This window comes from Hoplias malabaricus, chromosome 5 (genome assembly GCF_029633855.1).
Source record: "Hoplias malabaricus isolate fHopMal1 chromosome 5, fHopMal1.hap1, whole genome shotgun sequence".
Classification (NCBI taxonomy): domain Eukaryota; kingdom Metazoa; phylum Chordata; class Actinopteri; order Characiformes; family Erythrinidae; genus Hoplias; species Hoplias malabaricus.
This window is the reverse complement of record NC_089804.1, coordinates 48,195,915-48,340,093: the sequence shown is the minus strand read 5'-3', so window position 1 is coordinate 48,340,093 and position 144,179 is coordinate 48,195,915. Positions and strand designations below refer to the sequence as shown.

The 144,179-nt window shown below is 38.9% G+C and overlaps 5 protein-coding genes across 21 annotated transcripts; 1 reads left to right on the top strand and 4 right to left on the bottom strand.

Annotated features, from left to right (window-relative positions):
* Positions 1-13,956: 13,956 nt before the first annotated feature.
* slc2a1a (solute carrier family 2 member 1a) lies at positions 13,957-26,682 on the bottom strand. Its single transcript, XM_066671041.1, has 10 exons — positions 26,475-26,682; positions 22,765-22,860; positions 20,422-20,582; positions 20,077-20,317; positions 18,415-18,577; positions 18,090-18,277; positions 17,267-17,371; positions 16,890-16,991; positions 16,532-16,735; positions 13,957-16,440 (listed from the first exon to the last, which is right to left on the bottom strand). The coding sequence occupies exons 1-10, from the start codon at positions 26,490-26,492 to the stop codon at positions 16,240-16,242; spliced, it is 1,479 nt and encodes a 492-aa protein (XP_066527138.1). The 5' UTR covers positions 26,493-26,682; the 3' UTR covers positions 13,957-16,239.
* Positions 26,683-47,343: 20,661 nt separating this feature from the next.
* On the top strand, positions 47,344-91,334 carry phc2a (polyhomeotic homolog 2a (Drosophila)). 5 transcript variants are annotated; one of them, XM_066672686.1, is made up of 15 exons: positions 47,344-47,479; positions 61,831-62,080; positions 64,958-65,095; positions 66,357-66,434; positions 67,439-67,603; positions 68,769-68,855; positions 69,951-70,251; positions 79,418-79,797; positions 81,848-82,007; positions 87,965-88,173; positions 88,516-88,645; positions 88,801-88,912; positions 89,025-89,148; positions 89,234-89,519; positions 90,341-91,334. In XM_066672686.1, the coding sequence occupies exons 2-15, from the start codon at positions 61,895-61,897 to the stop codon at positions 90,493-90,495; spliced, it is 2,511 nt and encodes an 836-aa protein (XP_066528783.1). In that variant the 5' UTR covers positions 47,344-47,479; positions 61,831-61,894; the 3' UTR covers positions 90,496-91,334. The 5 variants fall into 5 exon arrangements, with proteins under 5 accessions (XP_066528783.1, XP_066528782.1, XP_066528785.1 ...); XM_066672685.1 differs by having other exon boundaries at positions 68,703-68,855; XM_066672688.1 differs by lacking the exons at positions 47,344-47,479; positions 61,831-62,080; positions 64,958-65,095; ... (4 more) ...; positions 79,418-79,797; positions 81,848-82,007 and adding an exon at positions 85,916-86,175.
* Positions 91,335-91,675: 341 nt separating this feature from the next.
* On the bottom strand, positions 91,676-130,560 carry eif4g3b (eukaryotic translation initiation factor 4 gamma, 3b). Of its 13 annotated transcripts, none has more exons than XM_066672671.1 (35): positions 129,957-130,560; positions 124,724-124,823; positions 121,923-122,099; positions 118,768-118,857; positions 118,378-118,410; positions 117,072-117,092; positions 115,424-115,603; positions 114,116-114,230; positions 113,847-113,953; positions 113,389-113,514; positions 112,085-112,226; positions 109,686-110,561; positions 108,831-108,904; positions 107,275-107,488; positions 107,066-107,190; positions 106,684-106,803; positions 106,368-106,523; positions 105,755-105,952; positions 103,490-103,636; positions 102,972-103,208; positions 101,465-101,569; positions 100,617-100,752; positions 99,910-99,998; positions 99,571-99,667; positions 99,368-99,488; positions 98,759-98,970; positions 98,309-98,424; positions 98,006-98,178; positions 96,866-96,991; positions 96,660-96,741; positions 96,380-96,478; positions 93,627-93,773; positions 93,450-93,531; positions 93,205-93,351; positions 91,676-93,078 (listed from the first exon to the last, which is right to left on the bottom strand). In XM_066672671.1, exons 1-35 carry the CDS (start codon positions 130,103-130,105, stop codon positions 92,897-92,899), a joined length of 5,301 nt encoding a protein of 1,766 aa, XP_066528768.1. In that variant the 5' UTR covers positions 130,106-130,560; the 3' UTR covers positions 91,676-92,896. The 13 variants fall into 13 exon arrangements, with proteins under 13 accessions (XP_066528768.1, XP_066528773.1, XP_066528774.1 ...); XM_066672676.1 differs by having other exon boundaries at positions 112,085-112,175; XM_066672677.1 differs by having other exon boundaries at positions 112,085-112,172.
* Positions 130,561-132,736: 2,176 nt separating this feature from the next.
* On the bottom strand, positions 132,737-134,433 carry LOC136696078 (guanylin-like). The gene is made up of 3 exons (XM_066670185.1): positions 134,295-134,433; positions 133,230-133,422; positions 132,737-133,038 (listed from the first exon to the last, which is right to left on the bottom strand). The coding sequence occupies exons 1-3, from the start codon at positions 134,367-134,369 to the stop codon at positions 132,974-132,976; spliced, it is 333 nt and encodes a 110-aa protein (XP_066526282.1). The 5' UTR covers positions 134,370-134,433; the 3' UTR covers positions 132,737-132,973.
* Positions 134,434-136,731: 2,298 nt separating this feature from the next.
* Positions 136,732-143,787, bottom strand: lactbl1a (lactamase, beta-like 1a). The gene is made up of 8 exons (XM_066673377.1): positions 143,661-143,787; positions 143,497-143,572; positions 142,918-143,051; positions 141,443-141,552; positions 141,167-141,324; positions 140,367-140,620; positions 138,934-139,039; positions 136,732-138,074 (listed from the first exon to the last, which is right to left on the bottom strand). The coding sequence occupies exons 3-8, from the start codon at positions 143,021-143,023 to the stop codon at positions 137,096-137,098; spliced, it is 1,713 nt and encodes a 570-aa protein (XP_066529474.1). The 5' UTR covers positions 143,024-143,051; positions 143,497-143,572; positions 143,661-143,787; the 3' UTR covers positions 136,732-137,095.
* Between the last annotated feature and the right edge of the window lie 392 nt (positions 143,788-144,179).

The window sequence follows — 144,179 nt, the reverse complement described above, 5'->3', positions numbered from 1 at the left end:
TAAGGGCACTTGCATTATGTGCAGTCACATCCTCTGCCTACAGCAGTTAAATACAGGAAAGCACTTAAACAGAAGGCTGGTACAGCTGCACTGAGCCAAATAGTGCTGTGTGAGATCCTTCCTTCCCACTGCTTTCACTGCACAGACACTACTGATCTGCTGTCAGAACTGTGCTGAGTTACACGCTGCAGTTCTATGTTTACAGTGTACAGCACTGCTGTTGAAATACTGTTACAAAACTTTGATATTCATTCTGGATTTTTGCCTGAATAAAGTAATTACTGTGACGCTTGGTTATATATTCTCAGCAGTTTAACTCTTACCTCCATTAGGCAACGGCTGTACCTCATAGATAGATAGATAGATAGATAGATAGATAGATAGATAGATAGATAGATAGATAGATAGATAGATCAAGAAAACGTATGCAAAAGAAATGGTCTTGAAACGGCTGCATTCAAAACAAGTCCAGGGAAAGCAACAGCAGCTAAAAGTAGTCATGAAGGAGATGACATAAAAGTCCTTATAGTAATATATTTTTAAAATTGATAACACAGGCATGAAGCATCGCATCCAGAGCTAGTTACAGCTCATAACAATATGAGTACATCTTTCATGAAACTCATATATACAGGATGCAATGTTTAAGTGTCTTATGAGCTAAATTACATGAGAATGGTGTTTTATAACAGTGTTGAAGGTTTTAGCAGACTAACGCTATGCAGTTGCAGTGCATCAGTAGCAAGTCATTCTGGAGCTACTGGCTCATCATCATCAAATTTTTATTAGAGATTTATTACAGAAATTTTTATTTATTATTATATCATCAGGATTTTATTACAGATTCAAGGCATTGTCCCTGTTGTGCCAAATGCAAATATGTATATCCATATGTATCCAACGTTATGTCAAACATCTCTTGCTAATATCTAATGTTTGATGATGCAGGGAACATTTCTGAGCTCTAGGAGATTCTATTCAGTATTTTTAAGGTAGGAATTTCTGTTTGATGCTTTGTTTCTGTTGTCACGAGTGCATGAGTGAATAAATGAGCTCATTTGTACACTTGTACATTGTACCAGCTTTGCACATGCTGGGATGCAGAAAAGGTCTATTTAAATGCAAGTGAGTGTGCTGTTCTGGGCTCCTTTTAGAAAATAATTTCCAGTGTACCAAATAGCTGGACTTGCAATGGTTCACATTGTTCAATGTGTTTTAATTACTCAGTCATTACAGCCCAGTGGAGGTTTTCCATTTTTAGTCAATTAGCTGCTGATTTTCTCCAGCAAATACAAAACAAAATGAGGGGAATGATATTCTATGTACTATCTTACAACGTAAATGACAGTGAAACATGTTTAGATTGGTGTCAGAGTGCATGTAGAGCAGAACAGAATTAGCTATATATCAGTCTTCACCCAATATGTCTGAAAATCCCCATTTTACCCCTCAAAATGAACGAACGTATGAGGTGGAAAGTCTGAAACGTTATACTGAGAAATGACCAAACACATTTCACATTAAAAATCCTCTTAGGGTATTGTTTCCGTTCTGGGCTTGGATTCTCGAGGTGTTTATTTCATCCTTGTTTTGTCTCTAAAATGCCATCGTGTTTTAATTAATCTGCATATAAATGCGTTTCTAATTGCTCTTTCCACTTTGAAATCTTCAACACACTTTATTTAAATCCTTCCCACCCACCTCCTCTGACATTTAGAAAGCTAAAGGTGCTTTCAGCAGCTGTAATTCCTACACATTTGAGTAAAAGACCCAGATGGAGTCCCACAAAGCCTTTAGTTATCTTGACATTTTGTTGGAGGAGCAAGTGTATCTGCAAAAAACAAGCCAAAAAGGCAATTCGGCTTAGCATTAAAGCAGCTGATTCTTTTCCCCATGAATTTCAAACCTTGTTTAGTAAGGTTACATTTTTGGAGAGGAAGGCATTACCATAGGCAGTGTTTGAAATCTCTGCCAACTCCTTGGTTATGAAAAAGAAAGTTTCTCCCACCACTTTCTATGCAATTCTTATTGTAGAACACTTTTAAAAGCCCATGTCTTTTATAGATAAAGGGCTGTTCTGGTGACTGCAGAGCCTCTTTAAGAAAATCATTGAACATTTACACTATCAGATCTATAACAAGTTGTGACTCTCATAAGATCTTATGAATTGCTTTAGCTTGTATATATATATATATAAAAGCATAGCATCCTGCAGTGGAGTTTATTGTTCTTCCGTTTTAAATAAGCACTGTAATTTACAGCTGTTGCAGTTTTCTTCTACAGATTCCAGTTTTTTTCTGCTGCTTTTTTTCAAAGGCTGAGTCCTTTGAAACACTGTCCCCTTGTCCTTATTCTGACAGCAGCCCCTGCTCTTGGCTGAAATTTCCTGAGGCTGATCAATTCTGTCTGTATATATTTGCAAAACATTGTATTTCATCTTGCCTTACAGTCATTCTCTATTCAGTTCCTGGATGTATTCTATTTCGTCAACAGACCAATAGTCAGTGATGTCAAAAGCCATCAGGCCATCAAACACGAGCATGGCAGAGTTCATCACAGATAATGTCCCGCTGTTACTCTGAAGCCGAGCCAGCAGCCACAGCAGGTCGCCTTCGCTTTTGGATCATGTGCTGCATCAGGCCTCCTCCTTCCGTCAGCATGAGCTCTTCTCAAGCCATTCTTCAAATGTGCCCAACATTTTAATGTACACTTAACCCTTAAACACAGCATTTCTTCATCTCTCTAAAAAGCTGAACTAACAACAAAGAAAAACAAGCCCTGGTTCCGCGGCTTTGATTGACAGAGTGCTGCTGCAGGCCTCAGAGGACTCAGGAAAGCAGTTCAGCACAATTTGCAGAGGAGCCAATGAGAGTGATAGGGCGATCTAGCAGTCCATTAAGCTTATTCAGTTCATCACAGAGACTGAGAGTGCACTAAGCATCAATTACATACTGAAAGCTTATAAGCGCAGGCTAGATTTAGCTGCAGGACAAAGGGCTCAGAGTGCAAGACCCAAACAGAATGCTTATTAATTCAAATCATACTGGAATATCTGTGGTTAAAGTATATTTAGTCAGCATTGCCAATACTTACTGCAATTACAAGTTACCAAGTGCATAGCTAAGAAAATGGGAACCTGTGTGGAGCCCTCCCAAGAGATTCTCTTTCATTTGAACCTGGTAACCTTAAAGCACTAGTCAGCCAAAAAACACATTAGACCACCTATAATTATTCCCCCCAGTGGAAAATTGGCCAGGTAGCCTTAAACCACTGCATGGAACGCATTATTAATTATTCATAGCACATAAGCATCCAATAAAACAAGCAGACACTGATGAAATTGGGGAATCTAATTGTGCATAAATAATGCAGGATGTTTTGCATATAATGATTACGGTAAAACAAAGTATGTCAGTTGTAAGCCTCTCCGGCTCCAGGCATCTATGGTTAAGATCTGTGTCCTGGCTGAGGACGCGACTCAACTTCTGTAGCCAGACAGAGCAGCTGCTAATTGCCTCTAATGTTCGTCAGCTGTGTTCTCTCACCAGCCTTTAATGTGCAGTGGTATGTTCTTTCTTCTCTTGTTGCAAAGCCACGCGTAACATGATCTTACACAGACACATATTGCTACATCATCTTTTTTTTTTAAGCTGATAAATTATGCATACATTCCTACAGCTCTGAGAACTGCAAAGAACTGTAAAATAAATTGCATAGAAGAGATGGGTGGCTTAAATGTTTGGATATATGTAATCAACAGTGCTGCACAATGTATCACTTATTAACCATTAAATTAGTCTGCACAATACAGCAATATGAAAATGTAATTTTAGGTTAGCCTGTACTCTTAGATATTCCAGAATTTTAAATAACAAGCTGTGTTCACTTCCAAGTCTTACCTTAATTAAATACTGTACTCCCTGTAATCATCTCTAAAATACTGCCGTTATTGGTATTACAGGATTTGGTTCATTCCAGATTTTCCTATTAGAGTGATGATAAACTTGGAATATTGAATGTGTTATATATTGTGCTTTTTCATAATTTCCTTGTTTTTTTATATATTTTCAATATATATTTATGGCGGCACGGTGGTGTCAAAGTAACACAGCTCCAGGATCCTGGGGTTGTGGGTTCAAGCCCTGCTCTGAGTGACTGTCTGTGGGGAGCTATGTGTGTTCTCCTTGTGTCCACGTGGGTTTCCTCCGGGTGCTCCGGTTTCCTCCCATGGACCAAAAACACATGTTCGTAGGCAGATTTGCAACTCAAATGTGTCCATAGGTGTGAGTGTATGAGTGAATGTGTGAGTGTGTGTCACCCTGTGAAGGAATGGTGTCCCCTACAAGGCGTGTTCCTGCCTTGCACCCAGTGATTCCAGGTAGGCTCCTGACTCACTGCTACCCTGAAATGGATAAGTGGTCGCAGACAATGAATGCATAAATCAATCAATATATACAATTTTTTTTCTGAAAATAAAGTGATAAGAAGTGTTTGGCCCTGTCACTGTAGAGGGGCGAAGGAGGGTCTGGAACAGTAGTATCAGTTGGAACAGTAATATCAGTTATGCTGTATTTTAGTCCTAGCAATGAATGGCTTTAGCATTTTGGTTAATTTTTAGGGAATATCAAAACCACAGTGTTATGTAATTTAATTGCAGCATGGCCAACGTAGATGCCTCAGTGTAAATATTAAATATATTTTGATTCAGGATAATGCATCTAAAGATAGTAATTTAGATGTGTAATATTTACTAGTATATTTACATGTTTGTTTCTTCAGAGGAAATACTGATACAAACTCCATGAAAGCAATCTCTGCCATATTTCGGTGACATTCACAGCTATTATAGAAGTCATCAGCAGAATCTGACTCCTGCTCTTCCTCCAGACTCAGACATAATGGCTGCTTTTGTAAGATGATGAAAGCCATTGATCCTGCAATGCCGTTAACTCAAAGTTAATCCCTCCACAGCAGCTCAGTCCGACGCAGAGTCCAGAATACACATCAAAGACTGCCCCCCCTCTCCACCACCGGGAGAGTTTCACACCAACAAGCATCCCACCGCACACGCACACGCACACAACCCCCCTCACTTATTTCAATCCAATCCCCCAGCTCTGCTCAGCAAGAGGAGAGTGAATCATACTTCTCAGGCCTTTGTGGAGCTCTGGGGTGCATACATTATTTCTGACTCCACACAACTCTTTTATGAATCCCATCTCTTATTTTCTTTTTTTCTAAAGGGCTGCAAAGTACAAGGAAGTGCTCAGTTATAAACACAAGGCAATTTGTCTAAGGAAGTGGCAGAGACAGGAGGGGCTTGATACAAATTGTACTTATAATTGTTGCCAACTAGCGAGCAGAAAGTCACCTTGTTTTGTCAGGCCATCCTGTTATTATCAGCGAATAATAACAGGGGCAGGAGCAAAGTGGCAGGCCGGCTGTTACAGAGTCCTCTCCCAGAACATTAGCCAGGCACAGCAGAGAGTACAGCAGCCCTGGAGCATGAATAGAGAATCTAAAGGCACTATCGGACTACCTCCTCCTGCTTTTATGTCTTCCAGTCAGATCCTCTTTCTGCTCCATGACTTCAAATCACATTCATCTCCAAGAGGGAGCAGCCAAAGACGAGGCGTTCCAAGAGAGGCCAGCCTGGTTCAATGTATATTTTATGAAAACAGCATTTGCACCATGAATTGTTCATGGAGGAAAACATGGACGGAAGTTTTCATTTTTGCAATGGTCACATTTGCTCAACATAAACATGATGGTGCCCTCATAAGTCCAGCGGCATTATTGCACTTCAGGATGAAGAATCAGTCTTGAGTCCACACTATACACATCTTTATAATGAAAGAGTTTGAAAAGAAAGACTTTACAAAGGCAGCATTGAGTGCAGTCTTGAGCTGTGAAGGTGTACATCAATATTCTCAACATTTTATCAGCTGTGACTTGTAATTTATACTCAGATTTAAGTGCATACATTTATATCTTAAGTATGTTTTACCAAGCTGGTTGTATTGCATACTGGTATATGGCAAAGTTATTAGAAGGCCACTTCAAGAACTACGACTTGCATCTCAGGTGGTTCAATTAATGTGGAAAGTCATCGCGTATTCATGCACCGAATGACGTGAACATCTGTGCGAGACAATGACTGTTCAAACAAAGCTGTGTGAATTCCCATGAATTCCTTCAGCTGGAATTCAGAGCAGGGAGGACAGTCTGTTCCTTCTCTGTGCCATGAATATTAAAACAGCATAAAATATTTAAACACATATGCACACACACACAAGTTTGCCTCCGTAGGCTCTGACTTGAGTCTCCAAATATAGAAAAGCTCAAAACCCATCAATGTCACACCTTGACACTTTCTGCTTTGTTTTCCTCTTCCATGTGCTCTGTTCGTTGTTTTCCTTCTCCTCACATGGCTTTGTTTATGTTCACTCGCTCCACCTCTTGTTCCGCCTCTCTGTAAATGTCCTCGTTATCTGTCAGGTGTGTCTGGTTAGTTCATGTATTTAAGCCCTCTTCCCTCACTTCCTGGGATCGGTCATTTTGAGTTTTGTTCATTTGTTCATTTGAGTTTTGTTCATTTGTTCATTTGAGTTTTGTTCATTTGTTCATTTGAGTTTGTTCATTTGTTCATTTGAGTTTGTTCATTTGTTCATTTGAGTTTGTTCATTTGTTCATTTGAGTTTGTTCATTTGTTTTCGTCGTCGTTGTCGTTTATTTCATGTTTCTCTTTTCTCATTTCTCGTGCCTCGTTCGGTCTCCTGCCTGTTTCACGCCCCAGTCTTGCCGTTTTGTTTCCTGCTCATCCCCGTGTTTATAAGTAATGTTATCTCGTGTTTTTCGTCAAGTTCGTTTTGTTGTTATCTCTATATTAAACCCTGTGTTGTAGCGAGTGTGTCCGCTCCTTTAAATCTACTCCTCACACCACCCTGACAGAATGACCGATCCAAAGATGGACACAGCTAACGCGGACTACCCCTTTAGGAGAGGTGTAATTCGCCGGACTCCTTTCCCCAGAGATCCCGTGGAGGAGGCGTTAAGGGCGGCTTCGGAGTGGAGTCAACGGCTGCAGCTCATCTCCGGTGCGGTTCATTTCCCACAAACAGAAGACTCGATTCATGAATCGAGTGATTCCTCCAGCGGGAATCGACGGAGCCGGAGGAGAGAACAGGCTCTAAACCCAGCTACAGATAATTACCCCCTCAGGTCCGGGGAGATTTTTGGGGGGGCGTTATATACAAGGGCTGTTAGCCTCAGATCACAGGACATGGGAAATGAGGCTAACAGGGGCGCATCTCCGGAGGACCTAAGTTTAAAGTCCCTCGAGAGTGCGCCCAAACCCGTTAAATCCAAAACGCGTGCTCGGCGAGCAGCACGAGCACCTGCATTGCTGGGCGTGTCAACTCCGGTTCCTGTAAGAGCGGCACTTCCGGTAGCGCCTCTCTCCGTGCCCGCGGCACCTTCGGCCGCACCTGTCTTCGTGCCCGCGGCACCTCCGGCCGCACCTGTCTCCCTGAGCGCGGTGCCTACAGCCGCGCCTGTCTCCATGAGAGCAATGCCTACGGCCGCGCCTGTCTCCATGAGCGCGGTGCCTCCGGCCGCGCCTCTCTCCATGGACGACGTCGCAGATTCTTTTGCCTCCGTGGACGTCGTCGATAGGACACCAGTTCCTAATCACCGCTCTGCGCCCACTCCTGACATTCAGGAGAAGCTTACAGGCCTCATGGCACGCCTGGAGCTCTCCTTGAAGGCGACGCGCGCCTCTCCTGTCTTCATGAGAGCGACGCCCGCCTCTTCTGTTTCCGTGGACGACGTCGCAGATTCCTCTGCCTTGGATGACGTCGTCGCAGTTCCGCCTGCCTCCGTGGATGACGTCGTCGCAGTTCCGCCTGCCTCCGTGGATGACGTCGTCGCAGTTCCGCCTGCCTCCGTGGATGACGTCGTCGCAGTTCCGCCTGCCTCCGTGGATGACGTCGTCGCAGTTCCGCCTGCCTCCTTGGACGTCGTCGCAGGGTCTCCAGTCTCCGTGAGTACGGCTCCCTCAGCTGCTCCTATCTTCGAGACTGTGGCCACGGCCGTTTCTGCCCCTGAGACTGTGGCCACGGCCGTTTCTGCCCCTGAGACTGTGGCCACGGCCGTTTCTGCCCCTGAGACTGTGGCCACGGCCGTTTCTACCCCTGAGACTTTGGCATCGGCCGTTTCTACTCCAGTGACTTTGGCTAAGGCCGTTTTTGCCCATGAGACTGTGGCTCCGGCCGTTTCTAAGCCAGTGACTGTGGCTCCGGCCGTTTCTAAGCCAGTGACTGTGGCTCCGGGCATTTCTAAGCCTGTGACTGTGGCTCCGGCCCCAAGGACTTCGAGGCCAATCCCCAGAACTGTACCCAGGCTGGCACCTTGGACAGTCCCACAGACACATGCCAGTCCTGGGTACCACCCAGTTGTTTTTGTTCCTGTTTCTGTTCCTGTTCTGGTTCCTGTCTCTGTCCTTGTCCCTGTGCCTTTGTCTGTTTTTGTTTCTATTCCGGTCCCTGTCACCGTGTTTGTTTCAGTTCCTGTTAATGTCATGGTCCCTGTTCCCTTGCCTCATGTCCAGTCCCCAGTTAAACCCTTTGTCCAGTCTCATGTCAAATTCCCTGTTAGTCCTCTTCAGTCCTCTGTCCAGTCACGTGTATCTGCTCCTGTTTTGTCTCAGTCCAAGGTCCAGTCACGTGTGTTTTCTCCTGCCTATTCTCCGTCTCTTCTCTCTAGTCCTGTCCGATGTCCGTTTAAAGTCTAGTTCCTTGTTCCCTTTTCCATTCTGAGTCTTTTCTAGTTTGTCTTGTTTCTTCTGGCCCCCTCCTGCGCCAGCTCCTGGAGAGTCTCGTTTTTCACGCTCCGGGAGTTGCGTGTCTTGGGGGGGGCGTCTGTCACACCTTGACACTTTCTGCTTTGTTTTCCTCTTCCATGTGCTCTGTTCGTTGTTTTCCTTCTCCTCACATGGCTTTGTTTATGTTCACTCGCTCCACCTCTTGTTCCGCCTCTCTGTAATTGTCCTCGTTATCTGTCAGGTGTGTCTAGTTAGTTCATGTATTTAAGCCCTCTTCCCTCACTTCCTGGGATCGGTCATTTTGAGTTTTGTTCATTTGAGTTTGTTCATTTGTTTTCGTTGTCGTTTATTTCATGTTTCTCTTTTCTCATTTCTCGTGCCTCGTTCGGTCTCCTGCCTGTTTCACGCCCCAGTCTTGCCGTTTTGTTTCCTGCTCATCCCCGTGTTTATAAGTAATGTTATCTCGTGTTTTTCGTCAAGTTCGTTTTGTTGTTATCTCTATATTAAACCCTGTGTTGTAGCGAGTGTGTCCGCTCCTTTAAATCTACTCCTCACACCACCCTGACAATCAAGAGCAAATCAGCACCGAAATAACCAAGAATTTGAATATTTGAATCTTTCATTTCCAAAGGTGACCAAGCACATTTCATATGCAAAGCTAGCTCCTGGTCACTGTCTTGCATCTTGAAAGATTACCCTGCTCAAACTGACCCGAAAACAATCAAGGGGAGCTCCGGTCTCTGGTTGGTAGGTGGATTGGCGACTCAAAAGTGTCCATAAGTGTGAGTGAATGGGTAAGTGTGTGTCGCCCTGCAAAGGACTGGCAACACCTACAGGGTGCGTTCCCACCTTGCACATCCGGGTAGGAATCCCACCAGGACCCTGAACTGGATAAGCTGTTACAGACTATGAATGAATCATCAATTAATCAATATATGTTTTTTTACTGAAAATAAAGTGATAAGACCCTGCCAAGGGGAGAAGGAGGGCATTTAGCTGAAATGGTGACTCAGGAATGTTTAAGGAGGAATCAAACTGTTGTCTGTTTCTTACCATACGGCTAGAAGATGAATAATGCAAGGAAAAAGTAGTCTCTGGTTGTAGAACTGTATACAAACAAAGTTGCCAGCTGCCATTTTCTAATGAACACAACAGAAACACCCTAAAATTACTAGTTGTCTAAAAATGTATTTAAAAATATGCCATAAAGGAGCTGCAAAAGTTTGAGAGTGATGAGACATTTTAGTATCTGCATCATCATCGCCTTCGCACCTCATGCGATTTAACTTCATTGCAGGACGAAGTGTTTTCTTTGAAGTCTCATCTTCCTCTGTGGATTTCTGGGTGCTCTTTAATTACAGATATATAGCGCTGATGAAGGCCTCTTCAGGCGTGAGGATCTCTGTGGTGTGAGTGCTGAATGGAGCGGTGGAGGGCAGTCCAATGGGTGGAGAGAGCCATCTCTCAGTGATCTAGGTCAAGTTGTCTCCAGATGAACCCACTCTCAGTACAAGTGAGTAAGAGAGAGCAAATTTAATTAGAGGCCTGGGAAGATAAGCCTCACCACACCTCTGTTTGCGCCTCATTATACACACAACACCACTCATTTCATGGCCAGCATTAGCCCAGGGCACATGCATAAACACAGGCTTTGTTTTTATTTGCCAGTGTTTCATTTAAAAGATATATGGGAATCTATGTTCATTTTTTATGCAATGTAAATATTATGTTGATATGTAAATGAAGTGTATTGGGAGTCCCAACTGTTCAATGTGAAGGCATGTGATAGTGGGTGTAAGCAAGAAAAAGCAATTATTTATCTTTTCACTGGGGATCTTTGCATGATCGCTTGTGTAAACTAATGGGTTTTACTTTTTACTTTTACATTTCCATGCTATATAAATAACCCCAGATTCAGTATTGGCTGTTTGCTCAGCAAAGTTTTCTACTGAAATTAGTTTTCCAATCCAATTCAATCAGGTAAATATTGCTGAATATCAATAAAAATCACCACACGCATGAATGGATTAGCCCCTAAGCGAACAGAAAGGCAAATATTCAGCACCATTTTACTGTAGAGCATCATTCATAAGGCTACAAGACACCCAAATAAGCCTTTTGTGACAGCTGACATAACCCTAAAAAAACATCTATGATGGCTCTGTCTGTCATAACGGATGCATTCATCTGTTACATATTCTATGTATTAGGAAAAAATATGCTTGTTGGTTATAAACCTTTATAAATGTTTATTTAGGGTTTGGTCAGTTGTCAAGGAAGGATTGATAGCCTATAACCTGTAGTGACACTGAAAATCCCAGGAATCTGTCTTTGTACACGGTGAATAAATGTGAATACATGTGTGGACAGCTAAAGTGAATTTCACCCATCAACCCTCTCTAATCACTTGCAATTTGTCACACTGTGTCAAAGGCTCTGGACACCAGATGACATGTTGTTAATGATAGTCATTACACTGCTGGCTCTTCCTCTCTGGATGATGTCAGTTGTGACCAACTGGCCTTCAAAATTGGAGCGGGACAGCGCTCTTCTCAGCAGCTGTCAAAATTAGGTAGACAACTGTGTGAAAAAGGTTGCAAATGTGTTTCTCCCTTGTGTTTCGTCCCAGCAAAAAAGGAAATGACAAAGGGAGCATGAAGAGTGTCTTTGAATTCTTCTTCTTTTTAGTCTGTCCACTTCAAATCCTGCTTTGATCTTTTGAGGCCTAGCGGGGATCAAGCGCACCCAAGCTTTTCATCTGGATGAACTCCTGCTACAGAGGGATCAGTTCTACAGAAAGTAATTTGCTGTCTGCCACTGTGCTACAGCCTTAACAGACAAGGAGTTCACAGAAGTCTAGTACTCACACATGCACTAGTTAGGAGTGTGTCATTACACTCAAGCCTGTGTCTACTCGCCCTCTCTGTGAATTCTGAAGGATTAAAGTTGAGGAACAGTGGAGAGGGAAATGTATCTGAAACTGCCATGATATTAAAGAGATTTCTGGAGTCTCTCACTGTACGACCTTGTTGGGCATCCCTTTCCAAAACCATGGGCATGAATATTTTTGAGCTAAAGCAGCCTCAATTCTTCTGGGAAGGCCATCCAAAAGGTTTTGGAATGTGTGCCCTGCTAGCAATCAACATTCCAACTAATGCCAAGAGTGTTCACCAGGGTTGAGGACAGGGTCCTGTCTAGGCAAATGGAATTCTACATACCAGGCTCATCAAAACAGATTTCAGTGGATCAGCTTTGTGCACAGGGCCAGAGTCATCAAGGTTATTCTCCAAACTGTGGTGATGTTCCAAAACTGGAAACATTGTCTAAAACGTCTTTGTAGGGTACAACATTAACTTTAGCCTTAACCAGAACTAAGGAGTCTGGGCCAAACACTGGAAAACATTCATTCATTTTCTCTAAACACGTAATCCTGTTCAGGGTTGCGGTATGTCCATAGGCAGCTGTGTTTTTAGAAGAAGAAGAAGGATCACCTTTATTAGTCCACTATATTTTTGCTGCATTTTACCCATCTATGGTATTTAACATGCAACCACCTCGGAGCCTGGGTAATCCAGAGGAAACAAATGCAGACACAGGGAGAGCACACCAGAGTACTCATAGATAGTCACCTGGGGGGGATTGATCCCTCAACCCAAGCAGAGATGGAAGTGCATCAACCCAGTAGCAGAACCAGTTTCCACTCTTTTGTGTGAGGAGAAGCAGTCTTCCAGCAGGCTACTGGTGTGCAGACTGCTGGACTCCATGAGGGTGGCCTGAGGGCTCAACATCTGCTAGTGGGACATGTGCCCACAGACCCAGCAGCGTGCAGCACGACTGGCATTCGCCAGAGAACACCAGAATTGGCAAATGGTCCAACATTGGTGCTCCGTTGTCTTTACAGATTAGAGCAGATTCACACTGAGAACATGTGACAGATTTGAAAGTGTCTGGGGATGCTGTGGTGAACGTTATGCTGCCTGCCACATCATCCAGCATGATCGATTTGGCGGCTGGTCAGTGATGGTCTGAGGAGGCATATCCTTGGAGGGTCACTCCATATGATCGTCAGCTGTATCCTGATGAGGTACCAGGATGAAGAAAGTCTTTGTCAGACCCTTTGCAGGTGCAATGGCCCCTGGGTTCCTCGAGCTGCAGGGCATTGAGTGTTTTGGCAGTTCCTGGATTGTGAAGGCACTGATGCCATTGACAGGCCATCATATTCCACAGACCTGAATCCAGGACCTTAGGACATTATGTCTTGGTGCAACCAGGCTGTCCAGAAGCTCACTGATCCAGGTCTGGGAGGAGACTCACTAGAACACTGTCTCATTGGGAGCATGTCCAGACACATTTGGGAGTGCATACAGGCATGTAGGGACCATACCTAGTTCTGAGTCACATTGTGAGCTGCTGTGATGAAATTCAGCCAAATTGGATCAACCTCTGGTTTCAGTTTTTTTATTTAGTGTGATATTGAATCCATCAGTTTACATAAGTAACATTTTCAAATTTAATCTTTCCATCATTGAGACCTGATGTGTAATTTAATCGTTCCCTTAATTAATATATTTTTAAGCAGTTTAGATACTCAAATAAATCAGTAGATTGATTTATGTAGAATCGCACATCTAAAAAAGTCATATATCATATAATAACATGTAGAATTCCAGTATATAACTGCATGTTACAACAGCATACACAAATCTATTTTTACTGTATCCTTTCATTTAATAGTCTCTGATTCGTTTTTAAAGTGAGAGCAATACTGCCTCCTTTTGGTGAAACATCGCCGTGCTTTTTAAGATTTTTATGATTTAGCTCGATGATTTAGATAATTTAGATGACTTCCAAAACAGATGCACCTTTGCTGATGTGATAGTTTTGGGATGTATTTATACTGGATGTTGTTTAATTTCTGTAAAATATGATGGAATTTAGCTATGAGAACATTCAGGTGAAATCAGGTACAGTACAAAGACATGGGAATTAGATTTTGATCACAAACAGCACTTAAGCTCATCCTACAGGTACTGAATGATGCTCCACCACTTCACAGCCCAATGCTGGAGATTAGTACCCCTTTAGCAGCCAAGGTCAAGGATCCTAAATAAAATGACACAACAAATCTGTCCCCTGTTGGTATGTTTTGTTTTATTGACTTTACTTTCAGGTGTCAAAGAATAAGTTACAAAAATGATGAGCTGTCTGCAGAGTGGCATTATCTTGGCACTTTGATTGATATCATAACTGGGGTTTTTCTTTAATATACTGTACTAATATGAATTTCATTGTTTTTGTTTGTTGCCCACTTTATAAATAGCAACACAATCTCTGACCATTGTGTTCTGAGAGTACTGGATGTTTGTGTATTCTAACAGTCTGACCCCATGGACGGGCAACATTCATGACGGTAATGCAGACTTCATATAAATGGCTCTGAAACAAATTGTGCTATCAATGTGAAACCAAATGTGTCAAATGTGTGTACTGTACATACATTAACACTAACGCACAACTTATGCACATACACACCAAACACATCAGACACTTGTTTACACTCAAAATAAAGTACACTGTCACTGTCTGAACAAACCCTTGTATCTTGCATTAAGAGGTGAGGGAAATAAAGTTAATAATAATATTAAAATTCCAATCATGAAAGTATAATGGATATTAGTGGTAAAGTACTTTTGGCACATTCCTTTTGGTACATTTATTAAATTTACAGTAACACTGGTGGCTGTTTTTCACATAAAGTTAATAAAAACATGGAGATACAAAGTTTTGTTCCAGCAGCAACAATATAAGCATTTCACACACGCTGATAATGTCTAATGATGTGCAATAAATAAACAAAGATAATTCATATTGTCACCACTTTCAAATAAACTACTGATATATTTTAGGTATTAAACTGTATGAAAAAGTAATGTAAAGGAAGAGACTCTACTGTTCTAAATACACAGATTGGGAATACAATAAACAACGAGACTGCAGAGTAATTATGTAAAAGGGATTTAAAAATATTATGATTTAATTATGAAAACAGGACAATGCTAAGCATCCTCAGTCTCCTACTCTTCCTAAACAAGAGCCAAAATTAATTATACCAGAGGTCTTACAACAGTCATAACCAGCTTTAAAAAGTGCAGACTAGCATTTATAACTTTTGCGTTGTGTTTTCAAGTATCGGTACAATACACTGTTTAGAATATGAATACATTACATCCCAGTTTCTAATCCAGACTCTGCATGAACCGAAATCAATAAACATCGAGGGATTCATAAAAACATTAAGAGAGGCGGTGGGGGTGCAAAACAAACTGAAGCTCAGCAGATATTAGATCATGTTAGAGAAAGAAATCTGTCCCTACAGTAAGAAGAAAAATTGTATGCAAAATACTATACAAGGGTCCTTCAGTAAGTTTTTGGTGTCTATATAATCTACTAATACTGCAGGTAATTTTATAATGGTTCTGGGAAGTGACCATTTCTGACAGGATATAAAGAAAACATCATCCATCAAAACCTCCATCAACTGGATCATTACTATTGTTACAATTGTACTAGAAAAACTAAACCATTTTGAGTAACTCTGGTTTCTGCATGAACTTTGAACATTGATTTGTGCATGACTGTGGATTCATCACATTCGTCCTCCACCATACACCTTGGTATCAGCCCAGAGTGAGTTTTACCTCCTTTAAAGAAAGATCTCTGGGAGTGTGATTTAATGATGAAGGCGATAAATCGTTCTTTGAGTAAATACAAAATGTTTTTTTCCCTGGGAAATGTCATATGTGTTTTACTTCATGTCTATACCAAGAACCCATTGAAAGCCCCTCATATAGTAGGCTTAGTATTTAGATACACATTGAATGTGTAAATGAAGTATGGTCTGTCTACATCCTATGTGATATGTTCAATTAGGAAAGTGCATAGTATGCATAGTAATGGTAGAATCCTGGCTAAGAAACATTAGGGCTAACACAGTAGGGGTGCATTATTTTTTTTCTTTTAAAGCAAGTGTCAATAAAAACAATTCCATTGCTTATTTGTGGACAGCCTGTTTGTTAGCCCTAACACATGCATGCACAAGGATATGGCATTCAAATGCAGCACATGTGTATTTGGATTATTCAATTAAAATCATTTGATTAGCAAAAAAGTTAGGAGTGGATTATCATTTGATTCTGTGCCTTGTTAGACAGGAGACCACTGGATGGGTTAATAAATCACTTCACAAAAATACATGTAGGAATAAAAACATCAGCTGGATGTTCAGTCACTCAGCTGATGACCTCCCCCTGCTGGAAGGAAATGCATCTACGGTTGGCCTACATTCTACAGCATCTCTGAGACTTTATGACATCCATATGGTCAGTCTATACTTGCAGAATGAGTGGAGAGTTAAGGGTTCAGAGCTGTGAGTCTGCCCCCAGTGCATTGAGCTCATCTGGGGCATACTTTTCTGCTCCAGAGCCAGCGTTCTTCCGGAAGCTTGCCGAAATATCATCAAACGTCCGGCCCTTGGTCTCAGGCACCTTAAAGTAGGTGAAGACGAAGAAGATGAGGAGCAACACGGTGAAGATGATGAAGACGTATGGGCCGGTCAGTTGCTGAGAGAATGAAACACAATAAAATAAAGATTGGTACACAGCAGAAATAAATCTCTTGAAATAAACCTACATGATACTGGAGTCTCCGTACCTCAACATACTGGAAGCACATTCCTACTATGAAGTTAGCCGTCCAGTTGGAGAATCCAGCTATAGCAAAAGCAGAAGGTCGTGGCCCTTGACTGAAGAGCTCAGCCACAATAAACCACGGAATGGGGCCTGGTCCAATCTCGAAGAAGGCCACAAATACAAAAATGGCCACGATGCTGACATATGAAAGGTTTGGAAATTTGTCCTGTAGAGGGTTGCACAAAAATGTACAGGAAACGATAACTCGTTCAGCAGTGTGCATTAAAACTATGTAATGCAATACTTTTTCTACTAATAATTATTTTTAGGCATTTGATATATGCAAGTTTTGATGATTTATTTCTCTAGTATGCACTCACGGTCAGTGCCATTGCGATTGTCATGACCACAGCAGACACAGCCATTCCCATCAGCCCAGTAAGGTGCAGAGATCTTCGTCCTGCTCGCTCAACCACAAATAGCTGCAGGAAAGGGCAACATCACATTAGGGAATCCAGGGACATGTAAAGGAGTTGTACAAGGACATTCTCAGAGTCATGCTAATAGCCTTGAAAAACACCCTAAGAATAAACTGTACATAATTTAATGTGATATTATAATTAATAATGCCCATAAGAATGTTATGCAATCATCAAAGATCAAAGACATTAGTAAACACCACAGTAAGATAGGAATGTACACCGAAATGTCTGTTATTCTGCTATTCCACCACCAGAATTAAAGAAACATTGCTTACCGATACTACAGTGAACACTGTGTTCACAACCCCAGCTCCAATGGTAGCGTATACAGGATAAGCTACTCCTGCTTTTGTGAATATGCTTGTGGAATAGTAAAACACCTGCAACGCAATAAAATGCAGAAGGTTAAAGGAGCTGAGAATTAGTATAGACACTGTCTGATTATATGAACTTTAATCATATGGAGATTTTTTTCATTCATCCAGTTCAGGGTCACGGTGGATCCAGAACCTATCTGGAATCATTGGGCACAAGGCAGGAATACACCCTGGAGGGGGCGCCAGTCCTTCACAGGGCAACACACACAGACACACACTCACATATACAGATACTTTTGAGTCACCAATCCACCTACCAACGTGTGTTTTTGGACTGTGGGAGGAAACCAGAGCACCCGGAGGGACACAGGGAGAACACACCAACTCCTCACAGACAGTCACCCGGAGGAAACCCATGCAGACACAGGGAGAACACACCACACTCCTCACAGACAGTCACCCAGAGGAAACCCACGCAGACACAGGGAGAACACACCACACTCCTCACAGACAGTCACCCGGAGCGGGAATCGAACCCACAACCTCCAGGTCACTGGAGCTGTGTGACTGCGACACTACCTGCTGCGCCACCGTGCCGCCCAATATGGAGATTTAAGAAGTCAAATTTAGTTTTTAAAAAGGTATATGATTTATACGTATCAATTCATACATGACATAATATGTTATTAATGTATTTAAAAATACTGACCTTAAACTATAATTTGACCTGTCTGTTAATATTTAGTTTGTAGAGATACTAAAGTCAAATGTGTGAACTTACAGCGTTGATGCCAGAGAACTGCTGTGAGAGCTGCAGCATGATGGCGATAATAAGGGGCTGGCGGTAGAGTGGAGAACGGAAGAGCTCAGGGATTGTCACCTGCTTCTCCCTCATCATTTGCCGGCTCTCTTCCTTCATCTCCTGGATGTCTGCTCCAACATCATCTGTGCCCCGGAGCTTCTTCAGAACTAGGAGGAGATATCAATAGTTATAAACAACACGCTGTCTCTGGGCTATAGGTTAAGTGACCCATACATCTACAGAAACTGAGATGCTGAGACTAGAGGTATGCTGGTAAGCTGTGGTAATATGTGTTAACTCTTACCACTCTTGGCTTTGTTCTCTTCATTCTGATTGATTAGCAAAAAGCGAGGGCTTTCTGGACAGAAAGGCAGTAGGGCACATTGAATCAAAGCTGGGATGAAGGTGAAACCAAGCAGAAAAGGCCACATTGTTGAATTTCCCATTATGGAATCAATGCCAAAGATCTGCAAGAAGAAGAATGAATGATAAAATATATCAGCAATACAAACCAAAAGAACAATTTCTAATTCTGTAAAGATGCTTTGTGATATTAGTTGTAAAAAATTTTAATGGAATGATTGCATTTCTAAACAAGTGCATCCTGGTGGTGTTTTCAAAATTCTGTTATTTTAATTTTTTTTATCTTAATTGTAATTTTACTTATTCATTCATTCATTATCTGTAAACGCTTATCCAGTTCAGGGTCGCGGTGGGTCCAGAGCCTACCTGGAATCATTGGGCGCAAGGTGGGAATACACCCTGGAGGGGGCGCCAGTCCTGCACAGGGCAACACTAACACACTCACACCTACGGACACTTTTCAGTCGCCAATCCACCTACCAACGTGTGTTTTTGGACTGTGGGAGGAAACCGGTGCACCCGGAGGAAACCCACACAGACACAGGGAGAACACACCACACTCCTCACAGACAGTCACCCAGAGCAGGAATCGAACCCACAACCTCCAGGTCCCTGGAGCTGTGTGACTGCGACACTACCTGCTGCACCTAATTTTACTTATTCATATATTTTAATCATTTATAGTGCCTTTCTAGATGCGCAAGAACGCTTCAACACTGTACAGAATGTTGTTCCATTTCAATTGCACACAGCTGACTCTCAACCAGAAACGACCGTCCACATGGAGGACTGCATTGGGCACTAGGGTATTCAACCAGGATAGAGTGCCAGTCCATATCTGAGCATACATACACACATACAAACATTCCCATACACACTCACACGTGTTTTGCAGCAGCCAATTCAAATACCCTCTATGTTTTTGGACTGTTAGAGGTACCCAGAGACACCAGAGGAAACCCATGCCGATACAGGGAAAACATGGGATCCCAGCACTGGGAAGTGAAAGTGCTATTCATCAAGCAATCTTGCTACCCAATTATAGGCCTTATGTTCCCTATTTTATTTTACACATCCAGAAAATGATTTGAATGAAAATTGTTTCAGATTTCAGACTGACACCTAAGATTATGTGTCAATTCTTCATTACCTACATAAACTAATAAAACAGGTTAGGGCTCTAAAGCAGATGGGATTGTTTTATTGAAGATTACAAAATTGAATGTTATATTGACAGTAATATATGTAAAATATTAATATTTCTGATATGTTTAATACATATAAAATAAAACTGATTTGACTGACCCCAAAGAACATCAATGTGTATAGAATGTACTGTAAATGTGTGCTGGACATTGAAAAAATACTGTCAGCTTAATTTTATGTTTATCCAGTTTTTCCATGAAATAAGGAAGAAAATGATGCTAATCCTATATTTTCAGACATTATCAACAAGATCAAGAGTTGCTGTCCATTATACTGTGTGAACATTCCATACAGAATGGACACAGAAATGGAGGCAACCTTTTCTTATTGGAATGTTTTCTATAAAGTTTTTTTGTTGTTGTTGTTGATAGTAGAATATATTAGTCCCCCTCATTACCTGTGCCATTAGAATGCCTATGACAATGCCCAGTTGATGCAGAGTGCCCAATGCCCCACGAAGAGAGGTTGGAGCAATTTCACCAACATACATAGGCACAAAGCCTGTGGACAGGCCTGAATAAAGGCCAACAACAAGCCGGCCAATAATCAGCATCTCCCAGGATGCGGCCAGCTTGGAGAAGCCCATTAAAGCAGCTGCTATAAAGGCCAGGACATTAGCGATGAGCATTGAGTTCATCCTGCAGTGAACAAAACAGTCCAGAGAAAACAGGGTTGAGTTGAATGTTACACAACAGAAAACCAACAGTCTTGCAATGTCTGTAGGAAATATCTGAAATATTACCTGCCGAGGCGATTGACAAAGACACCTACTGAAAAAGAGCCAAAGATGCCTCCCACAGAAAAGATAGAGACCGATACAGCCCAGAGCGTGGTGAGGGTGCTGTCAGGGATATATTCTTGATAGCGATCAAACCATGTTTTATTGTAGAAATCCTCAATGATCTATAACAGGAAATGTTAACAGAAGACCAATTATGTGTCTGCTAACGACAATATCACCTGCAAGCACTACTGAAATTCAAAAGTATTTACCTCAGAATTTTACAGTTTAATATTTAAGTTATATGTTGTGTTATACAGCAATCTGCAGTGCATTTAAATCACTCAGCTTAATAGCATAAACCATAAAATTGCAGGGCACAAACATTGGAAATATCAGTGTGCAAACTCAACCTTATTACTAGCCTAGCAACTGATGTACAGGCTAATAAACACAACCAAGCTAGAATTCAAATATCTCTTTTTACAATGACTGTTTAAAGAAATATAGAATTCTAAATCCTACCTCTAAATAAATGTATACAGAACAATCAAACAAAAAACGAGGCCAAATGAATTAGGAGCCAGACTAAAAGATAGCATCTAGACCATGCTGATTTGCAAACTTTAGCTTGTAGCTAATTGCACTTCCTGTCTGATGATTAATGTTGTTTAAATAATCCATTTAGTACATTGTGTTGAAGATCTGAACATAGATATTAAAATTATATGACTTTTTGTCCCATTAATGTAATTCAATTCCGCACATTTAAAAATATTTTTCAGAGCCATTCAATAAGGAATGCTGTGGATAATGTATGTACCTCTATAGCAAAATTATTGGCAGTTTCTGAACAAGAATTTGTATATCAATGTAGAATTTGCCGATGCATTTATAGGCCATAAGGCACTTGATCAGGTATTCAAGCAGCCCTGATCAACCTCATCAAAAAATCCAACCATGTTCTAAATGACTGTGTTTAGCCAGCAGAGGGTGACTACATTCTGGAAGAGCATAGTGCACAATATTACTGTAGAGCTGATGAACAGAGCTCATGTTGACGCTGATATCAAATTTATACTAGACCCTTTTATCTTTAATTTTATACAGACACTTTTATCTGCACACATTAATGATGCAAAGTGCTATAAAAATATCAGAGAACTAATAATAAAGGCACATTCCATTGCTGCTACAAATATTATCTAGAAAAGGTTTTGGTGTAGTGTAATATCTTTAGTCTGAATTAATATTTAATATTATTGTCCTGTTGTTTGCTGCTCTCCTGTGCTCACGTAGCAAAACCTGAAAGAGCATTATTTTGTTCTTCCCTCGGCATGAATGTGGCAATGGAGAATGACAATAAAATTGACTTTGAATATGAGAACACACACAGCCACCACATGGCCAGAAGCAATCTGACTCTCATTTCCTCGACAATCTCTTCACTAAAACTCCATTATCTATATTATCAATTATGATTTAATGCAGTTTTCGTATTATAGCTTTCCTGTCTGTGACCTTTTAATGATAGTTCACAGGTGACGGGAGGACGCTCCACAGTCTTGAGTTTCCATATCGACAGTTTTCAATCAATGCCCTTGAGGTAATAAACACTTGTCACTAGTGTAAACTGTACCTGTAGAGTGCTCAGACACTCTACAAAAAAAAACAAAAACAACCCTAGACTTAATCTGCATGTGCCTGGTGTAGATCTGCACATATCCTCAGTCGCTCCTTGACTTCTCTTTATCTCCCTAAACCACTGGAGCCAAAACTCCACTTAAACACTTTATACACAGATTTAGTGAGAGACACAATACCTTAAACACTCAGCACCTTAAAATGTAGAGGTCAGTTCTACCTATTGACTAACTTTTGACTTTGATTTAATAATAATTTGACTGATTACTTAATGGAAATTAAATGGAAAATTAGCAATTTGCTCATTCCTTCTGATCAAATCAATAATTTAACAGGAAGCTATAACTCAATATATACAATATCATACTCCTCATGTCTAGCATCGGAAATGGATTTCCATATATGGGGTGGAAAATAGCCTTTGAGCATAACTTGATAAGGTCCAAGTGCCTCTAGGGAGGCTAGTGTTTGTCTATTATTAGGCAGTTCTCTTCACAAATTAATCTTAAAACAAGAGAAGCAGGAAGGACACATACTACACGGATATTACCTGGTTATATACATTATAATTATTACAAAATTGCAAGTAGCATGGGTTCATCTGTTTTGTTCTTGTCTTTTGTTTGCTTGACAAATACGGTTGTGTTTTGACTCTGTGGACCACAGTGCTATAGGAAGAAAACTGTCTAGTGTTCTGTAATGACTGAAATGTGCTCTTACCGTCTGAGGCGCGTTAATGACTCCCGTGTTGTAGCCGAACTGTAAAGAGCCAATCACTGCTGTTCCAACAGCCAGCATCAGCTGCACCGTCACATACTACAGAAACACAAAAAGGAATTAAGTTCAACCATTTTAGGGCAAATAACATGAATTAAATGCTTGAATACATTATTTCAAATGACCGTTTCCTCCGTGGTACCTGTCTGTCAGTCTACTTTCACCTGTACACATAATCCAGTTGTGCCTGAACACACATGTACTTAATTAAGTGCAGCTTAATCCACTGGCTGAAATTTCAGTGGAAACATTGATGCATAATCCACAGATTAACAACAGTGTGAAAACAATAATGACACAAACATATATATAAAGGACAAGATTAAATAGAATATTTATATATTTTAATGTAAGTTGACAGGAAGAGAGTTTATTCCCATTTCCACTTGTTTACTCATGATTAATTTTTTACACAACAAAGTCAATATATACATATTGTGTAAAAGAAATGGAGATGCAACAAAAACATTTTTGTAAAAGAAAAAAAACATAAATATAGATCGTAGATTTCACATATTCTTTAGTAATGTATACACATTTTTTTCTAATTCAAGCTGTATTAATAAGAATTTATTACTCTGTAAAACTAGCGTTACAAATATCCACAAGTGTTTCTCTCCTTTCATGGTGAGATTTATTGAAAAAAGATACGCAAGTAATCCAAGCAAACTGAAGTTAAAATAAAGGCAGTGTGTGTGGTGGAGGGGTGTGTACATAATATGAATTCCTACGTGATGCTTATGGGAGCCCTCCTCTTTTAATGGGGAAGCACTGTTGTTCTCTCAGTGTAATCTAATTACTGGGATCTTAGAGTAGCTGACCTCACACACGCACAATTTATTCTTACCTCAATGTACACACACACAACGCTAAGCTCTTATATAACACATACAGAGAATCTAATGGACTGGTTTAGCACGGAGGACCTGAGAGACGTGCACAGGCATGGACCTGTTGTCCAGTGGCCTAAACATAGCCTGCGTAATCAAGATTAGCCATTTCTCACAAACATTCTCAGTGAAGAGCTTTATCATATATGTGAACAACGGATGTGTTCTTCAAATCCATTTTACAAAATTAGAAATAAATAAAAAATTACACAAGTAGCAGATGGGCTTGTTTAATCAATTGATCAATACACCCGATTGATTAAACCAGTCATACGGAGGGTGAGCAGTGTGTGGGATGGGACCGAAGTTAAAAATGGTGGCAGCATTTTTCAAGAGGTCTGAGGTGTAATGGACTGAGTCAATATTTGTGATATGGATTCATTGGCTTTTTCAGGCAACATCTAAGACTGAATTTGGAGTGTTAAAAAAAGCATCCTTGTTGATTTCTTTTACAAAGGGGAAAACAATCCAAGGCAAAATATGAGCTAAATGTTTGATTGGATAATTTAATTATTTATTTATCTATTTTTAATATTCAGTACATTTGTACCCTGTCTTTGAAAAATTAACCCTTTTTAAGGACCATTTTGACTACAAACACACCCCGCCCTCCAGCTCTGAGCAGGTTACATGAGGGGTCTTTTAATACTGTTGTAATCAGGTTTCATTCCATTCTAAGGCTGCTACATATTTGCAGACACTCCCTATTTGAGCCAGATAGGAGCTGCTGTGTCATGCTAACTACGGTCCATGGCAGTCTTGCTCAGGCCTGTCAACTCTTAATCAGTCATGATGAATGACAGAAATAGTAAATACATTATTATGCAACCAAATCCATGTAGAACTTACACCTTGTTACAATGGACAACATGAACTTAATGTTACTTTCACAAAGGAGTGGTTGTAGCTCTGTGGATTTACGACTGAACTGAATCAGTAATCAGTAAATAAATCAGTAACTCTTGTTTCTACACTTCTGGTTCTGATGGTGGGTATGCTGCAATCCCTACAGGACAGATCATACAGAGAGCTCAAATATCTGGGTTTTCTGGATAGCTGGATCCTCTCAGGACTGTCCCTGTGTGTCCTCCAAGGCCACTGTGCCTCTTTGTGTAGCCTTGAAATGATCTATAGCAGCAGTATTCTTTACCTCTCCCCTAAACATCTCAGAGCTGCACACATCTCCTGACCCTCTGAAAGGACACGGTGACCAAAAACATTGAAAATTCAAGGTTATGGGAAACTAGCATGTAACCAGCATTTCACCTTAAATGACATTTTACCTTAAATGATTTGCATAAAACCTCATCAGGAAAACTCAGTAGCTCAAACAACCTGTTGATTTGCATGTAGTTATTGTGCAGTGAACTTCATGATTCAGATGTGAATATTGGAGCATAAAGGACGATTAACAATAACTTCATGATTATAAAAAACTCTGAAAAAAACATTGCTCTTAAAAATGTACGTCTATTGACACTGATTTGAAAATGTGGTTCTAGGATCTAGTAAAGAGCCTCTGTATGACTCACTTCACTCTCGCACTTTTCACTTAGAAAGCGTAGCTCTTGTTCTATAATATTTAGGAGTCTAATAACACATTTATTACTGTCAGTGCTAAAGCTGAAGAGAAACAGAGACGTACGAAACAAAGTCCTGAGTTTCTTCTATTGTTGTTCTGTTATCTGATGCATTGTTTCTGTGTTCTCTTCACGGTGACTGACTCACTCCACTGGGGAGAAGTTGTGTAGATGCTTGTTCAAGAAGCTATACTGTTTCACAGTAGAACCAGACTGTGCAGTGACTTTAGTACAAAGGTGTGGTGTAAGATTTCTGTCACACCTGATCAACTCTGAATGCTTTGCTGAGATGAAAATGTAAACAAGAGACTTAAAATAAACTTTAAATGTCCAAAACTAGATGTTCATTTCTGAAAGAATCCGTAATATTGAAATGAGTATATTTAACTTATATGACTAATTTTTTATTTTATTTCTAATTTTTTAAAATGTATTTCTTATGAATATAATGCATGGTTATTTTATTTTTTATTATTTTTTTTATATATCCTCAAAAATGATGTGTCTACTAGGTTTTTTATTAAAGGAAATGGTTCTATATAATAACCTTCAACACTCAAAAATGTATTGCATTAAAGGGTTCTTTAGATTGATTGAGAATTTACTATGATTCTATATAGCAGCTTTTAGAAAAGGGTTCTATACAGCACCAAATACAGCTCTATTGTTAAGATAGCAAGCTTTTTACAATAGAAGAACCATTTAGGGTGCTGTTTTAATCCCTCACCGCGACCCTGAAATGGAAAAACGGAAAAGAAAATGTACGTATGTATGTATGTATAAAACCCTTTTCTAAAATGTGTTATATAGACACATCTACAGCATTTTCCTCATCAATCTGAAGAACTCCTTCATGACACAGAGAACACTTGCATCATGCAAAAAATTCAGGGTTCTATATAGAACCATTTTCTTTAATAAAGAACTCTAGTAGAACCATCATTTTAAAATAATTTTATATTACTATAGTTTATATATTAAATATTACTGTACTATTTCTGTCATTTTTTTCTCTTTATTATCATTTTTATTCACTTTTATACTTGTATTTTCTCTCAAATGAAACATTCATATAAAGCTAAATGAAAGGATTTGTTTACACCTGAACGGCTGAGCAATGCAGATATTTTGCTCGGTGGCGAACACCTGAAGAGTCCTGACTGCGCTGTAACACTCTTCTTACCTTTCTGTTGGAGTCCATGATGTGCAGGTTATCAGAGAGGTGAAGAGGTAAAGAAGACTCCTTCCTTCTGTTTGTAACGTAAATTCGTTCCCTTCGTTAAAATGACAACACTAAAAGGGCGCCAGATTTCAAACTTACAAGTATTAATCAGAAAAACACTCTATATCCACAGTTCCTCCTCGTCAATGGACAGAGGGTAGTTCTTCATGTCTGCGAGTGTGTTGACAGTGCACTGGTGACAGCCGTAATCGGATTAATATCATCTCCACCTTCTTTGCTCTGATTGGCTGAAGTGGAAACGTGCTACAAGTGAGCCAAGCCCACCTCGCTGATGGGGTTCGATTATTGCAGTCATATCGTAGGCGTCACACATGACAACTCTTCACTTTTACGTTGTTATATTGATGATTTGGAGATTATCCAAACGCGTCTTGAACATTTTCTTGTCTTGATTTCCGTTACAAGTGATTTTCCTTCATTTGGAATGTCACCATGTCATCTTGGAGATACGAGGGTTTTTTCCATCAGCAATTTATTGATGCTTCAGGGAGGAAAATAAGCAATTATAGTGTTGCCCTGCACTATTTTATTTGTATTTCAGTATCCGTTTTGGCTAAACAAGTATGTTAAACCACTTGTGGAATGCAGTGGCTCTGAGAAAGTAGGAGAAGTCCAGAATCAGACATTTTATTTGAAGTCCCACTCCACTCATTGATTACACCCCTAAGAAACATGTTTCTTGGAGAATGTTGAACTCAGCAAAAGGCTCCCCTCAAGAGCCCTTCGGAAGCTCCACCCACAAAATTCATGCACATGCATTGTCAAGTTAAGACAACTGGGCTTGCAGAAATATGAAGGAATCAAGACCGTCTGCTGGACAAGGGTAATTTAGCCTTAATATGAGGAAGCATTGTTTTTTTTGTTTTTTTTTCAAAAATATAGGTGCAAACCGTTGATACACTATCTGCTGCTAAGCAAAACTGATGTAAAAGCAATTGCATTCGCAAACAGTACAAAACATTACTGAACTTTTTCTGGGAAACAGCAAAGATAAGTAATGTACCAAGCTACACACCTATAACTTTCAATGGTTGGAGGTGTCTGAAACTTGACAGGATTGGTTCTTAGGTTTATGATGTATGAAGCTCTGTCTGAATCAACCTGTTTCAGACTCTTTGGAAAGCTGTAAAGTTTAAAAAAAAAATGCTTGTTTGGGAATAAAGTTCCTGGTCCTACAGCCTGGCTAGATAACTAAAGCCCCACCCACACAGATCTGGATTCATTCATTCATTCATTATTTTTAAGCGCTTATCCAGTTTAGGGTCGCGGTTGGTCCAGAGCCTACTGCGAATCAATAGGCGCAAGGCGAGAATACACCCTAGAGGGGGCGCCAGTCCTTCACAGGGCAACACACACTCACACATTCACTCACACCTACGGACACTTTTGAGTCGCCAATCCACCTACCAGCGTGTGTTTTTGGACTGTGGGAGGAAACCGGAGCCCCCGGAGGAAACCTACGCGGACACAGGGAGAACACACCAAACTCCTCACAGACAGTCACCCGGAGCGGGAATCGAACCCACAACCTCCAGGTCCCTGGAGCTGTGTGACTGTGACACTACCTGCTGATCTGGATATTTTTTTTAAATGCCAGTTTTAAAAAGTGTTTTTGAAAACACTATTGTGTGTGTTATAATGTGAATGAGGAAAATGCATCATTTCTGAAATGACCATGTCACGCAGCGTGCCTGTCTCTGACTGAATTTCAGAGCTCCTCAGTTCCTATATTATGAATTACATAAGTCATTAAACTGTAATGTACACATGCAGATAGCACTAGATTTCAGATTCCCACATGTGAATAAAATCTAATTGTTTTATTATATATATATATATATATATATATATATATATATATATATATATATATATATATATATATATATAATGCATTATTAAGCTCTAGATATGGAGTAATTTGAGATTAGTGTTTCTCTCATGCTTTGTATTGTTTTGACGTCTCTCTTTAACAGGTACTATGGCCCCCTACTGGAGTGGAATAATAATGCAACCAAAATCTCACTTTTTAAATTATCCATGGTAGATCAATGTGGCAGGACTAAAACAGGTATCCAACACAGAAATATGGACAGTTTTATTTTTCAATACCATTACACAATAAGTACATAGTACATTGTCTGTAGTAACAAAATACCATGCCTTACGACTAGTAACTGGGTTCTGCATTTACTGCAAAGTAAGTCTTACTCACAAATGAGAGAAAATGAAAAAAAGCTTTATTAAACTTGACAGATCCACACAGAGCTATGAAAGTTTAAATGGTCCTTGAGTGTTCACATTTCTACTGATTCTGTTTTACAGGCCTGGGCAAGCATTGCCCAAGCACAGTAGTTAATTGTCTAAAATGTATCATATCTGACACATGATGTCCAAATTTGTTATTATTATTATTATTATTACTACTGATTTATTAAAGTACACTCATTGATGTTTAGTGGCACACACACAGAAGCTAAATGAAAAAGAACTGCCAATAGAATGAGACTGGAGCAGCTGCACAAGAATCTAAACTCATCATGCCCATTACCAAGTGTCAGTTAGAGGGCAATAAAGCCTCTCAGCATAGGGCTGTGGAGCTGGGTTCTCTGGCACATTTGGATGAGTAGGAGTAGTAATGGTGATTCTAAATTAATCATCAAACATCAGTATCTGAACTCACATATTCAGCCCTCACTCACAAATTCTGACATCACTTTAAAGCATTTTTAAATGCGTGCAAGCTAGAACTGGTGCAAAGGGGGGCAAAAAAATAATGTATTTTCCAAATCTAAGAAATAATGTAAGACAAACAGATGTCCACAAATGTTTGGTCTGACTGTGTAGTTGAGCTCACAAAATTCTACAAATTTACTAAATGTACAAATATTCCCCAAGTTGATGTGTGAAATTCTATTTAGATGTGTTTTAAAAAAACTGAATATGCATAGGTTTATAGGTTTAGTAAAGAGGTGAGTGAATCAGTGAGAGGATATCATTATTCCAGTGCTTCATCCAAACCTTTGTTCATTGCAGCAGGGGAGAATCCGGCAAAACTGTAAGCAAAAATATATAAAAAAAACAGGATCTTTTGTCTGGACCTAGAAAAGACGTACATGTCCTCGCCAAACAAAAGAGAGAGGAAAACCATTCTGTTTACTTTGGTTCGATGTTCTTTGAAAGTCATCATAAACAATAACAGACTATTATAAATCAAAGACTGGGTGGGCTTGTCAACAGGTTTTTGTTGTTCAAAGATTCAAAGAACATGTACATTTTAAAACAATTACAATACTAATGTACTTTAATATCCATCGGATCTGTCTGACGCAGAGAAATGCTTCCTGACATTCCTGTTTGAATTGTCACATTCAAAGGAACCAGTTTTTTTCTATTATATAAATTATTAACACATTATTCAGAGATACTGAACATTTTTATCCAAATCATATGCCTTGCCCAGTCAAAGGGAAAACATGCAGCGCACTGTGATAATTCCTTGGCTTGCATGGTACAGTATTTCGTATTACCTCATCCCGAAGGAAGTGGATCAAACACATTGATATAGGGGATGTTATTCCACTGTTTCACAACCCAGTGGGGATTGGAATGGGGGTCTTCACACACTTCTAGTCAACAAAGTGACCTCTTGTGGCCTGAGGGCTGCTAAAGTCCCTTGTTCTGATCTTTCTCTGTAGAATATACAAGCTGTGTGTGCAACGTTCCTTTATTTTAGACATATATAAGGTCATCTTTGGTGATAGTTGTGTATTATACCATTTTTAGTAAGGGGACTTACTGTTTTAAATATGGCTTCCCTTTTACAATGGATTTTACACTGATATGCCAAACATCAAGACATAGCAGTATGTAAATTGATTATGAATTAGCAATACCTCATATTGGGCTTAAGAATGCCCACACTGTTATAAGTTGTGAGGTTTATAAGATTGGCTGAAGGAAAGAATGGCTTCCTGATGTGGCTTCACCACAAACAATCTCTACAATCGTCCTAAAATATTAGTACCACGGCTCATCGAACCATGCCTTTTAGTGTCAGTCTACTAGGGTCCAGTTGATAATGTCACAAGCTCAGCTGAGGCATTGTGTCTGACACTACGGTGCTGACAGAGGCACTCTAGTGGGTCTTCTGCTCCCATATCACTCCCATATCCCATGGAGCCTACTGCATTGAATGTGATTTCTGCCACTTGTGTGTTTGCATGGACCATATTTGCCAGACAGCCACTGCCCTGTCCATTGCATGTGATGACGCTATGGATCACAGGACACTGTGGATCAAGGAATGTTAAATGCTTCCACAACTTCGGAAACAGAATGTCCTATACACCTGACACCACTATCGTGCCTTGTTCGAACTCTGATAACTCATGTCGCTTTGCCATGAGCACACTGGCCATGGCAGCCTCACTCACAAGATAATACCTCACAACTTATCCAGGTGTGGCTGTCCCAATTACGCTGAAGTAATGCAGTCATGTATAAATGCAAATGTATAAAATGTACATAAACTGTTTAAAAACTATAAAGAAATAGGGTTATTAGAAATTCAACAACACAGGAAAACAAAAATGTTTTTATGAATATAGCAACAAATCAGAAGAACAGGAAACTGTTCTGTGATCTTTCCCCCCATAATGTATTCACATTTTCCCAGACTGGGAATAGAGAAGTAGATAAAGGCCCTAATCTACTCCAAGAACACTTACTGAAAGCATCTGCTATTTTTAAACTTATCAATATAGTAACACCATGGGCCCCAGGTCAACGTCACTGAGCAGACATGAAATGAAAAGGTCATGGTCAGTTTTAAACACAAAGCACAGGATACTACTTATTGTTACAATTGCTACTAATAATGTTAAAGACAACTGCTTGTTTCTATTCTAATTGTCCATTTAATCAGTGCTAATCAGTGTAATTTTGCAATTAAGGAGCTGATAAAATTGACAATGAGTTTAGAAACCAGGAAGTGATTTTATTTTATGGCTGGTCAGTGTATATCTGTAATAGTCTTAACTCGAAGCATACAATTAAAGAGGAAATATTCATTGCAAATGCACCACACCCTGGTTTACAGCAGGTTTACAGACAGCTGCCATGACTTTCACTAGCAAAGGATGAGTGTGGATAAGGACATGACATGTTAATCTGCCAGGTCATGTGACCTGAGTAGATTCCCCAGGAACGTGCTCACTTGCACAACCACACTGACTCGTTGCATGATTTCAGGGTCAATCACAGCTGAGCCTGGGTGTGCTGTCCTGAGAAGTGCAGGGTTTAATGAGCAATGCAGCTAGTGATGAACACTCATCAATAGCCTAAGCTGGCCTAAGAATTTTGGCCTAAGATCTAATGATGTCTGGGCACTAAACCTCATTTTCATTTGACATAAATAAATAGCATGAGAGCCAATCTGCTCCTTCCTGTTTGGCATAATTATTGCCACAGTGAGCTTAGTAGAACCTATATATTTAATGTAAATGAAACTGGTCAGTTAATTTGATTTCTAACACAAAGTGTAATTAAACTTATTTGATGTCTATGGTTCAAAAATCTCTGTAAAGATACAGTGGGCTTCTTATTCGCTTTAAGGAAACAAGCAGTAGAAAAATCAGAAGAACAGGAAACTACAGTTGACTACCTGTCCCCTAATATATTAATATTTTCCCAGACTGGCTAATGTTACTAGCGACGCAGGAAACCCATACGGACACTGGGAGAACACGTCAAACCCCTCACAGACCGTCATGGGACACAAACTCACAACCCCAGGACCCTGGAGCTGTGTGACAGCAAAACTACTTGTTGCGCCACCGTGCCGCCCAACAAGCAGCATATTTATAACTATTAATTTTGTCTAATAAGAGTTTCCACTAATGTAAGAGGAAAACTATTTAAGACATCTGGTTTCTGGGAAGGATGCTGAATACACAGTTTCTCAGGAAAACATAATGAAACCAAGTTACCCAGAGAGGATTTAAGCCTAGGGCTGCTCAGAGATTAGGCCTAAGACTAAACCTAAGGCTAGTTGAAAGGAAAATGTAGGGCAAGAGTAGATTACATCCTGTTACAATGTAACAGAATTGTAAAGTAACCGATAATGATTACTACTGGTCCAATTATTCTTAAGATAAGTCTCTTAAAAGCAACGTTCATGATTTTAATAATGGAATAAAAATAATAATCATATTTATTATTTTCTGGTGAGGGTTCCTCACCATTTTGTAACTTGAAACTGGTCTAATATGCTTCAGAAGCCCTAGGGTCAGTGTCACACCTTGTCACTTTCTGGTTTGTTTTCCTCTTCCATGTGGCTGTCTGTTTGTTGTCATTCCTAGCTCCGCCCTCGTTTCACTCTTACCTCCGCCTCTTTTGTCATCGTTTCCCTTGTTATCCGTGTCAGGTGTGTCTAGTTAGTTCATGTATTTAAGCCCTCTTCCCTCACTTCCTGGTATCGGTCATTTTGAGTTTGTTCATCTCTTTGTTTGTTTCATGGTTTCATTGTGTTTGTTTCATGCTCATGGTTCTTCGTAGTGTTTCTCGTTTCTGATTCCTCGTTCCCCGTTCGTTCTCTTACACCTTTTCGTGACCCCCTACTTCGTTTGTGTTTTGAAATGTTTGATCATCTAGCTTGCCCTGTTTCCTGTTCGTTAATGTTATCTCGTGTTTCTCGTTAAGTTCGTTTGTCGTGTTTTCGCTTAAATAAATCATCTGTGTTGTAGCGAGTGTATCCGCTTCCCGTGATCTTCTCCTCACACCACCCTGACAGTCAGTCTTACTGTGGTATACTAGGCTTTCTCTCTCTGCTCACGGAAGAAAAACTGAATTTTGGAACTTTTTAGATCAAGAATATACCTCCAAACGTTGAAAAGAATGAGCCAAGATGAGTATATTGCTCTATTCCTACTCCAAGGTAATACCGACATATTGTTGCTGTAGCTAGAACTGACTCTAAATTCAGGAGGGAGCTAACTGCTTGAAATTAAACACAGACAAAAAGTGCTACAAAACTAAACAACTCATGTTACAAATAGACTATGTTACAAATAAAGTGTCCTATAGACACTTTAATCTTCAGCCAATTACAAACAACAGTTATTTCCTTATTTCCCCTCAAACACACATGAAGTCAGTCTTGTGAAGATGACCTTATGTAGTGACCAGTTTGAATATGAACCTTTTATTATACTGAAGCAAATCAAATATGAGGATGATCCATGAAAGAACCCTTTTTCATGGGGAGCTCAAGTCATTACAGACTTGTTATGCCTTGGTCTGGTTTTGGGTCATCAGGTTCGCAAAGTTCAGACACAGTTATCAGGGCCTTGCTGTGGGGGAGTGGATGGAACCAGCAGAATATGACCGATCTGATGAAAGCACACCTTCATTGTCCCTCAACACTCCCATCATATTCATCCCCGTTATTCACCAGGACACTGAGGTTCAGGCTAATGCACGCAATCAAAAAACATCTTCTCATGGATTAATCCACTATTTCATGCCAGCAGACTCACACTGAGGCCCACTGGAGCCATGTGGAGAGTGGCCTCATGCTTTCTCTATCAGCAATACTGTACCCCCGCATTCATGCTGCCCAATTAACAAGACTCAGCCCGTTTCCAAATAAATATGGAAGAAGCACACAATGAGCCCATCACAAAGCATTATGCCAGAGCACAGAGGCAACAAAAGCACAGAAGGAGCCTGTCCAGTGGCCAGGGACATCGTCATGGACAACAGAACACTACCCCTCTGTCCAGGTACTGGGTCAACAAGCCTAGCCATTGCCCAGTGACGTAACCCTCATTTTGGATGGACAGGAATGTTGCAGACTCATATTTTAACATTTAATATTTCCATACAGAAGGTAGTATGTGCACATAATTGATGTCAAAATCTGTTAAACGATGCAGTGTGGTGATTTTCCACAAACTGAAATTAGTTTAGAGGCTTTCATAGAGCCTGCACCAGCAGCTGCTCTCAATTTCATTTCAGAGCTCTTTCAGGGTTCAGAGATTTGGAAATAATTTTTCTAGTACCACAAATACAACTACACTTGTATACGATTATTACTTAATTAATAGACTATATTCAGTCTTAACACAGTGGTGTGTAATGGACTGGCTGAATTATTAATTGTATTTGGTACATATTTTATAATTTACATTTATTCATTGTCTGCAACCGCCCATTCATTTCAGAGTCACGATGGGTCCAGAGCCCACCCGAAATCGATGGGCCACACCCATTGATCAACACACCATGGAGGGGGCTATTTTATAAGCATTTTATTATTATTATTATTATCATCATAATTATTACTATTGCTCTATTGATTTTTTTTTGTCTGCCATGGTAACACTACAAAGCAATAATATTAGTAGTGTATGGGTGTGTTCCACTTAATAGGGTAAAGCTGGGGTCAGAATCTTCACTGGAAATGTGAGAGAGAAGTTACAAAAGGATGAGAAGAGGATAGGATAATGTCAACCTTCAAAAAGCCAAAACTGACCACTAATACAATAAGCACAGAGTTTCAGTCTGAATCTACAGAAATTCACTACATAGGAGAAAGATTAAACAGAGTCAGTCTGGGAAAACTTTAATGGAAGTTAAAGGAACTATATTTTATAGTCATTTGTTGTTCTGTCGTTCTGACGTGGTATAAATGGCAGCTCATGTTTCCAGATGATGTTGAAAATTAAGAAAAAATCAAAAGGAAAGGTTTTATGTTGATGAGTGACAAACTGTTTTGCTTTGGATGCTAGTATGCTAACCTGAAACACCAGAAACCACCAAAATCACTTCTAGTTGTATTTCCTCATTTGTATGATCATCTCATCTCCAGGGTGACAAGCTTTATCAGCACTAAACCAGCATGAACCAACACAAGTATAAACTATCATGGGATTGAGAGCAATGTTGAGGGTCTACTAATGTGTTTAAGCTACAATTAGAAACAAACTAAAAAATGAACCTGTGGACACACGGCCATGAACTCATCCAGCATAGAGCTGACGTACAAGAAGAACGCATGACTTAGGTTCTATCTCATCCTGGAAGTGGTAGTCAAAGGCCTTTTAATGTCTGAAAGTGAGTAAAGAAAACAGAAAAAAATAAGAGTAAACTGTAGGTTGGTGGAAATGCGCAGTAAGGGAGGAGCACCTTCCTCCTCGCTTATTGTAAATGAACAGCATTTCGCTGATGAGTGAAAACCTATTTAGGAGAATAATGCTGTTATGATGAACCCTGCTGAGGATGGAGGATGCAACACAAAGCAGAGCAAACAGGACACGTCTAGCAGGCCTGGTTCCTGGTACTGGGGGTGTCAGAGCTCTGGCAGCATTGTTCTGCTGAACTGGCATGAGGACGCAACTCAGGTAAGAAGACTTCAAACTTCTTAACAAGGATATCTGGGTCACCTCACAAAAGACAACAAAGGATATTACAATAAAAGGGCAAGGAATTAAAATGATTTAACGTCAGGAAATGTTCGGTCGCCCTCTTGTGGATGAAAGACGACTCAGCCATATTAGTTATTACACATTATAATAAATTAAGGATAATTCAATAATGGCAAGTTATCGAATGAGATGTTTTTGGTATATGTTGGTATTTATTAACAAATTCAATTATGTTCTGTGCACCTTTTTTAACTAAACATTAATAAATAAATGCAATACAATTAAAATAAGTAAATAATTGTTATTATGCTATATTTATATTATTATGCTATGCTACACACACACACACACACACACACACACACACACACATATATATATATCCAGGTTAGAGTTCAAAGTTCAATACATTTAAGCCAAGACCTTTACAGGACAGCCAGCCAGAACTGTTTCAGTTTTACATATGCCAACGCAACCTTTACCTCTTGTAATATGGGCTATATAAAAGCATATCTTTGTCGAGAGGTAATTAAAGAGAGATGCAGCATAATAAATGAACTAAGACATTTCCAGATGACTAGCATACACTGCTAGTTATACCTGTTTCACCTGCAGCTGTTAGGCCCGTTAAAGCAAGTGGAAATGTCGTAATTTATCTATAGCCAAAGCCTCTGGGTTTTTATCACAATAGTAAATCATGGGCAAGCAGGAGCAAATTAGGCCCTTTCCCAGAGCCAGACAATTGACCTCTGCCCTGGCCATGTACTTCACTGAGCACATGTGTTGAACATGTTGTAATTGTTTGTTTCCAGAAGTGAAAGTCAGTGACTATAAATTCGGTTTATCTGTACCACAGTAAGTCATGGTTGTGTCATATAGACCAGAGTTTAGAATGCTAATGAAAGGAAACATTGTAGGATCAGGGCGATGGTGACTATTACGTGTCAATTCTCTTTTGTTACTGTGAAAGTAATAAAAGAGAGTAACTTTACAAGAGCAGGTAAAATAATTCTACATTTTAATATACGTCAATGAATGGACACTAGGCAGTTTCATTAAGGCTGTTTCTTGGGCTGTTAAGGCTGTTGTATTGGGGCCCAAAGAGACAATTTTCTTCAGCAATACCACTTTGCAAGGAAGCACAAAAACAAAATAAGATTTTGATTATAAAACTTTTAAAACTGATTTTTTGCGAATGTGTGTGTTGAAAAATTACACAATACAAATGAATCGATTTTTAAAAATGTTTTTTAAAACGTGCTTGCTTTATGTCGACTGTGACTAAACAGTGTTTCCAAATCTCTCTTTCTTTCTCTCTTTTGTTAATCCATTTCCTACAATTACGTTCTGATTGCTTTAATTCATCTGATTGAAGTCTCAAAGGGTTTGATAATAGACGTGACCAGAATAGGGAAACACACACACACACACACACACTAACAGAGACTATAGTAGAAACACACACTGAAGTCTGCAGCTGTAAAGCCCTTGTCTAAAGCATCAGCAGAATATTGTGCTTTGTCCATACATCACTGCCCTTTCTCACACAAACAGCAGCAGGAGCAATGATAACTATCACTACCAGACTGTTCCATTATCCACTCCACTCAGGACTTCCATGTCATGTTAAATATTTTCTGCCAGCAGTCAATGAAAAAACGAGTCTGTCATCCAGAGCAAATGACAGGAGAGGAAATAGAGTCTTCAGTGCATTTTCACAAGTGCCTGGGTTTAACCTCTGTCACTCTGTCTAATATTTAGAGTAAAACCTTTTGATTTTGGGCACACGGTTTTGAATAAATGGTCTAGAACGTATTCCAGCCTCCTCGTGGCATATGTTGCATAACTGCAGAACTAGGCCACTAATGAGAATATGCTGCTTGTAGCATCTGTGCTTGAAATCCTCTGTCACGCATGATTTTCTGCAACATATTCATTACTGGTCACCTGACAGCGAGACGGAGACACTGCTGACAGCAGGGAAACACATTTCCACAAGTATAACAGTGTTTTGTCAAAGGTGGACGCATATGATATTAGCCTAATTACATTCCACGTAGCAGCTGCTCAAACACAGCGATTTCACTACGGCATTTGTTGTAAATGACCCGTTGCTGCAGAGTGCTATGATGTTAACACCCACAGAATTGCCATTCTGTGTCTTTGACAGGAAAAAACACAGCATAAGGTTTTCTTTAGCATGCTAGCAACGGTCACTCCATATCTCAGGCTCACTACATTGAGCTGTCTGGATCATGTGAGAGCAAACTGGCTGGAGCGTAGTCAAAGGAAACCATGACCAAACAGAAGAGCATTCCTGGAATATAAAGCTTCTTGACATGGATGTGTGTGCATAGATAACTGCATATATTTACAGACAGGGAGCATATATCGGTCCACTGGCATAAAAAGGCTGGCACACCACTGACTGTAGACCACTGCTGGTCCACCATTGGACCACTCAGATCACTGTCCTGTACAGGATATAACTCATTTATAATCTCCTCAAACAAATTCACAGAGACTTTTATTCTGGAAAACAAACCAATACAAATATTACCAACAACTATGAGAGATATAATAATGAGTATAAGCCTGATATAAAATTATTATACTAAAAAATGATTAAAATGATTTAAAATGATTAAAAAGGATTAAAATGATTTACTAATCTTATTTATAAAGAATAACAAAAGAACCTAATGAAGGAAAAAAATATAAATTGGACTGTGAATGGAAAAGTGATAAAATGTGGCATTTTGTCTAAAATTCTGTTTAATCACCAGCGGTCCGCCCAGAAAACTCTGTGCAAAACACTAGTGGACCTCCAACTTTGTCCTCAGTGGGTCTACAGTGGTCCGCCGTCTCCTTGCTATCAGGGTACATTTGCATGATATCTGCAAACTGATATTTGATAATGTGTTAACTGCTGTCCATTGTACCTCATGTATTTCTCTGCATGTCTGCATACCTTTCTCTGATTCAGCACCGGTTAAATGTCTATGTAGTTCTAGGAATAAAACGAAGGTTTGTATGATGTAGTGTTTTTTTTTGTTTGTTTGGTTTTTTTTTCTTCTTTTTTTTCTTTTTTTTCTAATACTTCTCATTTACTACATTTAAAGAGTCAGCACTTGGAATGCTTATGGAATAAGAATCCTTTTTGGTGGCTTTATTTGGGGAGAGATAAAGTGCTTATATTGTCTCAACCAAACATCAAAAGGTAAACATGGCAGCAGAAGTGTGCCAGATCTTTTTTGACTCCGAAAAACAAACAGATGTAAATGGGATTAAAGAGTTGCCGTGTCATATAGTAATCAGATTATGTCTTGAATCCAGTCCAGATAACAGTGCCCCTGAGGGCTTCTTCATCACAGAGACTTGTGCGCTGTGTCTGACTCTGTTCCTCTCTATTATCATTGAAACACAGAATAAAGTATGTTTAATTTACATGCCAGACTCATTGTAAAACTGAAGGGAAATTCCACCGCTTTACCCTTGGTACCTCAGTGTAATCTAGGTCTAAACTTAATACATGTCTGGTAGAAGGACAGCTCTAAAAATAACAAACGAGTTGTCCTTCTTTTGGGCTATGGTTTGGAGATCTAAAGCTATACAAATGATCACAGATCATAGATTTTGATGAAATTTTAGCTGGAGTTTATTGGGTAGTTTGGTAAACATAAACCATCTTGGAGTAAAAGCAATAGAAACAAAATGGCTGGGACACAAACAAACTTTCATTACACACTCCTTAGAAATAATTAACATTGAAATTAATACTGAAATTCGGCATCCAGTATGGTATTGTTTTCTATGCACTCACAGAGAGCCTAACCCTCTGGTGAAACGAATAAACAGCATCTCTCTATAGAAAACAAACTCTTACCTGTTGGTCACTGGGCCCTTTGACTAAGCTGGTGGTCTCATTGGGGTGAGAGGAGGAGTTGTTTGTAACCTTGTCTGTGGCACCCATGCTGTGGGAGGGAAAGGAAAGAGACAAGGAAGGATAGATAGAGATAGAGGGGGAGATGTAGAGATGGATGCAGCGAATGGATAGAGCAGAAAGAGCAGCTGTCTGTTTTTCTAGCCCAGAGAATAACTCACAGAGGACACACCCCATCAACACACTCCCTTTCATAGAGTGCACACACATAAACACCAGCATCTGTTGATCCTGATAACACACTATATCAACACTCTAATACACAACATCATCACTTTCCCCCATACACATACACACACACATATTAATTAATTGTCTGTAACCACTTATCTAGTTCAGGGTCGATGTGGGTCTGGAGCCTAGCCAGAATGAAAATATTCACTCACACCTATGGCCACTTTGTTTAGCCAATCCGAATGTGGGAGGAAAAACCAGAGCACCTGGAGGAAACCCATGCTGACATGGGGAAAACACAACAAAACTCCTCACAGACACCTGAAGCAGGGTTCGAACCCACAACCCCAGGATCCTGGAGCTGTGTGACAGTGACACTACCTGTTGCATCACTGTGGTGCCCCACACAAACATATTCATATATATGAATTCTTAATCATACTTATGAGACCGCATATCATTATAACAAGATACTAAGTCATATTTAATATTCTATCAATTTCTTTCCATTTTTACAGGCAACAAGACATCATACCATAAGAATATTTATCTGAGATTATTTAACAACTTGTCAGCCTCAGACACACATAGCTTGGATTGTTGAGCTTATTTGAGGTAAGGAGAAAAGTTTATATATTTAAATTATTAATCTAGACCATCTGGATTAATACACTAAAAAACATACAACTCTTCTTATGTTTAAAAGCCATCTAGATGCATTATTTGATCATTTCTACTTGTTGAAATGTAGATTTTCACCTTTGGTAAATGTGGAGTACTTATATTGAGCAGAAGATGGCAGCAGTGAAGTACACTTTCTGTCCGGACCTGTTACAGAGAAACATCTGTCAGTCATGTTGATGGGCACCTAGCAAGTAATGATGAGGAGGTTTAAGATCTGTCCCAAATGATGCACAAAGCCTTACAGTCCACCACCAAGTTCACACTTTGTTAGTTGCAACAGTGTGCAATTTAGTACAAGTGAACAGGTGGGTGGGTTGCACTGGGGAGAGATTCATGGTTGTTCTTGAATTTCAAATTTTGTAATTTACTCATATACATTTCATAGTTATGTATAAGTTATAGTTGTTTATCTTAGAGTTATAAATCAAATGAATGACAAGTTAAAGAAATGTGGGTAAGAGGCTGCTGCTGAATTGATTGTGATCCTTGCTGGAGTCCATGCTAAGTGAGCATAAAATGACAAAGGACAAATGGGACATGCCAAATCATTGTGGATATTGTGGGTGGTCTTCAAGAATTCAAATGATCTATTTGAGACAGGGCTTTAGACCAGAAGTCCAAGGGCACAACTGGCCTCACACATTGTGCTGCATTAGATCTATCTAAACAGGACAAATGATGCTGTCTTTGCAATGGGACTTGCAGTTTACCTGTGCCTTTTAAGTACTGATGATATCTACAATATGATCAGAAAATTATGTTGTTTTTCATTCATTAATTCATTCATTCATTATCTGTAAGCGCTTATCCAGTTCAGGGACGTGGTGGGTCCAGAGCCTACCTGGAATCATTGGGCGCAAGGCGGGAATACACCCTGGAGGGGGCACCAGTCCGTCACAGGACGACACTCACACACTCACTCCTAGGGACACTTTTGAGTCGCCAATTCACCTACCAATGTGTGTTTTTGGACTGTGGGAGGAAACAAGAGCACCCAGAGGATACCCACACGAACACAACACACCAACTCCTCACAGACAGTCACCCGGAGCGGTATTCGAACCCAAAACCTTCAGGTCCCTGGAGCTGTGTGACTGCGACACTTCCTGCTGCACCACCGTGCCGTCCATTGTTGCTGCTTCCTAGATATAGATTTGTCAGTGTCGTTAAGTGTGTCAGAGTTGATCGTTTAGGTTAGTTGTGAATTTAATAAATACCTCTGGGAAATCCTTATGTAATTCTGCTGGACACAGCTGAAGCACCTTATCATTAATATTTCAGAGCTTGCCATACATAATACATGCTGTGTATCATAACTGTACATAATATTGATCTTGCCCTCTGAATGTGAGCACCAATGTTTTGGAAATGTGTTTGTGTAAAACCGCTTTCAGAAATGGCTTCTGATTATATACTGTGTTCCTTAGCAAGTGAAATCAAATTTCCTATTCAAAATAACTGAAGTATCTAATTATGAGACTGCTGTATTCCTAAGTTGTGTTAAATCATTATATGCAGTAAAATGGGGTATTCCATTGGCAGATAATTTGAAAAACAGATTTTGGAAATATGAAGAATATTACAATCTAAGGTCAACACAGGAATTTTTCAAACTATACCATAATGACTGTTCAAATACACACAAACAGCCCACTTCTGAGTAACATAGTAGAGTATTAACCCACGTTTCATAAGTCCAACCAGGGTCAATTATTTGTTATTTACTAGTAGATATTGACACATTGTTGAAGCACTAGATATTTTTAGAACTGGGGAGGAGCCATCAATATTTTTTAAATCAATAATAAAAATAGAGACACATTTGTTGTAACATTTATTACATGAGCAATATATTTGTCATGTTTTCTCACAAATTATGAATATCAAATGTATTTAAAGGGTGGTAATATTTCAGATCATGTCGAGTGATTTGTATTGTTGACTTGCACAAGACATGTGCCACAGTGAAAGACAAGTACAATAATTGTAAACAATAAATACCAGAGAGGGAAGACAGTACTGTGTGTGTGTGTGTGTGTGTGTGTGTGTGTGTGTGTGTTTTCAGTCCAGTCTCTGATTGCTGAGGAGTCTGATTGACTATTGCACAGTCTGGATGGCTGGGCACCAAAACTTTGGCACATTTTTCAGATAGTAGAGTGTATGTAAGGAGTATGTGTGAGATCATCTACAATGCTGGCTGCTTTGCAGATGCAGCATGTGATGTATATGTCTGTGATATTCTCAGCCATCCACACTATCTGTTGCAGGGATTTGCAAACCAGTGCAATTCCCAAACCAGGCAGTGATGCAGTGGGAATGAACATGTAAGAAAATTAACAGGCCCACAATATTCTGCTTTCCAATCAGGTGCTGAGGAATAATTTCAAAATCTATAAACAGCATTTGAACAGATATGTCTGTATTGTCCAGGTGAGTGAGAGCCCGATGAAAGTTGGAGGCTATGGTGTCGTTGTGTGGTTTGCATGATACGTGAACTGCAGGGGATCTAGTAACGGGGCAGCAAGGTCTGGATTTGCTCCGGATTTGCCTCTCAACCAGCCTATCAAAGCACTCCTTAATGATGGGCATGAGCGCAACCATTGAGGCAGGACACAGGATGATGGCACAAGGATTGTGGTTGCCATGAGGTGATGCTGGGCGATATGAGCACAAATCTATATCACAAATAATTGTACATTTTACCACGATTACAATTAATGAACAATTATTTTTGTTTTTGTACTTTTTACCCTCATAGTTCAGTGACGAGGCTTGTATTGTAAATATGCTCCAGTATTAAAGCTGGATATTTTTTCTAATGTTGCTGGGAGCTTCTTCCTCTCTTGTTTTCTGAGCAGTTTATATTTGGTGTGTGATTGCTTGGTCGCTGAAACAGTTTTTCTAAACTACTGTGTAGTCTTAATTATAAGTCAAAACACAGCATGCCCAAACCATAGACACTGTGTTTTTCTTTGGTACTAGCTGCTTGAATTGCTTGGCCAGCATTTGTGTTTAGGTGGGGAGGTAACAGAATAAAAATAATTGACATAATTGATATAGACAATATTATGTCAATTAGAAGTTCAGAATGTCGATTTCAATTAATTTTCGATTAATTGCCCAGCCCTACTTTGAGGCATGTTGGGATATAAGATTATATGTAAGGTTATGCAAAGTTAAAATTGAAAACAAAGGTGCTCCATATGCACCTTAATTATTGTGATTGTCAAATTGCCATACATTTTTCTCTCTGCTTTGTATGTGTGAGTGTGGCATGTGTGAGGTGGATGAGCACAGTCCTGGTCAAAGAATGTGAGTGATTTGCAGTTTAGAGCAGGGGGGTGGGTTGGGAAGAGGATGGATACTCATATATATTGGGGGCAATTACAGTGACACAGGGGCATTTACGGCTGAGAAGGAACAGAGCTGGGTGGGAGTGATCTCCTTTTCTGCTCATGACAACGGGCTCATAAACAGAGATGAATCCTCAGCCATAAGCCCCTCGCACTAATCCCCTCTGTCCCACCCACTCTGAATGAGCTGTCATTCAGAGAGCTGCTCATAAACGGGCCACTAAGGGTGGAGAGTGTAAATGCCCACCCTTTTCTCACTTCAGCTTTTCTCTTTCATCCCCTCTGCTCCTCCTCTCTATCCCCTCCTTCGCCTCCTCCTTTCACAGGGGGCCCCACTTTATCACAACTTTGAGGAAGACCCTCAGTCTGCTGTCTCCATTGCTCTGACAAATTCCTAAAAAACAAACAAGGTTCCATTAATATTTAAGTGGGGAATATTCTTCTCGATTTTGATGATGTCAGAAAAAAAACAACAATGATCTACATATGACAAAAAAGCAAGGAAAAAAATTAGCCCTGTCAATCATAAACACAAGGTTTATCAAATTTATGTAAAATATAAACTAAATTGGCAATATTATGCAAAAAGATAATATTATGCATAAATGAAGTTGATCTGTTTATGGACAAAGACAAATATCCTTAAAGAGTTTACTCCCAGCCAAAAACCAAGAGCAGTACAAAATTTATTTGTAGTCATTACTTTCCCTTAACCATTACGCTGCTCTAGCAATTAACAACCATTAAATGGAGAGTGCTACCGAGAGCATGTGTTTGCTTAAGCGTACAGCATTTGTCACTTCAGGTGTTTAGCCTGAGGTCCTTATTACTTAGTGTAGCTCAGCCCAGGCTCTGAGGCCTGAGAGAGATTGTAACAGGCAGGAGATTAGTATCAACAGGAGTGCTGACAACAGGAAGTTGTAAATTAGGCTGCAGGAAGTGGGGTGCTGTTAAAAGTACCCATGGAGACTGCTGTTTCTGATCAGGAGGCACAGCTACACCCTGAAAAAAAAGGTGGTAGAAAAGGGTATTTGGAGCAGTGCCATTTTGGTTCATCATTCTTTGGAATGGACAGTTCTTTCAATGAACATTTTCCACTGTCTTCGACTTGGGCATGACCAGGTTTAAAAATTATTTCATAAGTTAAGGAGATTAAATGGAGAAATTGACAATTCCATCTTTACTCAACATCAGAATAATGTAAGATTCTTTAGAAGTTGACAACTAAATAAATAAATTAACAACAACAACAACAATAATAATAATAATAATTATTATTATTATTAATATTATTATTATCTTGAAGTACCTTCCCCCAGCTATAATTGGTTTTGTAAAATTTTTGAAATTATTTACAATGCCAATCAGCTGTCTGATACATATACAGATAGCATAGATGACACAGAAAAGACACAGGTGAAATACAACTCCTTTAAGTACAATGTTAACATTTCTACTGGGTGTAGGATGTCATTCTGTAATTTTTCCCTCTTAGATTTTTCTAACTATAGATTTTTTTCAATTGGTTCTAAAATTTCTTTAAACTTGAAGAGCCTTAAAAACCATAAGGAGATTATTACCATTGGAGAAAACAGCACAGTCATCTCCTTCATTTCCCTGGCTGTTCTCTGACCTGTCTAATTAACTCAGAGCTGCCTGTGCACCTGTGTGTCCCACACCATTACGCCACCCATCATTTAAAGGCCTTCAGCTCAGCTCCAGCTTCGTTTCCGGACGCTTTTATTGCTCCATGCTACAGAGGCAAACAAATCAGCTATGTCTAAATCTGTCTGAGCGGGAAGGGGCTCCCAGACCAATCATGCCCCTCTAACTGCTCACAATTAAGCTGCGATTGCTTGTGCACTAGAGATGTAACTAACCACAAATGTCATGATACAATATATTTTTTGCATTAAAAATTGTATACGTTTGATACAGAAGAAGTATGTTACAATACATTGTGTGGTATAGTGGTGGGTATAATGCAGTGCTCTCCACCCAGGCAGGTTCATTTTCCAACCCAGACAAACACTGCGTACTCTACATATGCTTAGCCCTATAGCATAATTACAATTGTAACTCATTCTTCCACAAACCTTACCCAAACTAATGTTATTCAACAGCCAAATAATCAGAACCTCTAGAAATTATGAGCTCCTCAAAAAAAAAAATTGGCAGATTCCTTCATGCCCACATTACTATGTTACTGTGTTATCAATACATATTAAAATCATTGAACGCTTCAACCTCATAAAGGCAGGAAAGCCATGGTCAGCAAGGAAAGTTGCTGACCTCCTGTAATGAGGCACACAGCCTCTAGTGAGGCAGTAAGTCAAGCTCATGCTGTAACACATTCAGACACTTGTGTGTTAAGATGTCAGACTGAAGTCAGCTTTCAGTTGATTTTTCAGGGACATTTTGTTCTGCATTATTCCTTTAGTAACAAAGGGACATTTCAAGAATGTAATGGGCATAATTACAATCTAAAAGCTTATAGGGAAAAATATATTTGAGGAGATTTATTTAATTGAATTACAGTGACGTGTGAGATTCCATGATTCATTTTCTAAAAATTTGTAAAAACAACCGAATCACTGCAAGGTTGGTGATTTTTTAAGGTGTATTTAAAAAAATGGTCTGGAAAACCGAACTGTGGTGAATCTGAGGTGACATGAATAACTGAAAAATGTGATGACGACAAAGGATTTGAATAGTTTTCTAAACAAATTTGAATGGATTTTAATCTCTGTGTAGTCTGAAGTGTAATGCATGTATCATTCATATGGTGGATATTTTACATCAGTATTTTAAACCAAAACATGTTAAACATTATGCAATAACATCCTCAATAACAAAAGATGCTAGGTTTAACTTTGTTTCCTCCACCATTCCAGCACTGATCCTGAATGACAGCATTAGAGTGTGTTACATAACAAAACATTATTCTTCACCCTCTAACACTTTGTGACTAATAGAACAGGCAGCTTTAGATAAAATATAAATAAAAAATAAAATTCTACTGTTTTTAAGTGTCACTGGTGGTGTTATACAGACTACAATTCTGTCTAAAGGCATTCTACTCTAAAGGACAGGAAGGAGCAAATCAGCAAGGGCAGGAGCAGCAAGGGGAGTGTCTATATGACACAGAGGACTGTGATTGGATGAGATAAAGTCACGTGCTTCCTTTTGGAATGCTAATTCATGCTGATTTTTTCCCCTCCTACCTAGCTCCTCCCCTGTGCCTGGTGTAGTGTGTCCTGTCGGTATACAGCCAAGCTCAGAAATGGTGTAGGAATGGTGTAGGATATCAGGAAAGAGAGGAGAGACTGTAGCTGAGGAGAGAGACCGAGCTCCGGGCCGGAGGTATGGACGCTGTAATTTGTTACTTTGTGCGTTTAATGGCCAGTGTGCATGTTATTCAGCCAAGGACCCTCTCCTTCACTTCATCTCTCCAGGCATGGTATATGTGTGCGAGAGAGTATTGGTGCATACTGGTGTGCATTTTTATGTACAGTATGAATATAGTTATGAACGTGGAAGGGTGAAGAAAAATGTTTATCACTATCTGTATGTACCTTACATGTCCATTAATTTGGATTCCACCACATACTTTTCATGTTCTACATGAAAATGCTGCTCTGAAAAGATTGAACAGGGAATAAATGGGCTGTCTAGCATATCTGGCATATTTCACTGGGTTCAGAAGTGTAGAAGCATTGACCTCTGAAGGCAGTTCCTTATAGTCTAGTCAATACACTTGAGATATGAACAGTGAACAGAAGCCAGAAGCTTTGGCAGTATTGCCAAACTCTTATTACCTCATATTTAAACAGAGAGTACAGTATTAGTACTTTCTAGACCACTTTTGGGAGGTTTGTTTAAAATATATACATATTCCATTTTTTGCTATTGTTTTCAAAGTATATTATTTAACATATATATAGGATTTGAATAAGTTATAGGATATGAATAAATGAATGAATGAACGAGTGCTTGTTTACAGGCACTACATATACAGTGATGGGCTACACTCTCAGTAAATAAGATACGGTACAGTTACATTATTGTCACTAAAGGTACAAACATTTAACTGTACCTTTAAAGGTACAACAAGGGTTTTAAAGTCCAGTGGTGTTCCCTAAAGGTACATTACATACTTCTTTTCTAGAAGGAGAAGTGATTGTTTATGTTCAGTCATTACAGAACTGTGTAAAATTAAAGAACATAATATAAGTCCCGGAGATAGGGCTTATGGAATCAAAACAATATTAATATCTACAATTATTCCTGAAAGTGGTAGTTATGTTCTCTAATGATGTATCCTTGTGGTACCAGCACAGTGACAGTTTCTCACATTCACAATCAGAGTTGCACAGTCAGTTATTGCAGTTAGTACATGCACGAACAAGTTCAATACAAGCACTGCTAGAGAAAATGTATAAAGAGAAGATTTATGACTTAATTCATATAGCTAACATCTGATGATTAGTTACATGAGCACATATGTTACATTATTGTCACCTGAATGTAATAATTTACATTACATTCTTAAAAGAATATGTAATCCTGTTCCTTTAACTTAATTTTTTATTGTACCCAACTCACCCCCTTCACAAAAGCAGTTAGTTTAATTGCGCTTAAAATTTGTTTTCACATAAGAACTCCAGAACATGTTTAGAGAATTTCCCTGAGTTTCACACATGTAGCATACAACCAGAGATACTCCGTGTCGGACGTGTTCTTACTACAGGTAACCTACCGCTGGGTTCAGGCATGGGGAAGCATCTGTGGAGGCTGTGCAGGAGGCACAGCATGAATTCATTGGAAATTCTTCAGAATGTTACCTGCTCTATTCACACATGGGCTCACTCAGACTAGGGGGGTGGCAGGAAAAATGTCTGGTGCGAATGATTTGGACATTTGTGTCCACTCATAGAGCTTCTCCGGGTAATCTCCTGAAAATTCTGGGTTGCAGTGCATATCTGTCTTTTTTATGTTGCTTGCAATTGTTGAGTGTTCTAAACGTAAGGCTGATACCCACAATGTACAACTTACAAATTAAGTACAACTTAAAAACTTACAATTATGCAAATTTACCAATAGAGCATAATCTTATCATCATGTTGCTCACCTTCTGACCCTTCGTGCATGGCTATTTGCTGGTCTCAGACAACTGTGTTTCACCAGTGAAAATCGTATTTATTTTAGTACATTTGGCTGAGGCTTAGTCTGATTCTGGGAAAAACTGGAGCAAAATTATTGTGCAGCCACATCCAGATGAGTGTTGCACTGTGTGACAGGCAGTGATGAGGTGCTTATATGATGTGTTTAACCACACTGCCTCTCGAATAACACAGCCATCTGTACTCTCTCCACACACTTTGGTCTGACCCTGCTGCTCTGTAAACAAAAGCTTAGACCACCGCCATTCTTGCCTTGAACTGGTACACAGTGTTACTCTTCAGCTTGTGTCATTTTACGAATTTGATAGTGCCTTGATTTTTGTGTATTCCAGTGTGAATTCTGCTCGGCTGGGATATAGAAAAGATTTCATTTGTTTTATTCATGCTCTGTTTTTATTCAGTTAATAAAATGCAATGAAAACCAGTAACTAAATATAGATGTCATTCTACACTAGTAAATAGTAGATTTCTCAAATATTCTTACGTAAACGTTAAAATTATACAACCTCAAATACTCAAGAAAGCACAAATCCATCAAAATTTTAACTAGTTACTTCTTACCTCTGACCAAGAGACATGTGGCTACAATTTCTTATTTATAAAAAAGGGCTAGTCATAAGTTAAGTATGATATACTAAATGCTTTGTGTGCGCAGTGCTATGGAGGAAGTTATGGAGGTTTTAAGTTATTTAGAGTCATTCTTTCAAAACAAGGAAAATTAGTGTTTTGACTTCATACTTTTAAACGCTTGATACTATGCAGCTTGTGTGAGAGAGTTTCACTGGAAATGAGAAGTGAAACTTGACTCTGGTGAGATTACTATACTGTTTGGCTAGAGTGAGTAGCTCAGGCTTTACACTTGTCTCTTTAGTGAATAAGTAAGTTTAAAGCTCTCAGAAGCTCCTCAAAGATTTTGAGGTTTTGGAATAGCCTTCATTCAAAGCACCAGGAAATAAGATGCTCACTTTAAATACCAAATCTTTCTGATAGTCTGCCTTCGCTGCTCACATCTAAAATTAAGTAAATTTGGCTCTTAGTCTTTAAGTTAGCACATGCACAAACTCATTTTGTACAAGAACGAATGCTGAAAATCAAGTCAAGATCTGTTATAATCTGTGCAATTATTTTTTTACAGTTTTTATTACAGTGTAGTTTACAATAGCTTTTGGGAGTATATGGAATTTTTTGGCTAAGGACGTATGATGATGAACCCTGTGTGAATGTGGTCAGTAGATTCTATAAAGGCCTAAAGAATACAATTATAACATCTAGTGGTGCTGAAGTGCTGATAGCCCTGAGAAACAGAAACAGATGAGTGGGGTCCCCTTGGGCTTTGGCCTTTTCGTTGGTCTCTGTGCACACTAGGGGTGAGGACAGACGCTTGGCTAAACAAAATCCATGAGCTCCTGCACTTGTCCTGACATTCCCTTATCATGGGTGATGGTGCCCTCTCTGACACGACCCAGCTACCAACACAAAACTGGACAGGTGTGGACCAGTCATGGCACATGAGAGATTTGTTGAGTCTAACTCATTTTAAGGCTGTTCACAAGTTTTGTGTTATGGAGATTTATTCCGCACTCTAAATGGGTTAAGACAAAATAGTTGATAACGTAGGTTATAGCAAAACTGTAACTCTGTGAGATTTAAAAAATGCACTCTCGCAGACTGCAGTTGTGATATAAAAATGGAGAATCTTTCAGACCAGGCCAGGTTTAGTGTATAAGTTTCCTCTCATTTGTACTTTGCAGAATTCATCTTTTGTCTATAATGTGTATGTTTGCTAAAGCCTCCTTGTTGTTACCCTGCAGCCTCGCATTTGACCCTGAAGGAATGTTCCCAGAGCTGTTCTGTGTGTTTGAGTCATTCAGGCCCTCAGGTACTTGTTGCACCCAACAATTACTCTCTCAGTCAGTCTGCAGCTTGATCAGCTAAATCAGGTGTTGTCACATTAGAGTGATGGAGGTGCAGTACAGTAACCGACCAATTACAGCTGTAGAATTTCTTAAGAACCTGCTGAGAGGCATAAGTACCTGTGCAAGACATTATGAACTGAGTATAGACAGCCCTGAGCTCTTCTCTCTCTCTCTCTCGTTCTCTCTCTCTCGCTCTCACTCTCTCTCTCTCCCCCTCAAACAGTCGGCTGAGATAAATTGTACATCACATTAGAAGCAGAAGTTTTAGACATTAATGATTTGGTCTCTGATGACTGGACCATTTTCCAAACTGTGTTTTAGGTTCAAGTGCTGAGTTACGAGTTCTTGCTTCTTGGAAAAATCTCTGATAGATCATTTCTTTCATGAATGTATAAAGTCATTTCTGAGAATGAAATGGAGACAATGAGGAGAAAGAACAAGAAAAATAAACAGGCCAAACCAGAGCCTTGTGTGGGTTTACAGGCATCATGAGAGTACAAAGTCTGTAAAATATGAAAGTAAAAAATGTGTTATTGTACAATGCAATGTGTCTGTTTCATTTAACACATTCATTGTAGTGAATGAATACATGTAAAAGGTAGTGGGCAGCCATCCCCAGGGCACCTGGAGATTAGGTGTCTTGCTCAAGGGCACCTCAGCCCTTGAGGGAGGATAGCTCTGCTTCTTCCCACAGCTCATAATTCCCTGCTGGGCGTGGGAGTCAAACCATCAACCTTCCAGTCTGAAACATAAACTGCATAAACTACACCATGAAAAATGCAAGTTATTTTTTTTTTCTCTGAAACTTTGATAGAAAGGAAATAAATAAATGTTGGCCTCCGACATGTGCACAGTTCTGTGTATTTTACTATAAAGTATCTTGGGAAAATTGGTTCCACATAGCGCCAAAAAGTGTTCTGCTTTCATGCAGTAGACAAATCACATGGAACCTTTCCACAAAAACAAAGGATACAGTCCACTGCAAACATGAGGGCAACATGCGTCAAGCAAGCATGTTAACCATGGAGGAGTTATTCACTTCCTTTGTTGTGAAACCAACTGTTAAACTCCTTCATGCTTTAATGCTAATGTTCACGTCAGAGTAAATGCTAAATACCCAGTTTCACAAAAAGGTTTGATAAAACTGAATATTTGTTCAAAAGAACAAGAAGGAACATGAGGCCTCACACTGTACTGGACCTGCGTTTTAAGCTTTCTGTAAGTCTGATGTTTTTATTTACAAACCCCATTTCCAGAAATGTTGGGACGCTAACTGAGAATACTATAAAAACTGAAATCTGTAATTTGTTAAATCACTTGAACATTTATGTATCATAAAAAATGACAAGGGAAATACTTTCAGTGGAACAGGGATGATTACCACTGTTCTGTACATGTAAATGTCAATAAAAAATACTGTTAAATAATGATCAAAGTTACTGCGTTCTAGAGCTCTGTTATACATTTCTGACACATTTTTGCAATGAACCACAATTAAACCAGAATTGCTTAATTTAAAGTATTTTTCAGTGGATGGCTCTTTGTATTGGATTTATTCTCTGATTCTGATTGGCAGATTCTGTGTTTAGATTGGCTGCTTCATCATGCCACTTTCAAAAAGAATTCTAGGCAGATATTTTCCTTATAGCTTCAGTAGCAGTGGGTGAGGCGTGAATAGACGAATGTACAAAATTGAACAATTCATACAATAGAACATTTTTTTATAACTATTTTACATTCCAGACTGAAGTCTGTTCTGCTCCGATGCTGTGAAGAGCCTCCAAGCAGTGTCTCGATTGTTTGCTTTGACTGATGGCTGTGGTTATGTTTAAAATCTGTCATCTCCTCCCTCCTCTGCTTGTTCAGCAATTTCTAAACCTTCATGACTGAGTGTTGGGAGACAGGTGGCAGTTTGTTGCACGGTTCCAGTTTGCTCAGATGTTCAATGTGTACGCAACTGTGCTCGTCTGACAAACTGCAGAGTCCACCATTTGTCCAGGAACGTGTCCACCAAAAGTCTCCTCCTGGAGTAATAACATTCTTCCTTAACCTGTGCTTCAGCTATATACTTATTGTGTACACTAATTGTGTTTCCTAATTACTGCTTCCCTGTGGTGTAAATCACTTCAGAACCTTTTGATCTGATCTGATTCTCTAATGCATCATTCATTTTGTGAAATTGTGCCATAGTTTGTTTCAGTTCCAAATTATTTTTTAGAATATTCATATGGCCAGATCCAGACAGACTGTTCACACGTTGTGTATTTATTGGAACCTTAAGGAATAATAGCCTGGCATTTTTATGTATTTATTTTTCTGACAATAAGAAACACATACCGTACTGTGCAAGAGTCAAGAGATGTTTTTTTTCCCCTGAGATTTTGCTGGGAGATTAATTATTGGATACAAGATTTCCTACAGAATTCCTCATTGAGATGTCTGAGAGATCTGAGAGGGAATGAAGCTTACAAGCTTGCTTCTAAGAAAAAAAGACAAAACACAGTATTTACAATGTAAACAAATATATCTAAGATCACAAGAAACAGAAGATACAACCAAGCTCTAAGACTGAACTTTAAAGGTGTGGAAACATGTCCTTGTAGATTTTTGATATTGAGTTGGTATTAGTGTATCCAGGTATGTTTTATGATACTTTCTTTAAAAAATAATAATAAATAATAATAATACTGATTGTGTTGGTTAGCTTTTACCACCTGTGCCCTCTAATCTCTTTCTCTGCCATAACTCATGGCCTGGCTGGCTTTGAGACTCCTTCTGCGTGTGTTCCCCCCGTGTGTGTGTGTGTGTGTGTGTGTTCCGATCCCTGTCTTGCTGAGCTGCAGCTTTATAACCTCCTTAATGTTTCAGAGAGAGGGTGGCCCTCTTTACTTTCAGCCTCTGACATCTGTGGGCACACAAAAGCAGAATTACAGATACACATGGACACTTTTGGTGATCAGTCACTTAGGCCAGTTGTTCACAGAGCAGCAGTGTGTGAACCTATAGAGTCAAACACACAAGCATGCGTTTGAAATATTTCATTGGTAATAAGTGAGTATAAGGTGGTGGTTAAACCACAGAAACATGCTCTGAATTACATCCAGGATTATTTGTGTATTCAGCTACTTTAAGGAGCACTCTCTTTAAGTAGACACCGATGTTCATTTTTGCACACACAGATTGTACAGTTCATAGAAAAACATGAAATGAAAAAGGATTCCAGAGCAGCTACATTTGAGCCTAAATTCTCAATGCTCAGTGCCAAGAGTGGGCATTCTCTGGAGTGATGGAGCTCCATCCAATACCTTTGAGATGCGTTGAGGTTGTGTTTGTGACCCAGAACCTGGTCTCACAAAGGTTTTGTGGCTTCATGCCATCAAATCATTACAGACATGTTGCAATATCTAGTACAAAGCTTTACCAGAAGAACAGAAGGGGAATGTTTGATGAGCAGATGTATTTTGGTAATAGAGCCTGTTTTCTAAGTTCAGCTTATTTCATGCTTCAGCTGCACATACATTTCAGAAACAATTTCCCTGAAAACGCATGGCCTCTTTGTTGCTTCAGATAGCAGTCTGACAACATAAAACACTCGTATATTGCTGTTCTGTGTCTCATTTCATGTTTTTAAAATACCTAAGCTTAAAATGATCAGGCTCTCTGAGCACCTCATTTATATGTTAATGAGCCCACTATCAACAATTCCTGTAAAGGCACACTGAGGCAGTGTGAAATTAGCTGACGAATTTACCCACTCTGACTGTAGTAAAAGAGTTCTCCCTATTTGACCTTTGTTATATTTTAAAAATGCATGCACAGACAGATGGCTGCATGTTTATTTCCCTTTATTGGGCTTGATACCATCTGTTTTCATGATGTTTTATTGCTGCAGTGTCACCTTGATATTGGAGGCAGACGTCTTGTTTCTGTCTGATTTCCTTTTGTTTTGCTGAGATTTATGTTTTAGCATTTTAATTTTATCTTAGGTTTAGTAAATACATGTACACTTTCTCTTAATGTAATAAATAAACAACAGTAATAATAGTAAATAATAAAGATTAGTAACTCTAGTTCTAGATATTTTTTTTTTTTTCAGTGAAAGTGTTTTATTCCATAGGAGCACAACATTTTTTCAAGAAATAAGGTGAATAATATTTTCTTTTTTCATTGAAAACTGGATCTTTTGACATAAGTTTAAGATTTAAGATGCTTTAAATTGCTAAAAACTTGAAACTGGCTAGAAATGTGTTTCATATATTGAGTTGATATATGATTTCACTTAATAAGATAGCATTTTTAATGGTGTGGTCTTGATATATAATATCGGAAACCATGCCGTTTATAGTCGTATATAAACACTGTCCATATTATCTCATGATTTATTCCAGCCATTGAACAAAGGTGTGTCTGCACTACAATCACTGATCCTGTCTTTAGACAGATATAGGGTGACAGCAGGGCCGTATTTCAGCCCTCTGCTCAACCCTATAGTCCCCTGCAGACAAAGCAGGCAGGTTTATGGTGGATCTTAAGGAAATTAGGGCCACAAATCTTCTACTGTCTTAGCTACAAAGCAGGGAATGCACTAACACGGGATGATAGAGACCAAAAAAAAAAAAGCGTAGACACAGGAAAAATCTCTTACTTTCAGGGACTTTTACTGAAGCAGAGTGCAGACAGGAGAGCTCAGTGAATGATTTATTTGCATCAATTTGATGGGCATTGGGTGATTACTTAATTTTGCATGTGTGGAGGGTTGCTCTGTGTGAGTGTTATCATGCAATTCTCTCAAGTTAATATATCAGTCAGACTAATGCAGTAGCTTTTCAGTGGTAGAGTCTGAACAGTTTTACCACAGTAGTATATATCTTTACATATTATATAACGGTACACACAAACAGTACAGGGGCCATTTTAATGTGTATTTAAATTAATGTTAGTAGCTAATGCATCTAAAATAGATTTTTAAGGCAATATCTAAGGCACCTTGAACAGACTGCAGTGAACCCTTCAGGTCAGAGACATAATAAATCAATGAGCAGCACTCTAACAATAGAAAAGTGTAAAGCTACAGTTCCTCCCAATTATGTAGGTTTTTTGTATGAAAGTGAGAGCAGAGAGAAAGTAATGTATATGTATTGAAATGTATATGTAATGTAATGTATAAGGGTTATGACACTGAAGTATGTACAGACAAGGTCTGGTTGTGTTTGATGAATGTGAATTAACCAAAGTAGAAGTGTACGCTGCGGTGAGAGAGAAGGTGGTATGGTCAGTAATTAGTAGGTGATAGTAGGTGGCTGGTTGATGGTTCAATGCAGAGCTGGCCTGTTCAGACAAGCAGGGATTTGGTGTCTCATGCATCTGGTGTGTGTTCACCCTGGGGGAGAGTAGGCTGGGATGTTTGATGTGGTTGAAAATAATATCCAATCTCTACCTTAACACTCTTCTCCAGCTCTGAAACTCCCAACAGCCTCCATTAACCCATGGTGTGAGAAAAGTTGAAGTGGCAACTTTAGCAGAGGGTTAAATGAGCAATGAGAAATATACTTGCATCATGTGGCCTGGATATGAAACCTATTTAAACTTGGCCACCCCCTGTGGAGGACCCACTGTATGGAGAATAAATCGGTTCATTCAGGGACTGCAAAGCAGTTTTTACTCTTGTGAGTTGCACTTCATATAAAACAAATTAATTTACAAATAATAAATAATCACATTCATAAATATTGCATGCGCCTTTAAGGAAATGTTATATTTGAGGCAGGTGTATAGGAGTTGATCTGAAGATGGAAAAACATTCTATATTCAGTTGTAATAGAAGCCAGTGGAAGAACCCTACCTAATGCAGGCTCCAGGGCAAATTGAGTGGAATAATGCACAGTGTAACACTCCAGCCAGCCAAATAATGAAGAGAGGGGGGAGACGGACAGGGGTCTGCAAAAGTGAAAGAAAGATAAAGAGGAGCTCCCCGTTGCTCTTAAGATGAGAAACAAAGACACTGTCCTTGAGGTATTCATGTTTAATTGCTTTAGAAAATTAATTTTTACTAATTAAATCTGATGACAAGGGGATTTCATTAAAAAAATAAAACAACAACAAAAACAACTCTGTTACTCATTGTCATCACTGTGTTCATGGCCACTCTACGCCAGCAGTCACACAGAACTGCTCGGATGAACATATGCACTGACGTTAGCAGCATGTTTGAGGGGACTGGTTTCTTCTAGTCACTGCACTCTATGTGAGGTTGTCTTGATGGTGTACTGAAGTTGTTGATTGTAAGTATATGCATTACAGATTTGAGTATGTTTAGTGTGTATTCAGTCTGTCTAGCTATTATGATCAGGTTTGCTTTAATACTCAGTGTGATATTAAGGATTTTGGAGAATCCCATTCATTGCTGTCAGTGACAAATTCAACTCGTACCTGGAATTCCTCATTTGGATATGACACCAGAGTAAAGTAATTTAGAGCATTTTAGATGATCATTTGTTAGCATTTAAAAACACATTTGAAAATTTGACAAAGCAAACTGGTAAAGACCATTCACTCATTTATTCGTTTTTTGTGTCCACTTTATGTAGTCCAGGGTCACATTTGGTCCAGAACCTACACTGTATAGTTGGGCACAGTGTGGGAACACACCCCGAACGGGGCGCCAGTCCGTCACAGGGCACCAAACACTCACCCAGTCACTCGCACACTCACACCTATGGACACTCTCTCAGACTACCAGCATGTGTTTCTCAAATGTGGGAGGAAACCCAAGCTCCCGGAAGAAACCCATGAAGAGACTGGGAGAACACACCTCACAGATAATGAAAAAAAAAACTCCCCACAAACAGTGAACAAAGTCAACATTTTAGCAAACAGTGTCTGGTAGAAGCCCTGTGAAGGACTGGCGCCCCCTCCAGGGTGTATTCCCACCTTGCGCCCAATGATTCCAGGTAGGCTCTGGACCCACCGTGACCCTGAACTGGATAAGCGCTTACAGATAATTAATGAATGAATGTTAGAATAAAACCTTGTATTTTTGTTTTTGTTATTGTGAGCTTTTTAATACCAGCTGTCCTTTTCATTGGGTCAAAATGCCTTAATGAAAGGACTAGAATGAATATGCAGATGTATAATAAAGTTGGAAGATTTTGGTATATATGAGGTAATGACATCATTCTGGGCTCATGTGTGATGGACATGTTGTAGCTTGTGTGCTCTTTTACAAGAGCACATCTCCACTCCCATCTGACTGTGGATCATTGAGATGTTACTCTTGTTGGTTTGTTGGTGTAGCTGTTCCAGTGGAGGATGAAGGAAAGTGGTTCTGCTTGGTCAGTACCCCCCCCCCCCCCCCCACACACACTTTTTTTTCTTTTTGTGGGGAAAATTTCCCCTACCTAACCACCCCACCCCTTTTTCCCCACCAATGTCCAAGCCAGGCTTTGATGTGTGTAAAGTGTGATGGTTTAATGACCGCAATGGGTCTCAGTGACTTGTAGTGGGTGGTGTCCAGGGCTGAGGGGAATGAGGGAATGAGTTTTACTAGACATAAGCTATCCCCTGTGGCCAGTGAATGGATGTAAGGAAAGCCTGCCTCACTGCTGAGACAGCTTCACTCCCACATGTGTCTCTGACTGGATTCTGTTTGGTAAGCCCACTGCTGCTATCTTTGATGTCTTGAATATATTTCTAGGTACTAAAATAATTTTACATCTAAAATATTGGCCAAAATCTGCAGCATGATCATTTGTTTTTCTGATTTTTTTTAAAATATTAAATACATTTGGGGCAGTCTGTGACATTTGTGTCTTTGAAAAGCACTTTATAATTTAAATGTAATCATATTTCTCTCTAGAGACAGCACAATACCACTTTTTTTCTGAAAACCGATACAAAAACTTATACTGAAACCTTTAGATATCAAGTGATTGCCCTTACATTTTCTCCCCATCAAAGAGAGTTTGAGGTTAAAGCATAGTGATTTTGTCTTAAATTTAGCTGTCAACAAGAGTGTGTTTGTATGTTCCTTGTATTGCACTGTGTTGTATTTTGATGCTGACTTAGTTGGCCAATCAAAAGCAATGCTCTCTGGTATCTCTGGTACCACGCTGGTGGAACGAGCTTCCAGCACCATCAGAGCAACAGAAACCCTCTCCGCATTCAGAAATCCTTGAAAACCCAACTCTTCCGAGAGTATCTTTTGCACTAAAAGTCTTTCTTTAACGCACTTATTACTTCCTGGCATATTGCACTCAATGTAAAGTATTTTTGTATAATTTGTGCTGTAGTTTGAATGTTAGATCCTCTTTTGTAAGTCGCTTTGGATAAAAGCGTCTGCCAAATGCATAAATGTAAATGTAAATGCAATGCACTCTCAACAATCCATTCCACAAAGCTGAGAGTTATCTAATGCCTTTAAAGTGATTCTGGATGAGCATCATTCTACATCCTCAACCTCACTCGTTTGTAGTGCAGTGCAACCGTTTACAGTTCTGACTCTCAGATGAAACTGAGCCGTAGATCATGTTGACTCATATCCTGCTGCCTTGGAGATGTCCAGGCACATCAAAACACATTGCTAGGGCTGGGGCTCATGATATGTGTGTGTGTGTATGTGTGGTCACACCCTTGACTCTTCAGAGCCTCTTAACTCAGAGTAGAGGGCTGTAAATGCATCACAAAAAGACAAACTGGGGCTTCATCATCACAGACAAACACATCCAGCAAATTAACAGTGGACCTGTTGTCCTCATGTTTGCATATTTAATGTGTAAATATTTAAATTAGACTATACCAAACTGCATTACATTTACTTTGCACTCAGCCTGTCCGTGTAATTTTGTTAGTTTGGCCGATTCGAGTAGAGTCGTGTAGGTTCCATGCAGTGGAAAAGTGCCATTTTTTTTATTGTCTTCAGTACGGACTTTCAAAATGAAACCTTAGAGTTTCATCTCGCCTCCTGTGACAGTGATCAAACTATTGCGAATTCTCATTCTGTATTTCTTCTAGTATTGAAGGTATTTTTGGGGATATATGAGGAATCTACCTTTGCTGCAGTAAAAGCCTCTACTCTCCTGGGAAAGCTTTAGACTAGATATTGGAATATTTCTGTGAGGTCTGATGGCATACAGCCATGAGAGTATTAGTGAGGTCAGGTACAGTTATCGAGTCACTCTTACTAATCCCAAAGGTATTGAATGGACATCTGTCACTCCAGAAAGGATGTACCTTAAACTAAAAGATTTTTGACTGTAGAATGGATATACAAACTGCTAAGATTATATCTGGCTTTTGGTTTAATGTTTTTGGTCAGAATCAGCAAGAACCAGAAAGAATTAGGCCTGTTAAAATAATTACATTATCATCTTATCCTATATATCCTTATCTTATCCTTGTAATATTATGGATATTTCCACAAGAAAGTTTTGCCCGTTGTGTTCACTTGCGTATTTGTTTGCATACAAATGACTGTGGGTGGCACGGTGGCGCAGCAGGGAGTGTCACAGTCACACCTGGAGGATATGGGTCTGTGTGAAGTTGGTGTGTTCTCCCCGTGTCGGCGTGGGTTTCCTCCGGGTGCTCCAGTTTCCTTCCACGGTCCAAAAACATACAATCGTAGGTGGATTGGCGGCTAAAAAAGAAAATCGTCCCTAGGTGTGTGTGTGTGTGAGTGAATGTGTGAGTGTGTGTTGCCCTGTGAAGGACAGGCGCCCCCTCCAGGGTGTGTTCCTGACTTCTGTGTAGGCTCTGGACCCACTGAGACCCTGAACTGTATAAGATGATACAGACAGTGAATGAATGAACGTTACGTCACCATTTTTTTAGCAAGTCCAGCTGCTCTAATCTGGTCCCTCTGGTTCTCACTGGGGCTTTTAGATCAATTTATAGATTGTACTTTTTATGAATAAAATTTACTTAATTACTTACTCAAAATTTGCCGGAAGTTCATTGCTTTCTAAAGTGGTGTAATTGCATTATTACACTATTATCATTACATCAGTGAGTGGTCTATTAAATGACAATAATATAATTTATTACAATTTTTTCTAGGACAATGTACTGGCCACAAAATATGGCTCTTGTGACCTAGTAAAAATATGTCCTTTATCACTTTAAGCACACATTCAGTGTGAGCTTGCAGTGATTATGAACGGCTGGAACTAATTAATTTTGTTCAAGTTTAATTTTAGTGACAGCTGCAGGCAAACCATGGGACCAGGAGTTAGGTTTTCAGTATTTACACATTCACTGAGCTTAACATGGCTTATCATGGTATTGGTTAAACCTGACATTTTTACGGAAAAAATGTTCATGATATGTATATATATATATATTTTTTTTTCTATAAAGACATGTGTGTTAAATGTTACTATAACTGTATATGTATTAGTGTTTTTACAAACTGCCACAGTACACTGACATAGTTCTAACAAGTGGCAAACTTTAGCTTTATTCCTTATTAATAATTTTTAAAGCACTTGAATATTTTAGGCATGTGAGTTGAATGTATAAGCTCCCATACTGTACATACCCCAGATTTAGGGCGTTTTTGCTGCTGACTGTTTACAGTTGTGGTATCTACTTCTTGTGGTTTAACTGATTTTTCTTGTGGCAGGTGGGGGGAGCGCGGACCAGAGCAGTAGTAGTGTGGATTGTGTCCATCAGGACGGAGCGCTGCCATGGAGAGGGAGCTGGGGTCAGGGAACTCCAGCCCCAGCAATACTGTCCTCAGCAACCCCAACACAACCGACACCACCAGCACCAACCATGGCAGCACTAGCACCACTACCACCAACACCAACAGACAGCAAAGTGTCTCACATATATCTGTTTACGGAGGAATTGCTGATAGACAGACAGTACAGGTACAGTACTCTGTGATGGAAGTAATATTAATAATGAACGTTGTGCAAGCTTATAGAGCTCTCTTAATTTCTATATACTCTCTTAAACAGTCTCTGTTGTTTGTTTAATTGGGTGGTGGAATTATATAAAACTGAGCAGCACTGTTGTGTCTGATCCACTCGTATCAGCACAACACACACTAACCCACCACCACAAGGCCAGTGACACTGGCACCGACAATGAGCCAACACCCAAATATTTCCTGCCCCATTGTAGTCCTATGTGGGTCTTGACCATTGAAGAGCAGGGTGAAATGGGGATTTTAAAAAATTATGCAGTGAAAAAGGTGGAGTACAGTCTGTAATGGTAGAACTACAAAGTGCTCTGCTCCTGTATGGTCAGTGGAGCTGATAAAATGGACATTGAATGTAGATGCAAGGTAGGTGTTCCTAATCCAATGATTGTTTAGTGTAGTGCACTGTGTATTGTGATGTTTTTATACCCCTCTGGCACACACTTCCCATTGGACAAATTGAATTTATGCTCATGTACATCTCTTCCAGAGTGTCCCATTTTATATCATCATTTTATATAGACATTACACAAACCAAGGGGGCACAGTTGAACATCTGTGTCCAAAATTGATGCATATTTTTTTTATTACCTATGATTTCAGGATTACTGTAAGACAAAATACTCACTGATACCTGTGTGTACTGTATGACTTTTGTTATTAGGACTGAGTGAATAGCATGCTCCGCCACTGCCCTCTTCAGGCAAACAACATCCACTGCACTTTAATTTTGCTCATGAAACAAACAAATGTGCTCCGTGGTCTGTCCCAGGAGCTGACGTGAACAACAGATCTGCTACAGTCGCTTGATGGAAAGTCATAGACTAAGTCTGATATGATTTATGAACCATAATAAAACATCTGTATATATTTTGTTTCATAAATAAAAGGGGAAAGTCTTTTCATGACAGATTGAAGGACAGGAGTCCTTCTTAGTTTGTATGGGAATGTCAGGATTGTGTGAGGCATGAATGAGCAAACTGTCAGAGGCCACAGATCTATCAAATCTGGCCTACAGCCCATAAAACATTAAAGGCTAAGCACCAGCTATGAAAGTGTCAAACAAATAAATACAGTGGAATATGAGTTCCTAACTTGTGTTTATTGATAGTCAGAAAACATGTTATTTCTTACAAGGAATAAGGTTTAAAAGACCGTTGCCCCCCCCCAACGGTGTTCGGAAACTCTAATAGGCGTCTTGCCTGTGACGTAGATGGTGGACAACAACTCTAACAATGTAAAATGACGAAAAGATGTGTTGTTTTTGGCTGCAATCATTCAAGGTACAGTGGGACATCTGTGCACAAATGGCCCAAAAATCCCAAAATATCCAGAAAATGGACTAAATTTGTCAACTTTAAACGGGCACTTTGGAAAGGACCATCCGCTCACTCCGTTATCTGTAGCTCATTTCACTGGCGCTTTTCCAACAATATGGGCATGTAAGGACACCAACGAAAGGTGTTCAAGAGCCTCTGTAACATGGAGGTAAACAGGGTAAGGACACTCACTTCGCCTGTTTTAGTTGGTGTTAGTTAACGTTAGCTTGACTCGCTAAACTCGGTGGCTCAGATTATATTCGGCTACGTAGCTGCATTACGGAGGTTTATAGTGTCGGATGAATTCGAGTTCGACTTCGATCACATTTACAAGAATAACGGTACCTCTAAATTTGAGTTTAGCTTATTGCTAGGCTATTGTCATGAATAATGTTGGTTATTTAGCTAGATACTGTCATAACAGTCAGTCATAACGGTGTTTTACCGCGGCGTTGTTCAGCCGTTGTCCACCAGTGACGTCACGGTTGCGTTCAAGAATTTCCGTAGCGTGCTCGGGTTTTTCCGTCAATTTAATAAAATTGTCAGTTTTAAAGCAAATTAAGCTGCTATTTTCATTTTAATTCATACTTATATATGTCAGTAACTAAAATAATGTGAAATATTCATGGAGGTCCATTAAGTGGTGCTTAGTCTTTAAGGTTGGTTTGGTCAGGTTTTCACTTTGTTCCAGTTGTTAATTAATATTTTGTGACATTATTAAGTGCAGAATGTTGATCAGGTTGTTCAGTCAAACTGTGAACTAGATGACCATTTACTAAACTTCATAGCTGCTGGTGTCACAATGTGTCAGATTTATATTCTGTAACAAAATGTTTATTTGTTGTATATCATAAGTAATTTAAGATATAATATTATGCAGATTTTTTATCTCATATGAGATGAATAATCACAATTTACTGAATGAATGTGAAGATGAATTATTGGAGAAAGAGACAGCAAAATTTCCAGCCATTTGTGCACACAGGACCATGTGCTGAAAAGTGTGTAGGCTCCCGCGTGGTCAGGGCAGTGTTGTCCAGCTGTCTGTGCTCTGACTGATGATCTGCTGTGATAAATTGCACTGACCCCTTCTGTCCAGCTCTGCAGCTGAAGACTTATTGTCTTAAGTTCATTGTTTCAGCTCTGAGCTTTCTCTCGCTGAAGGCATTTCATTCTGTCTGACAATGTGCTCTGCCTGGACATATTGATTGATTATATTGAGGGAAAAATGGGAAGGACTTTCCTGTCAAAATGACAATAACCTATTATTAGAACGCCCCAGAGCTTTACACCACACACAGACATAAACATTATTGTGGTAATAAACAAATGAATGAATGATTAAACAAACAAGTAAGTAAATACGTGTGTCAAAACTTAATGTTTCTGGAGTTATCCTGTTTAAATGGTGACCCTTTTACCTTTAGATCCCTGGAACTAGTTTTTTCCCCTTTTAAGCTGTGTGCATTTGAGTCTCACTCATTTTCTCTCACCGTCTTTCTCAGGTGATTCAGCAAGCTCTGAATAGACAGCCGAGTGCAGCTCAATATCTGCAGCAGATGTATGCGGCTCAGCAGCAGCACCTCATGTTGCAGACAGCAGCTCTTCAGCAGCAGCAGCTCAACCTAGCAGCAGTGCAACAGGTCTAACGCACACACGCATTGCATGCACGCACACACACACACAAACACACACACACATAGACACAGAGTGTGCACTAGATCAGAATTTTTCCAGAAATATTTGGCCTATAATAACTGAAATGGAAGAGTATTAAGTTAATATAACCTTTTTATATGAAGTCCAGCTCTATTTGTAGAAGTTTTACCACTTTTAGTGGTAGGAATTGGAAACAGATAAGTTGACAGCCAAAACACGCATGTAAAATTGGATTCTGGCTTCACTGCTAATGTTAGCTACTTAAAGGGGTGTAACTTGTTAGAGCATTGCTGTGAGGATTTGACATTGTTCTTAAACTGGGTTCAGAGCATCCGGTTTTATGTTGTGCTTTTTTAAACTGAGATTATACAATGTTATACAAAATGTTCCTTAAAACCAAAACTTATTGAGATGTCTTACTGAGACATCTGTGGATATTTTGCACATAAAAAGCCCTGACTGTGGCTACTGCAAAACCGCTTCTGGACCTCCACTTATAAGCTGTCCATAATGAATCAAACCTAACATTTCCACAAACTTACACACATTAATATTAAACCAATGTGGTTTCCAGTGGTGGCAAAAATTACTGCTGAGTCAAAACCTCATCTTCAAAGCTGTAAGTTTTTATAGGAGAAGGGAAAAACTATCTTAACTTGGAATGTTAAAGGAAGGAGACTTTGTTCCAAGGAATACTGGACCACTTCAGTTGTTCTGTTCAGCATGAAACACAAGGATAAACAATAAAGGATAGCTGGTATTTTCAAACTGTATACAAATATATGTATAATAAAAGTAAAATAAATGGGGATACATGTTTATCCAGCAGCAGTGATATACAGGTTTATAGGTTTATCTACTCAGTAGATTTGTATAATTACATCAATAATTTTGGAGAAAAATAATGGACAGAGGCAGGCAATGTCAGTTTGAGAATGTAAAAATACTTCCCAGAATTATGTTTCCATAGCTCATAGACATCTGAGGCTGGTCTGAGAAAACTGAGGAGGCCAAGTAGTTAGAATGAAATCCTGGATAGAATTTTTACTTTTACTTTTTACCTTTGCCTGCTGTAAGTCTTAGATCAGAGGGACAGACTGTGGTGGAGAGAGATCTGTTTCCTCCCAGTCTCTTTCATGGTGTGCGTGTGTGTGTGCATGTGTGTATGTGTATAAAGAGCTTTCAGTGTTGATTAATGGGGGCTGGATACGACTTGTGATCCTCTCTCTGTGTTTCTGTCCCCAGGCCAGTATTGCAGCAGGCAGACAGAGCTGTAATCAGAATGGAGCAGTGTCTCAGCAGGGTGTCCCCTCCCAAACCACAGTAAGCTTCATAAATCCTGATGCTCTGTGACACCTCAGTGACAGTATATCTGTATATTTAATCATGTTTTCCATCTGTAAATTGTTATATTATAGGATTTTTATTGTCATTATAAAAGATCCTCACTGAAATACTGCCAGTTCCTCAATTTGAAAATAAGGTTCATATAAAAGTTAAAAAAAAAACAAAAAAAAGAAAAGAAAAACAGATGCCAAAATGTAGAGTATGAAGAAATGTTTTATTGATAAAAACAAAACCTAAAGGCAACATTCACAAATTAAATCAAAACACTTAATTTTACAGATTACCTGAGGTGAACCTGACTCTAAATACTGGAGACTACTAACTACATGGAAGTAAACACAGACCAAAAGTGCTACAAAACTAAACTTGGTTTTATGGTAGTTAAAACAGTGAAAAAAAAAACTTACAGACAAGTTAAACTTCAGCCAAACACACCCTCCCACATTAAAAGACACAGAGCTTGTAAACAAGAGCCAGAGAGAACAGCCATTCCCCAGAATCGTCACTGTTGCCTTTACGTGTCACTATAGTTTGTAGGAAATGTTGTCATTATGTAAAGTATTTTTAGCAATGTAATTTGGATTAAAGGAAAAACAAGCCACTGGCCAGAAAAAAATTTTTTATTTTATTTATTTATTTATTTATTTTTTTAAATGTCCTTACAATTCTACATACTCTGCCAGTCAAACACTGTGGCAAGAACATTCGTCCTCAGAGCTCAGAGACACATGAAGCCAACCACTGTTTCTTTTCAAAAGGATGCTAATGTAATGATAGTCACTGTAAAAAAAAATGTTTGGGACAATTTCCCCCTTGTACCTGTATCTGAAGGGTGTTTAGTCCTTGGTTATTTCTGACACTAACTTGTATTATAGTTTAATAGTGTAGGTTAATACCTGCTGTGTGGTCCTTTATCATAGAATTATGCAGCTTAATGGTGTATTATGTCTTTTTGTGTTCACTCTTTTTTTTCCTTTCAGATCAAGCTTGCCGGCTGTCCTGCAACAACTTCCCAGCTGATCAGCAGAGCTCAGGGAGTGACCTCTGCTCCAGTCAACATTACCCAGCAGACCGTTCTCTTGGGGAACTCCTCTACTCCGACCCTCACAGCCAGCCAAGCACAGATGTACCTGCGTGCACAGATGGTAGGGTGATACCCACCAGAATGCACCAAAATGCACATTAACAAGCACTGTAAACAAACACCATAAAGCTATCAGGATATTTATGACCTGCTGAAGCCCAGTGAACATTTCCAACACTCCAATGTTCATCTCTGTTTAACAAGTTTTAAAATAAATAGAAGCAGATTTTGCCTGTGGTTTTTCATGTTTAACCCACAGTTCTTAGCCAGACGGAATGTAACGATCTCTTCATCCGCAGATTAGACAGGAATAGTTGGGAAATATTAATAACAAAAGGTGTGTCCTCATTTATAATGGGAATCTGCCCATGCTTCTCACATTTACAGCTGGAGCCACAGCTTTCTTGTGGCTTTGGCTTTTAGCTTTGCCATGGCTTTAGTTATTTGAGAAAGCATTAGACCTGAGGTGGTGAATCTCAAACATTTTTCTTGGCAAATTCACTCAGTTCATAAAAGAATTTGGCAGAGCATCTAATAGAGAGAAGGATCTGTCCAACTAATGCCCGGATGTGAAATACAAACTCATCAGTTTCCATCTGAGTTTATGGTTGGACAAGGTTTAAAATAACTGGCTATGTTGGTTACATTTTAGGTCAGGGGTGTCAAAAGCACCACGCTGAGCCACGCTGCACACATTATTTAAAAAATGATTAGTAGGGCATTAATATGTCAGCAACTCCTCATAAGTAAATTTATCAGAAAAGTTCATTTTAAATGAATTGTCTGAATAAAATAACCTGATAAAACTAAAGTTAAGAAGTGTAGCATTAGATGCTGAAGACATTGTCTTTTTATACAATTTACTTAATGTAATACATAATGTTGTAATAAATATATGTAAATGTAAGCAAAGTACACTACAGAGTTTTTGATTCACTTGTCAGCAGTAGCTCCTAGATAGAGTTGCTAAGCAGTTATTGGTTGGGTGTTGTGTCAGTCATTGTTCTACAAGTGGCCAATCATAGTTCAAAGATTATTAGAATCTTCATATGGTGGGTCAAATGAGGTCTTATCTGTTTTACATCCCTGGTTTAGATAATATTACGCATGTGATACATTTCCTTACTGATCAAATTAGTCATTTTTGTTATGATTTTCAGGCACAGCATAATAATCTTGTGCAAGTAGCTAGGAGCCTAGGCCGTGCTGTTCCTTTGTCCCCTCAGTTCATACTCACTCCGACTGCCACAGTCACCACCGTCCAGCCGGAGTTGTCCTCACAGCCGGTCAGCCAGCAGGCCACCAACACACAGGTACTACCCTCCTATCAGTTACATCCCTTAAACCTATAGTAGAAATATCAGCATCATATGTTTAAAATTAATACATACTACATCCTTAAAAGTGATCTTTGAATGAACCATATTTGGTTCCACAAAGACCCTATGTGTTTAAAAGGTGTATGAGTGTGAAGAACCTTTTAAAGGTTTAAAAATCCATCACACAATCTTAAGGTTCTTTACTCACTTAAATGTTTAGCAAACATGGTTCTTTATGGAACTGGCATTGCTCAAAGAACCTTTTATAGTACATTTCTTTTTAAAAGTGTGGGCTATAAATATTAAAGCGTCATACTATTTTACAACAACATTGTGGTCCATTTATACAAATTAAGCTTTCAATCAGCCAAAGTTGGGTTGTTTTGTGATGTCAAAAACACTAATTTAGCTTTTTTCTCATAGAAGTTATGTTTATGTTTGACATAAATTACAGGGTTTCATTTTGGACTGATATGAGACAGCCAATCAGAACAGAGATCATTTACATATACGTAACCTAGGGACACAGTTAAAAAAACCTGTTTGATAAGAGATAATGGGATAAAGAAAGCTTGGAAAACACTCATTATAAAATAATGTTATTGAAATAAATAAATAATGGAAGTGTTTAAAGGAAGCCTATACAACGATAGCAGACACCTCTGCTACATACAGCTCATATACAGCTAATGCGTTTGCCCCACATGGAGCAATACTCCTAAACTGTGCTTGACTCGGGTTACGGCACGTAGTGACAGCACATCTGACATCTGACACCTATATGATAAATTTGTGGCAGGTTAGAGGTAGCTGATTTACTTTGAGTCAACTCTATCATTCAAGGCTATAAGAGAACTGCAGATGTGGCACATTTCTTCCAAATAATTATTGCTATCTGGGTTATGTCAAGCTCAGTTTCTTATTATAAGAATCTTGAATATGCATTATCATCATGAACATTTACAAATAATTATTGCAGATTCACCACAAAATTACATTTTAACAAACTTTATTTTTTTAATTGAGTAACTAGCTAATTAGCGTCCATGCTGTAAAATCATGGCGTTCTCTTGTGTCCTGATCTCACAGATGCAAAACCTGGTGCTGCGTGGCCAGCAGGGGGCAGTGGTTTCCTCCCCCTCTCACTCTCAGCTGCAGGGTCTAGGAGTGAAGCCAAGTGCTGGAGGGTCAGCTCAGCTCAAACTGTCCAGCCAACCGGAGCCACAGCTAAAGACTCCCTGCAGTGGCCCCCAAGGACCACAGTGTCCCACGACAAAGTCCAGACCGGCAGACTCTAACTCCAATGAGAGTGATAATAATTATGGCGCACGTGCAGTCAGTGTGAGCCACAACATGACAACAGTGACCAGCCATCCCCTTATCAACACTGGTAAGAGACCTGGTTTTGTTTAATATGGAAAAATATTAGTAAATAATTAGTTAGTTGTGATAAAGGCAACATGAGGTTATACTGTTTTTAATGTCGCAGCATAGCAGTACAGAGTAAGGGTGTAACGTTGTCATAGTTTTGCATTGTAATATTATAGCATCACAGTTTCACACTGCAATGTGCAAATGTACATAGGAATTTAGAAATTTGACAGTGCATTAGTGAGCTTTATTTTATTATGGGGGGGGGGCAGAGAAGGTGAAGAAGAGAGTGACTAAAAGAAAGAAAATGTAGACAGAAAGAGAAAGAAATTAAAAACCTTGGAGAGAATGAGGATGTGAAGAGGAAGAAAGAATAAGCAGGTGTGAGGAAAGAAAGTAAGTAAGAAAGAGTAAGAGCAAGAGAGAGGATGAATGAGTAAAAGAAAGGAAATAGAGAGAGAGAGAGAGAGAGAAAGAAAGAAAATGGAGACAGAAAGAGAAAGAAATAAAAAACATGGAGAGAAGGAGGGGGTGAAGAGTGAAACAGAAAATGAAAGGAAAAAACAAAATGAAAAAGTAAAACAGAAAGTGAAAAAAAAGGATTAAGGGCAGGAGAGAGGATAAATGAGACAGTGACAGAGTAAATGAAAGGAAATAGAGAGAGAGAGAGAGAGAGAGAGAGAGAGAGAAGAAGAGTGATACTAACAGAAGAAAATGGAGACAGAAAGAGAAATAAATTAAAAACCCATGGAGAGAAGGAGGGTGTGAAGGGATAGAAAGAATAAGCAGATGAGGAAAGTAAGAAAGAATTGAAAGAAAGAAACAGAAAATGAAAAAAGAAAGAGTAAGGGCAGGAGAGAGAATGAATGAGACAGTGACAGAGTAAAAGAAAGGGAAATAGAGAGAGGAAAAAAAGCAGAGAGAGAGAGCGAGCGCAAGCATAAGTCATTCTTCCACTGCATTTGCTTTCAGACAGACATTTCCTGTGAATCCTTGCTCTTGTTCAACTATGCGCTGTTAACGAACTTTTCAATCATGTGGTGTGCGAGGCCAGCTTAGGTTCTGACACCCACGCTATATTTCAAAAGGTTTCTTTTGCGTGTGTGAGTTTGTGCCACCCACATTCTATTAGAGAAGGCCTTGACCTTGTGCTTCAGGAAGGAAGCCAATTGTATCGCATTTTCTTTTTCACAAGGTGTTCTTAAGTAAAAGATACAAACTGAATCTGATGATTACGTTTATAATACAGAAAGTATTTGAAGAATTAAGTAGAAGTTTTGAGATGAGAGTCAGTGTTTCAAGAATAAAGTCATACATATTGAAAACAGAATTGTAATATTGAGAGGAAATAGGGTCAAGTTTTCAATAACACAGTTGTAAAATTATCGACAAAAAACAGCAATGTGTCCTGCAAAAGTGTCAGTAAAGTGACTGAAGGCAGCACATGTGCTTTTATGACTATGATCAATATATTCCAACTTTGTTCTTGATAAATAATAACTTTATTATTAAAATTCGGATGTTATTCTCAGTATATTGACTTCTCCTCAAAGAACTCCGTTCTCTCTCAAAATCTTTGTCTTTGTTAACAGTGTCACACTGTGTGATGCTATTTTTCCACTCTGGAATTATATAACAAAAGGCCATGATATTGTTTAATGCGTCTGACGCCTCCACTGAAAATGTGTGTTTATTCCAACTGTATGTTTCTACAATAATCACACTTTTTCATGTAGAGGGAGTGTAATATTTGCAGATAGGTTCATGCCACACAATGTACGCCAAAGACATTTTTTTTTTAACATTTCTCCTGCTTTTTCTGACCTTGTGCTGAACATCTACAAAAGAGCTGTATGGACAGAATGTACCAAATGCTTTTATATAAGAACATAACAGAGAGAGTTGGATCTATTTTCTTGAGCTGTGCTCTGTATCCCTAGTGATTCATATCAAATTCAAATAGTGTAAAAGCAATGTAGTGCCAATATTATAGTATTAATATCACAACAAAACAAAACCCCACACCTCCAGTTGGTTTATTTTGTTGGTTCTGTCATGCCAGATTTTATAAATAAAAGACCAGTAGTAATGATCCAAATGTACGTGAAATATATGATAATGCCTGGTATAATTTGTAAGTAAGTCATTGCAAGAACATGTTAATTTTTATTTGAAAATAGTATGTTAATTTATAATGGCAGGTTTTATAGCACATTAAGACTACATTTTAATATACAATGTGGATAGTACCACTATAATAATAAGTAAAAAAAATATGTAAGTATATCTCAGACCTTTAGGTAGCACTTTCTGTGAATTAAGTTGTTAACCTTTATGTAAGGTCTGTGTCACCACCACTGGGAATATGTCTAACTTTGTATGGCCAGTTGAAACTATATGGAATCATTCATTACTTCACATCCAACCCATTATAATAATAAATGATTAAATATTAATATTATAATATTTTAAAAACCTGAGGAGTTCCGTATTAAAACTTTGACAAATTTGATACAGTGTGTATAATTCTACTCGCCAGGTCTAATAACATGGCAGCCTGACACCTGAATAAATCACAAACCCTTGTTTCCTTCAACCTTCTGCTCTGGCTATTATGTTCATAACACATCATCCATCACAGTCATATTAATAGAAATGAGCTGCTCTAAAGACTAGCCATGCCTGCAGCAAACAAGTCCAAATGGGAACCACAAGTAGCTGCTGTTATTTGTGGATGAAGGGTTTCAGATTGAGTAGCAAGTACCAGGCTGTGTTGACATATTTTCTGTAGTAAGAGCTTGACAGAGTGTTTTAGTATCAATCTTTATATGGAGCTTTACTCTTTGTGCATGATTCAACCACAAGGAACTGAAAGTGTTGCAATAACAGTGGTTTTACACTTAATACATTTTTACTGCTCATTTTATGCATTTTACTGATCATCTAGCCAACTGCTTCCTCAAGCACAGCCCTTCTGAAAGGGGTCTGTTATTGCAGTAACTTGGTAAAAATGCTAAATTCACTAAATTTAAAGTGAACGGGCCTCCAGAAAGACTAACATTGGGAATCTACAGGGATGTGTGCCAAGAAAAAAGCCCTTTTGCACAACCTATATTTTCTTCATGAGGAACTCATTAGAACTTGAAAAGAACATAGCCAGCAGCATGGACCTCAATATAGCATTTGGACCATGATTGGAGAGACGCCTAAGCAGGACCAGACGTTTTCTTGGCTCTCTGAAACTACATCTAAGGGCACTTTCAGTGGACGTGTAAAGGCGTTTAGGAACCCTTATGATCTAATGGGTTCTGTATTGTGGTGGGTGATATATTGGCATTCCAAAACCAGTACTGAAGTGAATGTGACTGGTAGATAAAAATGTTACACTGCTGTACTGAAAGATAAAGCACATTTATATAAATGGTGGCCATTTTGATGGTCTTATGGGTATCATAAGCTTATTGGGGGTTACTAGTTATTTTTTTTTTACTTCATTTTTGAAATCTTTGTTGAAATTACTTAAAACTTGCAACTAATGGCAGACAGGAGAGGACAATGTAAATTTCATAGTACCATAATACATATAAAATAAAATACTGTGATAATGCCAGCACTATTCATATAAAAACAATGGTATCTCAGGAGCTTAAATTATATTAGAGGAAAAACAATTGTGTAAAAATAAAAAATAATCTGAGAGGAATCACTTAACAAAACAGCAATGCTTGTACTCAGGGAACAAAATATGGATTAAAGTGCAGATATGGAGACCTGTTACATATATTCAGGTATATTCTCTATCCCACATTAACTGGAAAGGAATATGGAGTATATCCAGTAAATTGAAACTCTGTTCAACCTTCTTTTCTTCTGCTACTGTTTCCGTTGTCCCTGAGGCGTAACCCATAGAGGAACACTAAATGCTGTCCTCTGCTTTCTTTCCTCAAAGCCAGGAAGTCTTACAGACATTTCCTTTTTTTATTCAAGTTCTGTGTTTCACATAGCTGTGAGCCTAAGGAGCAGGAATTAATTATTTATTACCATGCATGCAACTTTAAACCAGGGACCACAACCATGTCCATAGAAAGGACCACATCAGAAGCAGTGTAATTCAGCATGTGCTTTTGAACTTGGCTTGCTATCAATCTGCAGTACAGGAATAATATTTTATTGTGTTAGCTGCAGAGTTTCATAGCATTTCCAAGGGATATATGTTACCATGTCCTCAACAGGGAACAATTTTAAATATAGATTTTTTTTTCCATTGTGCATTATTGTTCACTGTTGTAGGTTAAACATATTATATATAAACATGTGCCATTATACAACCCCTGTTCCAATGAAGATGGGACGTTGCGTAAAACATAAATAAAAACAAAATACGATTGCAAATCCTTTTCAACCTATATTCAATTGAATACACTACAAAGACATGATATTTAATGTTCAAACCTATAAACGTTATTGTTTTTATTTATTTTTTATTTTTTTCAAATATTCACTCATTCTGAATTTGAGGCCTGCAACACATTCCAAAATAATTGGGGCAGGGGCAACAAAAGACTGGGAAAGTTGAGGAATGCTCAAAAAACACCTGTTTGGGACATTCCACAGGTGAACAGGTTAACTGGAAACAGGTGAGTGTCATGATTGGGTTTAAAGGGAGCATCGCCAGAGGGCTCAGTCGTTCAAAAGCAAGGATGGGGCGATGTTCACCACTTTGTGAACATCTGCATGAGCAAATTGTCCAACAGTTTAAGAACGTTTCTCAATGTACAATTACAAGGAATTTAGAGATTTCATCATCTACTGTCCATAATATCATCAAAAGATTCAGAGAATCTAGAGAAATCTCTGAAAGTAAGAGGCAAGGCCGAAAACCAATATTGAATGCCCGTGACCTTCAATCCCTCAGGCAGCACTGCACTAAAAACCAACATCATTCTGTAATGGATATTACCTCATGGGCTCAGGAACACTTCAGAAAACCATTGTCAGTGAACACAGTTTGCCACTCCATCTACAAGTACAAGTTAAAACTCTACCATGCAAAGCGAAAGCCATATATCAACAACACCCAGAAACACCGCTGGCTTCTCTGGGCCCGAGCTCATCTGACATGGACTAAAACAAAGTGGAAAAGTGTCCTGTGGTCTGACGCATCCATATTTCAAATAGTTTTTTGAAATTATGGACATTGTGTCCTCTGGGCCAAGGAGGTAAAAGACTGTCCGGATTGTTATCAGTTATCAGCAAAGTTCAAAAGCCAGCATCTCTGATTGTATGAGGGTGTGTTAGTGCGCATAGCATGGGTAACTTGCACATCTGTGAAGGCACAATAAATTGCTGAAAGGTACATACGGGTTTTGGAGCAACATATGCTGCCATCTAAGTAACATCTTTTTCAGGGACGTCCCTGCTTATTTCAGCAAGACAATGCCAAGCCACATTCTGCATGTGTAACAACAGCGTGGCTTTGTAGTAAACTGTACTAGACTGGCCTTCCTGCAGTCCAGACCTGTCTCCCATTAAAAATGTGTGGCACATTATGAAGCGCAAAATACGACCGTGGAGACCCTGGACTGTTGAGCAACTGAAGTTTTACATCAAGCAAGAATGGGAAAGAATTCCATCTACAAAGCTTCAACAACTAGTGTCCTCAGTTCCCAAACTTGTTGTTAAAAGGAAAGGTGATGTAACACAGTGGTAAAAATGCCCCTGTCCCAGCTTTTTTGGAACGTGTTTCAGGCCTTAAATTCAAAATAAGTGAATATTTGCAAAAAAACAATAATGTTTATTCATTTGAACATTTAATATCTTGTCTTTGTAGTGAATTCAAATAAGTATAGAATGTGCAAATCATCGTTTTCTGTTTTTATTTATGTTTTACGCAACATCCCATCTTAATTGGAATTAGGGTTGTAGGTGCCATGAAATATTAGAGTCATCTCTTTCTTTTTCCCTTTCATATAAATAGAATCTTAAGTTCACATGATGAACTCACATGCACATGATGTCACAGCTAGCAGAAGTCACTGCAGTTATATCCACTAAGTGCTAACTGTTAATGCAGCAGAAAACACATCAAATCTGAAAAGGAGAAGAACCCTTTGCGGTTGATTCAGCAAGAAATCAGAGCTGTCTATTTACAGATGTTGGAACTCTAAAGAAAAGAGGAGCAAATAACGTGACAATGAAGTGCATTGTGTGTCTCCTCATTCTGGACAGAACTGTAAACATACATATGCAATGGACTGTCAAAACAATTACTTGTGTTTTACCTGCACAGATAACTAACCATACTGAGTGGTTTGGTGGTTAGCTGTAAAGTCTAAATTATTTTAATTTAATCAGATCATCACTTGTTTCAGTCCAGATTTCAAAGTATCTCTTTAAAAAAAAAAAAGAAGGTCCTCCAGCGGTGTCTTAAGTAATGCCAGTGGATTTTGTATAGAACCACAAACACTCAAAGAACCATAAACTTTCATACAGGATTTTCTGCATATTGAAGGGTTTTTCAGATTGATGGAAAATATTGTGTAAATGGTTCTATGTCAGATCCTTTAAAAAATAATAGCTCTAGATATGAAAAAAATATATAAAATAAAATTGACAAATTGAAGACTGACATAGTAACAACAGCGTAAGTGAATAGTGCTGTATGTCGGTATATCTGTATGTATATAGAGCCATAAAAATTTCTTATCTATCTGAGGAACCCTTGAGAAAAAATGCAAAGAATAATTTTATATTTATTATTTAATTTAATATTTTTTTAGTGTTCATGGTTCTATACAGGATCATTGTCTTGACTGAAGAACCCTTAGAGAATCTTAGAGAACTCTATTATTTTAAAAGTATAATAAGCACAGCAAATTGTTTTCCCAGGAAAGTGATTTCAATACACACACTATACATACATTAAACATAGTGGTCAGCCTCCATTATTTCAAAACAGTCAGGAAAAATATAAGAATGGCCCTTTTAAACTACCACATGATGCTTGTTTTTCTTATTTTCTTTTTTTTTTAAATATTGATTTTCTTATCTTTGGAGGAATATTCAGCAAAAGCAAAACATATACATTAAATCTTTCATTAAGACCATGGAAAAGTGGAAAGCCCACTTAAATCTGTGGAGTGCAGTCACCTGAGGTTATTCATAAATGGGTAGGTTAGTATTCCATTCATGTACCACAACTAAGGCTAGTAGAGCATGAATGAAGAGGAGCAGTAGTAATGTGGCTCTCGTAGATTCACTCATTTTTATTCCTGACACTTCATGTGTGTATGAGCAGTGACTGGTCCTATGCTAGCTCTGAGTACAGAACTATGCCAAGTGAACCCATTGACCTGTAGCTAGCAATGCTGAGTTGCTAGAACAATAAAACTACCTCCTTAGGGGATTCCATAGGCATCAGTTTCAGAACCCAACAGCAAATGCTCTGCCTCAGTTTTAATGTATTCACATCACATCACAAATTTGTTGTTTTTTCACGATGTAAACATAAGTCTTCATTTAGCATGTTTAAACCAAATAAAATGACTTTAAGCAAAAGAGAATGTTGTTAAAACCTCTTCTGGTAAAACCTCAGGCAGGATCTACAGCAAAACATTGGCTAATTGTAGGTGTTGCAATAGCACGGTTGTTTGAACACAACCACAACAACAAAACCTCACCATCTAGAAAGTTTTGTGGTGTTCATCTGCTCTGCTCTTGGTTAGTCACCTCAGAAGAAGTCTGAGGTTTGTCAGTCACACTTCTCTCAGTGCTTAAAGCAGTGGATTAGCCACTTAAGATTGTAGGAGAAAGGTTAGATTTGGTTTTGGGATAACAGGTCATGTAACATTGACTGAGATTGGAGTCACAGCTTTTAAATAACACATACATACATTCATTTTTAGGTGGATGGCATGTAACACATTTAATGCTGTCCTCCAATGCTGAGCTGTCTTATAATATTTGTGTCATGTTCAAACAGTTGCATTAACTGGATTCATGTCTCAGAGAAAACTTCAGCAATGCAGCTTGTCAGTAAAATATTATTAAGATAAAACAATATTGCTTAAGGGGCGACACAGTGGCATGCTCCGGGTGACTGTGTGCGAGGAGTTTGGTGTGTTCTCCCTGTGTCTGTGTGGGTTTCTTCTGGGTGCTCCGGTTTCCTCCCACGGTCCAAAAGCACACATTGGTAGGTGGATTGGCGATTAAAAAAAAGTGTCCATAGTTGTGAGTGTGTGAGTGTGTGTTACCCTGTGAAGGACTGGCACCTCCTCCAGGGTGTGTTCCTGCCTTCCGTCCAGTGATTCTGGATAGGCTCCAGACCCACCGCGACCCTGAACTGGGCGGTTACAGACAATGAATGAATGAATACTGTTTAAATACTGGCATATCTACAAACAACAAGAGATAATTCCATATTCGTACAATTAAATATTTCTGCCAGAAAGGTCACTAATTACCCTAACTTGCCTTACTTACATAGTACAGCTTTAATCTGGAAGTAAACACCTCCATAACAACTACAGAGCTTGATTACTGAAATGCTGTTTTGAGTTTATGAGCTACATAAAACAATGATTTTCTCATTGAGCATTAAGGTATACTGGATATTTGCAGTAAGCCTGGTTCAGCTGAGCAAAGTGGTCTGGATAGGCCATATAGTTTTAAAAGAGCAGTAAGATATGCCAGAGCTTGAATACCTGAAGATACACCTTAAAGACAATCCAACAATTTGCATTAAGTTGGTGTAAACTGAATCAGACTAGAATAACATGCTCAAACTTTATGTGAAAGCACACCAGGATATTCTGAAATAGCTGGGACCTATTTAGAGAGACGGCAGGGCAACTAGTATTCAAATCTTATAGTTACATTCTTTAGCTGCCTGAAATGATTACAGAAATATATCTTTCAGCCAGAGGTATTTCACTATAATTTCTTATGTAATCAGTTTTGTAGACTGTGCACTGCATATTATTTTCTACTCCGAGAACATTCACAGGTTTCAACAGTGTGCTAATAACATTTGTTTTCCATATATACTTTTACAACATAACCCAAAACCCAACTCTTGTGGTTTGTTTTGACACCCTTCAGGAAAATTCAGCTCCTGTGTGAAACATGAATCGTTTATGAATACCTTTAATGTGACTGCTCACTTACAAAGCTTCTGTTTGTTTTAGCATACACCCAAATCCAGACCCATCAGCTGCTCCAGCAACACAGGCAGCAATTTGTGATCCAACAGCAGTCCCAGTTGTCTCAGAGAAGCCAAGCTCAGCTTTTACAACAGGCCTCCATCCAGCCCAGCCTGCAGCCCCAAACCCAAACCCTCCAAGCTCTGCAAGCTGTGGCCATCCAGCCTGCCCTCCCAGGTCAGCAGTGTGCCATCCCTATGCTTCCCAAACAATCTCCTTCCTGCCAGCAAGCTACCATCTTCCACTCCACTGTGACTCCTCAGGTGTTGGCCCACAATGGCCAGCCCCCCTTACTGACCTCTGCCAAAGCCAAACAGCTGCAGATAGCAGCTGTCAATCTGCCGTTTCAACCGCCACCAGCCCAAGTAAGACAAAACATGTATTGTCTGTGTCATGTCAAAATATCATAAATCATTTTTAACACCATTTGAAAACAATAGCGGCCTTTAACATGATGCGAATTCTATGAGAAATAGACAAATAGAAATGGTCCAAAGTCAATTGAAATTAATGTTAGCTCACTGCAAAGACATCCCAATTGTCCAAATTGCACCCTTATTGATAGCTTGTTTATTATTATGTAGTATAATACCAAGTGTCAAAGTTGAGTGTACTATGAAATTCACAATGCGTATTCAATACAGTTTGATTTTTGTGTACATTATGATGGAAATTATTGTCCCACAGTTCAACAGAAAGAGAAGAGCTTCACACACAGTCATACGCAAAAGTTGGAATATCTCTGGATATTATAAATCTTAGGTCATCTACATTTATTTAAAGCAATAATAACATTTAATAATTATATATATATATATTTTAAATAATAAAATAATAATAATTAAATAATAATAAAAATTTAAATCATACGAAGAAACGTAGTTTTAAAGGTGTGTGCAAACTTTCATGACTTTACATATATGGGTAAATAAACAGGATATGAACACTTAATAATATATTTGTATATAAAACTGGGAGGAATAGGCCTATATGCTTTCATTTTATTTTATTACACAGTCCAAAAACACACATTGGTAGGTGGATTGGCGACTCAAAAGTGACCGTAGGTGTGAGTGTGTGAGTGAATGTGTAAATGTGTGTGTGTTGCCCTGTGAAGGACTGGCGCCCCCTCCAGGGTATATTCCCGCCCAATGATTCCAGGTAGGCTCTGGACCCACCGCTTCTGGATAAGCGGTTACAGATAATGAATGAATGAATGAACATATAGGCCTATGACATTTGATTGCTAGCATTAGCTGGCTAATTTAAAACTAGGGTTTATTCAAGGTTAAATAATAATGCAGCATTCTTCTACCTGAACAAATTTACCATTTCAAATGAGCGTGGTAAAAACTACATTTATTAGGCAATGTTAATTAATTAGCCTTCAGAATCACAGCTTGGTATTATACGCATTGTTATAGCAACAGAAATGCAGTGTTGGTAACCTGTCTTCTTCTTTAATACCAGTATCAATCCTGTTTCTCCAGTCAAAAACAATTGCCCTATGGCTGTCTTGCTGGAATGTGTGAATGCCATGGTTGTGTATCTACTCAGACGGGCTAAATTAGTCGAAGAGTCAGCTGTCTCAAAAGTATAATAATTCTCAGTCAGATTAACTCACGTCTTAACTCATGACTTAATGCTCATTTTAGGACAAAATACTCAAGCTGTAGACAACACAAACTTAGGGATATAAGAAGCTGAAGTAATATTTACCTGACAGGATTTACACTGTTATTCAGTCAAGGGGCTGCATAGTCTAACATTGCCAGACTGTTAAAATTCTGGTACATTTTGTCAGTTAATATGGCCAAGAACCGCCTACTACTTCAGGGAAAGAAATTTAACTGACAGACACAAGGTCCAATCACAAGTTTATTTTGCCATGACGAGTAGAAGAAGCCAATCAAAATGTAACTGGCAGAAATCTGACAGTGAGGCCAATTTGACGCAATGAAAATAAAAGTGGCAAAGACTAGGGCCTGCATAACCTAGCATTAGAGATGAGACAATGCATGAAAGTAATTAAAGTTTCTATAAGGGAGATAAAATTATTGTTAAATCTGGGTTTAAACACATCAAGAACATTACTGAGCTTGGATTACCAATGTTCTCTGAAGTTTAGTAACTAGATAAGAAATAGTTCTTCCACTAACTGAGCTTTAAGTGATGTTTGGAGATGGCAATAAATCAATGTATCAATTGAGTGAAATGATTTGAATGCTTTGAATTTGAATACATGAAGCTAAAGATCATTACAATATGCCAGACTTGTCCTTGAAGGGTTTTAAATGTCATAAGAAACACCTTGTGGTTAGGGGCAAATTTAACAACAGCAACAACATATTTGCCATTGCCTATTCTTCTGGTCCTCCTCTTTGATCTTATCCTATTTTGCATGCTGATTCCCAGACTGCCACAGCCACCCAGAATGATGCTGATAAGGATAAAAATGTTCCTCCTGCAGCCACAGAAGACTTCCCAGTCCAAGGCGAACAACAGCAGCAGACCCTGTCCACACACGAGCCAGAACAATGTCTGTCTGACCACATCTACTCAGACCAACCTGAAGGTAGAGCCATGTCCTCATATATTGTTTGGGTTGATTGGTTTGTGAATAGAAAACTGTTGATTGAAAATGATTATATGGTTGATTATAAACAATTAGGCCTAATAAATGACTACAAATATACTTCAGGGAGCCATAGAATATTTATATTGTCATGTCTAATTAATATTAATATTGTCTTGTCTGGTTCATTTATGAATGAGGCCTCATAAATGTCCTGTTTTGAATTCAAATTTGGTAATGTCACAAATAAATTGCATTTACATAGATATTGGCCTTTTCAGTCTGCAGACGTTTAGCTTTGAAATTATGAGGAATGTTTCAGTCTGCAATTTTTTTTTTATCAAAGCACAGTACACAACAGTCAGTCAGAATGGAGGCCATTCACTTTTGTCATCCTTAAAGGAAAAGTAACCAAAAGAGCCTGTTTAAATCTGAGTTAAAAAATAAAAATGGCTTATAAAAATGCAGTGGTTTTTTATTTTTTTTTTGTGCATAAAAACATTCATATCCCCTGGACCTCACTGAAAAAATACAATAGTTTCCTAAACCCTAGACCCAAACTTCTGTCTGAGTGCCAAGCTTGGTCTAAATGGCCAGGAGCACAGTGGCCACTATGTCACTGCCATCTGTAGGCTTGCCAAGCACCATCACAAAGGCCATCCCCACTTTATCTCTCCCCTCAAGCGGAAGAGTAGATCTGTCACGCCCCAGTGTCTATTGTTCAGTCCAGGCACTTGCTAGAATGTGACAGCTTTGGCCATAATTAGAGGCAAGGGGCTCTGCTTTGTTATTTCCAATGGGCTTTGGGAATAAAGGTAGACACTCTAGCTGTCTGGCAGGTGTAGCTGAGGCCTATCCACTCAGACGTTCAATTATGAATGATGATCAATTGCTCTTTTATGAAAGCAATGGCCACTAAACGCATTTTAAGGCACAGTCTGGAGAGGTTTTGTTGCAAGATCAATTTGGACATTGAATCCATAAATCATGTCAAGCTGCATACATGGGTCAGGACAACTTGCTGTGTGTGAGGGATTCATATGGGCCTTGTTAATATACTGTTTATAGTTTTGTAAATTGAAAACTGTTCAGTCGTGCTCTTTCTTCTGTGGCCTGTTTTTACTTTCCTGAATGTACGTGTAAAAGAAAATGTGAGTCTTATCATTGGTGGAGTATATACATTCGCTGTCCAATTAAAAACATGTATCTCCCAAAAGAGAAAACTTTACAAGAGAAGGATAAAACCTTCAAAATTTTCAGTGGAAATGAATGTGAAAAGATTTTATTCCAAGTAATTCTATTGGTCCATTCATCATGAACTTTTCACACGATGTGAAGGACAGCTGCTGTGTTCAATTGAAGTAAACTAAAAGTAGACAAAAATGAATATATATGTATTTATTGGACATCGATGTTATGTAAACTCTAAAAGCAACTTCTTGGGAGGATGAAAATCTATTCTTAAATTTCAGTGGGAGTTCAGATTTGTTCTGTTGGTCTGATCATCTTGATGTTCTAACTCAATATAAAGAGAAGCTGGCATTTTCAAATCATGACTTCATCTTGATTTATTTATGATATGAAAAACCTCATTAAGAACAACAGTTAATCTTATTTTAACATTCCAGGAAATGTAAGGTTCTATCTAAGCACAAAATTATATATATATCCAGGGTTAAAGAAGATAAAGCAGCATCAAATAAAGGTGACTTTTATCTTCATGAGCTCAAGCTGTGCAGTTTCGACTCCCACCTGCTAACTGCGGGATTGAGTAGCCTTTCATATCTCCCCCTGGATAGAGTTTCTATACATATACTGTGACACTCTTGCTTTTTCTTTGTCCCTGTGGAACCCAAGAACCCTTTATCAAAACATTTGTTTGTGCTGTATTCTTCAAGTGGATAATAGATTATCTGATAACCCGTCTAAGCCAATATTATGTAGTTAAAGAGCAAGAGGATTTTCTGTCAATTGATAAAGCAGATGTGTAGTTAGGTCAACAAACAGACATTTAAAGGGGCGGTTCAGAAGCATGTCAGATGTGCACGAATTTATTATTTAGGCCTAGAGTTCTGTAAATAGTTGGCTACCTGTGCAGAACTAAATAGGTAAACCTAGAACATTTCCCATTCAACTCATTTGAGCTAGGAAAAACTGGAAATGTGATTGGTTTTAAAATCATTTTACATAAGTTAGTCTGTTTCAGGCTCTCACAGCTGTGTTTTGGACTAAGATGTGATTGACAGGGTGGCTACTGTCTGTTTACGTTTGACCATTTCAAACGTAACGGGGATATTTCAAATTGCTGCAGAATGTATTAGGGTCGATGTCTCTGTTACAGTAACAGTAGTTTGCATTTGCAGAAGGCTGAATATGGGGAAAGGGTTTTAGATTAAAAAGGCTCTGATATAAAAATCTAAAAGGGGGCTTTGCTTCAGACAATTCTGAGATTATTAATGGGGTATAACCCTCACTTATAAATAAATATTATCTCTAACATTAAAGACATAGGCCCGCTGTTCACTGTGCAGTCAGTAATGCTCATAAATTCATACATTCAATCATTCACTCATTCATCTTCTGTTGCAACTTCTCCAATCCTAATTAGGATTTCAGTGTGTCTAGAGCCTATCCAGAACCAGCTGTTTGCAAGGCAGAAACACACACTGGACAAGACAGGGTGTCAGACTATCACAGGGCATTACACAGTCCCGCTGTAATATACACACTCATACCTATGGACAATTACACAAAGCCAGTCAACCAAACAGTGTGTGTTTTTGGACCGTGGGACGAAACTGGAGAAAACGTGTGGAAACCCATGCAGACAGGGAAAACCCACCAGACTCGTCAGATTTCACATTTGTCACAAAAACAAGTGGATATTATATATATGGGCTACTTTAAGAAGTCCAGCTCTGTGATTGGAGAGACTCAGATGAGGAGGCGGGACAACTTTGAAGTGTCTACTATCTACCTCATATGCAGCACAAAATCAGAGCAACTCTTATTATTATTAGCCTTTTTCTTCTGCCTAAGTTAGAGAGCATAGGATAAAAAGTTCAACTTACATAGCACCTGTCCAAAACCTAAGGACACTTTACAAAAAGAGGGATAGAATAAAAAAAAACATTCCCGTTCAAACTAATAAAACTTTGGTTTTGTCTGCATTTAGTTTGAGAAAGTTGTTCTGCAATCAGATGTTTGACTCCATAATGCATGTACTCAAAACCTGGGCAGAAGCAGTGAGGCAAGAAGTGCTGAAGTAGATTTGGATATTGTCAGCATAGCAGTGGAATTTTAAACCATGTTTGCGGATGGTCTGACCAAGAGGAGAAATATGAATGATAAAAAGCAAAGGATCAAGGACTGATCCCAGAGGAACGCCACAATCTACAGGGGCCAAATAACATTTATGAGAACCCATAGTAATGTACTGATGTCTCTCTGTGAGGTATGAATGAAACCACTGAAGGGCAAGGCCAGAAATACCAACAGATGATAGTCTTGATATGAGTAGATTGTGACTGACTGTATCAAAAGCTGCTGTTAAATCCATGAGAATCCGTATATTATGGAATCGGGCATCTAAAGACAGCAGCAAGTCATTCAAACCTTTAACCAGAGTGGATTCTGTACTGTGTAAAGTGCGAAAACCAGACTGAAAAGATTCACATAGGTTATTCGAGGACAGAAAATCATGCAGCTGAGTGGCTACAACTCTTTCCATGGTTTTGGAGAGAAAGGGGAGATTAGAAATAGGTCTGTAGTTGGTTAAACACATTGGTTCTAACCTATGTTTCCTCAGTGTAAGTGTGACAGCAGCTGTTTTTAATTGAGAGTGGAACAGTACCTAATGAAAAGCACCGATTTATCAAACGAATTATAAATGGAGAGATAATAGAGGCAGCAGACTTTAGAATAGCTATAGGAGCCGTGTCTAGATGTGAGGTGCAGTAAGCTGATTTAGAGATGACCTCAGTAACAGTGGAAGAATCCACGGGGGCAAAGACAGAGAGACATTTGTCTGATGGGAGTGAGACCGCTTCAGGAAAGGAAGAACAAGTTGCCATAAGAAAGTGTCGATAGATTTTATCGATTTTGTCTGGAAAGTAATCCATAAATGCTTGACACTGGGCAGAGGAGCTCAGGATGGGTAGAGAAGGAGGTAAGAGAAGTTTGTTTATAGTGTGAAAAAGAGTTTTAGGCCTGTGACTACCAGAGTATATAAGATTTGAGTAGAAAGAGGCTTACTGGGTTGTGTATTATTTTGTGCTTTTTGGGTTAGCAGAAGCACCAGATATTTATTTCTAAGTAAATTAATTTGGTAAGCACTCAATTTTTATTATTCTACTACTACTACTACTACTACTACTACTAATAATAATAATAATAATAATATGTCCCTTTTAATCGCACAGTGTAAAACTTTTTAATAGATGAAGAGTGTTGGCCCAGTAATACATTTTTTAATGCATATACTTTCAGGAAAAACAAATAATACACGAGAGAGATATGGGGTCTGGACCCTTTAATATGTGCGTTACTTCCCCTCCCCTCGTCGCTTCTGTGTATTTGTCACGGAGCCGCTGTATTTCTGTCCACCAATCACGGACGAGCTTGGCTGTAGACTCACGTTTTGATTGGACAGAATTCCAAGTGCGATAACGCCGCTCGTTCGTTTCCTTTTCAGTTCCCCCGTACAAAGAGGATTAGAGCGCGCGCGCGTCACGCAGCCGCTCGCACGTAGTCGCGTCGCTTTGTACGGAGCCCGGAGCGGTGACGCGAAGAGGGTTTAGCGGGTTGGTTTCTGACAGGGGCCACTTCGTGTGCCAGGTTAACGGTAGGTGGGAACCGTGGACCGTTACGGAGTTGTGGGACACTTGTATTTGTTTACTATTTCTGTCCTGTGTGCATGCGCGTGTGAGTGTGAGGAAGGAGCTCGAGCGGAGCGGAACAAAGGCGTGTGTGTACTGATGCTTGTCCTTCTGCCCGCTGTGGACTATTGTGAGGAGCCTGCGGTGTGCGAGTCTTTGGGTATAGTGCAATGTTTGTAACTTTTTCCACTGCACTGTGTAACTGTGTTCACGGAGTTCCTTTGGCGCTCCGTGGTGTCTGTAGCCGACCGCGCGGTTCTGTTTGTAACGTTAGCCTTGTTTACACTGGAAGCCTTAGCGCTGTTAGCGTTAAACTAGGAAGCGCAGCAGCGAAGGAAATATGTCGCTTTTTGAAGTTCATATGCTATAAAGGTACTTTTATATCATTTTTAACTGCATTAGTAACGCTTTTAACTGCAGCATGCGTCGACGAGACGCTGCTGGAGGTCAGACAACTCACAGGATTGTTGTTGTGGGGGTGAGAGAAGTGGAACTAAAGTCGGACTGAGTGTAGCTCGTCTAACCTCGGTCTCTGAGACTTGTTTGTGTTTTCAGTCGATCATATGAATGTAGACTGTTATTTTATTGTATAAAAACTACTCACCGTTTCAGTCCATATTTATTAATCACGCTTAGTTCTCAGGATGTATTAGTGATGGCGGGGGTGGTATGTGTAACAGTATTTTGATAGAGACACAATACAAAAGTTTTCCACACGAACACTTCTTTGGATTCAGTGATTTTCCTAAATTCAGTCATTTAAGACCAAAGGTGCTGGTCCATATGTTTGCTCAGTGGTCTTTAGGACTGACAATGTCTACAGTTTCAGAGAAACACATTGTTACTTACAGTAATACGAATTAAAATAATGTTGTAATGTCAATAAATAGTTTAGATAACATTGCTCATCCAAAATGGTAGGTATTTTTAGTATCTAGGAATGTGATTGACTCAGTTTACTTCAGCTTAATTTAAGCTTCTCTGTTTGATCTTATGACACGTGTTATCTGAGCTATCTGGGTGGTTTGTGGGAAGAGTCCCTGTTGATGGTCTTACTGATGGATGCTGTCCTCTCCACAGTCCCAGCTGCTGCACAGTGTGTGAATGCTAAACCAGGTGTGGGCTTCCCTCCAGCCATGACCTCAGGCAATGGGAACAGTGCGCCCACTGTGACTGGCAGTACTCCTCAGAATGGAGAGAGCAAAACACCCCAAGCGATTGTTAAACCCCAGATCCTTACTCATGTCATTGAGGGATTTGTTATCCAGGAGGGAGCAGAGCCTTTCCCAGTAAGTGCCTTCGTTGTATGTCTTCATCGCTCATTCACACACGTGTGCCCAGTTCATGTACAGAGTGTCTTCTGATGCATCCTCTATATTTTGTGCGTACTGGACATATGCATACTGAAAGTATACAGGAACTGGGACTTTGCCACAGATGAGGTTAATGTTATGTTCATTTTTTTAACTGAGGCTTTTTATCAACAGCAACTCACTTCCCTCTAGTGGACAACTTTTTAAATTTATTTATTTATTTAAGTTTAAGTGATACATCAACATGCTGTGTAGGCCTGTGTTGCTTTGTAAGTCTTGGCTCTCTAAAGAATATATATATCTTGTGACTTATTCCAGGTGGAACGGCCATCACTGCCGATTGAGAACCTCAAGAAGCAGAAACAGCCGTCATTCTACTCTGACCTAGAGACAAAGGCTCAGGACTCTCATATAGCAGCCTCTGAGATGGAAGATCTCTCTCAGCCAGGTATGCAGAGTCATTTTTGGCTGGATATATGACTCGATATTGGACCAGTTGGCTGTAAATGAGTCATTCTAAAATAATGGACATTCCAAGTTTTAAAATGTTTTGAGCATTCTCAGTATTCCTTGTTAAGTATTAATGCTTGAACTTTCACACAGATTTGAAGAGTCAGGAGTCGTCGACACACTCCTGTGAACTGTGTGGAAAAGTAGACTTCACTTGTAACTTTAAAAGATCAAAGCGGTTTTGTTCTACAGTATGTGCAAAGAGGTATTACAAGCATAGTTCTCTAAATCCTTGTAACTAAATCTATTCAGAATTTAGTTTTTCCTGTTTACTTTTGGTTGTTTGCAATTAACACACGCATGTCTTTCATTTAAAGGTATAGTGTAGGATGCTCAAAGCGCATGGGTCTCTTTTCAAGACGGCCCAATCCTGAGAATCCCAAGAAACCAAAAGCCTCCAACACCAGTCTCCATAACACTAGTTCAGAAGCCAAAAAACAAGTAAGGATTAGCAAACGGATTTCTTAGGTTACTGTTATTCCCTGCCTAATTATGACCTCAATCCATTCCTTTTGTCTTCTTCCAGAATCACAGCATTCCCACAGCAACAATAGGGTCAGTGTCCTCCCCACGTCTGTCCCACATGAGTCATGGAGGGTCAACACACTGCTCAGACATGTCCAGCTACGAGGAGCCTCCCTCACCTCTGTCTGTGGCCAGCTTTGGAGCCCAGAGGCTGCACGGGGAGAGAGGATCAGAGCATGGAGAAAGCCACAGCAGAGAGCTACCTCTGCTCACACAGCAGTTTCTGCCCAGTGACCCTGCCAAGTGGAATGTAGAGGATGTGTACGAGTTCATCTGCTCTCTTCCAGGTAGGCCTTGGCACAGATGAGACCCCTTGGCTTCAGTGTCACTGTGGACATGAGGGTGTGAACATTGTAGTGTTTGGGGGGTGGAAATAGTCCTAAACTGAGCATTTAAAGAATTAAGGAAGCATTCTGCCATACCAAAACCACCTCCATGTTCCAACAATCCCAATGTCCATTCTTCCAGTTCCACTGACCATATAGGTGTATTTTGTAAATCTACAGCTCTGTAGGCCACCTGTTGCTCTGTATGTGCTGCTGTCTGAGATCCACTTCTACCAGCACAACATACACTAACACACCACTACCTTGGTTTTGATGCAGTGCTGAGAATGATCCACCTCCCCTGTGTTGGGCCTGATCCTTTGAACAACAGGGAATAAGGGAACAAAATATGCAGTGACAGATGGACTACGGTCTGTAGTTGTGTAACTACAGATTGCTCCTGTATGGTCAGTGGAACAGACAGAATGGTAGTGTATAGCTTTGATATACGACTCTTCCAACACATCAAAATTACTTTAGTGAAGTGGCAATATAAAATTTTTGTGATATGTGTGCCTTGTTTTGACTCATCCTGTAGAACATTCTGCTTGGTCAGGATGCTCACAATGTGCTCTTAAACATTGTACTTACAACATGAGGACCATGCAGACATGTTCAATATGCAAATTCAGCCTATTGCTGATCAAAGATTAAGCCATGGTCAATTGTCCAGGTCCAACATATGATAAAAGTTGATGCTCAAACCTAGGTGTAAACATAAGCACTTCTCCCAGTTACTAAAGTCAGTAAAATTAACATGGAACATCTCCTTCCACTTTCAGGCTGCCAGGAGATAGCAGAGGAGTTTCGAACTCAGGAGATTGATGGCCAGGCATTGCTGCTACTGAAAGAAGACCATCTCATGAGCACCATGAACATCAAACTAGGGCCTGCACTGAAAATCTTTGCCCGCATCAGTATGCTCAAAGACTCATAGCTCATAGGCCCGTAAGCACATTTGGAAAGGACTGGAAATACCAAAACTGCACTGATTTCACATCATATCCCATAAAGGCTATGAATCCAGGGGGCCTGCTCCTCCGGCTCCAGGCTGCTCCTCAAAAAACCAAGAGACCTCCCTTGTATTCTGCTCACAGAGGAGGAAAATGGTTTTTCGGCCTAGTTAGCTCTGCCATAGAGCCGTGGGTGAACAATCAACTTGGATAAAATACAAGCACAAAGTAGCTAAGTTAATGCCACAAATGGTTTTGATTCTTCACACCAGGAAAAGTTCATATTAATGCATATGTCACAGGTTTACAATTCCTTTTGTTTTAGAATTGGAATTTATTTTGCTTTTCACTGATTTTTGTTTCAGTGTCTGGACTTGTAGCTCAAGTGCTCATTGTCTCAGTGAATTGAGTTTTCTTTCATGAAAACAGAACTTTAGCCTTGCATTAAATGTGCCCAAATGATGTCGTGTGGTAGTAAACCATGAGGATATTTTGATAGAGAAGCTCTTTTTGATTGCATAGATCCTGTCCTTTTCGCACCAGCCTGTTTTTAAATAAACCAAGGTTGGTGTGCATTGGGAAAATGACTGTGTTCTATCAGTATGTGCCTAACGTTACCGTTTATCCCAAAGATCTCTCTCAGATCTCTCTTAATCCTCATTTTGTATCTCCCATTCACCACCATGGAAGTCAGCTTCAGAATTTAACTAGTGTATTCCTTACAGATAATATAGGATGACAAATTTTGCAAATACAAATTTAACATCACTGTTGGAAAAAAGCACTGCATCTCCACATGTCGTCAGCATTTGTTGGTCTGTTCATTGTGCAATTTCAGACAACAGGAAATGCCTGGGAGTTCAGCTTTTTCCCTTTCTGTTATGTACATTTTTAGAAATTGCTGTAAAACTGTTCTTTTATCGTCATTTACGTTCCACAGTTGATCAAATGTCTATTTATTGAGAGAAATTCTCTGTTATGGTTTTGTATTAGGAAGAAATAAAACTTTGTCAACAATGATGGTGTTTTGACCTTTTGATTCTGCACAGATTTTCTAAACCAGGGCTGGACAGGGCAGCAGGACTGACTAGGGGCCAAAATGGAATAAAACAAAAATTGATGGAAATTTATCATTATTTACAAGAATTCATGTAAAAATGTGGAAATAGGAATTTAACATTAAATGTGACAATCTTGTTCATACATTCCGGGAGGTAACCAAACAAAAGCATTTTCGCCGGCCAGCCCTGGTCTAGATACTAGTCACTGCAGTTTCTGCATGTGCTTTTCAAACAAAAAGCTGTCGCCCTCTGGGGCAAAATGCAAATGCCTTTCATTTAAATTGAGTGTAGTCCTCAAGATGCACAAAAATGTAGCTTTGTGAGGGAATTAATAATGAGCCCGTGTGACAAGGTCACAAACACATTTTCCTGAGACCACTGAATGAGCTTAGTGACAAGTCACCATGAGGTTTTTTTTTGTTATGTTTTTTTTTTTTTTCCCATGAGTCATTTTTGATTTTAATTTATTTACAAGCTTTAAATTTGCTCTATCAATATGAAGAATTACAAGCACTTTAGGTTCAGCAACATCTCTTTAGTGTTTTATACAAGTTGCCATTTTGCTCATTTTATTCCATTCAAGTTCTTGTTTGGGCTGTAATCTCAGCAGTCTCCAGAATGCATAGTTCTGCCAGATTATGTTTCCATATAGAGCAAGCTAAAGCAGAGGGGGAATTGGTGTGGTTATTCAAACAATAACCTTGAGCATCTAACGTATGACTACGTCAACCCTCCCCTTAAACCCTGACTGTGTTAATTCCCCAATAAACGTCCTAAACTGAACAATCTGAAAGTCAGGGTGACTTTTACCATTATTATATTAACTGTATCATTATTAGCATTATTTTATTTATTCCTATATCCACAAATGCCTCTTGTTTTGACCACCTGCAAAATGTTAAATACAATTTTGTTTGCAGTTATTAAAAAAGAAAAGAAAAAAAAAACCCCATAAATTATGGATGAACTTTTTGAAAGTTCTTTGTAGCACATAATCATAAGTCTTTTCTCTTAAAAAAATAACAAAAAAAAATTAAAAACTTAAATGAAATATTACTATAAATAAAACATGTATTTTTTTAGTGCTCCAGCAATTTTAAGTCGTCAAGTCGCTGTATGTCAGTGAACTGTACCATTCACACTGCCACACTCCATTCTTCTCATCATTGGTGCATAAAGTTTGAAGTTTGCCTGTATAAGTTTTTTGTAATTTGTTTTGTGTGTGGTGTTTTTTTTTTTTTTTTTTTTTTTCTTAGAAGATGCTGTTATTGTGTCAGCAACTATTTTCAGCACATGTTGGCGAATTTGTCCATTTTCCCTCTTGTCAATTGTCCTCGGACTCCTCCTCTGCCTCTCGTAGCCAGGTGAAGAAGGCTGTGACTGACTTGAGGGCCACTCCTTTGCCTTGCTGCTCGGCTGGATCTTTGCTAGTCTCCCACTTGTAGAATGCATCCTCCGAGATCACATCCTCATCGTATAAACAGTCAAAGAACATCCGGAGCAAGTCTGAATCGAGGAAAAAAAAACCAGTATAAATCAACAGTTGCTTTTCTTGGATACAGCCTGGTGGTTTTAACGTAAAAAATCTTGAAGCAAGCGTTAGACAGACGTAAATAAATGTGTTATACTCACTGGGAGGCTGGTCCAGTTTTACTATCAATGCTTGAAGTGCATAAAGTGCTTGCAACTGTCTCTCCGTGTCCGAGTTAAGGTACTTGTGTAATACAGGCAATCGCTTCTGAATTTTGGCTGTGTCCACTCTACAAGAGGAGCTCTCCGCTAACAGTTACACACACAGGCAGAGCAGCAAGAACTTTTAGACTCATAGTTTTGTAATGTATTTCTGTCATTTAAAAAACATGAGCTAAAACACTTACATTTTATTGCTGCGGTACACACAGCAGTCATCAGCGCTCTGAGGAAGGGAGGTGAACTCATTTCTGATTCATCTAGATTCGCCTATCACAGATCACAAACACACAAATGAATAAAAAAACATCCTATTGGATCAACACACAGCACAGGCTATATGGGAACCTAAAGTGGCCTCTTACCTCTGCCCAGTCGAAGATTTGTTCATCGCTCGCCATATCTTCCAGGAGAAGCTTTTCAAGTTGTTTGCTCAGCTCCTCAGGCAAGAGCGTTCTCTTAGAGAGCGCGTCAGCCGGATTTGAGCAATCAGAAAGAGTGAATTCTAGTTTCTGATGGAGGTAAAAAACAGAAGTTGAGAATGTTGAGAGCAAAAAGCACAACTTCACACCTAGATCACTACTGTCTAATTAAAAACACGTATGTCCATTTTTGTGGGTTTTTAATTTACTGCATCGTTTGATAAGATCGTTTGAAAATTTCATGATGAATGGACCAATGGAAATGGTCCAAAATTACTTGGAATAATAATAATTTTTACATTCACAAGTTTTTGCAGAGCTAGATGTGCTAGACAGCGTTCCAGAGCTACTGAGGTACACTAAGCCCAAGTCCTGGTGAGGGGTCATTTTACTTTATTTACAGGCTGGATTCCACCCATCAGTAGGACATTCTAAAGTTAATAACAAGAAATACCAATACAGTGGAACCTCTACCTACGAACTTGATCTGTTCCGTGACCCGGTTCGTAAGTGGAAAAGTGCATTTCTCAAGTCAATTTTCCCCATTTAAAATAATGGAAATGCAATTAATGCAGCCCACCCCGAAAGTCACCCTTTTTGCACTGATATATGTTTACAACACTCTCAAATTAGTAAAAAAAAAAACATGTAGCATTACTAAAAATAAAAAAGAAATACAGTGGAAACAGTAATAAAAAAGTTTTAAGTGGTTACACATCGCTACCTTGAAGACGTGACGACTGGCTGGAGGAGTAACCCAGGCACTGGCTGTATGACGGGAGGTGGGTGGTGGGGAGACGAAGCATAGATACGGCTTAACTTAGCACAAATTTCGATGTCTGCTATTTACACTAATGTTAAATTGCTAAAGCTACAATTTGCTAATCTTAAAAGCTCACTCAAGTCTGGGCGCGCTGGGAAACTCGCCTATTGGGGCCAGTGGCCATTTCCAGCCGACGGCTCGGCGGAGATTCGGGTTCGTTTCTAGAGTCATGGTTCGTTGGTGGAGGCAAAAAAATTAAAATGCCCGGTTCCTATCTTGGAAAGTTCGTTAGTATAGGCGTTCGTTAGTAGAGGTTCCACTGTATTTCATTCATTCATTATCTTTAACCGCTTACCCAGTTCAGGGTCGCGGTGGGTCCAGAGCCTTCCACTGTATTTTGGTCCATTAATTCAAAACTATTCATATATATATATATATATATATATATATATATATATATATATATATATATATATATATATATATGTGTGTGTGTGTGTGTGTGTGGTTAACTGCTTTGAATGTGCAACGGGATATAAAAATTCTACAGATCCTGTTAAAACACCAGGCTTTATGATGTTAAAAATGAGATAAATCCTTTCAGAACATTTTTTCCACCTGTGTCGATCAGTGCAAGTCAATTGAAAAAAATAAATCCTTTAGGGGTGAAAAATAAAAACGTTACAAAAATGTGGTTGCATAAATATGCACACCCTTAAAACACATTTTGATTTTAAGAGTGTATTCATTCTTTTTGGGTAGGAGTGCATCAGCATGGGGCATCTTCATCATGGCAATGTCTTCCCTCTCTTCCTTGCAAAAGTGCTTCAAATCTGTGGGATTCAAATTTTCTTCAAATTTTGCGAGGAATTCTGCTGTGCACAGCTCTCTTCAGGTCACCCCAAAGATTTTCAGTTAAATTCAGGTCTGAGCTCACACTGGATCATTCCAGAACTTTGATCTTCTTTAGATGAAGCCATTCATTTCCTGTTGTGGAGGTAGGAGATTTTGTGCCAAAACTGACTGACATTTGTAACTGTTCATAACTCACCTTGACAAAAACCCAGCTGAAATAAACACGCCCAGTGGTTTTTGGATCTTTTTTTGGATTTATGACTTAAAAAAAAACCTTAGTCTCTTAGGCTTGGATGTTTTTCTTCACAAGGAAATGCTTCCATCTTCCCACTCTACCCAACAGTCCAGATATATGAAGAATACAGAAGGTGGTTTTCACATGTAATAAACAACCAATATTTGCCAAAAATTCCTGCTTTTTGGCAGCTTCCCAGACCCGTTTTTGTCTTGTGTCTTCGTCAACATTAGAGGGATGTCCAGTTCTTGGTAAGGTCAGTGTTGTGCCACATTTTACCCACTTGTTAATGACCGTCTTCACTACTCCATGATGCAGCTAATTCCTTGGAAATGTTTTGTGAATGATGCCTTTCAAAAATAATATCCTTTTGATGCTTTATATGCTCTTTGCAATCCATGTCTTTTGCTGCATGATGCAGCTAATTAAATGTCAGGAAATTCTTACTAGAACAACCTAAATATGACATGATAATAACATGAGTTTGAATGTGATTGGTTTATTTTGAACACAGCCACATCCTCAAATATGCACACATATGCAACCATATCACTTTAGTTTATTTCTATTATTCCCTTCTCTAAATGACTTCACAAAAACAGAGCTGTGTTGACTTTTTAGAGCCACCATAGCTCAGCCAATCAGGTTTCAGAAAAATAAAATTGTTTATAAATTATATTTTGACTGGTGGTGTTCTTTAGACTTATCAGTTAACAACAAAATGCCTTCTGTTGGTTGTTGGAAATTTTGACCTCTTCACCATGTATATTGTTTCGAGTTATACAATGATGTACATATCTGTAGTATGCAAGCAAGTGGGTGGCAATGGAGAGAATAGCTCACCTGCTCAGTGATGAAGCTGTTCATGTCCTCTGATTCAGGGAGAAAATCAGCCCAGCTCAACCCAGAATCCCTCCATAAGGCCCCCACTTTCCTATGGCTCTACAACACAGAAAAATCCAAAGTATTTATAACAAATATAATAAAAATACTAAACAGCTGGTCAGATTTTCTACAAAGCCAAAGCTCAATCTGACAAATATGGCTGATTATGAAGAGGGGCCCCAACAATCAAAATTAAGTGTTATGTCATTTATGCATATTGTTAAACTTTTTGGCTTACCATTTGTTTGCATAGAAGGTGCAATATTTCAGAAAATAATATCCCAGCTCTTCCCACAGGGAGTAATGGTTTGCTAAATTCACTGCAAATCCAAAACCAAAAATTTAAAATGTGACATCATCCTTTAAAACACCGGCACATATCATTTTAAAATAGATTAATCCACACTGCAGCAATGTTTGTCAAGATGAAAACAAAAATCATACTTAAATAATTCTCTCATAGAGATTCCTCCTTCTCGGAGCACCGGATTAACCAGCTCCGCTAAGTACAGCCATATATGGGGAATGTCGATGGCCATATCATCTGCTAACTCAAGGGTTTCTGAGAACCTATGCAGAGACAGAAAGAGAAATAGAGAAAGTAGAAAGAGGAAGGTTCTGTTAGGAAATGCCCATTGCAATGTGCCTATGTTCTGATGAGGCTAATAGTGTTATAACAAAGTGGCAATAAAAACTAATACAGTCTGGATTGGAAACTGATGAGTCAGGTTCTCCAAAATCAAGAGGCAAAAGCAAAAACAGGCACAAGTAATAATGCTAACAAAGATCACCTTTATGAACACACCTTACCTCTCAATTCCTCTGACCATATAGTAGCATTTTATAAATCTACAATTACAGACTGCAGTCTATTTGTTGCCCTGCACACTTTGTTTTCCCCCTTTCACACTGTTCTTCAATGGTCAGGACCACCACTGTATCGACACTGACGTGGTGGTGGTGTGTTATTGTGTGTGTGTGTTATATAGTGTGTTGTGATGGTATGAATAGATCAGACACAGCAGTGCTGCTGGAGTTGTTAAACACCTCAGTGTCACTGCTGGACTGAGATTTGTCCACCAATCTGATGAAAGACTAGAGGACAACCAACATAATCTGTGCTGCAACAGATGAGCTACTGTCTCTGACTTTACATCTACAAGATGGACCAATTACGTATTTGTGTATAACAGAGGGGACAATGAGTGGATACAGTATTTAAAAGCTCCAGCAGCACTGCTGTGTCTGATTCACTCATACCAAAAAAACACACACTAACACCACTACCTAGCCAGGGTCACTGCAGCACTGAAAAGGATCTAGCCCCCAAATTATACCTGCTCTGTGATGGTCCTGATCACTGAAGAATCTGGACAAACAGCATTTGTAGAACAAGTGGACTATAGTCTGTTATTGTAGAACTACTAAGTACTCCTGTAAGGTCAGTGGAGGTCAGAGAATTGGCAGAGTGTGCAGAAACAAGTAGGTGGTCATAATGTTATGGTTGATTGGTGCATTCGTCAATAAACTAAAAGGCTCTTATATAATGAAGCAAAAAGCAGGGATTAAGGACAAAACTCTCACCCCTTAAAGAACTGAGGTTTGGAGAGGCTCCCAGCCTGCAGCAGCTGATGGAACAGCTGGCCCATGTGGTCTCGCGTGATCTGGCTTCTCTCCAGCGTGGACTCCACACCCACCCGCACAAACACATACAGCATTGAGGCTTGCTCCAGCTCCTCCACACACTGTATGGCCTCCTGCACATACACAATTAAAAATGTTGCTGTTTTACAAAATGTTAATGAAACAGCAGATTTACCTCATCCTGATGTTATATAAATACAAACTTTCAATAATTCTGGAGGGAAAATATGTTACACTGCATACCTTATAATCATTAATGTGCAAAAACTCATCGATGATGGACTTGGACCTTTTCTCCATTTCCTCCTCGGATAACGCAGGCTTGTCTGTGGTAGGGCCTGACCCTGCTTCAAGTTTTACTGTCAATACACAGCACAAACATAAGAGCTTTTATCACACTTCTGATACTATTGCACTGTCAGTTATATATATTTATACACAATTAACAAACAATATAAAGTCTCACAAAACATTCAACGGAAGATAATTATTTAAACAAATTAATTATAGTATTTGATAATCAGCATGACGTGGGATTGCATTAAGCCATTCCTGAAGAACTGTATAGAATCATTGTGAGGTCCTAGGTTCATGCTCCCACACAGAACTCGGGGATCATTCAGCTCTGGAACACACAGCAGCTGCTAAGTTGAAAGCACAAAAGTTGCCATGTGCGTGTAAACTGTGACTCACCAGATTCCCTGGATTGGCTGCGCTCCGGTGTCCTGCCGGCTGTGCTGGGTTGCAGTTTAAGCATGTCAGGTGCATGCATCTCTTTGTGCACATCCTCCTGGGGAGGCTCATCAGGGGCCTCCTTATCAGTTCCACCCACAGAGGATGGCCCTTGCCTCAAGGGGGCCGAAGTCACCAGCTTATCATTGCGCTCTCGTCCTGAGCTCCCACGACTGAGAAACACAGGAACACTTAATTCATCTTTTAACTCTTTGGAAACTCATACTTTTTCCATACTGCCCTATACTGTCATATATCTTATATTATTATTACAGTTCTATATAGATAAGAGCATTCTGTCAGTTTTAAATTTTAAAATCAGTGAACTCTTCAGTAACACCTATTCTATTTCCAATGTTCTATAAAGATGGCATGGCTACATATGTCTTGTGCATTTTCTCTTAAACAGACCTTAATATAAGTAGCTAATTTGGTCTAGCAATTTCTGCAATTTCATGCAATCATTACCTTCTCAATTTTACATACATAAAGAAAGACAAAGTGTTTTTCTAAAGACTTAAAAGAAGTCTAAAACAGAACTCAAGGCATAAGGCCAGAGTTGTGCAGTACCTGCTAAGGCTTCTCTTAGAATCGAAGTCTGAAGCAGTAGAAGAAGCGGGGGCTGCTACTGGGGCTGATGGCTGCAGGGGTGAGTAACGGTTCAAACTGCTAGCACTGGGGCGCAAGACATCTGCAAAATCAACAACTTCAGTACAATCTGTTATTTTTCAATCACAAAACAGATCAGTGTAATTAATCTTCTCCTGTCCTACCTGATTCACTGGCTTTAGCTCCAGCTCCACCACTACTGCCCTTCATCCAGTTGAGCTGGGCTCTAGGCCCCAGCTGAATCTTATCATCTATCGTTGGCTACGGGCAAAAAACACATCCAGATCACTATACAGCGTTATTAAAATCTATGTACTATATACACACAGTGTGCTCTACAGACATTGCAATACACATCTCCAGCAGGTGGGGCTGTAGGACCCTATTTTGGCAAAGATGGGTGAAAAATATTGAGTTCTAAATCCTCCAATTTCATTAAAAGGCTTCATAAACAATGACCTCTTAAAAGGTATGGTTTACCCACAGATGTGGAGAGTCCGTACCTTGGATATTTTGGGGATCTTGCTGGGATCAATTGTCCTACTGTTCTTAGGCACAGGCACAGTGTTCCAGGTCTCCTCTCTCTGCAGTACTGCGGAGTCAAAGAGAAAACATATGAAAAGACAGGAAGAGAAGATCCATCCATCCATCCATTATCTGTAACCGCTTATCCAATTTAGGGTCGCGGGGGGTCCAGAGCCTACCTGGAATCATCGGGCGCAAGGCGGGAATACACCCTGGAGGGGACGCCAGTCCTTCACAGGGCAACACAGACACATACACATTCACTCACACACTCACACCTACGGACACTTTGGAGTCGCCAATCCACCTGCAACGTGTGTTTTTGGACTGTGGGAGGAAACCGGAGCACCTGGAGGAAACCCACGCGGACACGGGGAGAACACACCAACTCCTCACAGACAGTCACCCGGAGCGGGAATCGAACCCACAACCTCCAGGCCCCTGGAGCTGTGTGACTGCGACACTACCTGCTGCGCCACCGTGCCGCAGGAAGAGAAGATTTTCTATAAATATTTAGGTAATTATATTTCTATAAAATTTCACTTTCAATTTTAGTTTATTTACTTAGATTATCATACTGGAAAGACAACAAGAAAATTTGCCATAATTTTATATATATATGTTTATATATCAAGAGTAAGCAAAAGAGAAAAAGATAAGTGAAAAAGACAGAAATTTTTCTGACCTGGCCTTCTCTTGTCCTTGGACAGCAGTTGCTGGTGGACCTTCCTCTGCTCCTCTTGCTCCTCGATTTTGGCCTCTTTATGAATCTGCTCTATGGTCTTCGGGCCCAGGTCAGCTCTTCTTGAAACCCAATTATGCTGAGATTAAGCAAAATACATGTACATGTTATTATATTTTCTGGTTTTCTTCTCAATCATAAAAGCCAGAGTTGACGTTTAAGGGTAAAACATCCAATTATTTTTAGAAAATTTAACTGTTGTCAGGAGCATTCTAATATATATAACAAAAAAAAAAAAAAAAAACAACTGTCTTTGTTATTGCCCGTAAATGCTGTTACTGTGCTACAGAGTTTGAGTTTGTCAATCCAACAGTGAGCTTTATGTTAATTCTTGTTGCATAAAAAACAAACAAATAAATAAATAAATAAATAAATAAATAAATAAAAAGCTGACTAAAATAATGTGAAAAAGAATATTGTGGATTGTTTTGATTCTGAAGACAAAAGTATCATTTCAGAAAAAAAAATCTTTCAAAGAACATTAAACAACAACTTGTAATGTGCTCCAAACCAGCTTAAAACATTTCTGTGGGAAATACGAACGAAGGGTACACTGGTTAAACTTGCTGGAGGGCACTTTTAAAAGCATTCCACTGTGATCACCCACTCCTAACTGTCTGTGATACGAAGCTGAATTCAGTGGCTTTTTTGTTCGAATTTCCACATTAAATGTTGCGCAAACGCATTTCCATTTTAGTTGGCCCTACACGTTCTAAAACAACAAAGGGGTTAAATCTTTCCAGAGTATACATAAGAAAACACATGAAAAAAAACCAGACAGATTTTCTCACCAGTCGAAGGTCAATAACATCTTGGAGCATAAAACGGATGCGTGATGAAGTTTTCCTCTCTTTCACTATCTTTTCCATCTGGTTGAAGTACTGATCCATTCGAGGCTGAGAGAGAAAGAGACAAAAATAAAAAATATGAAAGCATGGCATATCTCCACACAACTGTAGTTTAACAGCAAAAACCCTGTACAGAAGTTCTCCTGAAAAGTTTCAAATAATGATGATTCTGTTTTGGCAGCAATTTGAAGATCCAGCAAAACCACGTTATCAGCTCACAAGAGTATTTGCCAGGAGGAGATGTTTAAAATCTCATGAGAATTTTGTTGCCAAGGATACTGTTATGTTTTAAAATGCAGCCATATGTTACCAACGCTTAATCCAACAGCAGGAGATAGGGTCTAGGGAGAAGTCTTTCTGAATGGAAAACATCTATGTTAGAGTCTTAACTTTAGTTATGCATCATTTGCAATGTTCTGTTTAACAGCTGCTCAGTCCTGGCTTTCTTTCAAGTAATGGGGAATGCAAATGAAAAATTTTACTCCTAGGGCTGGCCCTGAATCTTTCGCTATTTGGATAATCATTCACTGAGTAAGTATTCCGTTTCCAAATTTGAGATTCAGATGTGGTTGTTGTTGTTTTTCTTTTTTTTTTTTTTTAATATGCAGCTATCGTTAAAGGTGATGCACTGCTTCACCCGTATTCAGACTCATCAACGAATGAAGCCTAAAACAGCCTAACACGTTACAACAACCTACTAACAACAAACCAAGGCAAGGCTACAGCTCATTTTGTCAAACCTTTACATCTCCATGAAGCTCTGGGTAACTCTTATATACTCTGTGCCCTTAGTGCAGAGCATATTATCTGTATTACAGAATACATTTTTTCCTTCCTCAAGATCAGGTTTATAATACTTGTTTGTACTTTTATATAAAGCTCATCACAATTAGTAGACTATCCTGACACACACTAGTGGTTTAGGCAAGATATTGCAAATACTGGCAGTAACTATTTATAATATTTTAACTCATTTGCTTTTACTCATTTATTACCTGCTCTACAGCAAAAAAAATGTAATAAAGTTGTCCAATACAATCAAACTATAAATGCCTCCAACATCTGTGCAGAAAAAAAAAACAATCAAAAAGAGCACAATATGCTCAGTAATATGCATTAGAGGGCAATTAAGGAGGTCAAACCTCTCTCTGAAAGTTAAATGCATAATTTTGATTTTCTAAAGATTTTATTAAAAGGGGTGTCAATCGTTTTTCCACGATTTTTACTGTTTGCCCTGCATGTATTTACTACTACAAAGACAGAGTTGGTGTAAGTTCTATCCTCTATTTAAACAGTGTTTAATGTCTTAAGAGTACATTCTTTTTAAGTCTACTTTTTGTTATGGATTATCAAGTGACATAAGCCTTTAATACCCAAAAAAACGATACTAGTTAACAGTCTCTTTAAATCAAACCCAAGGCAAACATATAATAGATTCCAGCTTGCTCACCTTGGCTTTTTCAAAGTCCAGATCCTTGCCAATGGTGGTGAGCAGTCTGCAGAGGCACTCAAGACTCTCCTCATCATGATTCTTCAGTAGCTTCACCACACAGTCATGCATGATGGCTTCCGTTAACATGCGTAACTTAAACAGCTCCCCAATGAACTTGATATTTCCAATAGATCTCCTTCGGGCCTTGTCCTTTGCCTCCTCCAGCTCCTCCTGCAATCTCTCCCGCTCACTAACCTGAATTAAAGCCAAACATTAGTCACTTCCTTCACAAAATATATAAAGAAATATTTAGTTTTGTATGTATACACATTGCACACGAACATCACGCAGAATAACCTGTCATGAAAAATTAGAACTCTAAATCTGATAAAAACTTGCTGCGCTACAGATACAAAGGTTCAACTGATTACAGCTTATCTCTTCAAAGCATCAGCAACTGCAGCATTTTTTTGTAATCAGTGGGGCCTGTAAATTGGAAAATGACGTTAAATCCTACTGAGAGCAACAGTGCTTACTGAGGAAGCTGCTTCCAGCTCCCGCTGTTTCTTTTCAAAGACATCGTCATCCATTTTGTCTTTCTCAAACTCCTTCTGACAGCGGTTCAGCAGCAGCTTTCGGAAATTCACAGTGCTTGTGGGCTTGTCTGCCATGGGCACTTTTAACTAAGGAAGAAGATACACAGAGGTTAAAAATTACAAACAAAAAAAAAATTGTTAAAATACAACAAGAACACTGCAAGTCCTACCAGGTTCTGTCTGAACAGATGGTGAAATATATCTAAACAGGATAACATTTCAATCTATATGACCCAATGGCTGTAGACACATGGACAGTGTGACTCCATTCCCTTCAATTCTATAGAAACTAAGCCAAAACCATCTGCTATCTTGTCAAATGTGCAACCAGATTACGTGCAGTAGAGCCCCTAAGCTGAGACAGACAAATCAGAATTTTTCAGAGTGCCATGTCTGAAGTTGTTCTTTTTCTTTTTTTTATATGCAGCTACCGTTAAAGGTGATGCACTGCTTCACCCATATTCAGGCTCATCAACGAATGAAGCCTAAAACAGCCTAACACGTTACAACAACCTACTTACAACGAACCATGGCAAGGCTACAGCTCATTTTGTCACTTTTACATCTCCATGAAGCTCTGGGTAACCCGTATATACTCTGTGCCCTTAGTGCAGAGCATTTTATCTGTATGACAGAATACATTTTTTCCCTCCTCAAGATCAGGTTTGTACTTTTATATAAATCTCATCACAATTATTAGACTATCCTGACACACACCAGTGGTTTAGGCAAGATATTGCAAATACTGGCAGTATATTATTAATAATATTTCAACTCATTTGCTTTTACTCAATTATTACCTGCTCTACAGCAAAGCAAAAAGGTAATAACGTTGTCAAATACAAAAAAAAAAAAAAAACTATAAACACCTCTAACAACATCTGTGTTTGAAGTGGTCTTATATCCTGCAAGCAACTTTATTTTGCTCATTATTTTCCTTTTCTCAAATCACATATTCGTATTTCCACCAGTTACAAGTAACTGACGTTTACCATCTTTACCTTCAAACTTAAACAAGGCAACAGTGACATTCTGGCATCACGCAAACTTTCCAATCCACCTTAAATGGAGACAAAATTACTTTGGCCATGAAAGAATTTTCCATTCCACCTTAGACAGTACAGCATGTAAGACAAAATGGATACCAGGGCCACATTATATCCTCTTCTCCATTTAAATTTGAATGTAAAGTTATATAGGCAAGGGGAAAAAACAAACACACAACAAAACCTTGTGCAATTTAAAGTGGGAGAATTCTACAATGGCTACAGTAATTTCGGCTCCATGTAAGGTGGAATGAAAAGTTCTGTATGTAATTGTTGAACTTTTTAAAGTGGACTGAAAAATTATGCTAATGTCAGAATGTTTTTGTTGGCCATTTAAATAGGAACACCAGCCGTTGCACCTCCTAACATGGAAAGGACAATTCTAAAAAAAATAAAAATAAATAAAGTTGAACAGAAAAGGAACAATGCAGGTTTGGGTAAGTGTGCAAGTTCTGCCGGTGGTTCTGGGTCATCCAATATGGAGAGAAATTATTCTCAGAATACGTTACAAATGTGTAAATTGTAATCCACAAACTAAAGACAATTCACCAATATGTACAAATACAGTTAAATTCATAAATATATGTTTTAGGTTTTCATAGATGTATATATCAAAAATACATACATTTGTTTAAATTTACATTGCATATATTTGTAAAGTCGAAGTCACAAATTTAAAATTGTTGAATTTGCATTTGTGGATTAAGTCACGCAAGTGTTTCCGTGATGTGCATTTGTTCATTTCCTCTCACAGGTTTTTGGATTTTGAAACTATCCTTTCGCATTTCACTTGATCCAAATACAAATGCAGCCTGATTCACAAAAACCAAGGCTGTCAATCACTTTATTCCTAACTTTCATATGACATAGCAGAGTAATGTTTTAAAATTTGATTACTGGGGAAAATACAAAAATATGCCAATATTAGAAAAAGGAAAGCTAACTGCTGGAATTAGAATCTGGAGATTGAGCTTAGTTAATAGGAGAAAAATGAGATTGAAAATGGGCTGCTTGTGCAAAACATCATCACTGCAAGCACCCAGTAGAAGCACTAGACCTGTGCTGGCTTCATGCTTCAAAGACAATGTGTTGTCCATGTTTTCTACAGCCATTTTTTTGACCCACTAATCATGTAGAACTTCAACAATAAGTTATTTACCGTAGCCAGGCAGCTACACATATTGCCATAGGCCACAGAAAAGCTGGGTTCATCAATGGCTTTCTCAAAAACCAGGTCGATGACACCTTTTAGGCGCTCCTCTGTGTCAATGGTGAGGTCCATCACCTGCTTCATCAACTGGGTAAACATCTGTGGGGTCAGTTTATTGAGGATACTGCGCACCTTCCGGAAAAGCTCCTGGAGAAGTTACAAGTAAAAAACAGCTGGATAAGGATTATTCCATCCACTTACTATATGTATTATTGCTAATGCATGCTGGAACTTAATGCATACATTATTTAAAGCTAATTAAACTTTTACCATATTTACAACTTCCTCACATAACACACACAGCTCCTGTTTCATTCCCTACTGCATTTAATTCCTGCACTTATCTCTTAAAAAGTTGTTGAAGCTGGAACATGAAGAGTGTTTTTTGTGGTTTGAACAATGAGCTGTGAGGCAGTAGCGTTAATGGTTATAACCATTATTTAAAGCATCCATCTCCTGAATCACAGCCCTAATATTTATTGTTTTTAACTTGAGCAAAAATATAAACAATGATCTTTTTAAAGAAGTGCGTAATATACTTTCTGGCCCAGCAGGAGCTGACCTGAGTTTTCTGGGTCTCGGGGTCCTCTGTGGCAAGTTCCCTCTTCGTGCAAGGCTTCCAGGCATTTTCAGCCTTTTTTAGCTGCACATCATCATTCACAGAAACATTCATGATGATCTTGCGGGGAGGTGGCCGCCTCAAACCTACATTCAGGAGCTGAAGGACAAGACAACCATGGTAGAATGAGACAGATGTTATTTTGAAAATAACCAGTGATTTCAAAATATATTACTAATGCAGACAAAGTGACATCATCCAACTGAATTGTTCTTCTGTACTTGAGCAAGAGAAAATTTAAACTATGAACAAAACACACCGGTGCACTTCGGCTTCCGGGAATCAACCTGCCAAAGTCAGCAAAGGCTGGGGTGAAGTCTGGGCCTCTGGATAAAACCCTTGGGTCCACCTGCCGCAAGGGCAACTTGTTTTGGTTAATCTGTAAGAGAAGAAAATTAGGCAGAATCCTATAAGTCTCTCTTCTTCAAAATTCTTTCAAAGACTCTTTCAAAGCTTAGAAATACCAAAACCAAAAGATTTTATTTAAATAAAAGAAAACAAATTTTTCATGTCTTAAAGGATCAATTAAGCAATTAAGTAATCGTGTCTCAATTACTGACTGGTTTTAGCAATATTTCTTCATGTGCGTTCCACCCATTATATGAACAAACTACCAAAATATAATAAGGTAGAAGGCCTACTTTGTCCAGTACCACATCTGAGATGGGAGGAAGCCCCTCTGGCTTCTGCACGCAGGCAGGCATGAACTGGAAGCCCAACAGAAAGTCTCTATTATACTGCCTCTTCCCATTCTTCATTTCTGGCTCTGTAGGTAGAAATATTATTGAGGAAGAGAGGGGAGATGGACAACAGAATATTTGAAGGGCAAGACTGAAAGGATAAGGCTCACTCAGTATTGCATTGGTAGAGGCCTCTTTAAGTGCAGATGTGAGGACTCCATCACTGTTCTCTGCCTCAGTGGTGTGTTCGGGTCCATTCCTCAGAGGCTCTGCCTCCTGTTCTCCGTTCTCCTCAATAGAAGTCCCTGAGCCCCGCCGCTCCATTCCCTCAGAAGAAGGAACAGAGTGCTCCACTGCCACCTCATCAGCTGGCTCCAGTTTCTCCTAACAATCACACACATATGGCTTAAAACAGTCTATACTATGGCTTTTTAGATATGGCAGTCTAAATGAGGAATTAATATTTTACGGAAAAAAGTTAAAAAAAAAAAAGTATAACCAGGTACAGGAACATTTTAATTCAGCCTCCTCAAAGAAGGTGGTTAGCTGCAAAATGTGTATTTTGTAATGTGTACATTTTTCCACCTACCCCATATACAGTCAGTCAGCCCAAACATGTTAACTAATAGCTAATGTTACTGAAAATATGGCAATTTGTCTGTTAAAGAGACTCAGAGAGAGTTATAACCCCCCAAATTTTATTTTTGTTTTTCTTTCATAAGGCTAGTCTCTAATTTTTTTTTTACATACACTATAAATGTTTGAGTTCACATACACTCTCTCTGCACATCATAAACCTCTCAGAATACAATTATATCAGAATTGTATTGTAATGGCTTTATGTTTGTTTGGCCTTTATGCCTTTGACGTGTATCATATATTAGTAAATTTTTAAATGTGAATTCTGTCGTTTAAGACACAAACAACCCTTTATATTTAATGAAAAAATATTTTTGCTAAAAAAAGGGCATTCATAATATCTGTACATATATAAGTATATACACTGTATGATCAATGGATTAGGAACACCTACCTTGTATCTACACTCATCCTAAAATTACAGACTGCAGTTTACCCATTTCTTGTATACATTCCTATCCACATTTAACCTTGTTCTTCAAAGGTCAGGACCACCACACAGCAGGTATAATTTTAATAACAGCAGGAGTGTTGGATCATTCTCAGGGCTGCAGGAACATTGAGGTGGTGATGTTTGTGTGTGTGTGTGTGTGTGTGTGTGTGTGTGTGTGTGTGTGTTGTGCTGGTATGAGTGGATCAGACAATATATCCAGACAACAGCATCCTGTGAGCAATGTACTGTGCTGACTGATAAAGGACTAGAGATGGGCTAATGTCTCTGACTTTACTCCTACGAGACTGACCAACAAGGTAGGTGTTTCTAACAAAGAGGAGTGTTTAAAGGCATCTACGATTGTAGGGAAATGCTGTTCTCTCTAGTTTATGTTCAGAAGCTCTGCATCTTTTAACGTGGATTGGTATGTGTCGGGAAAAAAAGACTGTTGTTTTAAGTGCAAAGAAAAGGTATCTGATAATACAATATTTACATACTGCTCATATAAAGAAAAAAAAATACTGTAAATCTGAGGCTACACACAAAGAAGTGCATCTATATCCAACGTCAGACTGGTCACACCGACAGCATTTGCACATATAATCATTTCAGTCAGATTAAATGTTTTCAATTAAAACAAAAACAGCAAATCACCTCTTTGTCAGGACACTGCCTCGTTGAATTGTCCTCTTTTGGCTTCATCCATGTCTTTGGTACACTAGACGCAGCTGTAGCACAAGAACAGGTTATAAGATCACTCATTCTGAAGACTATAATCGTAACAATTTTAGCCAGGGTACAGACTGAGCTGTTATTGGAAATAATTATTTTAAAGAACTATAAATTAATAAAATACAGCAAACACAGTATATAAATGCAAATATATGCTGTCCCCTTTTTTAACCTTCATTTTCAGTATATATGCTTCAGACTGGGCCAAAGAACATTTAGTGTCCATTTCAATAACAATATACAAAAATAATAATAACAAATAGTTGTTTTAAAATAATACTTATGTTAATATTTCATTTTAGAATACATAGCGTCATGTGAATTGTCATGTCTACAAGAAAGCACACATTTTTGATTTTGAGGTTTGAAGAATACAATAGAAATCGGAATGTTCTTATCTCATTTTTCTAATTTGATATATTTTCACCATCACATTTTCATAAAAGCAGAAAACTAATATTATAGTTTGAAGAAAACAAAATCTCAAATTATCACGAAAGTCTGATTAAAACTACAGTAGCTAACTTAGCCGATAGAAGACTACAGCAAGCTTGGTGCTGCAGCTGATTTGGAACAGACTTCAACTTCAATTTTATTAATGGTACATGTACACATGTATTTATATATATATATATATATATATATATATATATATATATATATATATATATATATATATATATATATATATATATATATATATATATAAAATGTTTATGTATTTGTTTCTTTGTGAAATATATGAATATATATCAAATACATATGTTTGATATTTACCTTGACTTGAGCTTGATCTAAGGTTGGACTGTAATGTTGCCTCCACTTTCTCCTCTACTGACGTGTCTATCTCTTTCCCAGTCTCACTCAGCTCTGGCCCAACTGAGGCCCTCCTGACCATGCCCGTCTCTGCAGCTTCCTGGCCTGAGAGATTGTTGCTTGGAGGAGAAGCAGCAGGTGTAGGTGCAGTACAAACAGTAGCAGCAGTGATGGTAGCAGGCAGGGAGGGGGTAACAATGCCTGTATCAGCTGCCTCTCCAGCTGCAGGATTTTCAACCTTCACTTCTACACAGTGGGTCTTCAAGACAGATGCAGGGGGGCTAGGCTCTGAGCAGATAAGGCTAGGCTGATCAGGCTGCAGTTGGGGGGTCTGGCTAGGGTGAGAGGGCTGGGAATACTGAGAGTCCGATTCATCACAAGGAGGAGCGGCGTCTATTTCGGCCAGCCCATTGACTGCGTTTACAGCATGGGTGGAAGAGGTGTTCAGTTCAGATGGGGCTTGCTCTGGCTCCAGTTTCTCTAGCTCTGGTGTGATGGCCTGAACAGGGCTAGGCTCTGCTGGAGGGGTCGGGGGCTTCACTGTCTCCACTGCTGAGGCAATAGCCTTTGAGTGGTTGGGGGTTGAAGATGAGACTAGAGCTACACTGGGGGCCAGTTCTGGGACTGAGGGAGGAAGCTCAGATTTCTCAGAAAGATGCAGGTCTTGGGCAGGGGCAGGGGAAAGGGCAGGGGCAGGAGCCAGGACAGGAACAGGGGCTGCAGGGGAAGGGGAAGGGGAAGGGGTGCTGGGCTCTCGCCTCGACACAGGAGGCTCCATAGGTCGTAGCCTTGGCGATGAAGACTTCAGCACTGCACACTCAAGCTTTGGCTTCTCATCTACAGTGAAGGAGAAGGTGAAGGGTGCAATAAGGATAGGAAAGTGTCATTAGAAAGTCATAATCACAAAAACAACCACTACTTAATTGCGTTTCTAGATTCATATATAGTAAAACAGTGCCAGTCTGAAATTTTTAATATTTTGCAGTTTGTTTGAAAAAATAAATAACCGGAAAGCAAGTATCCTAAAAAGAATGGAAGCTTTAACACAGAAAAGTGCATCTCAATAAATTAGAATATCATAAAAAATTTATTTCAGTAATTAAGTGAAACTCATATTATATAGATTCATTAGAAACAAAAAAAGAGTGATCTAGTTCAAGCATTTATTTCTTTTAATGTTGATGATTATGGCTTACAGCCAATGAAAATCTAAAAGTCATTATATCAGAAATTAGAATATTAAAGAATACCAATTAAAAAAAAAATTAATACAGAAATGTTGGAATACTGAAAAGTATGTACAGTATATGCACTCAATATTTGGTCGGGCTCCTTTGTCATGAATAAATGCATCAATGTGGTGTGACATGGAGGCAATCAATCTGTGGCACTGCTGAGGTGTTTTGGAAGCCCAAGTTGATAGCGGCATTCAGCTCATCTGCATTGTTGGGTCTGGGGTCTCTCAGCTTCCTCTTGACAACAGGTCAGGTGGGTTTGCTGGCCAATCAAGCATAGTGATACTGTGGTTATTAAATCAGGTATTGGTATTTTTGGCAGTGTGGACAGGATCTCCATAAAACTTGTCAGAGGGAAGCTGTGCTGACTTTGGACTTGATATAACACAGTGGACCAACACCAGCAGACGACATGGCTCCCCAAACAATCACTGATTGTGGAAACTTTACATTAGACCTCAAGCAGCTTCCTCCAGAGTCTGGGACCTTGATTTCCATATAAAATGCAATCCTTTTTCTCCTTGGCCCAGGTAAGACGCTTCTGGTGTTATGTCTAGGTCATCGGTGGCTTGATACAAGGAATGTGACAGTTTTAGCCCATGTCCTGGATAAGTCTGTGTGTGGTGGCTATTGTAGCTCCGACTCCAGCAGCACTCCACTCCTTGTGAATCTCCCCCAAATTTTTGAAAGCCCTTTTCTTGACAATCCTTTCAAGGCCGCGGTTATTCCTGTTGCTTGTGCACCTTTTTATACCACACATTTTCCTTCCACTCAATATGCTTGGATATAGCAGGAGGGTATCAATGACTAAATTAACTTTCTGATGATATTCTAATTTATTGAGATGCACCTGTACTAGGTTTGGGGTTGATGGGATACCTGGAGAAAAGTAGCATGGATGATTCATTTTCCAAACCACAGCTTCTTATCCCTGCTATTGCTGACACCACCCTGTATATTTTCATGTATTCCCTGCCCACCACCCCTGATCCAGCAAGTACCTTTCATTGTCCTTTTTATGAACTACATCAGGACCACAGAAAATACTTGAAACACTGCTAGAAGTGTGATGCAGAAACACTGATCTAGACCTATAAAAGATATATGTAAAGTCAGAAGTCTAACCTGGTTTCAAGTCAACAGGAACAGGGAGAACTGGGGAGCTGTCCACACTGTATATAACATGCCCGTGTTCCGCTACCTGGCTGTTCAGCTGCTGAGATTTGAGGTAGAAAATGTGAGGATAATGTGGGTGTGGACATAAAAACTAGCAAAGAGAGAGAAAGAGAACGAGAGAGAGGGAGCAGGGGAGAGTAAGAGTAAGAGTGAGTGAGAGAGAGAGAGAGAGAAGAGGAAGAGAAAGAGGGAGAGAGAGACAGACAGATGAAAAGAAAAAGAGAAAAAAAGATTGCACAAATATGCAACACACAGACAGAGCAGAAGGGGGAAATGGCAAAGAGGGTAAGACCAGCATAAACAGAGAAGCAAGTAGAGAGAGAGTCAAGGAAAGAAAATAATGTATAAAGAAAGAAAGTATGAGTGAGCACACGAGGCAGAAGCACCAAAGCATGAAGTTGGGCAGGGGAAAAGGGGTCGAAGTCACAAAAACAGCAAAAAACAGCAAACACAAGGGGTAGGAGGGGTTAGACAAATGGACGAGAGAAATGGGGAAAGAGAGGAGAGACGAACACTGTTAACATTTAGGGAGAGAAGACACAAAATAAGAGTAACAACACAATAGTAAATGTTCCCTATACAGAGAAAGGCCATCTCCCAGAAAAGCTGAAGTACTAAGAACTACACTGGATTATGCGGGATCATTCTGGGCATTTACAGGTTTTGTCTCTGTAGAGGGAACACAAGGGGAGATCAGGATGAGACAAACAGCTATGATGCAGAACTAGGATGAAAGCAGATGAAAGAATAGGTAAGCCACGACAAACAAAGAGAAACATCTGAGAAAAATTCTTTACAATTCTACAATAACCAGATCCACATGAATGGCTGGAAAGTCTATAAAGATAATGTCAAATAAAGAGAGTCAATCTAATGTAGCTAAGCAACAAAAGAGTCATTTACTAAGCAACTGCTAAGTATTTAATGCATAGGGCGGGTAAAGTCAGGTCATAGTCACAAGCTGTGGCTTCAGATAAGGAGATAAATTGGAGATTATGGGAAAAAATATGTTCCAGACTTATCAACCAAGTAGTTTTCCATAGCATAGTGAAAAGTCTGCACATTTACATGGGATAGATATTGATAGTCCATTATGATTTTCCCTTTTGTTCCCAACTGTATAATATACATTGAAACAATAATAAGAACAGGAAATAATATTTTTAGAAGAGTTATTTGGCCTTCAGCACAGAAAGAATAAATGTCAGCTTGTAGCTGAATAAGGTAGGCGTGCGAATAACTGGACACCTTACCTGTGGAGGAGTAGGGGTGGAGGAGGGCCGTCCTGCTGGAGGGGTTGGGTTCCGACTCCCACCCACTCCTGACATGATCTCTTCCGTGATGTCCTTACCACCCTGGTTAGGGTCTCTGATGCGGATCTTAGAAGGGAATAAACATATACACAATAAAACATAAATTATGCTCGACTATTAACTCCTTAAAAAGCTAATTGTTTATGAGTAATGTTTTCTTGTGAGACTAAATCAAACATTCTATTTGGTTGGTTTACTTTCAGTGCACATTTATCCATGCAATATTTCTAACATCAAAAAACCACCCTTGTGTACTGCCTGGTACATTTTAAATGCAATTTAAAACCATAAATCAAACCAAACCAAATGTAAAATATCACAAAACAAACACTGGTGCAGAATTTATCAAATATCACACAAGTTTGTAAATGGTGAACAATTATTAGTGCAGCACTCACTGTTTTCTTCTCTCTCTTGGCAGGTGGAGGTTGCTGTGGTGTAGGCACTATTATGGATGGAGATGGGGTGTACATGGTCTGGCTGGGGTAGTATGGAGGCCCAGCTGCTAATGACAACAAAAAAAAAGACCCATTTAAATTTCAGGCCAAACTGAAAACCACTTACAAACTAGAAAAACTAAGAGCATACGTGTGAGTGAGAGTGTATGTGAGCATGCACAGGTTTGTTCCATAGGTGGAGAGAGACAGAAGGAGCAGGTGAAACTAACCATATGCTGGAGGGAAATCTCCTGGAGTGGGTCCAGGGTAGAAGGTACTGGGTGCAGTGGGTTGAACTGAGTACTGCTGAGGAGGCCCCACATATGGAGGAGCACTGTGACGATACTGATAATTAAACAAACAATAGGAGATTAGTGGCCTATCAAACACCACCTACACAGACGCTGGATGATAATAACGTTAGATTTTTACCATTTAAATAGGACTTTGCTGAAAGAATATACTCATGGTCTAAAGTCCCAATCTGCATTTAATCACAACAGTTTAAACTTAAAATAACTGAAAAAATGTAACCATAGACATGAAATACTGGTTTCACAGTCCAGATTTTTAATATTAAGACTTTAAACCAAAATTACTGTAATTATTGTGGTTTGAAAATTTCATGTACGTTTCAGCATCTACCAAAGTTAGGAACAGTCTCTCACTGGCCACAGCACCATGCCGCAATTAAAGTAGGTTTGTTTTGTGTCAGGGGAAACATTGTAGTGAATGAGCCAAAGTGGGGCCCAATTTCACCTCCCCATCCTGATTGGGAGATGAAATCAAGATGTTAAACTTCATCCACATACAAACAAAAGTAGTTAATTCAGCACCTTAAACAGAGCTTTGTAACATTTTTCTACCATCATTAAGTTCCACCTTAAACTGTTTGTTATATTTAAACACATTCTCCTTTGTGGTTTAGAAGCTATTTAATAAACATGCCTCTTAATAAGGGACCTCCATTTTTCCTATGCAGCAAATATTTCCACAAAACAACAAAACTGAGGCTTAAAATGATTACTGATTACCTGTTAAACAAAATCTAATACAATCATTTACTTCAGCTTGTGGATCAGTACTTTTAAATTGTTCAGCACTTTTTAAAAATACTGTGATAATACTGATAATTGTGATCATTTTGGCCTTTTTCATGTCTACCTCATACTCTGATGTATGCAACAGAAAATTAAAAACTGCACTTGATGATATTCTGCACTTATAATATACACTAGTCAGGACCTGTCAGCTAATTAAAAGGCATAGAATATTTGTTGATATATGGGTGTAACAATTCAGAATGATTGTTTTATTTATCACCACACAGTTTTAGTTCATTTGAGTCAGTTGAATTCTATTTCAGTTAACTGTATCATGAATATATTTTAATCAGCTTGCCAACACCAATGTATAAAACAAATTCTGCAGAAACAGTAATAATGGGACAACCCTTGTCAACTCTTATGTAATCAAAAAAATTCATAAAGGGGTATATTACAATTCAATAAATATGTTTCATGCCCTGTGCATCTAACCTGGGGTATGTAGTACTGGGCAGTCTGGGGTGAGGCAAAAGGCATGGGTGTCATGGACATCATGATAGGCTGACTAGGGGAGTAGACTGTGGCAGCGGTGGCCTGGGAAGCAGGCCTTATGGAAGGACTGTTGCTCGGAATGCTGGGCCGGGCTGTCTGCATCTGAGTCCTTTGGAAAAACTGGGAGATGAGAGGGAGAAAAATTATAAGCCACTGACATCTACACTCTTTGTCAGTGTAGAAAAGGTGTACTGCAACAACCTTTCTGCACCTTAGAAATTAATAGTTTAGTTAAAGTTCATGTACACTACTGAAAAAATGCTAAATGTACTCAATATGTGAAAGACAAAAGTTTTTTTTTAACAGGTCCTTATAATAAACATGCAAAATACAAAATAAAAACCTTTAAATATTTGTATATACATGCATAGCAGTAATACAGGGGCAATTACTAGCATGAGAAGTGGACAGAACTATTTAATAAACCATTTTAAATAGGTGGGGAAAAAAATCAGTATCTATCAGTCAAGGTAAATGTATGTATTCAGACTACAAAACTGAGATGATAAAAACTGAAAATAAAGTTTGAAAAGTATTCATAATGCAACAACCTTCATTCCAGTTCATATTTTGTTCAGTATGTGAAAATAATGGAATTCATTGTAAGCACCATGAAACATGGCTTCAGACATGAGAGGTCAGGTAGAGAAACTGAGGGCTAGAAGATTCAACATTTTTCTGAAGCAGCAGGTACTGAGCCCCTCTGTTATGGGGTCATTTGAGACCAGGATGTGGCTGATACATATGTGTGATACAGGATGTGGCTGATACATACGTGTGATACAGGATGTGGCTGATACATATGTGTGATACAGGATGTGGCTGATACACAAGGTGTTATGTATGAACCACATACATAAAACCTTGTGGGCCATATCATTCTGTTGTGAGTAGATTTAAAGATCCATAAGCAATGTCATTCAATAGTGTTAATCCCAAAATCAATACTAAATGAGATGCATCCACAATACAGTTTTGGGGGGGATACAAAACATCTGTATATGTCAATTTGAAATGTAAATGATCTAGAAAATCATTTTCTAGATCATCATCTGGGAATCATCAATGAGTCAAGAAAATCATGCCATATGATTACATCGCTCATTTTACTAAATTAAATAAGATATTCAAAGACTGCTAAAGAAAGAAAAACAACAATTATAGAGGCACAGAGGCCAACATGAAAATGTCATTACCATTCGGTGTGAACATGGATTTTTAAAAAACATTTTTTTGTCACATAATTCCTCTGAACTCTTCCATCTGAACTGTTACAGTCTCTTAATGCTTTTTACATAAACACCCTTCAGAGTTTAAAAGGCAGGCAGGAATAAACATATGTAGAGACCCTTGGGTAACATAGAAGTAGTGATAATAACACGTCTAGAAAATTATAAAGAGGCAGTGGAGCCTGCAGGAAATGAGGAAAAAAAAAAAAAGAAAAGATAAAATGGAGCATTTGACTTCGTCCAAGATGGAGAGGATAGCAGAGCACAGCTGCATTGCACAAGGTGGGGGGAGGCAACAACGCAGATTCACTGAGGAATAGGAACTTCATGCCATGCATTTCTTTTAGACTGCAAATTACCTGAATAGGTCTGAATCCTCCCTTGAAAATTGCAGCAGGAAAGAGAGAGAAGCTAATGGGACAGTGTACCAATTTGGAGGGATAGAGAACTAACACACAATCATATACATAGACTATCAGAAATATAAGATGTGCTAAGGGTCTGCAATTTGATCAGCTCTGCCTCCAGGAAAAGCCTTTTATTTACTAACCTACTGTTATTCTGAATATAACACATAGCTTAGTACAACGTCCTTTCATAGACAAGCAAGAGATGATAAAATAAAAAAGGTATTGAAAAATTAAGTTAATAAACTTCTGTAAACTCCTGTCACGTTACTGACAAAATACACACTTGCCTGCATACATCGCAGCATAATTAATTACATTACAAAAAAAATTCCAGAGCTTCCTTTGACAAATTACCACACAGAAGCAAGAAAATAAAATAAAAAGTTGCCTCTGTAAAGATTAGGTTTCTAAATATCTCAAATACCATTCACTACAGAATAAATCTATACTTTATGGCATTTCCATGTTCATATACTCAAGTCAAATTTCTGCTAAAGTTCCATTAAGGCCAAACACTGCATTAAAGGTGAAGTATTATGACCAGTAAGTATTATGACCATAAGGTTAATTTTGGTGCACTTATCACCTATACGCTTCATGATAAGCTTTTATGTGTGAATGTACTGATCTAACATACTTTTACTAGTTTTACTTAACCCTTAAAACTTAATAAAGCCACAACCTTTTGTACCCATCTGTTAGACAACACAGTGGTCTGTATCACTCTTTTCACCGACAACATTCTCAAAACAGTTAACAGGAACGCCTAGTTAATATCTAAGAAAATAATTAGCATAGTAAATATATATTTTTAGGTTAACATATTTTTAATAAGTTACTGAATAATTTAACAAATATTTCACGTAAACCAATTTGTATCTGTTTTTTAATCAAACTGTTATAGAAGGTCTCTAAAACAAAGTGTTTCTCATCTATAAAGCATCGTCATCGGTGTACGCAAGCATTGCAGATGTCCAATTACATCACTCTGTTGTCTAGTTGTTCTGGGAGTAAGGATGAAGTAAAAAAAATGAGGACCATTTCACATCCCCTGAAGACTGGTTTGCGCATCAATAGTAATAAGTGGTTGAATATGTGTCTCAGAGAGGCACACGCCCTTGAGTCCTGCTGGGAATCCATCCCTTTGAAGAAAAATTTGCAAGGGGAACATATCAATGCAACACTGCAAGATTTAGGTGCAGGCACAAAGCAAAGCATATGATATGAGGTGTTGTACTGCATCGGCGTACGTTACCTGGTGATGGGCAGGACGAGGCCCGGGGGCAAACTGAGGGGAGGGGAAGCATGGCATTGGAGGGGGAAGCAGGAAAAAGAAACAGAAAAAGAGGGTGAAAAAACACTGATGAATACAGTAAAAATCACAAGCTTCGCGTGGCAAGTTGGCATTAATGAAGTACACTGCCTTAGCAGAAGCCCAGAGCGTGGCACTTTCTAGCACACAACACTAACGTCACAATAACGCCACTAACTACATCTTTAGCAGCACTATCAAGATAGTGTAGCAGACATTGTTTAAAACAAAACCAATAAAAATCCAAGTATAGCAGGCTGAGCTGCATGAAAATATAACACCCAGAAGTTAAAGCAGAATAAAGTAAATGGGAAAAATGAATGGGACACTCACCGGGCGGCTCTGAGGCTGGGCATTCATTGGTTGTGTTGGCGGAGAATAAACCAGAGGGGTTGTGCAGGCATTCTGACCTGTGTATGGAGACTGCAGCGAGGAGGGTAGGGTCACCGGGCCCAATGTGAAGTAGGAGGAAAAAGAGGAGCCAGGGAATGAAAAAGAGAAAGAGAGGGATGGGAGAAAAAAATAAGCTTCTGTGGAAATCCTCGCAGCTGACTACATTTGGCCGTCTTCTGTGTTAGTCTTAAATGAGTGTGGGCGACGGAGCAAGTGTGTCCGTTTCCTGCCGTAGCAAACACTGCGGTCTGCTGACACTGACAAATCTGCCATCTCCGCCTTGAGGAGAGAGCAAGTGAGTGAGAGGAAGGGAGTCCGAGCTAGGCGTAGCCCTGGACAGTCATGAGTGGGCGCCAGCAGAGGCTGCATGCGACAGGGCTTAGAGATCCAGGCAGCGCAACAAAGAGAAGAAAACACTCCTCCTCTCCTCTCTTTCATCCTGACACCTCTCAATTGAGCTAGGCCTGCGTGATCTATCTATGTTTTGGTTGTGGGTGGGGGTAATTAAAGTTTAGCCTCTGCAGCATGTTAACTGGAATCTCTATTAATAGCAGGGTCTAGCAGGGGCTGTGTTTGCTGGCAGTGCGCTGCTGGCACAGAGTGGAATCTGAGCACTCGCCTCAGACACACTGAACAAGCTACAGAACAGCTGAGTCACTGTGACTGACTTTCTATTTCATGGAGAGGATCAGATGGGTACAGTAAATGCTTGTGTGTGTGTTTGCAAAATGACAGTTTACACACTGAAATGGACACAAGACAACTAAACCACAAACCTATGATAAACCAAGTGACACAAGGTGCGTGCACGCACATACACACACACACAACATGAACAAGCTCAGCCAAACCCAGTAAATGATGCTGATTATTGAAAAGCAAATTAGCTTCTCGCTAAGGTTATGAAGCTTAAAATGGTTTTTCAAGGCTGGAAATGAACTATTTAGTTACACAAATGTAAAGGATCGTCATCCACTGCAAATTCATGTTCTCAGTCCGTGTTATTTCCACATGATGCATCTGGTGTTCTGTTGCCTTTAGCCTAATTTGCACCCAATGAGGTTGAATAACAATCATACTCATAAAACTCATTTATTCATTAAAAGATTTCAATACACTGACCTCTCTTAGGACAATGCTGTGACTGAGCATATATGGTGGAAATGTTTGTGGTTAATTAGATTTGTAGCATTGTAAATACCAGAGGAATAGAGTATAATGCAGCAGGTAATGCAGGAGGGCATAAATTGTCTTATACAGTCGCAGAAACTACATATTTTAGATTGGATATTTTAAGCCAGATTCACAACTAAAAAACTGTGCAGACTGCCTATAATTTACCTTTGTAACAAATAAAAGAATCAAACCCAGTGTCTCACAGTTATTGAGATGATCAGAAGCTTCCTGTGACATTGTCACTGAGCACAGCAGGGTATGAGAGCTCTTCTGAAATCAAATATGGTAATCTGAATTGAATAAATTGTCCTCTTTCTTGACATTTTATGCCAAGATATAACCTCATTTCCAGAAAAGCAGGGACACTGAGCAAAATATAAAAAATAACTGAATGCATGGGCGGCAGGTAGTGTTGCAGTCACACATCTCCAGGGACCTCGAGGTTGTGGGTTCAAGTCCCACTCCAGGTGACTGTCCGTGAGGAGTTTGGTGTGTTCACCCCGTGTCTGTGTGGGTTTCCTCCGGGAGCTCCGGTTTCCTCCCACAGTCCAAAAACACACGTTGGTAGGTGGATCTGCGACTCAAAAGTGTCCGTAGGTGTGAGTGTGTGAGCGAATGTGTGTGTGTGTGTGTGTCTGTGTTGCCCTGTGAAGGACTGGCGCCCCCTCCAGGGTGTATTCCCAACTTGAGCCCAATGATTCCAGGTAGGCTTTTGACCCACCGCGCGTATTGCCTTTTGAAAAATATTTTCCCAGTTTGAGTTTGACACCATCAACACATTCCAAAAAAACATTGGGACAGGGACCTAGAACTGGTAACGTATTCTACAAAATATAAAAATAAAAGGTTAAATGGCAATAGGTCATTGACATGATTGGGTTTAAAAGGAGCAAATCAGAGAGGTAGAATTCTTCATAAATAGAGATAGGGAGGAGTTTACTACTGCTAACTGCATAGGCAAACTATGAAACAATTCAGGGATAATATTATTATCCTTGTCAATATCATATAATGCTTTCCGAGAACTTGGAGAAATCTCTATATGCAAGAGAAAACCAGTATTGGCTGGTTGACGTCTTCCGGCCCTCAGACTGCACTAAATTAAAAACAGACACATTAGTACTGGAAATCAATATGTGGGCTCAGAAACTTCCCAAAACCACTTTGTCACTGCTTCCACAAATGCAAGTTAAGACTCGCAAATACAAAGAAGAATTCATATATAAATATGATACCGAAATACTAATTTAAGATATAATGGGGTGAAGTGGAAAAGTGTACTGTGGTCAGACAAATCAAAATTTGAATTTTGGAAATCGTTTCCACAGTTTACTTTCAAAACTACAGTGTCCTCAATTCACAAATGCTTAGAGTGTTTTTAAAAGTCTTGGTGATACAACATAGTGGTAAACATTGCCCCGTTCCCAACTATTTTTTGGAACATGTTGCTGACATCAAGATAAAAACAAATTCTCATTACAATTTTGTCTTTGTACCATGTTAAATAAAGTGTTTAAGTGGTTTGCACACTGCATTTTATTTGTATTTACATTTCGCAGAATGTCCCAACTTTTATGGAACTTTGTTTCTTGAAATTAAGGATGGGGGTTGGGTGCTCAATGATTCAAACACAAGGTGATTTTATACATACACATTAAACATCAGATAGAAAGTTAAGTAGTCCTCTACTATTCAAAAATGGTTATGTGTAATGAATTAATGGATATACGCATTAATATATGGTTAATGCAGTATATGGGTTCTTGTAAGTAACAAATACCAAATAATCTCATACTCCTCTAAGACAGCATATACTCATTTCATAAGCCAGCAGTGAGATGCTGATCAGCTTAACAGTAAATACACACACACACACACACACACACATACATCGCAGGCAGTTGCATGGGTGCACTCACCCCTCCTCCTGCCTCCCAGCCTTTAGGGTGACCATACAGATGCGCAGTGGATACTGTGGAAACTGATACCTGAGAAAGTCCGGGGGAAGAGGCATGGCCAGGTGGCGTGGCCGCTAGGCTGGGGTGTCCCTTGTTCATATCATGTGCTGTGTAGGGGGGGCCAGGGGTTCTCTGTACCTAAAGCCCACCAGAAAGAAAGCACAAATTGAAAAGAGGTACAAGTAAAACCACAGTATTATACCCTTGATGTCACTGATTCCAACCATATGAACCCTATGAGCGTGTTGAAAACAGAGGAACATTATACAATACAAATAAGGATGTGCAGTTTCTCTCTGAAGCCGGGAAGTGTGCCATCACTGAGCTTCAACAATGGTATGTTCCACTACATGTTCTTAGCATTTTTTGCATGCTGCTAACCTCAAAGTCTCCTGCCCATTATGGTACATGTAGTGTAAATGTAATATGAAACACTCCGGCACCATGGACCATGCTCTCAAGATTAAATACATTGCTGCTGTAATTTTAAATTGTGAGCACAGGTCAGGAACTGATAATAAGATTAACTTGGTTCTACCGGGTGAAGCCACAGCCTGTGTGTTTCCATAACTCATTACGGAAATCAGCCTAAGTAGCCAGCAAATGCTGCTTGTCATTTTCTTTCTTTTTTGAGGCAACTTTTTGTTAGGACCATCTAAATGGGAATATCCTGCTTAACCTGGTGGAGCTGCCAGTCAAATAAAAGCTGTAACATTGCACCACATACATGTAAATAAATTCATTCAAAAACTCTGTTAAACTGCACATCAACTGCACATTCAGATATACTGACTGTTGCTCTAGATCAGAGGTTCTCAAACTGTGGTAATATGTTTGTGTAAAAAAACACCACTACATGGTTTACGAATAAACAGTAGTTCAGTAGTCTTAAGGGAAAGGCTGAGCAGCGTTCCGCCCGCTTCTTATTTCCAGGGTGGGAATACAATCTCCCAGTATTTTACATAATCCATATAAAGAAAGCCCTGCTTCAGCTTCTTACTGAATGTCAGCAAAGGCTAGAGACAGACATGAGTAATTTGGACTTTATTGCAGAAAAGGGCAAAGTGAAAACAAGAAAAACAAAAATACTTCTAAGCCCAGAAGGACTAAATCTTGAGGCATAAATGGAGAGAACACTTAACTAAAGGAAAACAATGTGGCCAATCTTCGCATCATTACAGTCCTGTTTAACAGCGTCGTGCCTCCTTCACCTTCTGAGACAAGTGCTGAGAGCCGCTGAGCACCAGCTCCAAGTGCTGCACTGTTCTCACCTATAGTCTATCAAAGCGCATATTAAATTGATCTCTCTTCATGTTTTTATTTCTTTCAAAATGCTTATTTCCCCAAAATTGTAGCTATATGTTCTTCTAAGTGTATAATTGTATTTAAAACATACAGTTTTTTTTAGTAATTATTTTAGAATAATTTTGTGTAATGCATGCAAATTAATACTCAAGCAAATCATTCATATGATTCATAGGTGGTACTTGGTCTAAAACATTTGAGAACCACTGCTCTAGACTATTTCAAGACTATTCAAGTCCAACCCTACTTTCCCAAACTCCATCTACAGGTGGGGAGTGACCCACTTTCTGCAGTTTAACCAGGGATTACACAGCTTATCTACCAGCCCTGGTTCTTCCGAGGTAAGGGGGGTTGGGGGACTAAAAGAGAATGCAAAGGAAAAAAATCACAACATGTAACCTTACAGATGGAAATTCACAAGGCTGATGGCAGGAATCCCTGACACAACACAGGAAACAAGATCAGGGGGCAAAGTCCAGCTCAGCAGAAAAACTAACCAGACTGTCCACTTCACTCAATAGTGAGTCACTTGCAGCCCCCTCTTCAGTTGATACTCTTCCCTATGACCCTGCTGCTCTGACTGAGAGAATACCTGATCCAGACAGCTGTAACAAAATACACCTTCTTCTACTTTTCTTTCTCTATGTCTGGATCAGTAAACGTAACCCAATGAAACTGAGATATTAACAGTCAAATGATCTCACAATTATTAATTGCATTGACTAAGCCTGAAGCATAAAGTTAAAATGAATCATTTGGGTGCCGGCCAGCGGGTGTGCTGAGTATTGGTAAGGACCAGTGATGTCAACTAAGAAAATACAGTTCTTAAACCAATCAATAGTAATTTTTAAAAAAATCTTATTGTTACTGTTGTTGTTGTATGTTACAACATATTCTCTTTGAACATGTAGGTTTATCATCCAAGTTGACAAAACGCACAAGATTTACATTCTGTAGATATGTTGTCAACCCGTGTCGATTTCATATTAAGTGCTTCTGTTCTATGCAGATTTTCTTACAAGTAAAAAGGCATTTATTTATTTATTTGGTTGTGTTTGTTATTCTTATAAGTTTTGCAGCTCTGCAAGCTTTCCTTCAAACCTCACTGCATCCTCAGCATTACATGGTCATTAGAGGGAGCCACATTTCAACTACTGTGTCATGCCAGTTAACACTGTTTACAGAGTTGATATCATAACACTGTCAAGCTCACCATAAAGAAATTTTGTGGATTTGTGGCTACAGTTTTATTTGCCGGTATTGGCATATGACAGTTCTGAAGATACTAGAATTTAATTCATGATAGTAAGTCTACTATGAACAATGTTTTGGTGAGTTGGATCTTTGATTAAAGGTTTACAATAAATTGCAGACTACTGACAGAGCGATACTGGACAAAAGAATTAACCAAAATATACATTCACAGTAAAGATGGAGGACAGACTGTTTTCACTCACACTGTAGACGGCAGTGACACCAGACTGTGTAGAGAAAATTCTTTCATCCAAGGGTGGTGGTACTCTAGGGATCCTGGGGTGCAACGCATTAAGGAAAACTCTGGAGAAGCAATCACTTAAGGCCAAACACAGTAGTAAATTGGGAAAACACACAACATGTATGCAAGTAACAGATAAAACCACATATTTGCAGTAACAAATTATTTTATACAACATTTCTACAATATGGCATTATCTAAAACAAAAACTTTTTCCTATTATTATGAATCCTCTCATTTAATAGTTGCTACCACAAAGAAACAAAGAGCTTATGAACTTCAACAACATAAATCTCTCATTTACTACTTTTCCTCCCACCGATTTCCACCAAACTCTCGGTTTCTGAAATGTTCCCAAAGAAGCAGGCTGAGTGAGCTGCAGCAGAGTTACGAGCAGACATGTCTGCTGAGTGGACTGGAATTCACAATGTTTTCAAGACATGCCCATTCCTATTAGTGTAAATCTGAGGCAATCTCCACACAGCTCTGTGAGACACAGCATGGAAGAAACACCTTGTATGTATGCTGTGCTCTGGATGGTTGTCTACAGAGGAAGACCTTAAGTCTGTACACACAAAGAAAGCATCTGAATTTTGAAAGTTAGTAATTTTTTAATATTACATGGTTGCGTCAGCCTCAGGTTCTGATCATGCACTAAAAACCAACTACAATCTGTAAATATGGACCCTACTGCTGGCTGGCTAGTTTAATGAATGATGGACTATGTCCAGTAAGTCCGCAGCGGGTGAATGTGTGGCACAGTCTTAAAACAGCAGAGTGCCTATAGCTGGAGATGCCTCTCCCATCTCCAAGCCAGCAGCAGCGCAGAAGCCTGTATGTTTCAAAAACAAAGCCATTGTTAGAAGAGTGGACGGACCCTTCCTCCACGGCTGTGCTTCAATATGATTCAGGCTGCACCCAGAGAACATCAATGATTTTCTGTAACTGAACAAATACAAGAGCTGGCAGACACTGATTTTAACTTTCCTTTTGTGTGGTGCCATAAAATAACTACAAGAGTCAAAAGCACAGGCAAAAAACAAAATCAAATCAGGTCATTTTAGTACTTGTCTATTTTTTAGACACCCTCCTGCTCATAGCACATAATAAACGCAATTTACTAAGTTCATGTGTCAGTTCCTCAAAATGTACTGTTCAATACACGCCACTCTATTTAAGACTGTGACAATGCATCTCACCTTCACGGCTACAAATTCTTGACTGTGTCTTTAACTAAAACTGCTCATTAGTCACCTGCCTTTTTCTTTACTTTAACACAGCTTTAAAACACACTCATAATATGTTACAGCCTACACTCAGTGTAACTCCATTGTTTACTGTTTTGTTCCAGTGTCGATCAGAAGCAGATGGGTCCCCCTTTTGGGTTTGGATCCCCTCATTATCTGAGAGAGTTTTTCCTTGCTGCAATCACCCTGGCTTGCTCATTTGTGGCTAGGCCCCTGATTTCTGTAAAGGTGTGTTGTGACAACACCACTAAACAAAAATGTTTTTTTCCCCCAAGAAACAAGCCTTCATACGCCCAATTCTTAGAAGTAGACACAAGCTTGATGATCAGGAGTGTCTAAGGCATACTAAACAGTACTACATGTATCAAGAGAACAACGTGAAAAATGAACACATCATTATTACAACACCAAGGGATTTTTTGATGCAGAGTCCCATTTCTTTTGTTATTGGTATTATTCGTTATGCAATTGGGGTAACCCTCAAAAATGGATGAAAAAAATAATAAATAAAAAAAGATTCAGCTAAGTTATTAACTCTGACTTCTCTCCCATTCTGCACAGTAAATTATGACAGATCTGAAATTACTAATACCCACATGAAAGCATAAACATGAATTCCATAAACTATTTTTTTTGCCATTTTGCCATACTGCATTCCTTTGCTTTCCGAATGTGGGTATATCTTTGACATTTCTGTATGTAAATAAATGACATTGGGACTTTTGTATGACAGGCCAACATACTCGTCCGATTGGCTCAATGCAGTGCATTGACTTTACTGTTTGATTAATGTTGAGGTCTGCTGACGACAATCACTTTTTTAAAAAATGGTAAAAAGTGTTTGTGTGGCTCACGCATACTATAAAGAATGACTGTTTAAAAATATTCAGAGACACAGCTGCAGGTTTCAACAAGATTTACAGTGCTATGATATTCACTTTGATTAAAATTTCTATCTGGCTTAATACACAGTGAGAAAGAAAATCTGTCTGTGATTCGGTACTTAACGATGACTCATTCTAAAAACAACACATATGTGATAAATATATTTAGAAGGTTCCTGCCATGTGTTCTTATTTTTGGCCACAAGTCTCGCTGGCTTGGTGGCCTGACTGCCCAGTGAAAATTTTCAAATGTGTTTACCCCGAATGTCCCTGATGGCTGACACACTTCCCCTTACTTACACAAGACTTAGATTAGACTAGTCAGTGTGACTAATCAGAATTGAGACCAGATATGACATTATAGGAAGAGTTTCACAAATTTCACAAAACTGATTTTAAAATCATTTTTGTAAGGTCATTCAGAATGATTTAATGTGAAATGAGGTGAAATGTTTACAGTGGTGGTGATAGGCAGCAGAGGTCACAATATCAACCAAGCAAATATAGCCATTTTATTATCTATCCAAAATTATTAGTAAACCTACATGCCTATTATGAGTTTTATATGTAGTGCTGATAACAGAAAAATTTGTTAAAATCAATTTAATTTATTTTATCTGTATTTTGCTTTACAAAGACAAGTATATACAATGCTGCCACAAACATATTTTAAAAAATATAATCCAATAACCAGCTTGCATAATATAATAAAAATGTCAAAATACCAGGCAACCCTTTCAGAACCAGTTCATGCATTAAGAGGCAGAATACACATTGAATCTGTTCCTATCGCCACAAAGTTTAACACTTTGTGTAAGTAGGTTTTTGCAGAATAGTACATTTCACATGAAACCACCCCAAAATGCTTTGCTTACAGCCTAAGCATTTAACTAAGCAGACAGTTTAAAAATTCTGAAGACTTCTCCTGACCAGACTGAGAATGCTGAAAAAGGTCATACCTTCCATCATCAAACTTTAAACTATAACACACAACTGTTTAAAGATTCTAGGCTGCAATTCATAGCCTCCTGGTATTTACAATTTTAGACAAGAATAGCAATTATAATTGCTAAACACATAATTGTTTAACAAATAAAAAACTATGCCAAGCATAATTCAGGGGCAGTTGGTGTCTGTCATTACAAGTGAGATAGTCAGCAGTGAACAATAACACTAGCAGATATAACAGCACTGCATATATGAGAAAAAATATTATCCATTACATAATAGAAGATTCCAGTGGTCCAGCATTGATTAACCCAAAAAAAATATATAAAAATAACAAAAATTAAAAAATTTAAAAAAAAAAACTTTATTCACAGAATATACACAAAAGGATCACAGGTAGTGGTCCCTCACATGGTTCTCAACACGCATTGCAGCAGAACAGACTGTGAAACACTGCCCCTAATTAATGCAGAAAGCCATTAGCTTTAAATCACAGCTGGGTTTAACCCTTGTGTCCTCTTCACTAACTAGAGATACTGTTAATGAGTCATATTGGTCCATGACTTCTATCTTAGTTAGAATGGTTTATTTTAGCCACTATTTGCAATATAGACACATGTTCGGTTCATATTTGAATTGCCTTGTGAATTCCACAAACCTCAACAGATTATTAAAAATTCATTCTTATAAATGTGCACCTATTGCTGCGTACCACCAAGACAGAACATGCTATTTTTATGAACAATTTAGTATTTTTATTTTATTCTGGGTGATAACAGAAATCAGTAATGGTGAATCTAATTTTGGTCACATAGTTATATATAGGATGAGCTTTTTAAATCTCATTAAAGGTCAGATATTTAATAAAGGATTAAGTGTCCACAGTTATGTAGGACCCTCCCGCTGTAAAAATAATTCAATAACATTCTATTAATTGATCTTTCTGGATAAAATATGAAAAAGGTATATCATTATGCACTTCATAAAAAGATTATTGTATCAATAATCTAAAACGAAACAGGAAACGTATACAACATTTTGTTCTGTAATAAATGACAACAAAACTACTTAAATTGTTCAGCTCCAATGATGGAGTCGTTTAGACCAGAACTTAACACAAGGGTTAAATGACCAGTGAGGATGAAGGGTCATATATAAATATATATACACAAAACGCTCAAGGAGCAGGTGATTTTTCGCAAGTTAAGGACGTCAAAAACGCGAGGCAATAAGGGCCTCAAAATGCTGTCTCTATCCCACCCACATCGCCAGAGAGAGAGAGATAGAGAGACCACCAGTCTTTTCTTTTCCATTCAAGCTTGAGGCAAATAAAATTATTGGCAGGTCACATAAATTCTGAAGACTGACATTACAGAAACGGAGGCAATGTGCGTCATACCAAAAGTATAGACAACAGTCTGACATCGGCGTTCTTGTTTACAAGTCGACTAGCACACACGATATCCCGGGCCAAAGTGTTACCTCTGTGTGAACAGCCTTAAACTGACAGCCTTTGTGCTGTGACAACAAACCAAAGACTACTGAGATTGACAGTGCTCCAGCAAGCTACAAATACAACTGCTCAGTTATAGTAAAATATGTACACGGTTACACAAAAGCCAACCCAAGCAACAACCGGCTGTGGGCAACAAGCGCCTCCCTTTTAACTCTGTTCCACCTTAAACCAAAAAATTTGACAGTCCTAAGACCAGCCAGTATTTACTAACAGCAGTCAGACATCATCACTGTAAACACAAATCCACTCAAGCAAAACCGGCTGTGATCCACCACGCTTAAGCTATCCAGCTCCTTATCAGAATGTTCCGTTCCACCTTAATTTACGCCGTGTTAACAGTCTAAGATAACTAGATACAAGGTATAAGAACTACCACCGACAGTGGAGTTAATCCATAGGCACCAGAACGTATCTGCTGCAATATTTAAAGTGGAACGGACAATTCATTTAGGAAGCTATAACTTCAGGACACTGACAACAATTGAAATCGCCTCACCGGTACCACAAAAACAACACAGGGACACAGCGCGCTAATGGCAGGTGATAAACCACAGTAACTGCGGGTTATCAGAGTGCCGCATGAGTGTGAGAGAAGGATACTGGGTCGGAGGTACCGGAGGCGGTGGCTGTGGGACCGGGGGCATCGGGACTGTGGCCAACGGAGCCCGTAGCTGGGGTGAGGGGTTCGGCCCGGCTCCCGGTCCAGCGACAGCGCCTGGCTTCGGCACCGCTTTCGGCGGTAAACTCATTGCCAAAAAACAAAGTGATGACTAAATATTTACAATGCTATTGATAACTAATAGGTTAAAAACACCGCGTTAGCCAAGCAGGTTGCGCAAAGACAAGGCCTTTAAGAAGCCAAGTTTTGCCGGTGGCGGAGAGGCTAACGTTAGCTAGCGGAGACGGAGCGCTTCAGCTAGCTAACCCGGCTGGCTAGCGTATTGATAGAGCAGCAAGCTAACGTTAGCTAGCCAGCGCTTATTGTGGTTTAATCTTCATTGCTGAAGGTAGGGGGGCTGCTCCCCCTCCCCGCTCGGGGTCTCCGAGGATCCAGGTCGCCTCTTCTTGCCAGGGCGATTTCGACGCCTTGCCCTGTCTTGAAATAATAAAAACTGAATGTTACAAACTGCTATTTCACAACTCTCTCTCCACGGAGAAGGATGGCTTCGTTCAACATGGCGCTGCGCCGCCTCCAGCAGTCCTACAGGACTGTGGCTCCGGAACACTTCGGCTCTTTCCGACAGATATCGTCCTGGCGAATCTCTGCGAATGAGGAGCGACCGTTGACACATGACAATCTGACAGATGCGTGTTTATCCTAATATTCAGTTTACCATACTCACTTTAGTGACGATGAGCAAGAAATACAAATACACTACTTATTTAATGTAGCATTAGACCCACTCAGAAAAAAAAATCGTTTGCTGAAAGTTGAATGAAAAAGTACAGTAGCAATATGCAGAAATGGAAGGCAAAGCCAAAATATGGATATTTTACAAGTAGAGCAATAGATTTGTATATTATACTCTTCCTACGTCCTATATCATATCTGTTTAACCATTTCTATCAGATATCAAACGTGGACAGTGTTCGAAATATCCCTTTTAATTTTTGAATTCATATATTAAATAAATAATTAATTCATACTCTGGATGTAACTGGGTCAAGCTAAAGCTAAAGTTACAATATTAAGTGCACTAAAATTCCAGACCATTAGTGATTTGGACTTCAGGTCAAGATTTAATATTGTTTACTCTAAGGAATATTTGCTGATGTTGTGCTGCCACCTAGCGGACAGAAGTGAACAAGCAGCACGGATTATAGACGTTGAGACGTGGGACTACCAATAAACATATTAAATAAAGTATTTATTAATACAGAACATTGTGCGTATTTGGTCAGCTGTAAAACATACAAACTGTAAAATACATATCCTCACTGGCCACTTTATTAGGTACACTACCTTGCATCTACACTCTGTTTTTCAGTTTCCTTAATCATTTAGATGTAGTTTACAGTTCTAAATTTAGAGACTTGTTCATCTGTTTCTTCACATATTGACTTATTTTATTTAGCGTATATATATGGCTACAACCTTGCCAGTCCACCATTAAGCAGGTATAATTGGGTTTATCCAGAGTTGCTGAAGTTTCAAAAGAATATACGCACTCTTTTTATAAACACACCTGCATTTGTACCTTTTTTTTTGTTTGTTTTTCGATGATGATATATACATGGAAACAATAGCTTATCTGTTTTCACAGAGTCTGCGTTAGTCCTCATTTAGTCCCTCACCAGAATGTTGCATGGATATGTTTGTTTCAGTGACTCCAAAAATACTGCTGTGTATGATGCATTTGTACCAACACAACACCATTCACATAAAATGAATGAGAGCTGATGTGTTCCAATGATGTATTAAACTAAATATTGGCAGAAATAGATATACATGGTTTTCTTTGGACCAACCTATAAACAACTTATACTTACCCATTCACACAGAGTGCCTCAGCCTGAACAGCCTTTGAACATCATCATAAACCATCATCATATTTTCAACTTAATTCATTCCAGGGTCATGGTGACAACAGGGCAAGCAAAGAAGCCCAGGCACCTCTGCCCCCTGCAATTTTTCCAACTCCTCCTAGTGGACCTCCCCAGTGTTCCCAGACCACACAGGAGGCGTAATGCTTCTAGTCAAAATTCCTCCCAGACTCGTAATCACAACACGCAGAACCACTTCTTTTGACTTCTTATATGCACAACATTGTACTTTCAATCATTACATATCAACTGGTAAATTGAGAGCACCTCATTTCCCCATGGCCTCAATCTTGGAGGGGTTGTGCCTGCCTTCGTAAAACACCTGAAGTAAACATTTTTGCTTAAAATTGCACTTAAACATCCCTTAAACTAAGATTTGGTGTTTTGGAGTGTGATTTACTCTTACAGCACTGTACTGAAATCAAGTGGGAGGAGAGGGAGTTGGAGGGAGGTGGCAGAGGTGGTTTCCTACCCTAGAGTCTGACTAATACAAAAACTTCTTGCAGTTTCTAAGACATGTGGACTTCAGCTTGTCCTCTCTCATGTGATCAAAAATTCAGCAGGATTGTTTTTTAAAATTAGTTTTATTTAGTATACTTATGCACTCACATCTTGGAATAAAGAGATAAATAATATAATTCTATAACATTTGAATGCTAATTTAGACTTAATTTAATGCTAATATTTTATTAATGTAGGATTTAGAAAATTAGAATTATGTACTAAAAATAAAATAAAAATAATACAAAAATGTTCATAAATATACAGTGGACCCTCTGAAAAACCAAGAAAACATAAACCATAATAATGTTGTAACAGGGATTTGAAATAGACAGAGCATTGATATAAGCATATTTTTACAGATGCAACTGTGCATTAAATCTATTTTAAAAATGCAGCCTGTAGCTTTAACATATTTGTTGAATATTAAAAGAAAAGCATATAAGCATCCATTGCAATCATTTTGATCCAGATTTATTCCAACGTGTTCGCTAAGTTTCTTTTTCTGCAGTTTCCTTTGAGATCAATTAGCAGTAATCTTATCTCATCTGATGTATCATTTTGAATCAGCTTCAGCATCCAGTACAAGCAGCATATGCACAAATCTCACACACGTCTCTGCGTCTGGACAGAAGTGCTGAAGGAAACACAAAAAGAAATGATTTCCAATCATTCACAACAATAATTTCTGGAAAAAAGATATCATATCTATATGAGGAAGAGGTTTAATGTTCATGTCAGAAAAACAAACATGGACTTTCAACATTATTATTGCAGTTTCACATGGCATGCCTCATCGTCATGTTATCTGTATCTGTGCATGCTCACCCAGCCTGGAGAGTGAAGTTTGTGCAGTTCTGCTTTGGCACAGTGGCTGAAATTCTTCAGGAAGGTTTGGATTTCCACACACTGTCACTGCCTTATTCACAGCTAAACGATTGCGGTGGTTGACTGGGATATCTTCAGCCATGACGGCCCAAAGCTTTTTTACTGACTCTAATGTGAAAGAGAATTCTTCTTCCTAGAGGAAGAGAAAATCCCTAACAAATTATTACAAGTTACAGGTAAACAAGAAACCAGGTTACGTGTTCTGGTTTCTAATTTTAGGACAAAGTTCAGTACACCGAGGTAGTTAGATTAACCTCTGCTTAAGTAAATGTTTTGTTACTGCAGTCAATAAATCACCCAAGTAAAGGTTCTTTTATACATCAGGTTTAAAGTAAAAAAACAATTTAAAGGGGAATTTGACCAATTTTCACCAAAATTCTCGCATAACAAAATTATGTTAAAATATGAATACATTAAAAAAGGTAAATAAATACATTTATCTTATATGTAAATTAATTTAAATATTGTTTTATTTTAAAGAAATATACTGGCCCCACTTTTTGCTACAGTGAAGTGGAAAAGAACTAGGTGCTCCAGTATGAACACCACAAATAAAGCCATTAAAAAAAAGTATTATTAATATTGCAAAATACTGGGCAACATACACAGTGACATCTTTTTTTTCAGATATGTGTACCATATAAGGTTACATTTTTTTGACTTACAAAGCCTAGGGACAGTGCTATGTCATTATAATGAGTGGACACACAATGAGTGTGTGCAGTTCATTAGCTGTATTAAGTGGATTAGAAGAGAGGAAAGTCAAGATTAACAACCAGTGGCTGAGCTAATAAACAAAGCTAGCATTCATCCAGTCAAAATGTTAGCTCGCAATAAGACCTGTTGAACTTTCAGGTTAATGAATAAATGTACCATAAACCATATTTTACATGTAGTCACTTCTCCTCTAGTATGACTGTTTGAATGTGGTACTTCCCACTACTATGCATTAATGATTTAAATATTTTGCAGGTTACAGCCTTAGTTATGATAGTGAATACTTACCCGAACAATCACAGCTTCTGAGATTAGAGTAAATGCCAAAAGTACAAGGACTGTGGGTAATAATGTCTTCATCATTGTTGTTGCTGGACTCTGAAATGTACTGCTTCTTCAAGGCTTTGTGCCCTGAGCATTTACATACCCCCTTTTAAAGTTTCCCTTTTCTTCCTCTTCCAGTGTCTCCACCCAGTGAATAGTCAATAAACTGCAAGATTTACATTAATGTGTTTTATTGCTCTGGGAAGAGAGAGAATCAGTGTGATTTGGCCATGTCACATGCATTGTGATTTAAACAACATTTATCAGGATTATAAAAGTTTGGCAATCGATTTGTGAAGTATTCTGATCACCAAAAACATGGTAATTATTTAAATATAAAATATATTATATATATTATAAAATAATTCACTGATATAGATAAAACATAGCAATAACACACACACACACACACACACACACACAAAATACAGTAATAGTAACAGTAGTGTTATCTCGGTTATATTTAACATTTTTTACATTTCTATATAATGTCAAATCTCACTGCAAAGATATTTTTAAAATCAGCATTTCATGCCCTTTTTTTTTTGTTTGTTTGTTTGTTTTTTTTAAAAGCATCTGATCCTAAGCTCGCCATGCCAAATGCAAAGTGTCAGCCCAAGGTCCTACTAATCCCTATGGCACAGGGCTGTCAAGCTGTGGAACTGCATTCTCTAGAGTGGTAGAACCTGATCCAATAACTTTGATGAGCATTTTTTTTATCAAGATGTAATCACCCAAAATCCGTTCCTGACCTAATGCTTTTGTGTCTGAATGCAATCAGATCCATAAAACTGTGTTGTGGTTTTACATGTAAAGCCTTCCTAAAGGAGTAGAGTCAGTTACTGCAGCAAAAGAGGACCAAACTCCCTGTTAGTTCCATTGGATCTAATGAGAAGTGTTGGGGAAGCATGTGTCTAGAAAATTATTTTGACAAATAGTGTACCTATGCCTGACTGTTTTGACTACTGCTTTGTTTCTCCCATGTTGACAACCACATGTGACTGTGGCATAATCTTTACAAATTTAGACTTATTTTTTGGTCAAAATTACATTATATACCCATTTCATCCTCAGCTGGTGTCGATTTAAGATTTGTTTGTGAATAAGATATTGTCTCTGATTTCCCTCAGGGTTACAGCACTAGGTTGACGACTGTAAAACTATATATATACATTTAAGCACACTTTATAGGATACACATTTTACTGTATAGCTACAGAAATGAAAGACAAGACATTAGACTATATGGCACATTTCTGTGAGCACTATAGATATCCATAGCAACCATAATGTTATGGTATATTGTAATTACCATAGAGAGTGCTGTAAAACTACTCCAATGTTTACTTACCTATTCACTTCACTAAATGCCTGGATAACTTAATATATTCTGAAGTGGCTCAAATTTAGCTGCTAACATAGTCCACTGAATGTATACATATTTCATTGGAAATATTGGCTTGCGTTTGCTTTCCTCTTCCTTCCCCTCATCCTTAATGGCTTCCTTACTCTCATTCTTCCTTGTCCTGTGTTCTTGCTGCTCCATCTTCTTGCCTAACACCTGTAAACATCACTCAAGGGTTCAAGGGTTCTGCCTATTGAGGCTTCAGAGTGAAACAGGCGTGACATCAGTGAAACTATTTGTTAATCAGGGTGTTACATTTCGAAGATCAGTATAAATATGTAACCAAAGTGTGGTAAATCATACAGTTTGTGGTTTAGAATGACATTTGAGTGAGAACAAGTGAAATTGTGCCAAGAGTTTAGTACTTTGGAGTCATGTTGATTCATGAGTTTCAAGTTTTTAGAACTCCAGTTTTGTTTGTATTAATTGTGTAAAAGCTATTTTTCTGGCAAAAACATGAAAAAAAGTTTAATTTATCCTTAGCATATGTAATTTTTCTGAATATATTTAAGCTTTTTAAAGATGTTTCTTGAACTTTAAAGTGTTAAAGAATGTTCAGATAACACCCAAAAACTCATCTCAGTTCATCAAACTGATGATTTTTTCTCAAACATATTCTAGAATATAACAAGCTCCACATGGACAATAACAATGTAAGAAACTCAAAAGTCACTAGAGTGCTTGTTTAACTAAAGCATGTTCATTAGGTAGTTAGCATACATTCAAATTAAATGGCTTACCAAGTAGTTTATTATTTTTGCTCGTGCATGCATTAATATTACATTATAAAACATACTTTTCCATGTCACATTAGACCCCAAGAAAAAGGTCCAAATAACAGATTTCCATGACAATTCAGAACACTCATTTATCATGTCCCAAACCCGAGATTAAACGAAGCGAAATCAGCATTCCTGATCTGATAGATCCCTGAAGGCACTTATAAGTTATCTTTCAATTAAGACAATCAATAAATTTTTTTTTTCTACAAGATCAAACATTCTGGAGATTGTGTGACTGAAGATGTGTTGGCTAATAAGTTTAATACTGAACGTATTTAGCCAGTAGTTAGTCATTACCTAACAATGTATTTGATTTGAAGCATTGAATAGCACACCCTTGTGGATCAGTTTTTAAATGTGAAGGAGTGACTGATTGACAAGCCAGGTGCAATATGTGTCTCACACCTAAAACCAGAAATTCTGATCAAGCAATTTTATAAAATACTGAGTTAATTAAATGTGTTAGTGAGAGGCATTAAATTCAAGTCAGGATCACACCACTAGAAGAGCTATTCATCTTTAGTTAAATGTGCCCCACAGTCAACTGCAAACCATGTCTTTCTTCACTAATAAAAACTCTTAGTGGGTGAAAATAGGTTTTCTCAGAATCCGCATCACTCTGTATGTATTTAGTCCTGGGGCATCAAATCCAGGTGTGAGGCCCTTCTTGTCAAAGCTGTAAAAGTTAAACAGCTGCTTGTCCTGGGATTCTAGAGAAATGGAAGCAGTATTGACTTTCAGATGACATGGATACTCCTTTTCAAACACCACCCGGAACACCCTTTCTTCCAAATAACTCAGCTTCCAAGTCCTGTATTTCAGTGGGACCACTGCGTCCACCTCTGGCCCGAACTGCTGTATGGACAGCACTCCTTTTGACCCTGCTTTGATCTCATAGAAGGTCATGTTACTGTAGGTAAAGTAGCCCACATAGGGAGCTGGGTCCGGCGGAGGGATGAGGACACGAGGTGCGTCCCTGAAGGCACTCTCCATGGCAGGTATGAGGTAACTGTAGGCCACAGACACAAGGTCCTTGTTGTCAGGCTTGGTCCCTGCCATCAAAATGACTAAGCCTAGTTTAAGCCGTGGCACAAGAGAGATGGTGGCTGAATAGCCGTCCAGATCTCCATCTTTGCGGATAATCTCGTAGTCCTGCTGTTCATATACCTCCCAAGGTGTGCCTGTTTGGTTTGCAAAGTAGGTTGTATCACAGCGGAAGAGGGGTGTTAACAAGATCTTGAGGGTGTCATCCATGAGCACTCTGCGGTTGTATGCCCCCAAAAGGACCATTATTAACTTGGCCATGTCAGCTGCATTGGAGTACATCTGTCCAGAGGGCCGGTACCAGCCAAGGTCGTAAAGGGGAGCGAGCTGTCCAGTCGAGTAAACGCCCACTGCCATCTGCTGCTCTATGTCTGAAGTAATATCAAAGCCAGTGTCTTCCATGCCCAATGGCTCGAGGATATTTTGGGTCACCCAGCTCTGGTAATCTGTTCCTGTCACCTTTTCTGCCATAACGTGGGCCAGCAAAGAAAACGCTAGGTTACTGTAGTGGCATCTGGGGACAGAGCGAAATAAGGAATAATGTTGTCAAAGGAAGTATCTAGTGTGTTGGAGAGACACAGTTGTGGAGAATTTAGCACAACTGTTAATTACATGTCCAGCTTATTTGCATCTTCTGGAGTATCTGAATATCAAAACCAATCAGGTGAATTACGGTAGACTAATGTTAAAACAGTGTATCAATGCTTCTCTGTTGTATACACTTTATAAGTACAATTAATCAGTGTCAGCTTGTAGCAAATAAAACACATGTACTAACAAACATCCATAGCAAAATTGAATTTACAGTTTATTCTCAGGGGAATCCATTTGAAAAAATATTTATTCAGAAATAAATTGGCCTTACAAGATAATAAATGTTCCATGCAGCAGCTCCTTCAGATGGGCTAATGCTGAAGCTAACACTGGAGCTAGTTAGAGCTATGCTAGATGCTAAAGTATTCATTTTGTTTAACACAAGGGTTTTGTTTTTCAGATTGTAAGCTTTTTTTATAAGCTAACTTTAGTTCAATAATTCAAGATGGTCCTGTGTAATTAAACGTATTAATATTTATATTTAAATATAATGTTATAATCACCAGTGTAAGCACTTCAGAGGCTACAGTCATGTTTTATATAAATGAATGAGGAAGCTTGAAAATAGTCAGAAAAAACTAAAGCAATATTGCACAAATGGGTCTTGATTAAAGACCTGTGGGCCCAGTGCTCTGCATTGATTCATCTAAACAGATCATTATCAAGCTGTGTGTTCACTAATGAGCTGTGTCAGTGCAGGGGAAATGCAAAAATATGCAGAGAACTGAGACCCCTGACCGGGCATTTTGAACTGCTACTTCACACTTTCAATTACTTACTTTGTTCCCGGGTCTGCCACAAGAACATCATCTTGTAATAAATCCACTGCAGCCTTATTTTGGCCATTCCAGAGTAGATTGGTCCCTCTGAGTCTCCTAGGTAGCCCTGCAGTCAGTGGTAAATTATGTTAGACATCTTAAAATACTAATAATATTTTAATTGTGATGGAAGTCTAAAGTCCTATCAAAACATTCAGGACATGCTATTTAATCTGGGAAGTTACACATATCCTTTTTGTAGAAGCATTTTTCTGGGGAGAAAGAGAAACTTTTCTGTATAGTTTTTATTACTGCCAATACCCTCTTGCTAGGACTCCCCAATAATAAAATACTACCAAGCTGGAAAGTCTCCGCCAAGTTTTGTGAAACCAACCAACATTTATTATCCAACTACTGCTAACACAACACCAGTAGACAGCTTAACCTGCTTTTAGCACTGTGTTGAGCCCAGAGAGAACTAGGCTAATTACCCTTAGCCTCCTAGCAATCTCCTGATGTAAAATGTTTGTTAAATTCACAACTGAGTACAATTTCATACCAATATGGTAAATGTTATTATGACATGTAAACACTTGCCCAGAATAACTGGAAGGTTTGTTAAGGACACAGCAATGCTAATTCTAAACCATGCACTGAACTAGTTCAAGTGGATCTTGTTCTCTAATTTGTTTTCATACAGCAGAGCTGATTACCGCCACTTCAGTGTCTCCACAATAAGAATAGTTTATCTAATTACAGACCTCACCTTTTTACATTTCTCTATTTACAACCTTGACAACCCGATTTCATAATCCTTGAAATGAGGTTAGTTGACTTTTCTGTATCTAGTGTAAATTCAGTTAATAGAATTGTAATTACTGTAAGGCAGTTAAGGCAATGTATAGAATCAAAGACAATCAATCAAGTCTTTCGAAACCTACACCAAAGTAATAAATAAAAGTAAATGTATAAAATAAGCTGCATCAAATTGGCATAGTCATGGACAAAGTCATTTAGAACAGACAGGAATTTGGTTTGGAGCTTTAATAAAGTAATTCACTCATAAGAAATCAAAACAGAAATATGTCAAGAATTTTAAGATTCTCCTGCATAAAAAGTACACTATATGACCAAACGTTTGTAGACAATTAGTAATCTGATATTTCTTCTGAAAGGAAAGGCAGTTTTGGGGAGTTTATCCCTCTTTGCTGCAATAATTGCCTCTTTTTTCTGGTTTCATTAGACTTAGAAACATTTCTGTGAGTATTTGATTTCATTCAGCTACATAAGCATAGTGAAGTATGTTCTTTGATGATTAGTTCTGGATCACAAATGCGTTTTCAAGGGTACATATAAATTTATTTATTTATATATATACAGTATATCCAATGTACTAAGTTCTAACAAGACCTTATATCCAAAGGTGTAGGTACAACAGAGGACTTAAGACTGACCTGACAGTTGACTGACCATCCTTCTGAGGGTGACCGAGGGGACATGGACAAGTATTTGATCCTCACTACTGCTAGTTGATGTCTCTCCATCCGGCATGGACTTCAGCACAAGATACTTTTCCTTCCCTAGAGGATTCTTTATGGTGAAATTCTTCACATACTTCCCCAAAGGATCGTCTAGAGAGTCCACTTGTCCATCTTCCCACAACTTATACAGCATCAGAGTGGGGAAGATCTTTGATAGACTGGCTATTCTGGGGTGTCAGAGTGTGAAAGTGTAGATTAGGAGGACTGGACAAAATATCACAAATATCACAGCACTTCAACAGTGTGTAAAAATGAACCTTGTGGCTTTACTTTAGCCTGGACCTTTATTGTAGTAACAACCTCTAATCTTCGGAGACTTTACTCTATACCTTGGAACGTTACCATGAGAAAATCTGTATGATCTGCAACTGATATTGGATGGTTAGTTCTGGAGCACAGATGATACTTCATCTCCACTCAAATGTTATGGTTGATGATCCATCGTTCCTGAGAATGCAAATTTACTGCTGCCCAGCCAGATACTGAAGAGTTTTAAACCCTTCTAACTGAACTTGGAATTGAGTAGGGGGATTTTAAGCTCTTGTCCAGCTGTTCCAGAGTGTCACATTTTATTTTTCTATGGAGATTATATGCTCTCAGAAAAACTGTCTCTGTTGTGATACCCTCAAGGTACATATTCAGTACCTTTAGTTCAGAACATTGTTATACTATACGCTATATTAAATGTGCATTTTAATGTGCAGTGTCTTCACCTGTAGAGTGTGTACTCATTGGGTGGGGGAGACATTGGGTCGCTGGCATTTCGTCTGCCAAAGTTGCCATTCCACAGCACAGAGTCATTGTATATGACAATGGCTGAGATTGTTGGCAGTCTTGTTGCATCAGTGCTGTTCCTCAAAAGAGCATCCATCTGGATAATGACAGATTTATGTGCTTGTCAGACTCTTTTCAAAAGTAAGTGAACAAGCACTGAGACACTTTATCTGTGATGGTATGTAATGATACTACAGAATGCAACATGTTCTCACTTTTTCCAGAGCCTCCATTAGAACAGGTATAGGATGCTCCAATGGTACAGGCTCTGGGAAACGCGGGCATAGCTTTTCCTCTTTTCCCTCTTGGAGTTTAATTTCATCCCCTGAAAGAAAGAAGAGAAAGGACTTGCTGTCAGGTAAGCACACTAGCTTCTTGTAAAACAGCTTCTTTGTTTTATTTGCAAAATTTCTATTTACAATTCCTGAAAGTTACCATCTTTACAGTCCCAATGAATTATGTCCTCACAGTGGAAGAACAGATAGCACCACATTTTTAAGATCTGAAGTAAAAATGGAGTTAGTTCACATTATTAATCTCGGTGTCATCATAATGCTTTAGAATTGCATTTACGATTATATAACAGTAAACACTGTGGTTGTGAAGTATCATAGAAGGCAAAGTTGGGCACTCAGTATACAGTACCAGTCAAATGTTTGGACACGCCCACTCAGGGAGGGTTTCCTTTGTTTTGGGCCATTTTCCACATATTGTGACTGTATAGTATCAGTCAAAAGTTTTTTTCATTCATGGTTTTTCTTTGATTTTTATTATTTTCTACATTGTAAATTAATATGGAAGACAATAAATAAACACATGGAATTATGTAGTAAACAAAAATATGTTAAACAAATCATCCATCCATTAATTAATTAATTAATTCATTCATTCATTCATTCATTCATTGTCTGAAATCGTTTATCCAGTTCAGGGTCGTGTTGGGTCCGGAGCCTACCCGGAATCACTGGGCACGAGGCGGGAACACATCCTGGAGATGGCTAAACAAATCAGAATATGTTTGATACTATAGATTTTTCAAAGTAGCCACCTATTGCTCTGATGACAGCTTTGAACACTCTTGGTGTTCTCTCAAGCAGCTTCATGAGGTTCTCACCTGGAATGGCTTTCAGTGAACAATTCTGGCCTCGTCAAGGATTCATTTGTAGAAATTTGTCTTAATAGTGGTAGGGCTGGTACACAGTTCTATACAGAGAATAGCTTTATTCCACCAATGACTAATGAGGAAATTAGTCCAAACTTTTGACAGGTACTAATATATATATATATATATATATATATATATATATATATATATATATATATATATATATATATATATATATATTTTTTTTTTTTTCTTTTCTTTCCCCAGTCTCTGCTCTCCTCCCCGAGTGATTATCAGGCTTTAGACTGCAGAGTAATCTGTGCGCCACTATTTCAAGCTTTGTGTAATCTCTGGGCTTCCCCCCCTCAAACGATCAATTAAGCATAAGAAGATCAGAAAGCCAAATGTACAAATGTACTTGTGGGAATTAAGTGCACTGTAAGCACCTTTTTCTAATGTCAAAATGAAATCCAAGTTCACTTCAGAGAGCAAATGTGGTTCTTGGGTTATGGAACAAGCAAAAAACATTTGAGAAACCGTTGTTAAAATGTATGACAAGCTCAACTGCTTATTTATTACTCTCACCTGGTTTTGCCTTAGGAAGCTTGTACTGCCAGATGAAACAGCCTGTCATGATTAGAGAGAGCAGCAAGAAGAAGACCATGCCAAGTTTAGTCCACTTCACCTTCATATTGGAAGCTGGATGTGGGACCAAAGGCCTGGCAGGTTTAAATATATATTAAAAAATAAATAAATAAAAGAAAGAAAGGTTACATAGTCATATCTGCAGATTCTTCCCATTTAAGTTTTTTTTTGTTGTTGTTGTTGTTGTTGTCTTTGTTGTTGTTATTTTTTAATGAATCATATTCAACTATGCAATATTGTGTGCCACTGTCAGGTTCAAAACATCTCCAGAAATGGCATATCCCCATTAGAAACCCATGCTGAAGCAGCAATACATATTTTCTATTCTTATACTACATTCTTAAACTTGAACTTTGGTGATGAACGAGGTCAGACACAGCAGTCTTGGGTTTGTCCATCTGTACACCAACGGTTAGCTTGTTGCTCATGTAAAATGACTCAAATGACATGGCCTAGTATTTTAAAATCCAAGAAGACAGCCTGGGGAAATGTATTGAACACACCTAAAGCAATACTTACCTTAAATTATGGTCCACTCAGTAGAAGTTCACCCTCATCTTATATTTTTCCTGATATCAGTTTCACCCTCAAACACCTGAAAACAAGAATAACGTTCCAACTCTCAGGCGAGCAACACAGCCTTCAGTTACCATTTGCTCACCAGTTGCAGTGTAATCCCAAACCTTTCTGTGGCTTCTCATTCTCAGCTCCACCAACTGGAAGCCTACACGTCATAATCTGGAGGTATCCTCCTATAACACCTCACACCTTACACCCACCCACAAGGGAATCCTCTACACCAAATCAATTTGCCCCACTCAGCTCCCCACTGCATGGATTATCTATATAGACTCTGTTTAATACACTTACCCCAGGCTGCCTTTACTGAGTGAAATATAACAGCACAGGTCACATGGTCACATGGGTCTTTTTACCCTAGCAACAACCAGCTAACAGTTGGTGCACTGATTGAGAAATCAGACATGGTTTTCCCTGACTATGTTCTGTACTAAAGAACAACATACTAGAGGGGTCACGTGGGACTGTGACCTCATGTATTTAAAATAATCGTAAATGTGCTTCAAGACAGATGTGTGTCTTCTGAATTGCAGCATACTTATATTTTGGATGTCTAGTGGATTTTCACTGTCCTTACAGATGAATAACTTTCCTTTGTCTGAGGTCATTTATCTTGCTAAGGG

What these genes read in the sequence shown, in the direction of transcription:
- slc2a1a (XM_066671041.1), bottom strand. An exon ending in TCATTAACGCGCCTCAGACG is followed by an intron (nt 20,583 to 22,764) that starts GTAAGAGCACAT and finishes TTCCTGTTATAG; the next exon opens with ATCATTGAGGATTTCTACAA. An exon ending in CAGTGTTCACTGTAGTATCG is followed by an intron (nt 16,992 to 17,266) that starts GTAAGCAATGTT and finishes CCTTTCCTGCAG; the next exon opens with CTATTTGTGGTTGAGCGAGC.
- LOC136696078 (XM_066670185.1), bottom strand. Translation starts at nt 134,369, where the DNA reads ATGATGAAGACATTATTACCCACAGTCCTTGTACTTTTGGCATTTACT. An exon ending in CAGAAGCTGTGATTGTTCGG is followed by an intron (nt 133,423 to 134,294) that starts GTAAGTATTCAC and finishes CTCTTCCTCTAG; the next exon opens with GAAGAAGAATTCTCTTTCAC. An exon ending in AACTTCACTCTCCAGGCTGG is followed by an intron (nt 133,039 to 133,229) that starts GTGAGCATGCAC and finishes TGTTTCCTTCAG; the next exon opens with CACTTCTGTCCAGACGCAGA.
- eif4g3b (XM_066672671.1), bottom strand. Translation starts at nt 130,105, where the DNA reads ATGAGTTTACCGCCGAAAGCGGTGCCGAAGCCAGGCGCTGTCGCTGGA. An exon ending in TCCTGTTGACTTGAAACCAG is followed by an intron (nt 110,562 to 112,084) that starts GTTAGACTTCTG and finishes CCTTCACTGTAG; the next exon opens with ATGAGAAGCCAAAGCTTGAG. An exon ending in TGCACATTAATGATTATAAG is followed by an intron (nt 98,179 to 98,308) that starts GTATGCAGTGTA and finishes GTGTATGTGCAG; the next exon opens with GAGGCCATACAGTGTGTGGA.
- lactbl1a (XM_066673377.1), bottom strand. Translation starts at nt 143,023, where the DNA reads ATGAAGGTGAAGTGGACTAAACTTGGCATGGTCTTCTTCTTGCTGCTC. An exon ending in AATGAGTACACACTCTACAG is followed by an intron (nt 140,621 to 141,166) that starts GTGAAGACACTG and finishes CTGACACCCCAG; the next exon opens with AATAGCCAGTCTATCAAAGA. An exon ending in GTGGCAGACCCGGGAACAAA is followed by an intron (nt 138,075 to 138,933) that starts GTAAGTAATTGA and finishes CTCTGTCCCCAG; the next exon opens with ATGCCACTACAGTAACCTAG.
- phc2a (XM_066672685.1), top strand. Translation starts at nt 61,895, where the DNA reads ATGGAGAGGGAGCTGGGGTCAGGGAACTCCAGCCCCAGCAATACTGTC. An exon ending in AGCAGGCCACCAACACACAG is followed by an intron (nt 68,856 to 69,950) that starts GTACTACCCTCC and finishes CTGATCTCACAG; the next exon opens with ATGCAAAACCTGGTGCTGCG. An exon ending in CTACTCAGACCAACCTGAAG is followed by an intron (nt 82,008 to 87,964) that starts GTAGAGCCATGT and finishes TCCTCTCCACAG; the next exon opens with TCCCAGCTGCTGCACAGTGT.